Source organism: Notamacropus eugenii, chromosome 1, assembly GCF_028372415.1.
Source record: "Notamacropus eugenii isolate mMacEug1 chromosome 1, mMacEug1.pri_v2, whole genome shotgun sequence".
Lineage (NCBI taxonomy): Eukaryota > Metazoa > Chordata > Mammalia > Diprotodontia > Macropodidae > Notamacropus > Notamacropus eugenii.
In genome coordinates, this window is record NC_092872.1 from 164003860 (window position 1) to 164148038 (window position 144179).

At 37.2% G+C, this 144179-nt stretch overlaps 1 pseudogene; it reads right to left on the bottom strand.

The window, feature by feature from the left end:
• Positions 1–1047: 1047 nt before the first annotated feature.
• On the bottom strand, positions 1048–69430 carry LOC140509674 (large ribosomal subunit protein uL16-like; annotated as a pseudogene).
• Between the last annotated feature and the right edge of the window lie 74749 nt (positions 69431–144179).

Below are 144179 nucleotides of genomic sequence, written 5' to 3' on the forward strand. Positions count from 1 at the left end.
GTTATTATTTTTTCTAGCTCTATGAAATGTTTTGGTAGTTTGATTGGAATGACACTGAATAAGTAAACTGATTAAAGTAGAATTGTCATTTTTATTTCTTTAGCTCAGCCTATCCATGAGCAATTAATATTTCTATAATTATTTAGATCTCATTTTATGTATGAAGTATTTTAAAATTATGTTCATACAGTTTATATCCTTCTTAGATTTGTCTTGGCAGATAGACTCCCAAGTAATTTTAAATGGAATTTCTTGTTCTACCTCTTCCTACTGGACTTTGTTGATAATATATAGAAATGTTATAATAAAAATGACAATTGTACCTAAATTAATTTTATTTATTTAGTGCCATATGAATCAATCTACCAAAAGTTATTTTGCAGAACTAGAAAATATAATATCAAAATTCATCTGGAAGAACAAAAGGTCCAGAATATCAAGGGAATTGATGAAAAAAAAGTGCTAGGGAATGCGGCCTAGCCATAACAGATCTTAAATTGTATCATAAAGCAGCAATCATCAACACCACTTGGTACTGGCTAGGAAATAGAGTGAAATAACCATGGAATAGGTTAGATACACAAGACACAGTAGTATATGACTATACTTGTCTAATGTTTGATAAACCCAAGGACCCCAGCTTCTGGGATAAGAACTCACTTGTCAAGAAATAGTGTGGTGGAAGCTGGGCATAGACCAACACCTGAAACCATTTATCACAATAAAGTTCAAATGGGCACATGATTGAGGTATAAAGACAGATACTATAAACAAATTAGGGAACCAAGGAATAGTTTATTTGTCAGACTTAAGGAGAATGGGAGGATTTAAGAACAAATAAGAGATAGAGGAGGAACATTATGTCATGCAAAATGTGTAAGTTTGATTACATTAAATTCAAAAGTTTTTGCACAAGGTCAATGCAACCAAGATTAGGAGGGAAGCAGAAAACTGGGGAAGAATTGTTTTTTATAGTAGTTGCTAATTTATTTATGCCTGCAAGAAAAGGTAGATGTTACAACAACACACCCCTCAGGAGGGGAGTGCTCACCATTTGTCCAAGGGGCCCTGGCTGGGGATGTACTTAACCACATAGCCATCAGGAATGAGTTGCTTCTCAACTATCATATCCTCAAACTCATCAGCATTGAACTTAGTGAAACCCCATTTCTTAGACTTCTGGCATCCAGGGAACTTGGACTTGGCTCTATGCAAAGCTTCAATCACATGTTCTTTATTCTGTACCTTGGTTCAAACTGACATGGTAACTTGACCAATGTGTACACAGGCTACAGTGCCCTGGGGTTTCCCAAAGGCTCCCCACATGCCAGTCTGGAGCCTATCAGCCCTAGCACAGGACAACATCTTATTGATATGGATGACATGAAAAGGATGTATCCGCACACCAATATGAAAGCCATCCTTACCACAGCTCTCCACCATGTACTTGTTGGCACAGATCCAAGCGACCTCTAAAGCTTCTGATGACAGCTGTTCATATTCATCTGATACCATGTGGCCACACAATGGAAATTCATCCACTTTTGCTTTCTGTCTACCAAGGTTAACGATTTGTATCTTGGCATCAGGAACTCCTCTGCAGAAATGGGACGTTGGGTATGGCTTATTTTTACAGTTATATTATAACAGCAAGCAGGTGTCATGGCACCGGTGCCAGCAGGGTCTGGGGCTGAAGAAAGAAGGGAAACAAGGGCATCTGTTGAGGCCAGGCAAGGACCAAATAAGAAGCACTGAGTGAGACACAGGCAACACCAACTGAGCTCACCTAACTGCAAGGAAAGCTTGGGAAAGAATTTTTGCAACTAGTATCCATGATAAAGACCTCATTTCCAAAATATATAGAGAACTGAGACAAATTTACAAGAGTACAAGTCATTCCCCAATTGATAAATGGTCAAAAGATATGAATGGGTGGTTTTCAGAGGAAGAAATTAAATATACCTATAATCATATGGAAAAATGTTCTAAATTACTACTGATTAGAGAGATGCAAATCAAAACAATTCTGAGGTACCACATCACACCTATCAGACTGGATAACATGACAAAACAGAAAGATGATAAATATTGGAGAAGATGTGGGAAAGTTGGAACACTAATTCATTGTTGGTGGAGCTGTGAGCAGATCCAACCATTCTGGAGAGCAATTTGGAACTATGCCCACAGGGCTACAAAAATGTGCATACCCTTTGACCCAGCAGAATCACTTTTAAGACTGTATCCCCAAGAGATCATAAAAATGGGAAAAAGGGTCCCACATGTACAAAAATATTTATAGCAGTTCTTTTTGTGGTGGCCAAGAATGGAAATTGAGAGGATACTCATCAGCTGGGGAATGGCTGAACGAGCTGTGGTATATGAATATAATGGAATACTATTGTGCTTTAAGAAGTGACAAACAACTGGATTTCAGAAAAACCTGAAAAGAATTACATGAACTGATGCTGAGTGAAATGAGCAGAACCAGGAGAACATTGTACATATGCAAGAACTGTTTTTGATAGACTTAGCCCTTCACAGCAATGCAAGGATCTAAAACATTTCCAAAGGATTCATGATGCAAAATGCCATCCACTTCCAGAGAAAGAACTATGGAGTCAGAACATTGAATGAAACAGACTGTTTTCTCTTTTGTTATGTTATGTTTTGTCTTGTTTTTCTCATGGTTTCTCCCATTCATTTTAATTTTTCTATGCAACGTGTCTAATGTGAAATTATATTTAATAATAATATATGTGTAGAGCCAACATAAGATTGCCTGTCATCTTGGGGAGGGAAGGTGGAAAAAGGGGGTAAAATTTGGAACTTATAGAAGTGAGTGTTGAAAACTGAAAACAAATAAATTAACAAATTTGGGGAAAAAAAGAAATGATTTATATGGTTGTATTTTACATCCTACAACTTTGCTTGAAGTTGTTAAGTGTTTCAACTAGTGAGATTTGCATATTTTTAAATGATTATAATACTCTAAACAAATCAATGCAAAGTTCTGAAATTCCTGTGATTTTTTTTCTGAAATATTAAGAATTATGTGCAATAAATTTACAAAATGATATTTTGATATTCACCAATTGAAAGAAAACCCTGCCTACAAATGAAATAGAAGAAAGAATTGATTATTAATCACTTCATTAAACCCAGCAGATTCAATTTTATTTTTAAGACCTTGATATTTCTAAATATAAATGACTAAGAAATCTGTTTGTCAAGGGCAAATATGATACCTTCGGTCTTGCTCTCTATGAGCAAAAGTGGCTAATAGACTTCTCTTCTGATATTGTTTTGAAACAGACTTTTGGATCTGAAAAAATCTTTTTACATTGTGGTTTTTGGCAAATAAAAATTCCTTTTCGAACAAAGCAATGCTACTTTTATTAATATTCACAGCACCTTATTTGTGTGAAATATGGTTTCTCCTATAGGTGATCACAATATCAATCTTGACTAGTGATTGAAAAAGAATTAATAGTAATATCATAATTGACACATTTGGAGATATTATACTTAAAGTAAATCCACCATAATATTAATATTATTACTGTTATTTTATAAGTTGTGAATATAAAATATAAATGATTTACCAGTAAATATCTGGGTGTGCCACAAAATTTTAATATGCTCATGATTTGCTTGTGCCTGTTATAAAACTGTAATAAATTTTTAAATAAGGGATAAATTAAGAAAATTATTTGCATTTGTTACTTTACAATAAGTGAGAATGGGGCACGTTTTTTTTTCCTTAAAAAAATGAGGAGGTACTGCTAAATAAAAACTGGAAACTACTACTGAGATAAATCTCCCCATGTCTTTAACACAAGAACGCTACAGTGGGAAAAGATAAATAAACATAATTCATCTTTACCTGTTTATTTCTAATCTTACCCTTTAAGCTCTGCTGCCTATTTCCTTTAAACAATAAATTCAAAAATACATCAAGCGATTGGTTCCCAATTAACCAATCCAGTCTTTGACCGTTATATTGAAAAACCCTGAATTTGGAATCAAGAGAGCATGCTTTCAAATCCTAGGTTAGCAGGGCAAATCACTTTATGTCCCTGACTCTAAGGTTCTTTATGGTAAAACGAAGGCGTTGGTTTAGAAGATTTGGATCAGGTCTAGGAAAGGGTAGAGGAGAACATGATAATTTCAGATACTGAAGTCCTTCTACAAGAAGACTGTGATAGAAAATTAATTCAGATTTAAAATTGTAGTTAACAAAAATAATACGAATTTGTACAAAGTGTTATTGCCATTTTCAAAGTGCTTTCACTCCTGTAAAATAGGCACTGGAGAAGGAAATGCCAAATCACTCTAGTATCATTGCCAGAAAAACCGCAAATAGGGTCACAAAGAATCAGACACGACTGAATGACAACAAAGTAGCATGGTAAGTATTATTATTCCCATCTAACAGATGAAAAAGAAACTGTGGTTCTGGGAATTTAAATGACTTACTTGAGGTCCCACACCTCAGAAGAAAGCAGTTGAACCAGGACTAGAAGCCAAGTTTTCTGACACCTTACTCAATTTTATTTTCCAGTCTTATTGTATTTTCAGTTGTTAAATCAAAAGATGACAGAATCCTAGTTTTTGAGGTAAGTGGAACTTGGGGGATCATCTAGTCCAACTTCTTCATTTTACAAATAAGGAAATTGAGGTTCAGGGAGATTTGACTTACCCAAGGTCACACAGGTTGTAAGTTTCAGAGGTAGGGTTTGAAACCAGGTCCTGTGATTTTACAAACAATGTTCTCTCTTCCATACCCCATTGCCTCTAATGTTTATTTGGTAGGCCTTCTTCGTATTAAGAAGTTTGCAAGAAAACTTATTTGTATCTCATTTGCAGCTTCTACTCTAAAAAGACCACAGGATTAACTTAATGTGAAGTGATAGAGAAAAAAAATAAGACAGGAACTCATTTAGTATGTGAAAGTCATTGCTGCAAGAAGGGATGAATTAACCTTCAGATCACATATTCTAATAAGGGAGGTATAATACATACCATGGAGTTCACTGTCTCTTGAATTTGAAAGATAAAGATTTTGAGCCGAGATAGGAAGGCTTGGAAAGACAGACTTTTGCTACAGATCTTGTTTGATAACTCTCATTCTTCTTTCCCTACAAAACCAAATAATAAAGAAACCGTCATTTTATCTTTAACTATCAAGTGGTTCCTCATACTTAGCAAGTGAGAAAATCAGATATCAGGAGAGAAATGAGCCCTTTTATGCAAAAAACAGTCCCAGATCTTGAAAAATTGATCAGTACCATGAAACATGAAGCAAGGCCAGCTACAAAACCTTTTAAGAGAAAAAAAGATAAATGGAAAAACAGCTGGGGGCAAAGACACTCTCTTTCCCAGGGAGTAGGATAAGCATGGTTCCTTTAAGGTAAAACAGAATGATTCCAAATCATTCGAAGAGTCATATTCCATTTCAATTAAAAGTTCATTTTCTGTTTACATAGTCACTCTTCAATACAATATTACTTAAATTTAAAATTAAATACAGTAGTTTTAAGTGATCATGGTACTCATTATACTTTGACATATAAATAAATTAAAATAGAAAAGATTCATTAATAGCACTCTATTTGTGTCTCTATAGAACTCATCAACATACCTCCAGACACCTGAACTAGCCAGGGCCCTCTCCATCCATCAGTCCTGCTCCCTGAAGGCTCAATATTCATAAATAAAATAATGAAGCTCATATTATTAAACTTAGAAGATCAATTTCCTTTGGACAAAGATAGGAGATGGGGTTAAGTTAAAAGGAGCAAAAAAGAATTTCTTTCATCTATTCAGAGAGGCTGTATGCTAGTGACAGCTGGCCTTGGAGTCAAGAAGACCCAGGTTCTCCTCTCACCTCTGACACACACCATTTGGGTCATGCTGGACAATTCACTTAACTTCTCTGTCCCCCAGGCAATTTTCTAAGACTAAAAATTGCAAAGAAGGTACTGATCTACATTGGTAGAGGGGGTTTCCTCATAAGGACTCCCCTGTAGCAATGAAATATCCAATCCCACAAACAAACAACCATTTGGGGAAGCTAAATGGGAAAATCATTTCTATTAGATGTTTTAAAGTGTTACAATCAATGTACCACACAGGTTAGTTTTCTAATTCTTTGGTATCTCTACTGTAATGCCTACTTTAATTATTCCTTTGTCTTCCCTTAAATTGGCATGAATTATAAGGGACTTTTCAATTTGTAATGTATTTGACAAAGTAACCTCTCTGGTAATGATGGACCCTCCCTAGAGCAGCAATGTAGCAGATTCCAGAGAGGAGGCAACAGTTACATGTTGGACCCTACCTAAGCAAGGAACAGACAAGCAGAAAAATTCAGGAGCTACCGGAGTAACAGAAAGGTAAATGGACACGAAGCTAATGGAAAATCAATCATGCAACCTTTCGTAAAAGCCCGGCTTTATTCAGGTATTGTGTTAGGCACTTGGGGCACAAATGGAAAGAATGAAATAATCTCTGATCTCAAAGAGTTTCCTTCCATTCTATTAGGTGAGATATATACACATGTATTTATCTTCATCAACAACATGCAATTATTATGCATTATGTGCCAGGCACTTTGCTAAATGACAGAGATGCACAGAAAAGCAAAAACATGGTCCCTGCCCACAAAGAATTCACATTCTAATGGGAGAAACAATATGCAAACAGAGATAGACAGATAGATAGACAGACAGACAGACAAACAGATAGATAGATAGATAGATAGATAGATAGATAGATAGATAGATAGATAGATGATAGATATAGATATGAATGTGGATATAGATATATAGATATATAGATATAGATGATATAGATAAATGTAAGTTAGAGATAACCTCAAAGGGAAAGCACTAGCATTTACTGGAGAGGAGAAAGGATAAGAAATGCTGTGAGGTTCAAATGAGATATAGATATAGAGCACCTTGCAAATAATAAAGCACTATTTAAATGTCAGCTGTTATTATTATTGCTATTATTATTCCCAGGCCTCCAACTGTTAATGACTTCATTCTCTGAGCCTTTTACTGCAGCCATGATGAGCTCAAGCAATGTTTATAAAGCAATGCAGGGTGGTGATGGTAAATATTTAACAACCAGGTTGAGGGGGAGAGGGGGGAAACAAATGTATGCACACATGGTTTTAATCTGCATGATTAATGTTTCTTTAAGTCAAGACAACCAACAAAACAAATCAGGATCTGATATCTAGTTACAGTCAAATTTCTGAGGTGTAAAGAAAATTTAATAATTAGTTAGAGCTGACCCAAACCTGGAATGGCCACTTGCAAAAGATGGGACTTGAGAAGAGACTTGAAGAACATCAGAGAAGCCAGGAGGTGAAAGGAAGGAAGAATATTACTTATTTTTATTAATCAATTATTCTTATGACTCTAGTTTATTTGACCCTAGCTAGCATCTCTCCTCCCACTCTCCAGACCCAAGCCTTAGCCCTTTCCTAGAGATACTTCAGCAGGTAACATTTATACAGTTGTTCTGCCCCATAGTCTGTAGGCTCTATTCCTGGCATCCACCATGCTATCCTTCACATTCTTGTTATATTCCAGTCTCCTCAGACATTATCATGTTTGAATGAGTTTACCTACTTCCAAATTATATGCATCAAAATGTCACAATTGTCCAGATTGATTCTGTTGGCAAATAATGCCTTAACTACTTGGTTCAATTGGAGCCCAATGACTAAGTCAGTAATGTTAATTTATCTTACAATAGGATGTTCATATTTTATATCTTAGGGTAAGATAGTAGGAGGTGACTCTGTACTACATCAACATGTCATCCTTCAGCTTTCTCTAACCCAGACACTAATTAACTCCTCTGAAAGGCCTGAGTGGTTAGTTTGTGGTGGAGATCAGAAAAGGTTGTAGACAGAAATTTTGTTGTAGACAGAAAAGACTATATCATTCCTTCAACATTTCTTATTGGATGAATGGCACTGATTGCTTATTTAAAAAAGAAAAAAAACTTTATTTCAAGCTGCATTTAGTCCCTAAGAAATGAGATGAAAAGAGATCAAATGACCCAGCCAGATGATTCTAGCTTCTTAATCACCATCCCCATTGCTGCTAAGTAAATCTGCACTGCACATGGACTTTTCTCTGAGGTACATTAAAACAAATAGAGAACACATGACTACTATAGATGAAAGATTTCATTTACTTAAAATTAAAAATACACATATCTTTCCACAAAACTATAAGATGACATCTCAATGAGAAACTGAAAAGTGAAGTACTATAGGTTTAAGAAGTAATTTCCAAGTGCTATGGACTCTCTTACACTACTACTTAAGGACAAGAGAAGGAGGAGGATAAGAGCCAATCTGAAAGTCTTAGGCATTGTGGGCTCTTTTGAACCCTTCTTTTGCTGGCTCAGGATTTAGATTGTAATCTTAGTAGATCCATGAGCAAATAATTGGATTCTAGCCCAATTAATCTGATTTTGTCATTAAGATAGGTAAAATCTCCAGATGCGTTTTAGCAATTCCTTGCCTATTGACCTAGAGTGGACCTAGATCCTATCGAATGTGGTAGATTCATTTGTGCATAGGACATGATGACAATATTAGGGATGGTAACTGGAAAAGAAACTCTTTTAAAATAGGAAATATAATAGAAACTCAAAATCTTAGATTTGGAAGTTATGTTGGAGATAAATTTATTCTAAACTATCAAAATCATGAAACCCAAGTATAATATCTCTGGTAACTCACTTGAAGATTTTCAATAATGGAGAACTTGATAATCTCCTAACTAAGTCAATTCCATTATTGGACAGCTATATTGTGGAACATATTTCATTCATGTGTGTGAACATCTATATATATATGTATATGTATGTATGTATATGTATGTTCAGCTGAAATACGACTCCCTATAATAAATGACTTATGTTTCATAGTTTTATAGTTCACAAAGGGATTATCTCTCTCCTTTTCCTATGAAGTAAATAGTAAATTTATCATTATTGTTATTATCATTAATTTTTTATGAGAAGTAGGTACTTGAACAGTGATTTCATTGGTACAGGAAAACTCCCAAGATCAAACTCTCCATAACAATTTAGCTGAGAACCTTCTCCACACTTTATAGTCTTTAGAGAATTGCCTAGACCATTATAATATTAAGTAACTTGGCTAGGATTCAGACAGCCAGTATATGTCTGAAGCAGGACTTGAAACTAGGTCTTCCTGGCCCCTAGGCCAGCTTTCTATCCATTATACCATCCTGCGTGTTACAATTATTGTTATTGTTATCATTTCTCCGTTTTACAGATGAGAAAATTGAGACTCAAAGTTATAAAGTGATTTGTCCTAGATCACACACTTAGAAAACATTAGAGAGAGGACTTGAGCCCAGATCTTTAGATTACCAAATTCAATGTACTTTCATGAACTCATTAGTTCAAACTTTGCCCTTCAGGATCAAACAGAAGAAATGTAATCCCTTTTCAACTAGGAAATTCTCAACTATAGTATTCTTGACTTCATCTTTTATTTTTCAAATGATAAGGGAAAAGAGAATAGTTGAGTAGTAGGATAAATTAGAACTGTAGTGGATAGTGACATTTCATTGTTATTTGTTCAGTCATCTTTCTGTCATGTCCGACTCTTTATGACCCCATTTGGGATTTTCTTGGCCAAGATACTAGAGAGGTTTGTCATTTCCGTCTCTAGCTCATTTTACAGATGAGGAAACTGAGGCAATGCAGGTTAAGTGACTTGCCCAGGGGCACACAACTAGAAAGTCTGAGGCCAGATTTGAACTCAAGAAGAGGAGTATTCCGTACTCCAAGCCTGGAACTCTATACACTTCATCACCTAGCTGTCCCTTAATTGTTATTGGCATCTGCTTAATTAACACTAATTAAAACATAAAGTGACCAAGAGAAGATGTATCTACTATAAAAATTCCACAAAACCCATTTGTAACACTAATATCAAGGAGTCAGGATGATCAATTAACTTTAAAGTTAAATACGTGCCATCAACTGTTTTCTTATACAAATTTTAATATTTAGAATACAACACTTTACCCACATTATGTCAGAATCTGTGTAATAATGAAACACATCAACAAGTTCTGTAGGATCTTTTTAAATACAAAATATAAACCAAATTTAATAATCTTAGCTAAATAGTAATAATATTTACTATTGAGTCAATACTTGCTTTAAATACCCACACCATTTTCTTGTATACTACCATATTTGCCATAAACAATGAAAAGTCAAATTCATCTTCCTTAAAAAACAGAGAGGACATAAGTTTGAATGGAAGAATTTGTAAGTATGTTTATATTATACAAGCTAGGTGTTTTCAGGTAAGTAGGGCTGCTCATTCTGGATCTGAATTAGGCAATTCACAAGACGCAATAACAATTTCCATTAATTTTCCATTAATTACACTAGTGCTCCTTTATATTAAATTATGCACCAATGACCTGAAATAGTTCACCCACCTGCCTAACATATGTTCAGAGACTAATTTAGGCTACATGTACCTCACATACTTGAATCCAACTTTATGGCAGTCTTTTCTGTCATAATAAAATTATTTTTGTCATCATAATTTTTACTGTGAAATTTGTGATATAGCCTCACAAGGTGAGAAAACGAGAAGGGTCTATAATCTCTGCCAGAATCTGTGCCACGGATCATTCAAAGTATGCGTCCATCTGAGCTGTCACTCTTCATATAATTAATTGAACTTTTTACTTTTGGGACATTTCTTTACCAAGCATGTTCTGGCCCATTAAGATGGAAAACTAGAGAAAGACCAAGACTTCGTTGTTCAACTCAGGAAGAGCAAGACAGTATACTTGATGATGAAAATCAATGGAAGGAGTCTTTTGATCTACTTTAAATAACACCAAGTTAGCAACAACAATGCCAAATCAATTACTTTGCATTTTTCATAATAAGCTGGGCAAAATTCCTAGGAAACATTTCTCACTAAAACATTGAATCATCATTAATAAAAAATGTTTTATTTTTTCCTCCATGAGACATTCACTTAATAAATTTTAAAGGGAAACAAACACTTGCCCCCCTATTTACTATCATCAGGACTCAAAAAGTATTCAGCACATGGTAGAAAAATTAAATCAATAGACAAGAGATCTGAATTTTGACTCCATTAAAATAACATTTATTTAGCACCTTCTATGTTCCTGGCACTGAGCTAGGTGTTGAGATACAAAGGCAAAAAGAAATATTTCTGCCCTTCAGGAGATTACATTCTATTGAGGGGAAATGGTGAGGGTGAGTGTGTGTGTGTGTGTGTGTGTGTGTGTGTGTGTGTGTGTGTGTGTGTGTGTGTAAGGAGATTTCTGCAGGGAGGCCACAAGTCTATCATTAAGAACATTATACATATTAACAATAGATAAAAGTTCTAAGTGTCTGTAGTAGGATAGGGAACTAGGGAACTCTGGAATTGACACATAAAACCCTTCTGACTAGGACTAGGTTTGCTGACTTGGGAAGTGCCTTAAGTCACTAAAGATTGTTAGGGTTGAGAAGGCAGAATTTTCCACTGCAGAGATTTTGTTTTATTTTATTTTATATTTTAAGTTCTTGAGAGAAAGAAAGGGAGAGGATACTTAGAAGGAAGGGACATGGTCAGTAGATGGTCAGCATCAAATATTTTTCATGCATTAGTGGGTTGTTGTTTTTTTTTAAATCACAGGCACTCTCTCAGGTAGCAGACATACTAAGAAAAAAATAAAAGACATGGAGGAAGTAGCAGTCTTTATCCCTGCCCCAAATTACTTCAGGTGAGTATGATTTATACTTGTTTGTAGATGTGTCCTTTTATTATGTGATAGACTACTTCTGATTTATCAAGTGCTATTCACAAACATCTTTGGTTCACCATAGCCTTTGTACTTTTCCTTATTTCCTTTGGTTCATAGAATGAAGGCACAGGAAAGCCACATTGGAAATAATGAGCTTTTCCTAGCTCAGACCTGGGATTCCAACTCCTTTACTGGTTGTTAGAAAGTTTCTCTTCCTAACTGAGGGCATCATCACAGGCTATTCATTTGTTTCATAATTACATTTACAAGGGTTATAAATGAACCTGTGCATTTAAATCTGCCTTATCAGACCACTAGTCTAACATATAGTCAACTCTTATACTTGGATGGGTATGAAGGAGCAGGAAGTGGGAGTGAGGAAAAGGAGTCCCAGACCCACTACTATCTAGTTGTGTGACCTTGGGCAACTACCAGGCCATCAGGTCCTTCTTCTGTAAAATTAAGCAACTGAACAAGATGGCCTGTAATAAGATGTTCTAGCTCTAATATTCATGATCTCCAAGGATGGAAAATCTGAGGTGGATATGATATTTAAACTCCATTATCTATTACTGGATTTTCTCCCTGCAAATTTCTTAATTTTCCTGTAATTTGTCTACTTTCTAGTTATTTGGAGTTCTTTGGTCCTTCAACCAAAAAGCAAGGGAAAAGAAATGAATTTCCCATCAGTCACTACTTATTAACTATGATCAAAGTTTTGCTGAAAGAGGAAATAGAAATTGAAACCTTTTTTCCAATATTACTAAGAGTTAGGAGACACAAATTTAATGTTTGTGACAGCACCTTGGCTCAAATTCTTTAATTGTAAGATCAGTGGGCTCTCTTCAATAGATATGTGACTTTAGAAATGTCATATACCTCTCTGGACTTCTATTTCCTTACTGAGAAAATGAGGAAACTGAATTAGATGACCTCTAAGTTCTCTTTCAGGGCCAACATTACATAAATCTATATTCAAGTTAATTACTTGGAATAGGCTCCTCCCAGTCTTTATTTGTTGAGGTTATTTTCTTCCTTCAACCAAGATGCCACCTCTTTCATTAAACCTTTTCATCATATCAACTGTCCCTGAAAGTGGCATTGCCAAATTTCTCATCCCACTTTGGCAGATTTCCTCCATTGAAGCATCACATATCATAACCTAGTATCATAGTCATTTATGTCCATTTCTTTTCCAACATATTAGACTGTAAGCTACTTAGGGAGCAGGATTTATGTCACTTCTATCTTCATGTCTCAAGTTAATTAATTCACGAAGCTTATTGATTTGAAAATTACTTTCAGCATGAATAAAGAGTGCTTCTTTAGGGACTACATACTTGAATGAGTCAAATACTACCTGGGAATCTATACCTACAGTCCAATCTCTGATTCTTTTGGGGGAAACAGAAGAGCTCAACCCTTCTCACCATTCCTCATCACTATAATTAAATACATCACTCCAGAAAATCAGAAGTGACATGTAGGTAAGAATTTTCTCATTTGCTTTGTTTTGTTTTGTTGGTTCAGTCATGTTTGACTCTTTGTGATAAAATTTGGATTTTTCTTGGCAAAATACTGAAGTGGTTTGCCATTTCCTTCTCCTGCTCATTTTATAGATAAGGAAACCGAGGCAAACAGGGTTAAGTGACTTGCTCAAGGTCACACAGCTGTAGTTAGTATCTGAGTCAAGATTTTGACTCAGGAAGATGAGTCATCCTGATTCCAAGCATACTGCTCTATCCCCTGTGCCACCTAGCTGCTTCATTTACTATTAATATAAAATTTGGGGGGCGGAGCCAAGATGGCGGAGTAGAAAGATGCACATACACATAGCTCCGAACCCACAACACATAGAACGGCTACAAGGAAGTAACTCACGGCGAATTCTGCACCAAGAGGCCACGGAACATTGGAGCGAGGGAGATTTCTGTTCTGGAGAGACCTGCAAACCTCTCGCAGGGGGTCCTTCGTGCTGCGGGCTGGGCGCCGGGACTGGGAGCTGAGTGCAGCCCTGCCGCAGCCGCGGCACCAAGAGGAAAAGATCCGAGCAGGCTTCAGGGACAGTATCTCCAGCAGCCACAGGGGTCCCTCCACCCACAGAGGGACCTGCAAACCTCTCGCAAAAGGTCCGTTGCGCTGCAGACGCAGAGCCCAGCCCAGACCTGCAGCGGCAGCGGCCGCGGCACTGAGAGATACAGATCCGAGCAGGCTTCAGGGACGGGATCTCCAGCGGCCGCAAAAGTCCCTCCACCCACAGGTGACGGGGGTCGGTGAGAGAGTCTCTTTGGCGGGTCGAGAGGGGAGTGGGGTGCCCCCATAATTCAGGCCCCCCCGGGAGGTAGAAGCTGAGAGACGGCTGCAGACAGGGGCTCCCCAAGCGGGCAGGAGCCTGGATACATTGTGGAAGGTCTATGCATAAACCCCCTGAGGGAACTGAGCCTGAGAGGTGGCCCTGCCCTGACCTCACCACCTGAACTTAATTCTCACACTGAATAGCAGCCCTGCCCCTGCCAAAAGCCCTAAGGCTTTTGAATCTCAGACCCCAAACGCTGGTTGGGAGGATCAGGAGGCGAGGTGGGTGTGAGGAGAATATTCAGAGGCCAAGTCACTGGCTGGGAAAATGCCCAGAAAAGGGAAAAGAAATAAGACAATAGAAGGTTACTTTCTTGGAGAACAGACATTTCCTCCCTTCCTTTCTGATGAGGAAGAACAATGCTTACCATCAGGCAAAGACACAGAAATCAAGGCTTCTGTGTACCAGCCCACCCAGTGAGCTCAGGCCATGGAAGAGCTCAAAAAGAATTTTGAAAATCAAGTTAGAGAGGTGGAGGAAAAACTGGGAAGAGAAATGAGAGAGATGAAAGAAAAGCATGAAAAGCAGATCAGCTCCCTGCTAAAGGAGACCCATGAAAATGTTGAAGAAATTAACACCTTGAAAACTAGCCTAACTCAATTGGCAAAAGAGGTTGAAAAAGCCAATGAGGAGAAGAATGCTTTCAAAAGCAGAATTAGCCAAATGGAAAAGGAAATTCAAAAGCTCACTGAAGAAAATAGTTCTTTCAAAATTAAAATGGCACAGATGGAGGCTAATGACTTTATGAGAAAGCATGATATCACGGAACAAAGAGAGAAGAATGGAAAAATGGAAGATAATGTGAAATATCTCATTGGAAAAACAACAGACCTGGAAAATAGATCCAGGAGAGACAATTTAAAAATTATGGGACTACCTGAAAGCCATGATCAAAAGAAGAGCCTAGACATCATCTTTCATGAAATTATCAAGGAAAACTGCCCTGAGATTCTAGAACCAGAGGGCAAAATAAATATTCAAGGAATCCATAGAACACCGCCTGAAAGAGATCCAAAAAGAGAAACTCCTAGGAACATTGTGGCCAAATTCCAGAGTTCCCAGGTCAAGGAGAAAATATTTCAAGCAGCTAGAAAGAAACAATTCAAGTATTGTGGAAATACAATCAGGATAACACAAGATCTAGCAGCCTCTACATTAAGGGATTGAAGGGCATGGAATAGGATATTCCAGAAGTCAAAGGAACTAGGACTAAAACCAAGAATCACCTACCCAGCAAAACTGAGTATAATACTTGAGGGGAAAAAATGGTCTTTCAATGAAACAGAGAACTTTCAAGCATTCTTGATGAAAAGACCAGAGCTGAAAAGAAAATTTGACTTTCAAACACAAGAATGAAGAGAAGCATGAAAAGGTGAACAGCAAAGAGAAGTCATAAGGGACTTACTAAAGTTGAACTGTTTACATTCCTACATGGAAAGACAATATTTATAACTCTTAAAATATCTCAGTTTCTGGGTACTGGGTGGGATTACACACACACACATGCACACATGCACACATACATAGAGACAGAGTGCACAGAGTGAATTGAAGAGGATGGGATCATATCTTTAAAAAAAATGAAATCAAGCAGTGAGAGAGAAAGATATTGGGAGGAGAAAGGGAGAAATTGAATGGGGCAAATTATCTCTCATAAAAGAGACAAGCAAAAGACTCATTAGTGGAGGGATAAAGAGGGGAGGTGAGAGAAAAACATGAAGTCTACTCTCATCACATTCCACTAAAGGAAAGAATAAAATGCACACTCATTTTGGTAGGAAAACCTATCTCACAATACAGGAAAGTGGGGGATAAGGGGACAAGCAGGGTGGGGGAGATGATAGAAGGGAGGGCATGGGGAAGAGGGAGCAATTTGAGGTCAACACTCATGGGGAGGGACAGGATCAAAAGAGAGAATAGAAGTAATGGGGGACAGGATAGGACGGAGGGAAATATAGTTAGTCCTATACAACACAACTATTATGGAAGTCATTTGCAAAAATACACAGATTTGGCCTATATTGAATTGCTTGCTTTCCAAAGGGAAGGGGTGGAGAGGGAGGGAGGTAAAGAAGGTGGAACTCAAAGTGTTAGGATCAACTGTCGAGTAATGTTCTTGCCACTAGGAAATAAGAAATACAGGTAAAGGGGTATAGAAAGCTATCTGGCCCTACAGGACAAAAGAGAAGACGGAGACAAGGGCAGAGAGGGATGATAGAAGAGAGAGCAGATTGGTCATAGGGGCAATTAGAATGCTTGGTGTTTGGGGGGAGAGGGGATAAAAGGGGAGAAAATTTGTAACCCAAAATTTTGTGAAAATGAATGTTAAAAGTTAAATAAATAAATTTAATAAAAAAAATAAAATAAAATTTGTCTCCACTCATTGGTTGTGTCATTCTACATAGGATAGTAAGATTGCATATTTCCTCTTAGAAGGAATCTTAGAGGTCACCTAGGTCACCTCCTTGTTTTATATTTGAGAGAACTGAGTCCCATAAAAGATAAGTGGCTTGTACCAGATCACACAAGTGGTTTGTACAAGATCACAAAAGTGGCAGTCAGGAATCATATCTAGGTCCTCTAACACTTCCTCTTACCACCTAATTACTAGAAAAGGAAGCCTCATATTGTATAATGGTAATTTGAATTGGAAAACCTTTCCTATTCCTTAATAGGTCCATGGAGCCCATGATGGGAAGTGTTTGCTGACTGGGTGGAGCAGGAAGATGCAGAGCTAGAGCAGAACTGAGAGGAAGTTAGTCATGAGAGCAGTCAGAGCTAGGAAGGATGCAGGCTTCTGGATAGCATGAGTGATTTTGTGATTGTGATTTTGTTTGAGAACCTGCTTGTGATACGTGTAATGGACTTGTTTTGTGGCAAACCTAGCAGGGGGAAAACTTAGGGATGGTGTTGTCCTCTGCATTGTTACTGTGGATAGATTTTTGTTGCTGTGATGGATTTGGGTCTGAATAAATGTTTTGATTCTGCCTTCCATGTGGAGAGTTTGTGGCATTTTGTGATTCTGAATTGTGCCGTGATATTCATGACTGCCATTCGTGCTGTGAATATTGCATTGGTGCTACCTATTGCAACATCAGTAATAAGCAAAAGCTAATTAAATTTGATTTACCAGGTATTTATTTACTATGTTCCATGCTAGTAACTAAGGATAAATTCCTAACCCTTAAAGTACTCAAAATATAAAAAGGTGAGATCAACTATGTACACAGATAAATATAATAGGGTACAAGTTCAAAGAAGTAATCCAGACAAAATAGGAAAAAATACAAAATGAGGGAGAACTGACTTTGTCTGAGTCTTTAGGGAGAAGGTAACACCTGAACTGGGTCTTGAAAGAAGAAGAATTTCAATGGGAGAAAAAGTGTAGTGTATCAAAGGCATAAAGGAAGACAGTAGCCTATCTGCATGTATTTAAGCAGGAGAGGGCAGGATAAGATCAGGGAACAGCTGGTGCTGTCATCTGGCTAGAACATATGGTCCATCATGGAAAGAGGTATAAAACAAAGCTAAAAATAGTAGGTGGGTTTTATATACCATGTAACGACACTTTCATTTTATCTAGTAGGTAACAGCAGACAATTGAAGTCTTTTGAACAAAAACATGACAGGACTAGTACGTTGAAAAAATTATTTTGGCAGCTGTATGAAAAATGAAGAGAAGAGGAGAAACTAGAGGCAAGGAGACTAATGAAGAGCCTATTATTATAGACTAGTAGAGAGATGATAAAAGCTGAACAGGAGATGACAGTGTAAGTCAATAAGAAGAACCAACAGGGCTAGAGAATTGATTGGATTTGGGGGAAGGAGAGATGAAATCATAAATGCTCTCTCACCAGCATCAATAACTTTTCAATTGCCATGAGCTGGGAGGAATCATGGAGAAATGAAAGTATGGAACTAGGTAGGTATCGGGAGACTGAATTGCTGGTCCCAGTTCCACCAGTGACTTACTCACCTTGAGTGAAATTTTATATATATATATATATATATATATACATATATATGTACATATATATGTGTGTGTGTATATGTATATATGCATGTATGTATATATGTGTGTTTATATATACATGCATACATACACATGCATATACATACACACACACACACTCACATATATATATATATATATATATATATATATATATATATATATATATATATATATATTCAATGACTTTTGTTTTTATATTGTTGTTTCTGGATATACCACTCCCTCTCACCCAAATTGAACCTTCCCTCCTAACAGGAAAACATGCAAGCAAAAACAACCCAATTCAATGACAAGGTTTCATAATATATGTAATATTTTAACTGAATAACCACATCCTCTCTGCTAAGAAAAAGGAAATATGCCTCATTATCTATACTCTAAGACCGTTACCGATGTTTTTCAGTTATTCAGACTTTATCTTCCATTTAGCAATCTTTTAATTTACATGACTGTAGCCATGTGCAGTATATGATTCTTCACTGCTTGTTTCTTCCTTGAATTTGTTATCATATATCTTCCTATATTTTCTGCTATAGCAGAGGTGACAAGGAGAACTTTTGATCAGTTTGAATCCCTCAGTCAAACTGAGGAGACCATAGAGTATGGAACTTTCTCAGAAGGGGGCACCTTCCGTGGAGCTAGACATTCACATCAGTCTTTTGATATGATGACATTATGAACTTTGCTTATATGTCCCCAGTGATTGGTGCAATTTCAAAGTTGATTGGCAATTGAGAAACAAGGAGGAGCCTACTCTTGATAGAAGTCTACAGTAAAGAGCTGCCGCAAAATGGCTCCATCACATTTTTGCCCAGGAAGAGATGAATGGGAATAGGATCAATGACACAGGCAGAGGAACCATCCTTGGCAAAAAAATAAGGACCATATTTTACTTTGAGACTGGAAAGGAGAATATGAAGACAAAAGAGAATATAGTAATAATGGAGAAGAGTTGAGGGAATTCACCTAGAACTTAGTTGGCATTTTAGACAGGCACAGAAGCTGATGATTCCAAGTGGGAAGGAAGCTTTGAAGGGATTTATAACTTCAGAAAGTGAAAAGTAAAGGTCCATTCTGTCTTATGTCCAGCATGCCTCTTATATTGCCTTGACATTTCAGATTGCAGTGGAAGGATCCACATTGGGCATTGGGAGAGTTAGGAACTTGGTCTGGCTCTGTCACTAACCAGTTCTATGATTTTTAGATAAGAGGTTTAACCTCTCTCTACAGGACTTGGTTTCTTCATCTGTAAAATGAAGGATTGAATTAAATGATTCATAACATTCACTCTAGTACTTAATTTCTATGATTCTTTGACTATCTAACCACATTGCTCCTTAGGGACAAAGGGATGGAGGCAGATATTTGAATAAGGAAAGAAGCATCCCAGTAAAATGAACTGAGAATCAACAGAAAGAAATTACTTATTCTTGAATCAGCAGAACAGGACTCTGATTCTGGGCACCAAACTTAGGCCAGGAAGACAAAATTAGATAAGATAAATAGATGCTAGATTCCCAAGAGCCTCTCGGAATCTGTCACCTTACTGGTGTCAACCAATCACCAGGAGTCCAGTTAAAAAGTGAGAGGGAAACAGCCAAGAGCTCACACCTAGCTCAGCCAGGAGGCAAAGGACAAAGAAGAAGTCAAAAGTGCTGGAGAGTGAGATGTTTGAAAGCAGCTCACTAGTGGCTTATCAATCCTATCCCTCTTTGCTTGAGTTCTTTCCTCCCATGTATGAGCAAATGCTTTATTCACTTTTAGAAAACTTCAGTTCTTTTGATGGGCAAGTAGAATGACTTTTTCTGGTAAATTCTCCTAATCCTGTGTCCCTTTTCTCAATATCCATAAAAGGTAAGAGATGAAAAAGCTTTAAGCTCCATTGAGTTTTATTAGTGTGAACTGGGTACTCAGCAAATCGCTGCAGTCTCTACAACTGAAACTCAAAGTCACATATTAAAAAAAAAAAACACCACTTCATGCCACAAACCTCTTCTTCATGCCTATTCTCCATTCCCTTCTCCTTTGCTACATTGTCTGATGAAGAGGTAAACCTTCCCCTTACAAAGACTTGTAAGACTCTCAACTTGAGCTCTTAGACTGAGAACCAATTCCATCCACAAAAGCGTGGAGCCAATAGGAGAGTCATTTTGCCTCCTTACCACTCCAGGAAAATTCGTTCCTTTCTTCTTGATCTCCTGTGTTTTCTTACTATTCAATCATAAGTATAGCCAGAATAAAGGAAATTTATTCAAAGTAGAAGAGGATAATGAAACAGAAGGATCACTGAGGGTCAGTATGAACTCTCATTCATTCATTCATTCATCCAGTCACAAGTGTTAGTATCACAAAATAAGCCACTTTATTCAACTCAACAGCCACCCCCACCTCACTAATGATAGATTAAAGGGAATGAGTGCAACTAATACTTGGAAGACTGACTTGCCTCCTCATCACAGAAGGCACAGCATCAGCTTAGCCTGGTGATCGTTTCACCTTGTCACAGAAGTCTTGCGCACTGAAACTATCTGATCCAGCTTCTCTTAAAGGAGTCTTCTCTTGCCTCCTCCAGGTCCTTATTGTGTACTAACCAGTACTATTTTTTAATAATATTTTATTCTTAAGGGCACATATATTGTTTTCTTTAGAATCAATTAGTGAAAAAGCTCCTGAAGAACTAGGATTGTAGTTTATATTTCTTTGTATGCCTAACATTGGTATGAATTCATATAATTAGTCACTTCATTAAAAGTTGTAAATGATTATCTTCAAACTGTTCCCAATGGGAAGAAATGAGAAGAAATTTGAAGTGAGGGATATACTCACTACAAAGTATTGGAAGGGAAAGGATGAAGAAGGGAAGGAATGAAGAAGACATAGGAAAGAAACTTCCCAGAATTTACATGTCCCTCTGTTTACTTTCAATTGAGGGAGGAAAACCAATTTAGAATTTAAAAGAAGCTTAGAGGTAATCTAATTCAACACATTTTACAGGTGAAGAAACTGAGACCCAAAGTGTTTAATATCTGGTCACACAAATAGGCAACAGAATAGGATTTGAACCCATAACTTCAAATCTAGCATTTTCTGCACTCTGCTTGTTTTGCTCAAAAAAAGCAAAAACAGAAATAAAAACATATTTGCTTCATATGATTTCAGAAGGGCTCTTTGTGTCTGTCTGTCTGTCTGTTTGTTTGTTTGTTTAAAAAAAAAACCCACACACAGAGTTGACTTTTTTATTGTGGACCTCTCATCTCATGTCAAGGAATTTTCTAATTAAGGCATCACTACATAAGACATGGCCCTGATCCACAAGAAGTTTACTGATACAATTTCATTTAATACACATTTGTTAAACATCTACTCTGATAAGCAGAAATGAAATGGTTAATTAAGAGGATTGCAATGGCATTCTAAACCAATATGTAATAAAGTTCTTAAATTATATGTAATGAAAAACTAGAAAAATGGAATATTATATAACAAGGTGTTAATTATGTGGCATAAAAATAAGTACAGAAACTGAGGGGAATTCCAAACACTGTGAAAGACCCAAATCAGAGGCTTCAGAAAGAATTGTGGCATCATATCTTACTTCAAGTATTTCAGAAGTGACATGCTCTGTCTAGATTTCTTCATGTGTGCTACACTTTATGCAAAGATTATATCCTCCAGCTCATTTGTTCAATTTCTGAGGACAGTTTGAAATGTCCCCAGTACTAGAAACTTTCTCTTGTGAAGACAATCAATCAACAGCTATGCGTAGTAGCACAGTCCTTCAAATTGTTTCAACCTCGCTTAAGGAGGAGCCTTAAGCAGAGAAAAATGATCAAGACAAAATTCCAGGAGTCTGGATCCTGAAACTGCCCATCCTGGAACCATCATATCCATAGATATGAAAACAATGAGAGGAAGAGATGCATGGGATGAGTTGCGCTGTAATGTGGAGAAACCTGATCTATGGGGTCCTATTCTAGCAACTCAGAGCTTCATGCCTGGAAGATGTTATTGGGAGATGACAGTGGGAAGCCATTTTGCTTGGGATGTTGGTCTCTGTAAGAACTCTGTAAATAGAATTGGTGAGGTTTCACCATCTTCATCTGTTGGCTTTTGAGTCTAAGACAAAATAAGTATATAGTCTGTACCACACCTAGGACCAGAATTCTCTTCAGAGGAAAACTCTACCAAGTAGAGATTTACTTTGGATTATGAAGCAGGAGATATAACGTTTTATTATGTAGGCAGTAGATGCTAATCTATACATTCACCAGCATCTTTTCAGACCCTCTTTGTCCTATATTTTCCATTGTTCTCTACTCCAAGAATGAAAATATTCTCACTACTGACACCATATTAGATGAGGCTGAAGATACACCAGAGCATGAACATGACACTTACTTGGAAGCTTCCTCCAGAGGGAAACCTCAGTCCCTTACCCCTATATACGATCATTTTTCTCCTATATTGGGATGTACTTCATTTTGGGAGTAGGGAGAAATTTGCTTCATTTTGTAATATTCAGGCAAAGAATTGCATATCAGGGGAAGGTCAACATAAAATACATTGATGGTCCACAGATGAGAGACAGAATATGCTCAATAAACTATGTGAGTTTAGAAAATTCAAGAATGAGAAAGTTGATTTCCAAAAGAATGGATGGAAAGAACAATGACCCACCCAAGAATAAAAAGAAAATATAACATAATTGTAAAAATGAAGAGATCTGAGAAGACATCCCTAAAAGACATCCCTTACCTACAACTTGGTGGCAGTGGAGGTACACAGATGTTATACACCATACATATTTTCGGGTTTGCTCAATCTATCAACCAATTGTGCTGATTTCTTCCCTCTCTAAAAACCAAACAAACCACTATTTGTTTTATGAGATGGCTCTTGGGAAGAAGTAAAGGGAGGGAACCATACATGAGGTACTATTAGGGTCGTGTAAGAAACAGAAAACATCAATAAAATATTTTTAAATGGAAAGATTTGCTTGAACTAAAGCAGAGTGAAGTAAACAGAACCAGAAAATTTTTTTCCCATATCATAAATGTTATTAAAATGAATAACTTTGAAGATTCTTATAAACTGGTTAAAAATTAAATTAATAGAACCACAGAAAGAATTTATACAATAAAAACACTATATAAAAGCAACTTTGAAAGCTGAATGAAGTGTGATCAATAAAATGACTATCTGTGATTCCAGAGGACTGGTGATGAAATATGTTATCCATTATAGAGATGTGAAAAACTTAAGGTATAGAATGAGACATACTGTTTTTCATTCATTGTGGGAATTAGAATTTTATTATGCATTATTTGTTACTATAAAAATTCTTTCCAATGCAGTGGAGGATAAAGAGTGAGAAAATTGATTTCTCTTAATTTTTTTTTAAAAAGTGATGAGGGAAATGTTGAGAAGTGTTGACTGTAATTTCAGATAATGTCACTGCATTGTTAATTTTACTGCACTATTTTACTCTTGTTATAAAAAACTTTCACAAAGTATGAATAATCTAAATGTAATGTAAAAATGAAATATGAATAAAATTTTTTAAATCTTCAAAAAAAGAAAGAAAGAAGTACAAAAAAAAAAAGAGAGAAAATTGGCCACTACGGAGGGCTTTGAGAAGGAGGTAGAACTGTAGTTGGATTTTGAAAACTAGGAAGAAAATTAATAAACACAGAGGAAAAAGAGGCATTGCAGCTAGAGGGAATAATGTTACAAATTTCTCATGCAAAGACTGAGAGCTATAGTCCATAATTTGAGATGTATAGTCCAGAGATCCATTTTTCTGTTATTTACAATATATCCAAACAAAAACTGGAGTTGCCAGTAGCTTGTTAAAAATAACAAAAACAATTCAGTCTTTGTTTCTAGTTGGAATTGAGCTTCATAGAAAGGAGAAAAAAACATAATGTATTCAGTTCCAGAAATTAATTCCTCTTTACTAATAAAGAACACTATGCATCTAAAATTCAACCCAGTCTCAAAGATGTCTAATAGCACAAGTATTTTCCTCTTTAAAAAACAGAATATATTTAAATTTTATTCAACAAACATTTATGAAGTTCCTACCACATGAAAGTCAATGTGCACCTATGTGTAGGAATACATTCTCATTTTTAAGCAATTATTTCCTTAAGTGAGATTTTGGACCTTCTTTTCCATTTGGCCAATTCTGTTTTTTAAGGTATTCTTCTCTTCATTGGCTCTTTGGACCTCTTGTGCCATTTAGCCTAGTCAGTTTTTTAAGGTGTCATTTTCTTCAGTGTTCTTTTGTCTCCTTCACCAAGATGTTGACTCTTTCTTCATGATTTTCTTGCATCACTCTCATTTCTCTTCCCAATTTTCTCTCTACCTCTCTTACTTGATTTTCAAAATCCTTTTTGCACTCTTCCATGACCTGAGACCAATTCATATTTTTCTTCAAGGGTTTGGATGTAGGAACTTTGATATTGTTGTCTTCTGAGTGTGTGTTTTGATCTCCCTTGTCACCACAGTAACTTTCTATTGTCAGAGTTTTTTTTTTCAGTTGTTTGGTCATTTTCCCAGTCTATTAAAGGACTTATAACTGTTTGTTAAAGTAGGGTTTTGCTTCCAGGGTGGAGGGCAAAGTGTCCCAAGCTTCATGGTTTTTGTGCAACTGTTTTCTTCCAGGTATCTAGAGATAGTATCTAGAGAAGTATTTTGAGATACTTCTAGGGTCCTATAAGTTTTCAGTTCTTTCAAAGTGGTATGATCTAAGGAGATGTGTTTACTTCTCTCCTGGCCTGTACTCTGGTCTATGAGTGACCACAAGCACTCTTTTCTGCCCTGGAACTGTGAGAAGGGTCCCCCTCCACTGCTGCCACAAGCTCTGCTATGCTAGTGGTCCTTCTTGCCCTGGGACAGCCACCCAGAAATGAAAGCCAGATCTGAGTGTGGACAAAGCAACAGAATCCTGCTTCAGTGCTAGCAAAGAGATCACTATAATCTCCTTTTGACCAGTTGTTCAACCACCTTACCATCTGTGAGCTGAGAACCACAGCTACCACTGCTGATTCAGTCCCTCCCAAAGTCTGTTCCTTCCCTGTTGCGGCCATGCTGTGCTGTTGAGGCCTGCTCTCTGGACTGTGTTCCACTAGACCCTTCCTGCTGATTTTCTAAATTGTCCTTGGTGACTGTGGGCCAAGAGGTCCAGAAACCACCGCCACTGTCAGCAATTCAGTTGCCTCTGAGGCCTGCTCCAGCTTTCTGGGGCCATATATGCACTGGTGCAGCTTGCACTGGACTTCACTCTTCTCTTATCCTGGTGCAACACACCTTTCCTGCCACCCTTGTAAGTTGTCTTGGGCTGGGTATTTGTTTAACTCTCTTTTTATGGGTTCTGCTATTCTGGAATTTGTTTAAAGTCATTTTTTAAAGGTTTTTGGAGGGTTTTGAAGGAGAGTTTGGGCAAGTCCCTGCCTTTACTCCAACATCTTGGCTCTGCCCTCCCACATGTGTAGGAATAAAGATATGATAAAACAAAGTAAAACAAAAAAATAAAAGAAGTCTGCCCTAAAGGATCTTACATTCTACTGAAAAGTGTGATAGTAAAATCTAAGAATCCAGAAAAATTATTAAAATATTAATAATATTTAGAGAGCAAAGATAGTGCTGAAGTGATATCTTAATTTAATAAGTCATGATTATAGATTTTATTTTTGTAGCTGTTATCCGTGGTTTAGTAAAAATTGCATTACATGAGAACATGCTTTGGCAGTTGAAGAAGAGGCAGAAACAAGAGCCAGAAAAGAAAGCAACTATAAGTTTCTTATTGAAGGGACCAGATGCTTCTCTTGACCCTAATCTTCACAGGCTCCATATGGAGTGAGAGGCTAGCAGTTCCCAAGATCTATGTTGACCTTGTTAAGTAAGATCAACGAACAAGTCAAAGAAAGGATCTGGATAATAGAGAATTTCTCAGAAGATGAACTATTCCTTTCTTCAATTCATGTATGCTTTTCAGAATTTGCTACACTTTCTTTTTCTCTTTTTGTTAATTTTAAATTATTGTATTTGTTTTCAGTTTTCAACAATCACTTCCATATAGCTTAGATTCCCCGCCTCCCTCCTTTTCCCCTCCCTTCCCACTCCCTCCCTGAGATGGCATAAAATCTTATGTAGGTTCTACACATACATTCCTATTAAACACATTTTCACCTTGGTCATATTGCATAGAAGAATTAAAATGAATGGGAGAAACTATAAAACAAAAGAAGACATAACACAAGAGAAATGGTCTGCTTCATTCTGCAATCCAATTTCACAGTTCTTTCTCTGGATTTAGAAGGTGTTTTGCCTCGAGTTCATTGGGAATTTTTAGGTCCTTGAATTGCTGTGAAGCACTGCATCTACCAGAAAAATTCCTTGCACACTATGGTTGTTGCAGTGTACAAAGTTCTCCTGGTTCTGCTCCTTTCACTCAGCATCGGTTCATATAAATCCTACCAGACCTCTCTGAAGTCTTCCTGTTCATCATTTCTTATAGCACAATAGTATTCCATTACATTCATATACCACAACTTGTTCAGTCATTCCCCAATTGATGGGTATCCCCTTGATTTCCAGTTCTTAGCCACCACAAACAGTGCTGCTATAAATATTTTTGTACATGTGGGACCCTTTCCCATTTTTATGATCCCTTTCGGATACAGTCCTAGAAGCAATATTGCTGGGTCAAAGGGCATGCACATTTTTGTAGCCCTTTGGGCATAGTTCCAAATTGCTCTCCAGAATGGTTGGATCAGCTCACAGCTCCACCAGCAATGAATTAGTGTTCCAATTCTCCCACATCTTCTCCAACACTTATCATCTTCCTGCTTTGTCATGTTAGCCAATCTGATAGGTGTGATGTGGTATCTCAGAGTTGTTTTGATTTGCATCTCTCTAATCAATAGTAATTTAGAACATTATTGTATCACTATAGAAAACTTTAATTTCTTTCTCTGAAAACTGCCTGTTCATAGCTTTGATCACGTATCAATTGGGGAATGACTTGTATTCTTGTAAATTTGACTCAGTTCTCTATATATGTTAGAAATGAGGTCTTTATCACAGACACTAGTTGCAAAAATTCTTTCCCAGTTTTCTGCTTTCCTCCTAACCTTGGTTACATTGGGTTTGTTTGCACAAAAATTTTTCAATTTAATGTAATGCAAATTATCCATTTTGCACTTCATAATGTTCTCTCTTGTTGGGTCAAAAATTTCTCCATTCTTCATAAATATGACAAATACACTATTCCTTGCTCCCCTAATTTGTTTACAGTATCAGTCTTTATACCTAGATCATGTATCCATTTGGACTTTATTCTTGTGTACAGTGTCAGGCATTGGTCTATGCCCACTTCCCACCACACTGTTGTCCAGTTTTCCCAGCAACTTTTGTCAAACAGTGAGTTCTTATCCCAGAAGCTGGGGTCCTTGAGTTTATCAGACATTAGATTGCTATATTCATTGACTACTGTGTCTTGAGTACCTAACTTATTCCACTGGTCTACCCCTCTATTTCTTAGTCAGCACCAAGTGATTTTGCTTTATTTTCCTATGCTTTCCTGAACTGCTTTTAAGATTTATAGATGCACTAGCAGGAATTTTCATGCCCCACAGTTTTTTCTAACAAACTGCATAAGCAAAGGCACAGAGGTAGGCTTTAACGTGTTCTTTAGAGGATCCGATAAAGAGATTGACTTGATTAGACCCACCAATTGTTGTTGGTTTTTTTCCTGGGAGGAGTACAAAAGGAAAGTGTTAATGTATGACTGAAAAACAGATCAGACAGGGCCCAAGTCATAAGGAGCCATTGTAAGTTCTTCAGTAGAAAGGTTGGTTTTTCCAGATCTATGATTTCATTAGTGTAGGGCAGAAGGATCAAACAGAAGGTCACTCTCCCAAGTTTTAAAAACATAATTGGGAAATACTTAATAAAATGAAAAAAATACAACAGAACACAGATAATGTTAATATATGGTCTTCTAAGTCAATATATATCTGCAGGGATCCTTATGTATGGTTTAGAGACTTCCTTTTCTATAATAATTTGACACCATTGACATCTGGAACTCCTGGTGAGAAAACTCTTCCTCCAGTGCAAAGAAGTCACTGTCTCAGAAATCCAAAATTAAGTAATTTCCCCAGGGTTACAGAACCCATATGCGTGAGGGATGGGTCTGGAACCCAATACTTCCTGATTACAAGGATAATATCCCCCTTGCCCCCACTGTTTGTATTCAGAGTTGGAGGCGGAAGACTTGGGGAAAATTCATTTCACAGCATTGTGCAGGATAAATTCATGCAATGGGACACTAGAGGGCAGGGAGACAAGCAAGAAGGATATTGTAGTCATCCCAACATGCGGTCCTGGCTCTGAGAAATGAGGAGGAAGAAGCATTTATTTTTATAATGCATTAATATATAATGCAGACCTATTGTGAAATAGAAATTTTTCAGTTAAACATCTCACTTTACTTGGTAGCAACCATTTGTAACTTAGTTCTTAATAGGGACAACATCTAAAAGTAATAAAACTGCTTCTTTTTTAAAACATCATTTTATTCTGCCTTTGTAAGATTTCATTGTATATCCTGGTACCCAAAGATACTTCTGTCTCTATAGTGAAAGGTCAGATATTGCAAGAAACTAAAAGTCTCAGAAGTCTCTGAAGAATTCTCCTCCCTTCTTCAGATGGATTTTCCTGTGCAGTATGATTTCCATTTTCTTATCTCCAGTCACTCACTCTTAGAATTCTGTTTAAGGTAAGGCAACTGATTAAGTACGGGAAAAAAAACTGGCAAAATTGAACTTTCTTCATTATCTCTTTCTTAATCTGAGAAAACAGTACTAATAACTTCCCTGGTCCCAAGAGACACAGAATTCAATAAAAAAAAAAAAAAAGGGAGGGTGGAGGTCCCATAACAGCATTTAAATAGAGTGGGGACTAAGGAAAGCATACATGGTAAATTGGTTTTAAATATTACATCCCAATAACCACCATATTGCACCCATTCATTAATGATGGGGAACAGGGAGACTGCTCAGACAGTACAATTTCAAATGTTGAATAAATCAATGAAAAGGAGCTTTTGGATGGATCCAAACAGCTTGACCTTTTCTTTCACCTCCAATTCTGGCAAAGCTTATGGCTCAAAGAATAATCCATTATCCCTGGACCCTCAAAAATGTCCATGAACATCCTACATTTAGCACAAAGAAAACAAGGTAGAAAGCAATCCAGAACACAGCATTGTGGGCTCTGCAGCTACACCATAGGCATTGGCCATTATTTGCTTCTTGCCAGTATATGCTTGCAGTATATGACAAGAAGTGTTCAACTTTCCACTCTATATACAAAGGTAGTTAGGTGGCACACTGGATAAAATGCTGAGCCTGAAATCAAGTAGACCTGAGTTCAAATCCTGTCTCAGTCACTTACTAGCAATGGGACTCTGGGCAATTAATCTTTCTCAGTCTCATTTTTTACCATTCTGTAAAGTAAAAATATTAACAGCATCTAGGGTAAAGTGCTTTGTAAACCTTAAAGTGTTATATAAATACTAGGTACATAACAGCTATTAAATGGGCCAGTCCAATAAATCACATATCATCTCCACTCTTTAGTCCCCCAAATACCTTAGTGCAAAGGTTTGACTGTTTTCTTGTCATGGACCCCTTTGGCAGTCTGAGGAAGTTTACGGACCCCTGCTCAGAAAGTTCTTAAATGCATAAAATAAACATGTAGGATAACTAAAAAAATCAATTATACTAAAAATATAGTTATCAACATATTAAAAATAAGTTCACAAATCCCTGATAAAGAGCATTCCTGTAGTATGAGTATGCCTGCAATCAGATTCAACTCATTTCAGCAGTTCCCAGAAGCCCTGATGGCAGGTGAGCTTACATGGAAAATCCCTCTGTAAGGCACATTGCACGCATCATTACCCTGTTCTCTCCCCATTGTATTGACAAAAAGTCAATTAACAGAATTGTCTCAAGTGGGAGCCAACCTTCCTTTTTTCTGAATATTTTAGTTAACTAGAATTAGTGTGATGGAAATATCATCAACTCTTCATTCAAAGAACTTGGATCCAAATACCACCTCTCATATTTACCACCTTGTGACCTTAAGCAAGTCATTTAACATCCTTAGGTTTCATTTTCCTTTACTGTCCAAAGAGAGGGTTGGTCTGGCAGTCAGTCAACAAATAACTATTCAGAACCCAATATGAGCTAGGCACTCTGCTAAGTGGTAAGGATACAAAAAAAAAATGGTGGGGGGAGGAGGCAGAAATAGTCTCTGCACTCAAGGAATGAACAGTCTAATGGGAGAGACAGCATGCAAGTAGCTATACATAAAACACAGAGAGACAGAGAGAGATTGGAGATAATCAACAGAAGGGAGGCACTAGCATTAGGTGGGATTGAGAGAAGTTTCTTTTAAAAAAAATAAAAAAAGAATTTTAGCTGGAACTTGAAAGAAGCCAAGGGAGCAAAGAGATGGAGATGAGGAGGGATGGGAAAAAGATAGTTAAAGTACCCAAAATCAGGAGATGGAGAGTTTTGTTCAAGGAACAGACCTCTGAGGTGCCTTCCAGCCTATGATCATTATTAGGATTTCAACCAGAAGCTCCCACAAAGTATATCAGTAACACACAGCCAAGCTCTTTTGAAACTAGTGAGTGATTTTCTCTTTAGGTGATATCATGACATTTTAACGATACTGTAATAAACAGAATTTTCCACTCTTGGCAAAAGGAGTCAAAGGCCTGCATATTAATAGATTCAGATTCTCTGTTGATCTGTTTTCTTTCCTTTTTGACTATCTAAATGCATATTCACTTTTCAATGAACATTTCTTCCAAATGAGGTGCTGTGTTAGAGGAGGACAAAACTAAGCAAGCACTACTGATTCAACTCATTTCCTTAATTTTATTACTCCAAAACCACTTTACTTATTCGCAACTGACATGTTTCTTCATGCTTTTCCAATGTCATCCTTTGAATCTATTTCATTTCCTCTCCCATCTTCTCTCTATTTCATATTCTCACATCCTGTGTCAAATTTAACATTTTCCTGGCCAACCTAACTCCAAAATCCCTTTCAAGTCAGTCAGTTTGAACAGACTCATAACTGACCTATTTTAGTTTATTTTTTAACTGGACAGATTGGCACAATGGGAAACAGGGCTAACAGCTGAAATGATCTCCTCAAAGGTAGCTGACAAGACCTCAAAGGTTGGGGAAGAGGACCTCACCCAGAGTGAGAGGCTCTGTGTGTGTGCATGTGTGTGTGTGTGTGTGTGTGTGTGTGTGTGTGTGTGTGTGTGTGTGTGTGTGTGTGTGGCTGTCATTGCTTCCTACTCTAACAAATTATTCTCACTTAGTCTAAAGCTCAAATATTTTGACACTGGTAAAAGCCTGAACATGCTATCAGTGCTCTGGAGGAATGCCCCAGTTGCCCTATCATTTAAAGCCCTAAATACGAATCCCCTCTGCCAAGAAACCAGGCTTTTCCTTTTCCTATAAACTTAGATAAAATACATTTGTGTAGCATGCCCCCATTGAGAGGCTACAACACATGTCCTAGAAATCCAACTCATATGTTAGCTACTCTAATTTTTGATCCTGGTACCTTCTCACTAATCCCTCCATTTAGTGTAGCAAATAGTGAGATTCTTCTCATTACCTGCAAAATAAGATCATACTTTGCCTTTTCAAAATATTCAAATGTATCTATAATTTCATCAACTTGGAAATATCTGTAAGTATGCAGATCCTAACACATCCATCCCCGCCCATCCTATGCAAATCTAGGTCATGTGCTTCCCTAAGTTCATTAATGGGGGTCCACCCAAAGTGCTGAATGCTTTCCTCCCCAATCTCTGCTCAAACTAGATAATTCAACTACTCCCCAAATGTGCTCTATGCTTTAGGTCTCACTTTTCCCTCCACTAGGAATTCCTTCTCACCCTAGTTATATTAACTGAAATCTTGCCAAGCTTAAATGCCAAATCTCCATAATCTGAATTCTCAAAGCATTCTACTGATGTAGGCAGCACTTGTCATGTACATTCATTAAACGAGAACTAATTAAGTGCCTACACTGTGCAAGATGCTGGAGATATAAAGACAAAATGGAAGAATCCCTACTTTAATACGGAGTTTACATGGAGGTAGGGGTTGGCATGAGTACAATATAACACAGATAAGGAAATATACAAGAAATACAGATCAAATGCAAAGTAATTTAAGGGATAGTGTTGAGTGGGCTAAATGAAGAAGGAAATCAGAGAGGGCTTCTTGTAGGAGAGGGCTCCTGAGCTGAGCTGTGAAGGGATCTAGGGATTCTAAGAGATCAGAGAAAAAGGGAAAGCTTTTCAGTAATAGACAGTCTTTGCAAAAAACCAAACAAACAAACAAACAAAAAACAGAAGTGAGACTATCGAGAAAAACAAATAAACCAGTTGGGAGAGAAGGTAGATTGTGTGAAGAGTCATTATGTGAAATAATCCTGGAAGGTAAGCAGAAGCCAGATTGTAAAAGGTTTTGAATGTCAAACAGAAGAGAAGGAATAGCCATCATTGGTATTTCATTGTATTATAACTATATGAATGCCTGTCTTATCTCCTCTGATAGATGATAAACAGCTTAAGGTCAAGGACTGGGTTTAATTCATTTTTCTAGGTACATGTTTCTCAAAAGGTGAATTTTAGAGTGACAACTTAAACCTTATAAAGAAAGCCAGAAAAACTCTTCAAGAAGTGGAGAAACCTATATTGTGAAAAATAGGGGTCCTTTCAAGGTCATTAGACTTCTTTAAATGTGTCATGACATCACTTGGAACTTCAGAGGAGCTAGAGGCAGTTCTAACTGATAGACCATGGTAATATACAATCAACTTCACTGATGCCTAGCAAAGATCACATGAAAGTCTACAACCCAAGCCACCTTCTCTATTTTCTTCAGGACCTTATACTATTTCCTTGCCATTTGGGGGCAAAAGGAGAAAAACTGTGACGAGACAAGTATTAACTCCTCCCCAAATGAATTGTGCATGTACACATGGAAATTGAATCCACAAAGGGATGGTAAAGAGGAGAAGGAACATAATTGAATTTATTCTGAGCTGCCAGGAAACTGAAATCCAGATGGCACTCATCTCTCCATCACATGAACCTATCTGGAGTGTCACATCTGTGGGAAATATGTTTCATGTCAAATTGATTAGGAGAGTCAATATTAAACATAACCCCACATGCTTTAAGGGGAGGTGAAATCTCTCATCCATTTATTTCACTGCTGGGATTTAGAGGTAGGCCTTAATCAACTTCCCTTATAACCTAAAGGAATTTGGTAGAAAAATCTATATTTGTTTCCTTAGTGAGCTTGCTGAAGCATGAAATGGGATGTCTTGTCCTTAACCTTAGGTGGAAATGGTATATAGTCCATTTATTTGGAAAAGGGTAAGGAACTGACACTGCTGAAAAGTTTCATACATTTCCTACTGGATTTAAGTGATACGAAGCTGGAGAAAGACAGGTAGAAAAATTCATTTTAAGAAGCCTGACAAAACAACTTCCCCTTTGGAGTATTGGGGATTTGGGTATTGTAATGAAATATACTTCAAAGACAAGGAAAACAATCACTTTTTTAAAAATAGTTCTTTCTCAATTGTGATTTAAAAAAATAACTAAATGTCAATTCACTTTACACTTGAGAAACCAGGGCCAAGCTTATGCCCCCAAGGAGGTCAAAGTTAGAAAGAAGTGTTCCGTATACAATAAAATAGTTCTATCGATCATTTTTGCAATAAGAAAAAAAATAGAAACCAACCAGATGCCTATCAGTAAAGGAATGAATGAACAAATTGTGGTATATAAATACAATGGACAATTGTGTAAAAAACACTGAATATGAAGAATATAGAGAAACAATATGGGAAGACAAATGAACTGATGAAAAGTAATACAAACAAAATTGGGAAAGTGAGGTGCATAAGGACTACAACATAAACAGAAAGAACAACCACAAAGGAAATGAAATACCATATAATTATGATATATGGGCTTGGCCCTGGAGAGAAGCTGAAAAGGCAAACCTTTCATTCCTTGAAGACCATAGGTATGAAACATTGCAGATAATGTCATACATACTTGAAATGCTAGTCAATTTTCTGAACTACTTTTTTCCCTCATTCTTTAATGTTTGCCACAAGTGATGGCTTGATAGATAAGGGGACAGGGAAAAGATATATTCAGAAGTAAAGATGTAAAAACAGAAGTTATCCATTTTTAAAATTGTATTTTAAAGAGTAGGAAAATTATTTCTTTTGTCCCTCAAGAACTTTGGGTTCTCTTACTGAAAATGTTTAATATGTATTGAGTTAAATACACATATACTCATACATATATATGAAATATTATATGTATGTATATAGCAATTTCTGCTATAATATTTAGATATAGTTATATATTCTCTATTATAAATAATAGATTGCATATACAGGTAGTTCTGATATAATATTTGCTTTATATAGTTTTATTGTCTACTATAAATGAAAGAATATATATGCACATACATACAATAAGTTCTTGTTTTAGTCATGTCCAAGTCTTCATGACTTCATTTGGGGCTTTCTTGGCAAAACATACTGGAGTGATTTGTCATTTCCTTCTTCAATATATTATATATAATTATAATACATATATATGTGATACACAGATATGTATTATAATTATATGTTATCTATTATAAGTAATATAATTTTACAAAGTAAACATAGGATGCACAAATTTGGAGTATCCACCTCAAACATTCACACAGTCTATCTGGGCCCAACCCGTGATAGAACTTTCCAAGCTCATATTGATCTGATCAGCCACAATCAGACACACTGAAATTTCATTTTATCATGTTGAGGTCATTTTGGTCCTCTTTGAGAACAAAGCACAAATACCATTATAACTAATATGTAGATATACAGTGAATTCCGCTAGAACATGTACTTATTTCTTATCTATTACAATATGTACTATATAGATACAGTAAGTTCTGCTAGAACATTTGTTTTGAAAACATAAATTTGTCCCAACTGGATTTATATATCAAGGAACAGTTTCAGCATAACCCAAATTTTGCATTTGGCTATATACAATTTTGTTTACAAGAAACAGAAAATGCAGAAAATTGTGCCACTTTACAATAACTTACAAGTTGTAACCCTTCTGATATCAACTTCCACAAACAAATTTAAGGTCTTTTTCAATCAATAAATAAATTTATTAAGCACCTACTATGTGCCAGGTACTACACAAAGTGAATGGCAAAGTACCACATTAATTTTCTATTTCTTCATGCAGTATCAACTATGGAGTGGAGGAGGTCTGCTGCATACCCAAGGACTCCACCCCAACTCTTACCCTGGCAGCCTTAGCCTCCCCACTTTGCCATCCTACCCTTGGAAGTTAGAGTACAGCCCGAGTAGCCTGATGTCACAGACTCTTCCACTGTTTATTAATAATATCTAACATTTACATGGTGCATTTATAATATTTAAATCTATAACATTTAACATTTAGCATTTATATTGGGGCACCTAGATGGTGCAATGAATGGTGTGCCAGGTCTGGAGTCAGGAAGACATCTTCCCGAATTCAAATCTGGATTCAGACACTTACTAGATATGTGATCCTGGGCAAGTCACTTATCCCTATTTGCCTTTGAGCTGCAAAAGGGAAAGACAAATAAGCTCAGCATTCTTGCCAAAAAAAACCCAAATAGGGTTACAAAGAATTAGACAACACTGAAAAATAACTGAACGGTGACCATTTGTGTAACACTTTCTATGCCCCAGGCATTGTGCTAACCACTTTATAATTGCTATCTCTTTTGATCCTCACAACAGCCCTAGGAGATAGGTGCCATTATTATTCCCATTTTACAGATGGGGAAACTGAGGCAAAAACTGGTTAAATTATTTGCCCAGGGTCACATAGCTAGTCTATGTCTGAGACCAGATTTGAACTCAGGGCTTGCTGACTCTAGGTTGAGCACTTTATCTACTATGCCACTTAACTGCCTGTATTATTATACTATTTATGTATCATTTATTATTATAGTATTTAACTATTTAATTTATATTAAACTATGCCACCATTTTTATTCAGTTTCTATTTTTTTTTGTCACTGACAGTTTTTAGGTATTGTGCCACAACCCCATTTTCCCTATAAGTCCTTTGGTTTTTATGGTGCAGTTTTGCACAGCATGATGATTTTTAGGAATTAACACATCATGTTAAAGCAGAACTGACTATTCACACTTACATGTATATGTGACAAAGAGAACAGGGAGGGAGAGAGAGAAAGGAAGGGAAAGAGACAAGGTATGATTTTGAGAACCTGGAGAGAGAAAGACATACATTGGACATGAGAGGCAATGTGATAGCAGGCTATTGCAATAAACCAGATGTGAACTGATGAGAGAGAATCTGCACCCATTGGTGGCAGTGCCAGAGATCAGGCACATATGAGACATATTAAATCATATTAAAAACAAAAATATCCAAAACCACATAATTACTTCAACAGATGCAGAACAAGCCTTCGACAAAGTACAACACTCCTTTATGATTAAAAAAACACACACACAGTACAGCCATAGAAGGATGCTATTTAATATCATAAAGGGTACCGATCTAAAATCAAAAGCAAGCATATTCATTAATTATGTTTTATTTAGTCTGTCACATAGGATACATTAGAACAGAGGTTCTTAACCTAGGATCCATAGACATCCCTAAAGAATTCCTGGACAGACTTTTGGGACCCATGAAGTTATATGGGAAAAATTTACATCTTTATTTTCATTAACCTTTAACTGAAATGTTACTTCAATTACAAAAAAAAAAAAAAAAACCCATCATTCTTAGAAGAGGTCCATGAGTCAAAAATATTATAAGACCCTTCCTTCACAAGAAACTTTCCTAACAAATACAAGGATAATTCAGGTAAGTTCACTTTCCCCAGAATTATTTGATATGGTTCTAGAAATGATACCAAAAGCAAAGAAAACATAATGAGATTAAAAACGCAAAGATAAGCAAAGAAGAAATGAAATTATCCCTATTTGCAGAAGGCAAGACAGTTCACTTAGAAAATCCTGGGAAAACAGGAAGAAACTAACTGAGGCAATTAATAGCTTCAGTAAAGTTGCAGGCTAAAAACTAAATCCACAAAAAAAAATAAACAGCATTTCTATATAATAATTACAAAATCTAAGAGATAATAATAGAAAGAGAACTCCCATTCAAAAGATTCATAAAATACTTAAACCATCTGAGAGTCGGTCTACCTAAGCACACTCAATAATTATAAATAGAGCATTCTTAGAACATGCTCCTTAATGAAATAAAAAACAACTTAAATAGCTGGAAGAGTATTCAGTGTTCATGGGTAGACTGAGCCAAAAGAATAAAAATGACAATGCTGCCAAAATGAATTTACCATTTTAATGCAATAACAAGCAAACTTTCAACGTGATTCTTTACAGAACCCAATAAAAATAATACAATTCATTTTGAGAAAGAAAAGATCTAGAGTATCAAGGTAAATAATGCAAGAGACAGAAATGAAGGGAGAATCGCACTTATTGATTGACTCCAGACTATATTAACAAACAACTGTCCTCAAAGTCATTTGGTATTAGTTTTAAAAGGCAGAAATAGGTCAATGGAATAGGTAGACAAGGAAGAACCAGAAACAGTGACACTCAATAATTCTGTGTTCAATAAACTCCAAGGCATAAATTACTTAAGAATTCCTTATTTAATTAAAAAAAAACTCCTACCAAACTGGAAAGGAAGCTGGCAGAAATTAGGGTTAGATCAACATCTTACACCATTTCCATAACAAATTCAAAAATAGATATGTGGCCAAAATATTAAAGATCATAACATAAAAATATTAGAAGAGAGTGAGTCATATACATTCCCTAACTCTGAACAGAAAATGTATTTTTTAACCAAACAAGTGATGGAGGAATTACAAAGATTATTTTGGTTACATGAAAATGAAAAGTTTCTGAACAAATACACATACACACGTAAGAATTTAGGATAAGAAAGTTGAATGGGAGAAATGTTTTTGTATCAAATTTCTCAGATAAGGTATTGCTATCTATGATATACAAACAATTAAACAGGAATACGATAGGCCAATAGATAAATGATTAAAGAATATGCATAGACAGTTCTCAAAATAATTGCAAATAATTCATAGCAGTATCAAAAAATATTTCACATGATTCACAATAGGAGAAATACAAATCAAAACACCTCCAAGTTTTCACAGACAGCAAATTGGCAAAGATGACAAAAGACAGGCATGAGAAATTGGGAGATGTGGAAAGAAAGGCACAGTCATTCATTATTGTACTGCTTAGTCTCTTTTGCTAGATATTTGTCTACATCAGGCTTGCTAATGGGCAGTGAGTATCCCCCAAGTCTCTGAACTAGGTCCTCTTCTCTTCTCCCCCCATACTTGTTCACTTGGTGATCTCATCAGCCCCCATGGATTCAGTTATCATCTCTAATTTAGTGATTCTCAAATCTACTTATCCAGTCCTAATCTCTTTCCTGACCTCCAGTCTCCAGACTCCAACTGCCTTTTGGAAATCTCAAATTGGATAGGAGGGGAAGGGAAGTCCTCAGGTATGGAACATTACATCAATTTTCAGATTTTTTTCTACATATAAATTAGTTTTGCTGATTTTTCCTCTTCCTCTTTTTCTTTCTTTTTTTAAACTCTGTTATATTGAATGACTCTCTGTGAGGGGAGAGGATGAGGGATACAGGTAGAAGTTTAGGCTATGTAAAAGCAAAGCACATCCATGAAAATTATTTTTTAAATATCATTTAAAATATCAATTTTAAAAATATCAGCTCTTCCACTTAATACTTGTGTCACTTTAATCTCTCTGCTAGAGTTTTCACTACTAAAAATGTGAGTCAAACTAGCTGACTTCTAAAGTCTTTTACATTTCTAAATCTAAGAAATAGATGATAGATAAATAAGATAGACAGATATATGCATACACATACATAGAGAAGGCAATAAATATAAATGAATGAATATATAGATATATACATACATATGTACTTCCCTTGGAAGTACAACTATAATGCATATATGTTTTTACTTGTGGATATATATCACGATTAAGGCAATAAGCCAGTAAATGCCCATAATTGTGCTTTTTTTCTCAATCTAGTGCTTTATAATACTAAAACACTGGGCTAGCTTAGGAAGAAAATCATTTAAAGAAATGCCACATGATCCTAAAACGCATTTCCTAGCAGACTGGAGATATTTGAAACTAGGAAAATGAAAGAAAGGCAAAAGATCTAGTGTTTAGTGGCTAAACCTCTTTTTCTATCTCCCTCTTTCTCTTTCTTTTCTCCTCTAGAAATACTTGGTTATTAGATTAATGTTAAATTAAATAAAATTGCTTCTGGCAGAATTAGTGCTAGTATTACTGTTTGCTCTTAAACAATAACCACAACGAGTTAAAGAGTTTAAAAACTCAGGGAAAGGTCCTGTACTGCTACCAAAATATTTCTATAGCAACTGTTTTTGTAATAGCAAAGAATCTGAAATAGAGTAGGTACATATTATTTGTCACAATGGATAGTGTTGGACTTGGAGTAAGGATGACCTGAGTTCAAATCCTTCTTCATAAGCCTCAGTTATCTCTTCTATAAAATGGGGAAAAGAATAACACCTACTCACAAAGTTGTTTTGAAAATCAAATGAAATAATACGTGTAACATGCTCTGCAAATTTTAAAGCACTTTATAAATACTATTATTATTAACAGAGAAATGGTTGAACTGATTATTAGCGTATGAATCTGCTAAAATAGAATTTCATTGCTCAGCTTGAAGCAATAAACATGAAAAATTCTAAGAAAATTGGGAAGACTTGAACAAATAAATACAGAGTAAAATAAGCAGAAACAAACTATATTCACAATTATTTAAATAAAATAAAAGAAAGCAACACTAAAGATGTCAGCAGGAATTCAGATTCATGCAATAAATGATCAATTTCAGAGGACCAACGAAGGAATCTTCCTCTTTTCCCTAGAGAGGTGGCAAACTACAGGGGCAGATAGGGATACCTATCATCAGACATTGTAAATATGTTGCTTTATTTTTACTTAATAAAACTTCTGAAAGGTTCCATTAGGTATGGATTTGGGGAAATTTTATCTGTAAAAAAAATTAGGAGCATCAAAAACATTAAAGAAAATGTAACTGACTATCCTGGCTAAAAATTACTCCAATAAGCCACAGGGTACAAGACTTAATAGCCGCTGAAATTTCCACCTAAGTTGTTTCCTGTCATCCCCTAGCCATTCACCCTCCACCTAACCTAAAGATATTTGAAGCAACCCTCTCTTTCCCTCTTTGCCCTGAGTACATCAAATCATCAGTTCAAATGTCTACTCATTACAGAGAGGGAGGGTCCATCAGCCTCTAGTCTCACAGATTTCACTTGAAGTACATAGTGAGGCTTGTATCTAGGACAATATCATTGCCTCTATTACTTTTGATCTACTTTGAAATATATGGGTTTAAATAGTCTCAAATCAAATCAGACTCCACAGTGATCTTTTCTGTTTCTTAGATTAAAGCACATTTGTTTTTATTTTTTTCCTTTTCTCCTGGACAGTATAAACACCTATGCTCCTTCCAGGGTGCTTATATTTTTGGTCGTGAATATCTGAGGGAGTCCTCTGTTAGTCCCTCTTTAGCCAAATGTTTCACAAATGTGCTTTCAGGTCTCGATAGTAGCATGTTCTCTGTTGGAATGTATTCTATAGGACTAATTATGAAGTGAACATAAGTAGATTGAAGAGAGGACACAAATTAAGAAAATTGATATATAGCTTCACTCCCTGGTTGCCTGGCAAAGTCATAACTGGAGTGGAGCAATCAGTGTTTTGTGCCAAGATAATGAATTTACAATAGGGACTCAATCTTTTTGTGAGTCATGGATCCTTTTGGCATCTGAAGCAGTGGATAGAGCACCAGTGCAGGAGTCAGGAGGACTTGAGTTCAAATCTCACCTCAGACACTTGACACTCACTAGCTATGTGACCTTGGGCAAGTCACTTAACCCCAATTGCCTCATCCTGGGTCATCTCCAGTCATCCTGATGAATATCTGGTCACTGGATTCAGATGGCTCTGGAGGAGAAGTGAGGCTGGTGACCTGCACAACCCTCCCTCACTCAAAAACAAAGTCAAGTGCAAGTCATGTCATTATTTCTCTGATAGCAAGGTCTTCTTCCACAACAAAGGAAGAACACACACACACACACACACACACACACACACATACACACACACATACAAGATCACAAGGGATATCACTTATATTGAAAAACATTATAAAAATTTTTTCTTAAGAAAGACAAGTTCACTGACTCCAGTGAAACTTCTGATTTAAAGGGTATTTAGAGTTTGCTGACAGAATTTGCAGTGATTTAAGAATATAAAAAACACCACTTGGTAAACAGCAAAAATATTTTCTGAGGAGAGCTTGTCCCCAGTCCTCATTGCTCCCTACCCTGCTCTCCAGCTTTTCTAGAGGAAAAGTCACATCAAAGTCTCTATCTTCCCCAAAGTCTGGTCCTGCCCCCGTGTTCCAGCTGAGAACAAAATTTGTGCCACTTGCCCATGGCACTGTTTTGAATGGTTGACTTAGATGCAAAAATTCCTAGCTCCAGCTATGCTGTTGTGAAAATGCTGGCTTTCCAACAACATTCTTACCTCCCAGGTGGTTTGTCAAAAGCCATCTTGGTTCAAAGACCATATTAAAAGCTGAGAACCGAGTGTAATTGTAGGGACTCCGCTAATTCACTTGTGAGGATTTGAGGCTAATTATTCTACTTTTCTATGCCTCTTCTCTCAGACCTGTAAACTGAAGATAACACCAACAGCAAACAGTTTTCTGGGGCTGTTGTGAAGATTAACTCCTGAAAGTTGAAGCATGCTTGCTTATAGAAGTGCCCCCAGGAGAGCTACATAAATTGGTTCCTAGAAATACTGGCATGGCGACTTAACATTTGTGTTTTTAATGTTCCCACTTGTATGACTAATTACCTCTTAGATTCTTAAGACCCAAGACTCAAATTCTCAGTATTTCTTCTCATGTTTCTTACTACACACCTTACAAAACAGTATTCTTTTAAATCATACTTCTAAAATCTTAGATTTAGTGTTGGAAGGGGACTCATGTTTTTATCCCAGTCTTTTACACATGTAACCTGTGTACCAGAGACCCAAAGCTCCCGACTCGCATTAACTGAATCTCATCTCAGAGTCAGCTCTGGAAGACTATTTTTCTTTGGCTTGCAAATTCCCTACTTAGAATTTCTGTGGTGGATCTCTGAATATAGCTTGAGAAATTAAAATCATAGAAGTTTTCACAAATATTCAGTAACAGGGTCCCTATCTCCTACACAAGCACTTGAGGTAACAACTGCTAATAGAGTATAGGACAGCTTTTATGTTATCCCACAGAAAATGCTGAAAACATAAAGAAGGAAAAGAGACCAATAAATAAATGCAAAGACATACTTAAGGATTCTCAATAGCCCATAAACAATGGGCAGAATTCCCCTAGGTTTCTGGTAAATCCTCCTTTTCTACATAGTTCAACAAATTTCCCCAGATTCATAGTGCTGTCTTATGAATTGGATTTTGCTAGAAGAAAAAAAAAAACACTTTAGAAGTGCTAGAGAAGCAATTTCATTCCCATGGTACCTATGCTATCTGAATAATTTTCTGTAGTTGCTGAAAGTAAGACAAACGTCTTTTGCTTTTCCATGTTGTGATTTTTGTCCCTTTTTGTACCTCCAACTGTGGGAGTCATACGGGTGATCATCTTCTTTCTCCAAAAGGCGTGCTGCTTGGGAAATAACCCTTCTCTGGATAGAAGGCTGGATTTTCAAACTCACAAAATTGGAGTTGGCCCCAAATGCAGGAGATATATACACAAGAAATCTCTGTTCTTTGGCTAGAAGACTAAATTCTGGGATCACTTCACCTGTCAGGAAGGACAATTCAACAACTCCCTTTTTTGGTTAGTATAATTATATGCTTCTCCAGGGCACACTCCACTATTTCCCTAACTTGCTACCATCTCTCTAAGGGAGGAAGGGAAGAAAAGAGGGAGGAAGAAAGAAAGGAAGGAAGAAAAGGAAGGAAGGAAGGAAGGAAGGAAGGAAGGAAGGAAGGAAGGAAGGAAGGAAGGAAGAAAGGAAGGAAGGAAGGAAGGAAGGAAGGAAGGAAGGAAGGAAGGAAGGAAGGAAGGAAGGAAGGAAGGAAGGAAGGAAAGAAGGAAGGAAGGAAGGAAGGGATGGAGGGAGGGAGCGAGGGAGGGAAGGAGGGAGGGAGGAAGGAATAAGCATTTATATAGCACCTCCCATGTGTCAGGTACTGTGCTAAATGCTTTATGTCATTTGATTCCTCACCACAATCATGGGGAAGAAGCAGCTAGGTGACTTGGTGGACAGAGGACCAGGTCTATAAACCTATATTCATTTGCCTTCTGGAATATTCCATTCCAATTTCTCTACCCTTTATAGTGGCTGCTAAATCATGTGTATGACTCCTCAGTATTTTTTTCTCTTTCTGGATGCTTCTGTTATTTTTTCTTCGACTAGAAAACTCCAGATTTGGGCTATGATGCTCATAAGAGTTTTCATTTGAATGTTTCTTTCAGAAAGTGACTGATGGATTCTTTCTATTTCCTCTTTGCTTTCTGTCTTTGAGACAAATGGGTAGTTTTCTTTTAAACTTTCTTGCAATGGATGTTTAGATTGGATTTGCTTGTTTTTTTGTTTTGTTTGGGTTTTTTTTTTTTTATCATGTTGTCCAATGATTTTTAAGGTATTTTTCTCCTCAATCTATTTTTCAAAGCAGTTGTTTTTTTACTATGTCTCACCTTCTCTTCCTTTTTCAGCTTTTTAACTGTTTTAATATTTCTTGATATCTCATGGAGTCATTGTCTTCCATTTGATTCTTTAGATTTTTAGAGAGCTTGTGGCTTGGGCAAGGTTTTACTACCTCTTGTGCCAAGCATTCCTTTTTTTCCAATTCTTCCGTACTTCTCATTTCTTTTTCAATATTTCCCCAAATGTTCTTATTTCATTATTTAAGAAAACAACTTTTTAAAACTTTTTATTTGACTCTTCCCTTCTCTCTTCCAGGAATTTAGTTGAATTTTTGCTTAAGCATGTTTTTGTCTGAGGTTATGCTTATTGTTATTTTGCAGGCATTCTCTTCTTCTCAGTTTGTCAAGCTTCTTGCCATGATAATAGCTCTTTATAGAGAACTTCCTTATTCCTTCACTCATTCTTCCAGCCTACTTCCTGACTTTGGACTTGTTGCTGGGGATAGGCTCTAGTGACATTTCTAGAGGGAATTCCTAGACTGGTTCTTATGTTGCTTTCTTAGAGTATTTAATATTATGTTATTTCAGGCGTAGCTGAGAATTTATAAGGTTTCAGTACTTCTAGAGTAGTCTTATCCACAACTTAGTTTGATTGTTACCCCTGTGGCCTGAGTTCTATAAGTTCCTAACCTAGGTTTGGATCTGATCAAGAACAGATTGCTGCCAGACTCAGCCCCTATCAGCTAGTTAGGAAGCCCTGTTGGTTCAGAGAGGCAGAATTGTAGGCACTGAGTTGTTGTTTCTGCTAACTCTCTTCGTTTCTCAGTACACCACTAGGATCTGCCTGCTTAAGAATGCAGCTCTAGTGTGTGTGCATACTGGAAAACAAAGCTCTACATCATACCTGTTGCTATTACAATGCCCCAGCTAGAGTCTGGTAGAGCCCCATTATGTGCTTAGGTCTTTCTCTAACCCTGATGCACAGCCTTTCCTTGGGTGCTGGAGTGCTCTGCATATTCCTTTGCCTGACGCTGTCCCTGGTGTACACATGCTACACCCTTTTTCCCCTTATTCCAAATGGATCTGGGCAAATGACTCACTGTGTCATTTTCTGAATTTCTCCATCAAAATTCAACTGGCACATTTTCAAGATCCACTTAGAGGAGATTTGGGGATGGGGGCTCTGACCACATAGTTCCCAACACTCCTCCATCTTGGCTCTGCCATCCAAAAGTTTCAAGTTAAGGGAATGCAAACAAATCAGAGCTGAAGTTACTAAAATATACTGTGTCTAGGTTTACATTGTAATTGGTGGATGGCCAGTCAGACAGTCCTCTCAGAAGGCTGGCAAAGCACAGTTGTTGCTTGGACCTCTCTAATAGTGTGCTGAAGGTTTTAATATAAATTTTCACATTTATCAAGCCATTGTAGGATAATAAGCTTCAACCCAACCCAGCCCAGTGCACGCTTATGAAATTGTCATGATTTGTTTTTCAGATAAAGAACAAATTCCAAGGTAATCTTCACTGAATTTTAATAAGGGAGAAAGGAAGACTTAATTAAAGCGCTCTTTGTGGTATTTTATAACTGCTACCATCTGCAAGTACTTCAATGAGTGTCTTATCTCTCTCATGCAGCCTGCAGCTCTATCTTTATCAAGTACAGTAGGGATTCAGACTCAGAGATGGGCTAAAATAATGGCAGTCTAACTTCTTTTTTGGTAAACAGTATTTTATTTTTTTTCCAATTACGTGCAAAGATAGTTTTTAACATCCATTTTTACAGATTTTGAGTTTCAAATTTTTTCTCCTTCCTACCCCCCCTCCACAAGATGGCAAGCAATCTGATAAAGGTTACATATGTGCCATGATATAAACATAATTCTACATTAGTTATGTTGTGAAAGAAGCAGAACAAAAGGGAAAAGCCACAAAAAAAAGTGAAAATAGTGTGCTTCAATCTGCATTCAGACTCCATAGCTCTTTCTCTGTGGATAATATTTTCCATCATGAGTCTTTTGGAACAGACTTAGATCATTGCATTGCTGAGAAGAGCTAAGTCTACCAAAGTTCATCGTTGCACAATGTTGGTGTTACCATGGGCAGTGTTCTCCTGGTTCTGCTCACCTCATTCAGACTCAGTTCTTGTAAGTCCAGGTTTTTCTGAAATCTGCCTAGTCATCATTTCTTACAGAACAGTAGTATTCCATTACTTTCATATACCAGAACTTGTTCAACCATTCCCCAATTGATGAGCAGTCCTTCAATTTCCAGTTCCTTGCCACCACAAAAGAGCTGCTATAAATAATTTTATACATGTAAGTCCTTTTTCCTTTTCTAAGATCTCTTCAGGATACAGGCCTAGTAGTGGTATTGCTAAACCAAAGAGTATGCATAGTTTGATTGCCCTTTGGATACAGTTCCAAATGGCTCTCCAGAATGGTTAGATCGTTCACAACTCCAACAAAGCGTTAGAGTTCCAATTTTCCCACATCTTCTCCAACTTTTTCCTTTTCTATCATATTAGCCAATTTGATAGGTATGTGTTGGTACCTCACAGTTGTGTTCATTTGAATTTCTCTAGTCAATAGTGATTTAGAGCATTGTATCATATGACTTTCATTTCTACATCTGAAAACTGCCTGTTCATATTCCTTGACCATTTATCAATTGAGAAATAATTTATATTCTTATAAATTTGACTTTGTTCTCTGTGTATTTGAGAAATGCAACTTTTTTCAGAAATACTTGCTGTAACAATTGTTTCTTAGCTTTCTGCTTCCCTTCTAATATTTATTGTGTTGGTTTTGCCTGTGCAAAAACTTTTTAATGTAATCTAATCAAAAATATCCTTTTTGCATCTCATAATGTTTTCTATCTCATTTCATCATAAATTCTTCCCATCTCCATAAATCTGACAGGTAAACTGTTCCTTGCTCTCCTAATTTGCTTATGGCATCATACTTTATGTCTAAATCATGTTCCCATTTTGACCTTGTATTGGTATATGCTGTGAGATATTGGTCTGTGCCTAGTTTCTGCAATACTATTTTCCAGTTTTCCCAGCAGTTTGTGTCAAATAGTGAGTTCTTATCCCTGAAGCTGGAGTCTTTGAGCTTTTCAGACAGTAGATTGTAATAATCTTTTACTACTCTATCTTATATACCTCATCTATTCCACTGATCCACCATTCTATTTCCTAGCCAGAACCAAATAGTTTTGATGATTTCTGCTTTATAATATTGTTTGATATCTCGCATGACTAGGCCACCTATCTTTGCATTTTTTTCATTACTTCCCCTGATATCCTTGACCTTTAGTCCTTCCAGATGTGTTTTGTTATTATTTTTTTAGCTCTAAAAAATAAATTTTGGTAGTTTGATTGGTATGGCACTGAATGAGTAAATTAATTTATGTAGAATTGTCATTTTAATTATATTAGCTTGCCCTCCCAGTGAGCAATTTATATTTTTCCATTGTGTAATCTATTTTTAAGGAAACATCCCCTGCCTAGTCATTTTCCTGGGATTCTGCCCCAGGTGTGAATGCCTCAGAGGTTAGATCTAAAGTTCATTTTTATACGATGGCTTCCTAACTACTCCTATTTTTGACAAAAATGACAATTTGTATTTTGAAGTAATGAAACTATTTTTCTCTTCCTGGAGTTTGGATCTTAGAGACTGGATTCACTACTTTTTTCCATGGTCACTGGTTTTCACAAAACCCATTTCTCTTATGAGAAAGACAGAAAGGAAAAAGAAAAGTTTGCTAGTAAACATGACTATTTCCTGTGTCAATTCTCTAGAGCCTTTCCTAAATACTACAACCCTAAAAATATGCATGAGCTGTTACTGGAACTGTGATTTTTGTCTAATTGTTCTGGGAAACAATTTGAAATTATGCCCATGGAATTCTTCCTACCTTTTGACCTATCTCACCACTGGGCAAACAAGGGAGCCAAAAACAGGAGGAATGGGGTCAGGGAATTCTCAAATGCAACAAAATATTCATTGAAATAGGGTTTTTTTATGATAACAAGATGAATGCTTGTTGATTGGGGAATGGTTGAAAAATTGTGGCATATTCACATAATGGAAAATTATTATGCCATTAGATGAATAATGAACATGAGGGATTAAAAAAAAAACATGAGAACCTTGAATAAATTTGATACATAATAAAAAAAGTGTGGGCTTAATTCCAGAGGATCAGTCATGATACACATGTCCTTCTACTTAATAGTGAGGTGGTGAACAGGTTAACTACCTTACATACACTGCCAAATGCAGTCCTGGTGAAGATTTGTTGTATTAAACTGTTTGTCTTTGTTATAAGTTCCAGAGTGTGGTTTAGAGAGTGACAATAATTTTTTAAAAAGCATGAATACAAGAGGTTTATAAAACTCCCCAAATGGAATAGTTTGTATAAGTTCAATTACTTTGCCAATCACCCACAAAATGAAATTATCATCATTTCTGATTGGTAAGGAGATTTTTTTTTTCTTTCCCACTGAAATCTTTAATGGTTAAATCACTTGGAATCAGAGACTTATAAGTAAAGTTTAGGCAACTGCCTCAAGGTTAAAGAAGGCAGGCAGATATCAGGTATTGGATTTAATGGCAGATTTTGCCTAAAACCTATCTTTGAAGATAAAAAAAGAATCTCTATGAGAGCAATGGCATACTGAGATTTCTACCACGGCCAGTACCTATTGCTTTAAGTTTAAGGTAAATCAATTGTTCTTCTGGTCAGATAATTTCATGACTATTACAGCTGTAACGTCATTAATTTTTTCATTCACATACTTCTATATGAATGTGTCTACAGAATACCACTTTAGGTACTATGGTAAGGATATCTTTGGGCATCTGGGTGGCATATTGGGGGATCTGAAGTCAGTAAGACTCCTCTTTTTGAGTTCAAATCTGGCCTCAGGCATTTACTAGCTGTGGGAACCTAAGCAAGTCATTAACCTTGCCTGCTGTAGTTTCCATATCTGTAAAATGAGCTGGAGAAAAAATTGGCAAGCCAGACCAGTATCTTTGCCAAGAAAATCCCAAATGAGGTGATGAAGATGGGACACAACTGAAAAAATCACTGAAGAAGGATTCTTTTTAAGTAAGATATTGTGCTGATACTCATGGAGCATTCTGTCTGCTATGGGAACAATATACAACCACAGATAATTTTAATGCAACATATGATAAATGCAATATCAAGTGGGGAAAAAACCTGCCATACTCATGTACCAGAGATGAAGCTTGTATTATTTTATCTTTAACAATCTCATCTACTAATGAACTTTTACATTATACCTAGATTTTATTTTGCCGTCCTTTTCTCATATACTTGAGGGTGAATTGCACCCAAAGCCAGAGACTATATCTCATTTGTCTTCATGTCTCCCACAGTGTCTAGCATAGTACTTTATACAAACCAAGTGCTTAACTCAAATTACTTGAAATAGATTGAGTTTAAAAGAGTGGTGTGACTATTCACATCAAAGAATTACTGAATGCCTATTATGTGTCAAGTAAGCATATAAAGAAGAATAAGATATGGTTACTAAACCCTAGAAGCTTATAATCTATTTGGGAAGATAAGATATGAGCAGAAAAAAATAACTGTAATAAGAGGTAGATTATGATAACTGGCAGACAAGTGGTATAATCATTTTAAGACAGGTAAGAAAGGAAGGAAACAAGCAGCTACAATGTGCTAGACACTGTGCTAAGTGGTTTATAGTTATTATCTCATTTGAGCCTCAAAACAAGCTACAAAGCTGGTGCTATTATCACCCTCATTTAAAGTTGAGTAAACTGAGGCAGGCGTTTAAGGGACTTACCCATGGTCACCCAGCTGCTGAGCATCTGAGGCTGGATTTGAACTGAAGTTTTTCTGCACTCTGTGCACTATGACACCACTGAGGCAAAGTAAATGCAATAATTCAGAGAAGGGAAAGCTCATTTTTATCTGGGAGTAGTCAGAGAAGTCTTTGTGAAGTGGGGAAGAATTAACCGGGGACCTAAACAACATGAGAAGAGATGGAGAAGTGAAAACAAGAGAGGCATGTTTGGCAGTCAGTGGGTGCCCTAGCTTGACCACAGCAGAGAGCTTATGCGACCAAACAGTAGCTTGGCATTAGAAAGGTAGGTTATCATCCATTTCCAGGCTAAATTGAGTTTGGACGTCATCTCGCTGGTCCTTGATATTGTTCTCCTGTTGTTGCTTCAAACCTAAGCTTCCATTAGCTTCTTTGGCTGCAATACAACAATGTTGTATTATTGATTCATGTCAAGCCTGACATCCGCTAAACCCACCCCCCGGCCCCTTAGGCGTCTTCCATGAATTGCAGTTCATTCTCCCTAATGCAGACAATTTTTGCTCTAAATAGTGCCTCTAGGACTCTGTGTTTACTCTTGATAAATTTCCTCTAGCTGGTTTTAGCCCAGCCTGTCACAATCATCTAGATTCCATTATCCACCATAATAGTTACTTCTCTGCTAGACTTGTGGTATCCATTCACATGCTGCCTCTTATGCTTTCATTCTAGTCATTGGTAGACAACATTGGACAGGATGAGGTCAGACAAAGAACCCTATGGTTCAATAATAGAAACCACTAGACATGTCATCATTAGTCAAAGTATTAACCAACATTCTTTGTTCAGATAGTGATGCTTCTGTCAGATGTATACCTAGCCAAATGATCACCTTGACTACATATTTTTGTCTAATTCACAAGGAGACTATGATACTTTATCCAATGATGTGCTGAAATCCCTGTGTAGAATATCTACTATGTCCCTGATCTATTAGCCTAGGAATCCCATCAAAAACTGGAAATGAGCTTAGTTGGTCATAAATTGTTATTTGTAAATCTATCTACCACCCAATAAATATGATTTGCCTTCCTAACTACTCACAAAACATCTCCCCAATATTAGGCATAAGAGTTTTCTGAGACTCATCTCTAATTTATGATTTGTAGTTGCCGCAATGCCTGTAACCACCCTCTCACTTTCTTAATAGGTCAAAAATTTACCCATCTCTAGTCCTTTTGCAAATCTTTCCACCACAATCTCTCAAAGATGATTTGGCAAAGTTTCTTCAATTACCTTTACAAGTTCTTTCTGGGTCCTGAAATAGGATTTGCATGATTTGGGAAGGTCTGAATTTGTTTAAAGCTTACAGATGGAGAGGATTCTGGGAAGATGGCAGAATAGGTCAGAAAATTACAAACTCTCAAGATTTTCCTCCACAAAAGAGATAAAATCAAGCCCCAGGGTGAACACAGGGTAGTGAAAACAAATAAGATTAGGGGCAGAACAGTGGTCCTCCTGGGATAATTGGAGATTTGAAGAAAAATCCCAGGACGAGATTTCATCCTTGTGGAGTAAACATCTCCCAAGCTAGGGACCACTAAAACAACAAGCAGTGAAGGGAGTTGGGCCTCTGAAACTTAGAAGATCTAGGGAACCTCTAACGACAAGGAACTCCAGACCCAGCTGTGTTGCAAGGGCAAAAAGGAAACAGCATGTGCTCACTGAGTACAGAAGCTTGGGGTGGGGTGGGGCAGAGACTGTGGGCACTTACAGGAGGCTAGAAGTCTTGGTTTGGGTTCAAAGTTAGAGGGGAGAACTAAAGGAGGATCCAAGACTGGAGGAACTATCCCCCAGACCTCCAGGGCTAGAAGTGATTAAAAAAAAAAAAAAACCAACTCAATTATTACAAAAAAAAAAAAAAAAGCACACAGGCAAAGGAGAAAGAATCCAACCACAGAGAACTATTAGGATGTAATGGCAAGTAAAGTAGGATCTTTTGCTGATTTTGTTTTAGTATAATCAAGAAATATAGTGCCTCTTGGGAATGTGACTGAGTAGGATCTTTCCCACCCATTGATGGGCCTGCCCATTGTGGGAATCTGGATTAAGGGAGTTGTTTTGTGGGAGGGTCCGGAGTACCTTTTGTTTTTTCTATTGAGGCACTGGGTCAGAGGGTTATGCCCTCTGTCTCTAAAAAGTGTATAAATACTCTGAAGGTGAGGTTTTACTTTGGGGCTTGCTGATTTGGCTAGATGAGATCTCTGGGAAGCTACTTTAAGGATCCTCCTGGTTTTGAGATGTCATGCTTCCCTCTCTGGTGACTGGTCAGACAGCTGTATCTGTCTGTTGAATTATGGTCAGACAGAGGAAGCCATGTCTGTTGATTTCTTTGGGGTTTGGGGTGTTAACCCCCCTGAATTAGGTGAATGACATATGTCCTTGACTAAAGGATTGATACATGTGCCTGATTATAGTGATTGTTAACCCCTCAAAAGCTGCCTTTTCTTTTATGAATGCATATCTAAGAACCTGTGATAGCAAGTTCCCCTGTTTACGTTGGGGTTACTTATTATTGTTGGGTTTACTGTTACATATGGGAATAAAGAAGACTGGGTTTGTCTTCAGAGGAGGACACCAAAGCAAAGAAACCTTCTTTTAACCCAAAGAGTAATGTCATATGGTCACCTGCCCAAAAAAGAATTCATTGAACAACTTTATAAAGACTTTAAATCAAATGAGAGAGATGGAGGAAAATTATTTTTTTTAGAAATAAGAACAATCCAAGAAAAGAAAGAAGATTATGAAAAGAAATTCAACCCATCAGGAAAGGAGATCCAGAATCTTAAGGAAGAAATTGACTCCTTGAAAATCAGAATTGGGCAAGAGGAAGTCAGTAAAGTTACGAGATCAAGAAATGATAAAACAAAATATAAACAATGAAAAAATAGCAGAGAATGTGAAACATCTCATAAGAAAAACAACTGATTTGGAGAAAAGATCAAGAAGAAAAAACATAAAAATAATAAGACTTCATGAAAGCTATAATCAAAAAAAAGAATCTTGATACAATAATATAAGAAATAATTAAAGAAAAATTTCCTGAAGCATTAGAACAAGACAGGAAAGTAGAAATAGAAATAATTACCTATCACCACCTGAAAGAGATCCTATAATGAAAACTCACAGAAATATTATAGTCAAATTCCAAAACCCCCATCTCAAGGATAAAATATTATGAGCAACAAGGAAAAAAAATGATTTACATATGGCAGTGCCACAATCAGAATCAAACATGACCTAGCAGTGCTGACACTAAAAGACCACAGTTCTCAAAACACTATTTATCCAAGAGCAAAAGAATTGAGCTTCTGGCTGAAAATATCATATCCAACAAAGTTAAGAATAACTCTGAATGAAAAAAAAAGGCATTTGAAGAATTGTCAGACTTCCAGGACTTTGTTAAAAAATAAAAATAAAACCTAAACCTGATAGAAGATCTGACACACAAGAGCCAAGAGAACCATAAGGTACATACAAAAGACCAATTACAGAGCTCTGTAAGGGCCAACTCTTTACCTTTTATTTATGTAAAATGTATGTCTAAGATTGTTATCATTAATTGGATAGTTCACAAGAAAGATTAAGTAAACCTGAGCATGATATGAATTCAAAAAGTAAAACTGTTCATGAATAGCTAAAAAGAGTAATTATCTTATACAAATGAGGTGCAAGAGGAAAGACCAATACAGAGGAATTAGATCCGGGAGGAGGGTTGTTAGTTCTAGAAACCTACTTTTATCAGAAATGGATTCAAGAGGGAACAATATGTATACTTCCAGAAGAATATTAAAGTCTTCTAAATTTAGAAAGAAATAAAATGCTAAGGGAGGGGAAAGGGGATAAGGGAGGGATTTTTAGAAGGGAGAGAGAGAGAACAGATTAAAGGGGGATGTAGAAGGGTGTTTAGATTAATGGGAATGGGAGGATAAATGAGGGATCCTTGGGAGGATAAGGGAGGGTCAAGAGAAGAGGTCAAAGGGGCATGTAAAATGGTGTTTAAATATAAGGAAATGGGAGGATAAGAGAGGAAAAGTTGGGGGTGGAGTTAGATTAAGTAATAGGAGGGCAAGGTAGTGGGTGGAAGTAAAGTAGAGGAGTCAGAAGGAATAGGAAATAAGTGATATGGCCAAATATAAAAATAAAGACTAGGAGTGGAATGTGTTAGGGAAAGTATATGTTTATATATGTGTGTATGCATATGTATATGTATATGTATTTGTCTGTATATAAATATACCTATGCTTAATTGTAACCTCCAAGGGGGAGGTGGGAAGGAGGGAAGAGAAAGAACAGAGTAAAAAGTGTCCAGCAGAGAACAAAAGAAAACTTACAAGTAAACAAACAAAAGATGTACAATATAACACATAGTATTTATTCTCAATATAACACATAGTATTTATTATATACACTTTCTTGAAATGCAAATTTATTGCTATATATTTTGGATCCTCTCATTCTGCTGTGCACATGACATTTTTTCTTTTCTTATTTTATATTTGTTTGTAATAGGTTCCTTTTTCTTTTCACATTATGTATTTGTTTTACTATTTAAGTCTAAAATTTTTAAAAGATAAAGAAAAGAAAAGGAAAAAAAGCATCCAAATGAACGATGACAGTTTATTTACTAAGCACTTATAAACTGCAAGGCGTTGGGGTTATTGTGTTTGTCCTTCATTCTTAAAGATGACCATGATATCAAGATGATGACATGACTTGTAGCTGACTTGGGTTTGAGTGAGGGAGGGCTGTGCAAGGTCACCAACCTCACTTTCTTCTCCTGAGCCATCTGGGTCCAGTGGCCTGATGCTCATCAAGGTGACTAGAGATGGCCCAGGATGCAATGGGAGACCCTGGCCATTTTGGGCTAAGGTGGTATCACGTTCTCACTTTGGAGAGAGATACACCCATTCAACGAACAGGCCTCTTCAAGTAGTTACTCAAAGGATGGCCCCTTTTAATTAAAAAAAAAAATCAAGTGGAAGGGGAAGATCCTCAGGGTTACTGGGTAAAAGAGAAACTGTTACTATTTAGTATTTACATTCATTCTGTGCTAGGTGGGTGGGGACCTGTTGTCCAGTGTATCAGCTCCAGAGTGAACTGGATTTAAGGCTTGATCTCTGAACAAGAAATCTAGCCTGTAAAGCCAAAGAAAAAAGGCAGATTTTGACCATGGACCAGAAAATAGTTATATAGTACTGGTATTAATTGTGCCTTAAATATTTGGTAGAATTCACTAGTAAATCCATCTGACCTTGGGGATTATTTTTCTTAGGGAGCTCATTGATGTTCAATTTTTTTCTAAGATAAAGCTATTAATGCATTTTATTTCTTCACCTGTTAATTTGGTAATTTTATATTTTTGTAAATATTCATCCATTTCACTTAGATTGTCAGATTTATTGACATATAATTGGGCAAAATAGCACCTAATAACTGCTTTAATTTCATCATCATTGCTGGTGCATTCACTATTTTCATTTTTCATATTGGTGATTTGGTTTTCGTTTCTTTTTCTTAATCAAATTAACCAATGGTTTAGGTATTTTATCAGTTTTTTCATAAAACTAGCTTTGTTCCTTAGTTGAATGGTTTTTTTTACTTTCAATTTTATTAATCTTTCCTTTGATTTTCAGGATTTCCATTTTCATGTTTAACTAGGGGTTTTTAATTTCTCCTTTTATAGCTTTTTTCTTAATTGCATGCCCAATTCAGTGATCTCTTTCCTTCTCTATTTTACTGATGTACATGTTTAGACATATAAATTATCCCCTAATTATGCTTTGGCTGCATCCCACAGCTTTTGGAATGTTGTCTCATTGTTGTTGTCCTCCTCTTTAATGAAATTATTGTTTCTATGATTTGTTCTTTGACTCATTCTTTCTTTAGGATTAAGTTATTTAATTTCCAAATAATTTTTAATCCATATTTCCATAGCTCTTTATTGACTGTATTTTTATTGCATTATGGTCTAAAAAACCATTTGTTTAATATTCTGCTTTTCTGCATTTGTCTGTGAGGTTTTTATACCCTGTTGTTGCCTTGGGGTAAAAAGCAAAAGTGACCGTCTGAGCTCCTATTCCTCTTATTGAAACTGTTCCTCTCTGCTCTTGAACTATGACCCAGGAGTGGGTATAGGCAATGGAGTTGCCAAATAGTGTCTGGTCCTGCATCCAGTGATAGCACAGGGGTCTCCTGTAATCTCTTTCTAACCATTTCCCAGATCTCCTTACCATCTTTGTCATGAGAGCTCCCAAATCTGCTTCTGCTTCTTTCACCACAATCTAGTCCCACCACTGGTCTTTCACTCACATGGGCTCGGGCCAGCATCCACCTCAGCATCACGGATCTCTCTTTCCATCCTCCTAAGCTGTCTTGGGCTACAAAAAATATCTCACTCTGACCCTTTGTTGGTTCTGACACTCCAGAATTTGATTTGAGGCGTTATTTCAAAATTGTTTGGAGGAGAATGTGAAAAGAGATTGACTGAGTGCTTTTCTATGCCACCATCTTGGCTGTACTCCTGGAACTTGGCTCCACTCTCAGGACTGTTCCGATGGTAATGGTGATCCTCATTAATAATTAAAATATATGCTATAAACATATATATATGTGCACATATACATAGTATAGGCATGTTATACTACAGTAACAAATTAATATAACCCTTCATCAGAGGCAGTATATTACTAAAGAACAGAAGACAAGGAGTGTCACTGCTAATCACTGTTTTATAACCTTAATCAATCAAATCACTGCCTCTCTGAGCCTTTTTGCTCCCCCATAAAATCAGTAGGTTGACACAGATGATCTCTGGAGTACCTTCCCACACCAGCACTCTGTGATTCTAGGACTTTAAAATCCATTTTGTTGCTGTTGGGACTTTTTGCCAGCCTCACATCATTTGGGAGCTTAGCTTTCCTGACATTTTTTCAAGGTTAGTTCCATGCTTCTGCATAAGTCCTTGGGCAAATATTTCTCCTTCCATCTTTTCAACATGTCCTTTTAAAATCTTAGCTCATCAGACAATTTCATATTGTAGCAGACATAACATTTCTCTGAATGCATGCAAAATATTTTTTTCTTATAGCAAAAAGGAAGACGAAAGCCCTTAAAATTAATAAAACTTGCCAAGGCCCTAGAGTGGAATTGTATTTTCATGTAGACTTTTTTCACTTCAAGAAGCTCTCTCATGTTGCTTGATGCATTCAGTCTCTGCCCACTCCCTCTCCCCACCCTTAATATACCTTTTTTCCTTTTGTACTCTTTTTATATCCTAAAGATACTTGCTGCCTCATGGAGAAGATGCCTCATTCCAATACAAAAATTATCTGACATACTGTAACGTAACCACTTCATTTAGGAGTAGCCTTGATCTGAGCCTGTAGAATGACACTTAATGAAGGAGAGTAGGTTCACTATGCCTATTTCACTCCCCCTAGAGGACAGTAGTACCTGAGAGTGAGTGACTAACATGATCCAAAGAAATTCTGCTGAATCCAATCATTATTTAATGTGTCATGAGATGTCATAGATGACAATTGCGGGCTGGCTTTGTGAAGGCAGCATAATACAATGAAAAGAATAATTAATTTGGAGTCACAATAACATTAATGATAACATCAATAATAATAATAGCACGTTTCGATATTAAATACTTAAAGAATTTTATATATCTTATCTAATTAGATCTTCACGACAATCCTGTGAGACAGATGCTGTTATTATGCACAATTTACCACCGAGGAATATGATATTGAATGAAGTTAAGTGACTTCCCTAGGGCCACACAGCTAGCAAATGTCTGAGGCAGGACTTTTTTTTCAGTAATATTTTACTTTTTTCCCAATTTCATTGAAAAACAAATTTTAAGTCTTTTTTTTTCACTTTTGAGTTCCAAATTCTCTCCCTCCTTCCTTCCTTTCCTCCTCCCTCCCTCTCTCCCTCCCCTGAGACAGTAAGCAATCTGATATAGGTTATACATTTTACAATCATGTAAAACATTTTGAGGGAGGTTTTTAATTCTGAAATGATTCCCAAGTCCATCATTCTATCCTCTACACAATATAGAAGATCCAGGTTTAATTTCTGTCTCAGATACTAATTAATTGTACGTATGACCCTAGACAGATCATCTTAACCTCTCTGCCTCAGTTTTCTCATCTGTAAAAATGGGCAAAATAATAGTACCTCCAGTCCAGAGCTGTTGCAGCCATCAAATGAGAGAATATTTGGAAAGCACTTTGCACTCTATAAATGCTAGTTATAAGACCTGGATTGGAATCCTTACCAGAACCTTAGACAAGTAACTTCACTGTTATAGGTCTCAGTTTTTTCATCTGTAGCATGAAATGTTTGAGTTAAATAACCTCTAGGGTCCCTTCCAGCTCAAAAGCTATGATTCTATGTAGCAAGATGCCTTTTAGTTCTCAAAATTCCTTAACATTAAAAAGTATATTTCTCATCATTGCACAGAGTTCATTTCCACATGTCTTAAAATTGCAAAATTACCTTAGGAGAATTAGGGAACAAAGACAAGTATGCTAATTAAGATGATGACCAATGGACCTTGTAACTCAATATTTAAGAGCTTCTCAAAGGAACCAGTTTCTTCTATCTACCTAGCCTAGACTTGTGATTTCAAACACGTATGGAACTCCTAATGAGGATACTCATTCGACCAGTGTATATCAGTAACTGCTTAGTCTGGTGCATTGGAAGTGACTTGTTTAGAGTCAAGACAGCCAAAAGCATGAGACAAGTAAGTGGCATAGTACTCGGAGCACTGGACTTGGAGTCAGAACAACCTGAGTTTGAATCATACTTCAAACACTTTGTACTTGTGTGGTCCTAGGAAGGTCCCTTAACCTTTCTCAGTTTCTTTATCTTTAAAAATGGAGATACTAATGGCACCTACCTTAAAAAGTTGTCATAAGGCTTAAATAAAATATGTAAAGAAATTTTCCAATGTTAAAGCATTATATAAGGGTTAGTAATTATTGTGTGTCACATGCTCCCACATACACACTAAATATGTACTCCTTCCACTGGCCTTTTTGCCTCACACATAATACTCCATCACCATGCCTTTTCAATGGCTCCCCTCCATGTCTGAGATGACCCTCTACAATTCTACCTTGGATAGATATCTTTGGATTCCCCAGTTTTCTTCAAGAATGAGCCCAAACCCATCTTCTTCATGGAGTCTTGTTTGCCCCAATTCCTAGCACCTTCCCTCCACAATTATCTTGTCCCTGCTTTATATGTACTAAAATATAAGCCTATTGTATCCCCTCCCTCCCAATTAGAATGGAATCTCCTTAGTGGCAGAGGCTGTGTTTCTGTTGTCTTTGTATCCCCAGTGCTTAGCATACTGCCATACGCACAGGAGGATTTTCAAAGATCAACCTCCACTCCTTTCTGGATCTCAATCTCATCTCTACCAGAAACTTGGACTCTACCCCTAGAACCACTTGGGCTCCATCAGATACACCTTCCACCTTATGTTGTCTAGATCCAGGCCTTTACCTCAGCTCCCAGCCACCTCCAGACCATGCAACCATGAGAGTACGTTCTCCTCACTTTCAGGCACCAGTTTATTTGTTGTCTTTCCTATTTAAATGTAAGCTTCTTGACGACAGGTGCTTTTTTCTTGCTTGTATTTGCATATGCAACTCTTGGCATTTGGCACATGGTGTCTTCTCTCCCTTTTTTCCCCATTCTCTGATTGGTCAGTAGCCCAGTTCCCCCCATTAAGCAATGCAAACCAAATCCCACCATCCATAAGGAAACTTCTTTTGATTGTAAGAAATAATTATACATGAACAAATAATTCAAATCCTATTCCCTACCGAAGAATCAGGGCTTTGGTTTTTCTCAGGTCCTTTGTGTTTGCAATTGTGACTTTGTATAGATAGAGGTAGAGATGACACTCCCTCAAAGTATTACTTCTATCAATTAGTAAAATAAAATTATGAAACATTTTAATAAGGGGAGCATCCCTTAGTAAAGACATAGAATTATTAGTGAGAGATAAAATATTTCAAAATTGTGTAAGTTCCCATCTCTAACCACTTTCCCCTTTTCCTCTGAGAAAGTTTTTAACGTGAATGCTCCAACTCAGTAGAGAAAAACCATTGTGTTCAAAAAAGAGTTTTTTAACAGACTTTTTCCCCCCTATTATTCAAAACTGAAATAGGGACAGAGGAACTTGATATCTTTGTTAAAAAGAAAATACATATATTTCTGTTCGTATGTATAATCCATGTGCATAGGAATTTTGAAACATCTTTGAGTAAAAGGGTCTTCATTCACTCATGCTTCCATAACTAATGCCTTACTCAAGAGTTTCCTTTTTTTCTCCTTCCACTGCTGTCTGCCTCTCATATTTAATAGTTATTTTGATCTGGAGAGTAGTGAAAAGGCCTGATTTTTTTTAACCAAACGGTTTTCATTGTGGAAGTGCTAAAGTAAAGAGAAAATGAACTTTCTGTTTCTCTTTTACAATCAATTATTTTAGATAGAATTAGAAACCACACTTTTGGATCACTTCAATTTCTGTTAAATGCTTCAATAATCCCTTTAGCCTCACTATCTCAGATTCCCAAGTGACAGTTTGATCTATGACCACTGTCCTCACAAGGGATAAATTTTGTACATGGGAAAACAAATAAGACAAAGTAGACCACTGTGACTTTTTCTCTCCATAAAGGGAAAGCTGGACAATCTTTTTTCCCTGTCATCCCACAAACTACTTCCAAACATTTGTTGTTCACAGGGTCTGGATCACCCATTGGCATTCAATTTAGGATTCCCACAAATTGAATGAAGCTATGTCTCAAACAGAGAATTACTGAAAAAACTAACAACCATGTTCTTAACGTCATCATCCAAGGCCTAGTGACTCTTTATCTTTCTATAAATATGGCTCCAGATACATATATTTTGTCCATGGGTTGTCTTTTACTTCTCTGTCATGGCCACAAGCTGATGACAAAATCATCCATTTAAAAAGTGTTTACTGCTAAATGATGGGGGAAGTAAACAGGAGAGGTTGATTATTTCTCCCATTGAACCTCTTTGAGACCTAAACTAAGACAATAAGCAGAAGTTGTTTAAAAAAAATAGGGACCTTAAACACCCCTTTTTTTTCAGAATCACTTTCCATTCTAGCTTTCAAAAAATGTTTAGAATATCCATTTTTCTTATTCCCATGGGTCTTAATGATTGAAAGTCACAAATAAAATGCTTGTACAGTCATGAAGGCATAGAAAGTCACTGGGTCTCTGCAGGTGAGAGTAGTGGAATAAATAAGGGAAGAAATGGGGAGAATAAAGAAAAAGGGAGAAAAAAAGAAAATGATTGATCCTTGAAGACAGATTTTTGCCTAGGGCATGCGACCATGATAATGGCCACCCCTTACAAGAATATTAAGTTACCTAGAGACTGAATTTAAAATGAAATCCAAGTTATACACAGACCTCAATCAACCTTCCTGCTATGAAAAAGTAATCCCATGAATTGGTCAATTTTAAAAAGCCACAACAATTCTCCCATCTTTCCTCTTCATTCGATGCAGCAGATAGCCTCCTTCCTATCAGTCCCTATGCTTTCAGCCTGTCCCCTGTACAGATTAACCTACATATAGGACAGAGCTAGAAGTAACCTTGCAAGTCATTATGTCTTACCTCTGCATTTAAAGATGTGGAAATTGAACACCATTGTGGTTTAATAACTTTAATGCCAAATAATCATTCTAAGCCATGTGTCTGATTAATGTCACACCCCTCCTCAAAAACTTTCAGGGGAATCCCATTGCCTCTTATAAAATAGTCATTCTTCAACGAGGTTTCTTAACAATCTAACTTTATTTCACATCACTCCTCTTGACACATGCTAATGTTGGAACTAAATTATTATCTATTTCCCAAATTTGGCATTACCTACATGCACATACAAAAACCAACCTCACCCACACATACACACAGGCTGGAATGTACTCCCCATTCACTCCAGTCTCTTGGAATCCTTATCTTCCAAAAATACTCATCTGAGTTCTCTCTTCTGTGAGACCTCCCTCAATACCCCGAACTTGGTGCTTTGTCCTTCCTCAAACTTAGATTTACTGAGGTGTGTACATGTTGTATTATCTCGGGAGAATATAAGCTTCTTGAAGGCTGGGTCCAGGCTATTTTTTTTCTTTATATCCCCAGTGGCTGGCTATGCACAAAGTAAGGGATCAATAAATATGTTTCTAATTGATTAGACTATTTTTTAAAGGAATCAAATATTTTCAGGGGACTAGCCTGATGATCATAAGAGTTAATCTAATTGTGAATGCATGCATGTGAGAATGCCAGTCTAAAATATACCACACCTACTAAGGACTTTTTTTCAGTCTCTAACTGGCATGGGTAATCGACACGGGCACCTTGTAAAATGAATACTGAGGTCAGTTGCATCTACAGGATATAATTTATATCTTGCTTCCTTCCCCTTTACCTCCAAAAACTATTTAATTTTACAAGTAAAATTTGCTTCTTTTCTAGTTGGTTAAAGCCAACTCTATGTATTACCAATTGGATTGTGTTAACATTTAGGATTTGGTGAGATTATTCCATGATTTTAGAATTCAATTCTATTTCTCCCTGATATAAAAATTAGTTTTTGATAGTTTTATGACTGGAGATTAAGATATTCCCAATTATCTAGTTGGGTTATGGCAAAAACAAGCTACATATAAGATATTTAACATTCCAAACTCCCTTTAATCTGAACCAGAGCCTTAAAGAATCCAGAGCTGTACACTGAAGAGCAATAGTAATGGAACTGCACCATTCCAACTTTCTTAACAGTTCCCAGCTGAGGAAATGTATTTACAAGACCTCTCATTGAAACATGTGCCATGTTAATGTGAAAATATGCTTTGCAAAATTTCACATGTATAATTGACCTATTGCTTGCTTTCTCAATAGGTGAAGGATGGTCAGGAAGGAGAGAGAGAATTTAGAACTCAAAATTTTTTTAAACTAATGCTAAAAATAAATAATAAATTTTTTTTTAAAAAAAAGAAATGAGTCAAGAATCTCATCTCAGAGAAGCAGCTAGACAAGAAAACTGTTGCTCTTTATTCATGTATCATGACATGTTCAGCTTTGGAGCTGAAAGTTCAAACTTAGAAGTCTATGCTCCCATATGCATTTAACAGTATCTTATTGTCTTGGTCATGTGTTTTCATGAGAAACTAGGTTGACCCCCATTTCAGGTGCTAAGGATACAGTTTGGATTTCCCAGATCTGTTTCCTTCACAATACAAGCTACTACTTGTTGTTCAGTGATAGAATGCACACTGAATTTGACAAGGACCAGATTGCCTGATTTTTCCATGTGCTATCCTGAGTCAAGTGCCAATTTCTGAGTCAAGGCAAAAACAAGCCAGAAAGATAAGATACCCATCAAACCTGCTCTTTCCTGAGTAACAGTGGAAACGACACCTACACGTTCCTCATTTGCACACAGCATTTGGCTCCATTTTGTTCCCATCTTTTCTCTACTCCCAGAACCACCTCCTACCATAAGAAATAGTAGATCAAAGAGATCTTAGAAATAATCTACTCCAAAGCCTTCATCTTACATATGAAGAAACTGACAACCCAAGATATAAAGTAGATTGTCTAAGGTCACAAAGCTAGGAAGAATAAGAACCCCAACCAACACCCCCAACTCCCAACTTTAACTTATTTGTAGAACAGATTATGGATTAAATTTAATAATACTTCAAAACATTTTAATTTTCTTTCCTTTATTCCTGACTTAAAAAAAAGGGAAAATGTTGTATGTGCTAACTTTTATTTTTTTTTAATTTTCCTATTATTTTATTTAATTTTTTTAAATTGTCCTTCACTTTTTCTCATAATCATCTCTACTTAACTCCTACCATCAGTACTTGTGAAACACAGAAAAACTTTGTTCCATGATATGTGCTACATTTCCCATTCATAGTCCCCACCTTTTACTTGTGAAGAGGAAGACATGTTTCCCTATTTGTTGTCTAGGACCAAACTTGCTGATTGTTACAGAATCCAATTGCTTTTTATTGTTGTGTGTAGCATTATTCTTCCACCACTAAGAAAAAATTTACACTCATCTAATTTTGGTACATTTTTTCTTTCACCTCTGGTTTGCCTATTACAATACCTTAGACACAGGAGGTCCTTAAGAAATGCTTTTTGAACTGGATGAGAAACTTAAACATTTGACCACAACATAGAAACCCAATATCAAAAAGAACATGTGAATGCACATTTGGATATTCTGTGACATCATCCCTTTAGTCCACAAGATTTATGTCAACAGCCTATCAGGAAGAATCCACTGTAGGGTTATTTGTATTCAACATTTAATGAGCTCTCACAGCATGATAGATGTTGTTTGGAGCAGAACACAAGAACATTCTGCCCTCAAGTCATTTTATAAGCTCCATCAATCAGTCCTGGAACCAAATTCTCTCCTAAACCCTAAAGGGAGACAGAAATGTAGTCTACCATCTTTATGGGGTCTTCAAGGGAAAAAAAATGAAAGAAAGTAGAATAACTCTGCTCTTACCTTCTTATAAGATTCAATAAAACATGAGAAGCATTTCTCACCATTAGAGAGCTCCAGTTAGAAAAGATCTCACAGGCTATCTTAATCCAACTAATTCCTAAGCAAGAGTTCCCACTACAACCTACTCAAATACTCATCTAACCTTTTTGTAAAGACCTCAATGAAGGGGGAGCCCATTACATCCTAATGTGGTTTATTTTCTTATGGATGACTTAAACTGTTAGGAAATGTTTCCTTATTTTATTACTCAATTTGCCTCTTTAGAATTTCCAGTTATTGCTCATCATTATGGCATCTAGGAACAAGCAAAACATGATTAATGTCTCCTGATTTGAAGGAGAACTTGAAGGAGAATTTGAAGACAACTATCATGTCCAGGCTAAGTTTTCTCTTTTTCATGATAAATGTCCCAAGTTCCTTCAACTGATCCTCATGTGGAATCACCATCTTCACCATCCAGGATGCTCTCCAACTTGTCAATGTCCTTCCTAAAACGTATTGTCCACAACTGTAAGTAATACCTCAAATGTGGCCTGATCTAGGTAGATCTAGCATCAAACATCACCCCAATACGAGATACCGTGCCTCTTTTAGGGCAACCTAAAATGGCAACAGCTTCCATATAACTCTATCCACTTAAACTGAACTTAAAGTCCACTAAGACCCCTGAATCTTTTTTTCAGTCAAATTGCTGCCTCACTATGCTTTCTCAATATTATGCCTGTGTATCTTGAGACCCAGGATCAAAGTTCTGTGTTTATATGGTGGAATGAGTTTCATCTTGGAGGATTCCCTTTAATATAATCTCCCTTTGGCTTATATTCTCAACCAAAGTATCCCTTGGGAACATCAGAATTTAGATTATATCTAGGTTTCTACAAGAGTAACAGCAACAGAAAGTTCATGTAAGCATCCTGGGTAACAATATAGAATTTTGGACAGATGCAACCTGGAATTATGGCTGGGTAAACAGGATTTTGCCTCATACACTGAAGTTAAAGAGGTGTCATGAATTCTCACCCAATTGACAATTTCATGTATAATTTGTCTATCTGCATCAGATGTAAAAATAGCCTGACATCTAAGAGTATTGTTTGCCAATCCACCTGTCCTCATGTAAGTATGGATTTACTCTCTTTCATCCTAAATTCTGCTGCACTGAATGCCCTTTAAACTGTTTTCTCCATTCCCCATGTCTGGCAGAACTTAAAAAGAACTCACATTAACACACAAGTGTCATATGCAAAAAATGTTTTTGGAGAATAAGCATCAACAAGTAAGTTGCAATAGCCATTTGTATCTACATTGTAGGTAACTTCTTAAAGATTCTGCGCCAGCAACTAAAGCCTCATTCAAAGTATTCACAAGGCAGTTTAAAGCGATCTGGCCTGGAAAGGGAAGACATCTATGGTATGAAAATAACTATAATTACAGTACAGGACAATTTGTTTTATATGCTAGTTAATCCCAGGCAAGTCATGTAATTCTGCTACAAATACCATTTGCCTTAGTCACCCAGTTCTCAGCACTTCAGACCAGCAGAGGTAAATTTCCAAAATAACTTCAAAAGTTTTAGTACCAAATTTCTGCTTATGAAACTTGTAAAAGTCAGGGTTACCTTGGCAACCCAGAGGTAGATGAAAGGATTTTACAGTAAAGGAAGGGGAAGCTGAGGAGACTGAGAATTTCAGAAACAAAGGTTGTTATGTTTGTCCTTCATTCTCAAAGAGGACCATGACATCAGGGAGATGATGACATGACTTGTAGTTGACTTTGATTGGGTGAGGGAGGGCTGTGCAAGGTCACCAGCCTCACTTTCTCCTCCAGAGCCCGCTGGGTCCAGTGGTCATTCATCAAGGCAACTGGAGATGGCCCAAGATGAAATGGGAAACCCTGGCTCTTTTAGGCAAAGTCTTTTCAGGTTCTCTTGTTACTTCTCAGGTAACATCCATTCAGTGAATAGGTCTCTTGAAAAAGTGAGTCAAGGGATGGTCCCTTTGATAAAAAAAAAAAAAAAAAAAAAAAAAAAAAAAAAAAAAACTGGGAGGGCCAGACCCTCAGTTTGCTGACCAAAAGAGAAACAATTACTATTCACATTCATTCTGAGCCAGAAGGGTCCAAAACAATAACAATTAAGTGGTCAATCCATGAGATCCAGAGTTTAAGGATTGGGTACCCGGGAAAGAAATACAAAAATAAAATGGCCCCTGCCCCCTTGTTTGATTAGGAAAACAACATATACATAAATAAGTCTACATAGAATAAACACAAGGCAAATTTGGGAGGAGGAAAATAGTAGCAGCAGTGTAAGTCAGGAAAGGCTTGAATAGTCAATAGCCAATTAATATTATTAAGCACATGCTATGTGCTAGGCATTGGCAATATACATGTGGGGAAATGAGGAGTGAGAGCAGAGGGAGCTCTTCAAGGAGCTTACAATCTAATACCATAAGACAACACAGAAAAGAGAAGGTAGACCCCATCACGAGGGAGCCCAGCAGAGGAGTGTGAGCAGGAAATGAAGAGATAGCTTGTCCTCTTAAAATGGAGTCTTCGGGATGAGTTTGTTTCTCTGCCCTCAAGTCCTTCAACGAGGGATACAGAGGGTACTGGTGAGGTATGAGTGCCAAGGCCGATATAATTGTACAAGGTGATGAAATGTCTTATGATGACATTTCTGGAGACATGATGGATACTAGTCCAGAGAAGTATTCCATACAGAAGGTGTTGCTGGAACAGAGTCTGGAAGGAGACTAGGTCCTCTAAGTAGAAAAGGTGAGAAGAGAGGGCACTGGCACAGAAACGAGATGGAGGAGCCTTTGTCGAGAACAGCATGATGTGTGACTAGATCTGATTTGTTTATTAGATTATATTCATGATCTGGTTGCTAAAGACCTCCCTGATCTGAAAAGAGCAGATCCACTGCATAAATTCAGGACAAATACCTGACAGAATGATTCTTTTCAAAAAGCAAGTGTGAAAGGATAATGAACTGTATGGAAAACTTCCTTCTAATTACACACGAAAAGGCAAGGTTTCCTGCTATTAATTTTATGATGCAGCTTTTGGCTATAATTTCTTTCTTTCAGTTTCTATCCCACATATTTTATAATAGAAGAGAGGTAGAAGGAATTCCCAATCTTATAGCTGATCTGGATGCCAGGCTGCACCATTAATTATGTGTCCCAGCCTAAGCACAAGTAGCTGGAGAGAGTCTCCTAGAGGCATTTTGATGCCAACTTGGCTTGAAATCCCAGAGCTATCCCAAGAAGGGCTTGACTCTAAGTTAAGATTTAGGGCAAATTGGAAAGAAGCAACATGGAAAGAAATCCAGGATCAACATTAAGTGATAAGTAATCAGATGAACAGAAAATTATATTACTCTTTCATCACCAACATTTGTATAGTATAAACCTGCTGTTCAGATTATCAGACCTTGACTTTGGGGCAGCATATGGTAATTGCCAGCAAAGGAACCCAAGGGAAATAAAGAGGCCCAGGGGCTGGACTTGAGAAATATAAAGCTGTGACTATATTGTCACACTTCTCACATTATTCTAAAAGGTTTTTGGTTGTGTTTTTTTTTGTTGCCATTTGTTTTTCCTTCACCCTTATGCAAGAATGACTTGAGATTGAAAAATTTATTCTGAAACCTTAAAAGTGCCAATCAGTTTTCTGACTCTGCCTGGAACAACTCACTACCAATGCCTGGATGTCTGTTTGACAGGAGTTCCCTGGATTGCTATGTCTTTGTTCTTTGAGAGATTGGGGCTGACCCTGCCTTACAGGATACCAGAACATTCCATTGTTCTGAAGCTTTAGTCACAGATCAAATCCAGAGTCCTGACTTGGATGGGTCATAGTGACAGTTTCATAGAGTGACAACCAGAAAGCAAAACTCTGTATGACCATCGACTATAGTCATTATGCCAAGACTAATATAGTAAAATAAAGACCCCCAGTGATCTGCAAAGGAGGAACTTAGTTGCTAATTTTAAAATAAATTACATTAAAGGTCCCAACCTATATGCTCTCTATATCAATATAATCACAAGTGCATTCCGATCCCTACAAAACATTTAGAACCAATAGATGGAGTAATATGCTTTTTATTCCTCCACCTATAGAGAGGTGCTATAGAGGAGCTCTACAGCCCTTTTCAGGGCTATTTTCCATCTTTGGTGTTCACCTAATTAACCCAACTGTTGCTCCAAGAAGCTGTAGTACACGCAGTGGCCACACACCAGTAAAACTGTTTCAGTAGAGAGGCTAAACGAGTTTGAGGGTAACCAAGGGGTCTCAAACTTGTCAGTGAGTTGGTGAGGGAGGGTATCTACCCAAATCATGTGAAGAGATCCCCCAGCAGAGTGGGTGAATGAAAATAATTTGTTCCAATGGCCATGAAGGCATTTGAAGCAGGCTGTGTGGAGACTTTAGAGATTGGTCAGACATTGAAGACACCAAGGTCATTCACTGTACCCCAAGCCATCACTTGTCATCTTGACTTTTGTCTTGACAATGGACTTTGATGACTGTGGAAGAAAGAGTGAAGCTAATAGATTCATGCAACTCCACAGCACACAATTTAAGCACAAATCAAAAGATGTATCCCATGCTATTTTACCTTTTTTACCCACCTCAAAGTCCTGTGGCAACAGGCAAGCAATGAAGCAGCAGATATAGATACACTGGGAGCTACAGTCACAAACCTGCATGCAGGTGGCCCAAGCCATGGGGCCATTTTCTCTTTGGACTGAAGCAGCAGCAGGATTCAGTAGCCCCTTGAGTGTCTGATCAGTCTTTTTTTAAGGGCTCACTGCTCACCTCGTAGGTGAGCAAACAAAGTACAAAAACTTCACAAAGATGATTCCGCTCATGAGTGGTACGTGGAATGTGCACATGCTTACGGACAATGTGAAATCCAGCAGACTTGAAAGACAAACAGTGTTTATTGTAACAGAACTCAGCAGGTATGTCCAAATAGCAGTCCAGAGTCAAACAAAGCAAATGAAGGCCAACGTATTGAAATCAAAGCTGGAAGCATATTTTTCTGAAGTGTCCACAGACATAGCGAGCACTGTGAAGCTGATGCACGTTTTGACATCCAAAGTAATCTAATCAATAAGTGTATATGGTTTTCAAAAGGAAACAACTGGCTCATGACAATGTGTTTGCCACTTGCTGGAAAGTGCCACACAACTCTCATCAGTGTGAATGTTCCCACCATGACAAACCCTGAAAGGTCAAAGAAAAATTTCATGAAGACCTGGAGACCCTCATCATCAACGTGCTTAAAGAGGACAACCTTATAATTTGGGTAATTTGATGTTGTTGTTTGTGAGGAAAATCACAGCTAAATTGAGTTGTCCAGAGAAGTTCTTCAGCATCATATTCCAGTTCCATGACAGCATGCTTAGGTTCTGAATAATGGATGCTTTCATGTTTTCCCAGTCATTGATGGAGTGAAGCAGAGATGTGTGCTTGCTCCTGGCTGTGATATCTTCAGCCATGTTGTCAGATGCCTTCAATAAGGACAAAAATGTCATCAAGATCAGCTACCACACTGATGACAAATTATTTAACTTGGAAAGGCTACAAGCCAAGATTAAAGTGGAGGGAAAGTTGGTGTATGACTTTTTGTTCACTCAGTGAAGCCTCTGAGGGCTAGATGCAACAAAGTGTGAATCACTTCTCTGCTGCTTGTGCTAATTTTGGCCTGATAATTAATACCAAGGAAACAAAAGTTCCCCACCAGCCAGCAAAACACTATACATATGTGGAACCATAGGTTACAGAAAATAAAGAGATTTTGAATGCCAGTGATAATTTCATTTATCTTGATAGTATATTTTCCAGGGATGCACACACAGATGAGACTGACATACACATTGCCAGAGCTAGCTCAGTGCTTGAGGGGATCCGACGGAAAGTATGGGAGAGAAAAGTGTGCATAGTACACTGAAGATCCACAAAGCTGCTGTGCTGACCTCATTGCTGTGTGGCTGTGAAGCTTGTACAGTATATCTGTGTCATGTCAGGAAACTGAATCACTTCCATCTGAACTATCTTAGGAAAACTGAAGATCACCTATGAGGTCCTTTCTCAAACTGAACTGCCAAACATTCAAATTCTACAACAGAGAACACAACTGTGATGCTGTTCAAGTTATTTGAATGCCAAATGCACATCTGCTTAAAAAGTTGCTTTATGGAGAACTCACACAAGACAAGTCCTCCCACAGAGGTCAAATGAAGTGATACAAGAACTCTCTCAAGGTCTCTGTGAAGAACTTTGGAATCAATTGTGAAACCAGCACAGGACCTCCCAGCATGGTGTACCTTCATAAATGAAGATGCTGTGCCCTATGAGCAAAGCAGAATTGCAGTAGCTCAAAGGAAACATGAGATGTGCAAATTTAGAGATCTCTCCACTGCAAATGTTCATATGAACTCTTTGTGTCCAACCTGTAGGAGAACCTTTCAAGCTCCTATTGGTCTGATCAACCACACTGTACATTGAACCCAACACAGTGATGTCACATTGGTCCTCTTTGAACATGAAGTACAACAACCAACCAAACAAGTGCCATAAAGAATGGAGGGCTAAGCTTATAGTCAGGAAGATGTGAGTTCCAATCCTTCACTGAGATGTGTATACTGTGTGTCCTTGGGCAAGTCACTTAACTTAAACTGGAGATAAGAATAGCCTCTATATTATTGTTGTGATGATCAAATGAGATAACATATATAAAGAAATTTGCATACCTTCAAGCATTATATAAATGCCAGTTATTATTATCATTAAAATATTCACCAAAATGTTAGGAAGGGGATAACAGTAGTCCCCTCCATTGCTTACTTTAACCAAAAGAAATTAATAAAATTGTTAAATTCATTGACACAAATTTCAGAGACGAGCTTGACATCATTATAGGAAGAAGACTTTGTTTCTTGTTTTAAAATATGAGTAATTTAACATATAGTTATAACAAAAGTTAAAAAAATAAATGTAAAAGAAATGGCTAAGAATCCCTGAATGAAATCAGTGCTCAAGCCTTACTGAAAAAGAGAATTAGATTCATGTTCAATATATGTATTCAGTAGGTACCAAGAGAGTACAGGACTAATGAATGAAGCCATTCAATCAATCACTGTTCCCCAGACCTGAATTCCCTGGTTTTTCAACTAAGAGCCTTACAAAACAAATCAGCTCATATACATATCGTTAATATCTTAAATGCAAGCCCTATCTTCTTCTATATTCTCCTGTCTGGCTTATCTATTCAGGTCATGCTTCATTCTGTCTAAGTCTTACCTGTCTGGGAATGTTAAGAATGGATATCACAAAAAAGTTTTGTTTTGTTTTTGCACAGACTTGTGATTTAATCCGTATGTAGGGGCATGCTGGAGTCAGCTCCATCTGGCTGGAAAGAGCCAATTGTAAAATTTTCAGCATGAGCATTTTCACCTCCAAAATCGGTTAACACTACAAATCAAGGCTTGATTTAGCACTTTATTTTCTAGAACATTAATGAGAAAAATATGAACAATACAGATTAAACTGTATTAAATATTTCTTTTTTCACAGAGTCAGTTGTCGTTCTGTAGCTTAGACTTTTAAAATGTTGCCTGGCACCCAGAAAGGTTAAATGATATCATACAATTAATGTCAGTCGAAGGTAGAACTTAAATTAAGGTGTTTCTGAGTCAAGGTCAAACCTCTGTCCACTACACTACAAAGTACCATATATATGAGTGTGAAAACAAGGAAGACCAAGAGCTGCCGTATTAGAGCCAGATGAGACCTAAGGAATCATCTGAGGCATTGTGATAAAAGGGAAAATGAAGAGATGGTTGGGCTTGGAGTCAGAAAAAAAAAACTCAATGCAAATCCTGCCTCTGATATTTACCAGTTCTGCGGCATTGGACAAGTCATTTAACTTTTTGAAGCCTCAGTTTCCCCATCTGTAAAATGTGCACAATAATAGCACCAACCTCATAAGGTAATTGCGTGGATCAAATGAGATCATGTATTTTAAGTCCTTTGTAAAACCTTAAAGACCTCCAGAAATGTCCATTATTATTGTTAATATTAAATTATTATTTCCAACACACTCAATTTACAGATGAAGAAACAGAGGACCCTGAGAAATTAGAGCCGTTTGTCCCATGTCATACAACTCTTTGTGGTAGCGGTAGAATTAGAATCCGTGACTTCTTCTGGCTCTCAACCCAATAGAATCAAAGGAGAGGGACAGAATGGCATGGGCCCAGAATTCAGCTTTTCCTACTGTGGCTGCCCACAGCCCTCTGCAGACATTCAGTTTCACACACCTGAAAAGTCATTTGGAGTCTAAATAAGTGAAACACAGATAACCTCAAGTGTGTGTATCAAATTAAATTCTGTGGGTACTGTTGAGTAGAAGTTTAATTCAAGGCTACATCAAACACAACTAGCAGCTTATGGAGCTGTAAGCTCCCTTCATAAGGAGAAATCCGTCACTCCACATGGGGCTGCAGAGCTCATTTAATCTTTTGTTTCACAACTGGCAGAGCTTGAAGTCTTGTGCTTTTCAGTGTTTACTGCATTCCACTTAGCTGATCCAGTGTGTGCCTGCTAATTGGTTTGGATGGTTACCTTGGGCTGTGGAAATCTGCTGACAATGAGGCTGTCACTATGTATACCACTAATTGGAGAATGGGAAGGATTTCTTCTGAGGTTCTTTTTTTTATAGCAATGCTTCTATAAATTGAACTCTATGGGTTCCTATTCCAAGTACCTGGTGTTTGAGGTTGGGGATCCACCACAAGTCAGAGCACAGGTGCCTCCTTCTGGTGTAAGGTCTTCAAATCAATCCATTTCTTATGACTAAGGTTTACCATTAGAATTTACTAGGATGAAGAGCTCCTGCCCTGGGTAGAAGATCAGAGGGTTGAGTGGTATTGGGGTTGTGGTTATTGTGGTTGTTTCTGTGGTTGTTGTGGTGGTTATTTAAGCATTTTCAGTCATGTCCAACTCCTTATGACCCCATTTTGGGATGTTCCTGACAAAGACACTGGAGTGGTTTGCCATTTCTTTCTCTAGCTCATTTTCTAGATGAGGAAACTGAGGCAAACAGAGTTAAGTGACTTGCTCAGGGTTATGTAGCTAGCAAGTGCCTGTGGCCAGATTTGAACTCAGATCTTCCTGACTGACCGAGGGCTCTATCCACTGCACCACGTAGCTGGCCCAAAGCAGTCCTACCATGTGCTATATTCATGACCACTTCCATAACGTAGAGTTGTCACAGATGAACTTGGCCAGGGTGAATCAAGCAACAATTAGTTGCCATCATTACTGATAATCCATTAAATTGAAAGTCCCTTGAGGACTAAGACTGTCTTTCACTGCGTTTTGTATCCCCAACACTTAGCATGATGGCTTTCACATAGTAAGCACTTAGAAAATCTTTATTGAATGATCTTACGGGAATTATATTTATCACGATTCACTCACATCAAAAGTATGGAGGCATCAGCAAAAGGGATAGAGATACTGCCACATTCAGGTCCACCCTTCAAACACTCTCTAGCCTTTTCCAAGATGGTAAAGTAGCTTCAACAACCTGTTAAAAACCCTTTTCAGCTTAGTGAACAAATGAGTGAATGAAAAAGCATTTATTAAGTACTTGCTATGTGCCAAGCACTGGGGATACAACACACACAAACAGTCCCTGACCTACACACACTTACATTCTAATAGAATATGGACAAGGACATTATTAGAGTTTACATTTTCTCCTCTGGTCCTGTCTTACTTTTAGCTATGTTTAGAAATTTTAGAAAATCAGTGAACATCAGCTGTACCTTAGATGACCTCTGAGGAACTGTCCAGCTCTAAACCCATGGATCAATGAAATCCAGCAGTATTATTGCATCCCTGACAGGGATCAACGAGCAAATGCTCATTTAGGCCCCCTGTGAGCAGAGCTTTCTTCTGGCCACTTGAATAAGATATATTTTTCAGGACAGACCTGACTTGTTCTAAAGTAAATATTGAAAGAAATGCCTCATTTCCCAGTTCCTATGTGGTTTGAAAAGGTTAAAAACAATCGCTCTTAGCATCCTTTCACTTTCCTGTTGAGCAAAGGGGATTGTGGTCAGAGTAATTAAGTTGAAGGGAATATAGCCTACAAATTCCCTTCCTTTCAGGTAAAAAGTATTCTGAAGCCAGGGCTGCTGTTTTGTCAATATTAGCACAGCAGCCTCCAAAGTGAACCTTATGACATTTTCTTTCAGTCAGGGGCTGCAAGGTAAAAGGGTTACTGAGTGTTACTGAGAGCTGCTGCTGGCTTCCTCACTTACAACAGACTCTCTGCTACTTCTCATAGAGTAATATTTTAAGAACCTTGGTGCTAGCACAGGATAGCCACTCTGCTTTATTTGTACCTGTCTATCCTAAACCAGACTCAATAGTGGGTCAGGGGATTGCATAAGGCCTGCAACTCTCCTCAGTATAGCTTGAACCAGATTAAATTTAATGAAATCAATAAAAATACAATAAAACACAGATAGTATTACATTTTAAAACTATGTCAAGATATGACTCAAGGGATCCTCATGTATGGTTTAATGGTCCCTGTTTCTACTTGAGTTTGATATCACTGCCCTAAAGTGCCTAGCATAGAGGTAGCATGAAATAGCAGATAAAGAATAGACCTGAGTCAGAAAAACCTGAGTTCAAATCCCACCTCTGATACTTACTCATTGTGCGACCCATGGCAAGCCACATAACCTAACAGTGCCTCCAGGAAATGTTCAAGGACTAGAAGTCACAAACCAGCTGAAGATCTCCAGAGGGAGGTTTCTCACCATGAGTTTCCCATGCCAATTTAATCATAAATCCAGAGAAAGAAAGGGGGGGAAGCTAGCATAGTTATTTACACACTAATAAGTATTTGTACACTTAAATACATGTTGATTTTTATACTAATAAGGAAAAGAAAAATATATTCCTTGAATTTTCTCTGGCCACTCAAAATTGAGCTATGAGCTATTTGAATGTCTTACTAGGGGTTTGGTTTCCATAATCAATCAATCACTAATTAATACTAAAATTATTTTTGGCAATGTCTAGATGTTAAACCAAATTGTAAGACACAACTTTCAAAATCAATGAATCTCAGCAGACATTCCAGATGCCAGATGAGAAGCAACATTGTAGAACCCAGCTGGCTGTTTCATCACCCTAAGATTCTTTCCTCACTTGAAAAATCAAGACCATATTAATACTCACATTTTCTATTTTACATGGTCGTTGTTGTTGCTTTTCAAGGAAAATACATCAAAGAAATTTTAAAGAACTGCAGAAATATAAGTCTGAAGAGTAAGAGGGTGTAAATGTGGGATTTCTTCTGTTTGGAGAATGCCCAGTCTGACAGCTCCTACGTGACACAATTTAAAGAGTTGCCTGAGGTAATGGTTAGGTAAATGACTTGTCCATGGTCCTTCAGCTAGTGTATCAGTTGCAGAATTTGAATCCTGGTTTTCCTAATTCTAAAATGGGCCATTTATCTACTATACCACAAGGAATCCACAATTGTATACGTTTCTAGAAAAAGACAAGTTTCTTTTGAAAATCTACCAAGGTTCCATTGGGTTTTTCACGGGAGTAACAACCTCAAATATCCATTACAAGTTGTTCTCATAAAAAAATAAATAGCACAAAAGTTTTGAAAAGCTAATAGATTAAAAGTTCCATGGAACATACATACACTTTATAACTCTTGTTCTGAGAACTGTAATTAAATCAGCACTGCCATTGCCTCTGTAAAGGGCATATTAAATAAACCACCTTATTGTTCTATAGAGAACATAGCTTTCTCCCCTGGCTAGCAATCCCTAACAGAAGCTGTCTCCTCTATTAAGAGGTAAGCTTTCTGGGGGCAGGTGCTGCCTTAATTTCATATTTGTAGCTCTAGCATTTAGCACAATGCTTGATACATAGTAAGGGCTTAATAAATGGTCTTCATTCATTCCTTTATATCAAGTTGACCCTACTATGGGCCAATACGAGACAGCCCCCTATGCTCTTGGCAATATCTAAATAGCAACCAAGCCAGAAGCTATCACGTTTTCCTGACTCCTACCCCAAATCACAACACAGAATTGAAACTAACAGCACAAGAACACTCATTGTGGCCCTCTTTTGATCCATCACTATCGTTTGCTTCCTCTTCATTTTAGTTTCTTTAGTTATTGACTTCAACCTACACAAGAAAGAAAACTAGGAGCAGCTGGTGTTGTCAAGCACATGGAACCCCATACCTTGGGCAAGATTCCAGGATTCTCTTTGGTCTGAAATACAGGTTGCCTGGAGCCCACACAGCATGTCACAGTTTGAATTCTACCTGTCAGTCCCAGCAGGCACCAAGGATGACAATAATAAAAACTGGCGTTTATATGTCTCTTGAAGGTTCCAAAGCACTTTACATACATTACCTGCAAGGTAGGCACTGTAAGGAGTCAGCCTGCTTAACCAGCCTTGGCAAAATTGTAATTACAGTTGATAAGTTACCTTTTAGATGTTTGGAATAGACTCTGCCTAGAACAAGAGATCTCAGGAAAATGGCCCAAATGAGTCAAGCAACTGGATTGAAGAGGTGACTTTCTACTGTTAACAAAGCAGGTCAGCCTTTATTTAAAGCTTTCTTTTCTTTTAAGGGAATTCCTTCTCTTGCTTCTATGTCAATGACAGACAGTGTGGGATGCAGATGGTATTCTTTTGCCTCAAATCCTCCACAGGACAGAAGCAAGACAGGAAGTATGGTACTGTGAAAAGAAATATGGCTTTTTTTGGAGGGGGGGAAAGGAATTAAATTTTATCTTTTATTCAGTTAACCCAAATCCGCCTTTTTCCCTCCTGTCTCCCCATTACCCCATCTCACCTCAATTAAAAAAGAAAGAAAAACAAAGCTTTTGTTAATATATATATATATATATATATATATATATATATATATATATATATATATATATATATATATATATATATATATATATATATATATATATATTCTAATGTGGATTTAGAGATGGACCATGTGGTTCCGATCCTAGTTTTTCCACTTATTCCCTATGTGAGGTTAAATGTAAGTCACTTAACATCTCTTGGCCTGGGTTTCCTCCTCTATACAATGAGGGGTTGGTCTAGAATTAGAAATGTGCTGGTAAATGTTTAACAACCAGCTCTCTGAGGGTGGAGGGGTGGAATGTACCCATCACATGTTTAAGTTTCATCTGGATTATTTGCATTTCCCCATCATTTTCTGAGGTCTAGATAATCAGTAAAACAATCATTCAAACACTGATTTGCAGCATTTACCAATTCTCAAGGTATCAATGCTCACATTTAAAATTTAATGATCAGCTCTCATGAGACTATTGGAGGTGACTCCAGTGCAGCCCTAGTCTAGAGGGACCTCTGAGATACCTTCCACTTATAAGTATGTCACAGTTTGTCCCTATGATTCTAAGAAGGAATAACACATAACTTGATTAGAAGTAGTGGCAAGGGCTTAAGGATAAGCTCTCTTTCTTTCTCTTTCCTTTTGTCTAGAGTAACAGGCTTTCTCCTCTGGGTATTTCTTCTTTCTCTGGGACACAGAAATATGCTTTCTGTCTTTCAGTCTTCTCTAATATTTGTTTAGGGAGTCCCCCTAGACCTAGGACAGATATTGATTGAAATGTATTTCTACCTTCTTTTCAGGAATACTTCTGTGTCTCATATCTTCAGAGATATTGTTGAAAATCATGTATTCCACTTATAAAAGTCATTTTGATGGACTTACATGTTTGTACAGAGCCAAAATTTTCCTCTTAAATCCACATGCTTGCTTGTCTTCTTAAATCTTACACATGCAAATTTGCCTAATTATTGAATGATGCTCAGTCTGCCAAGTGTCCTATTATCCATTGCCCAAAAGACCTTTAGAACACTGATCTTTAACAGGTTCATGGCACTGTAGTGTCATCAATGGTACTACAGGTATTATTGGAACTTGTTTGTTTTTTACACGACCTGTGATTTCATAATTTAGGTGACTTAAGCAAGGTCACATAACAAATAGGTGTCAGAGGTGGGAAACCCAATGTTCTTTCTACTGTACCTTGCTGACATTTTTAATATATTTAATTATTCTTCTTGTCAACATCAAGGCTTAAATACCTTAGTATCAAAGGAATGCCTTCCTGATTCCAGACTCAGAGCTCTATCTACTGGGTCATCTAATTGCATCTGATTTTGTTAGAAGATTTAATGCTATAATCATATGTGACATTATGAATCTTAGATATCAATACATCTATGAACACTTATTAAATACCTACTATGTGCCAGGTATGGCACTACCAGGTGTTGAAGGACATGATCATGGTGAGGTAGTTATTGAAAGACAGCTTCTGGGGGAGGAGCCAAGATGGCAGAGTAGAAAGACACACATATGCTAGCTCCAAAACCCACAGCCCATAAAATATCTGTAAAGAAGAACTCCCAACAAATTCTGGAGCAATAGAAGCCACAGAACAATGGAGCAGAGGAGATTTCTGTTCCAGAGAGCCCTGAAAAACCAATGCGAAAGATCCGTCATGCACCGGACCCAGAGCAGAACCCAGCCCTGCCTTGGCTGCTCAGCACTGAGAGGACCAGATATCAGCAGGCTTCAGGGACAGAATCTCCAGCAGCAGCACAGGTCCTTCCACCCACAGGTGCCAAAGGTCAGTGAGAGGGTATTTTCAGCTCGTTGAGAGTGGAGTGGGGTGTCCCCATAACTCAGGCTCCCTCAGGAGGTAGCAGCAGAGGTGGCAGCAGATAGGGGCTCCCAAAGCAGGCAGGAACTCGGATCCATTGTTGAAAGTCTCATCATAAACCCCCTGAGGGAAATGAGCCCCATGTGGCAGCCCTGCCCCCACCTGAGCACCTGAACTTAATCTCACACTGAATAGCAACCCTGACCCTGCCCAAAGCCCTGAGGCTGGGAAGCAACATTTGAATCTCAGACCCCAAGCACTGGCTGGGCGGATCTGGAGGCAAGGAGGGTGTGGAGAGGACATTCAGAAGTCAAGTCACTGACTGGGAAAATGCCCAGAAAAGGGAAAAAAAATAAGACCATAGAAGGCTACTTTCTTGGTGAACAGGTATCTCCTCCCTTCTTTTCTTATGAGGAAGAACAATGCTTACCATCAGGGAAAGACACAGAAGTCAAGGCTTCTGTATCCCAAACATCCAGAATAAATATTCCATGGGCTCAGGCCATGGAAGAGCTCAAAAAGGATTTTGAAAATCAAGTTAGAGAGGTGGAGGAAAAACTGGGAAGAGAAATGAGAGAGAGGCAAGAAAAGCATAAAAAGCAGGTCAACACTTTGCTAAAGGAGACCCCAAAAAATGCTGAAGAAAATAACACCTTGAAAAATAGGCTAACTCAATTGGCAAAAGAGGTTCAAAAAGCCAATGAGGAGAAGAAGGCTTTCAAAAGCAGAATTAGCCAAATGGAAAAGGAGGTTCAAAAGCTCACTGAACAAAATAGTTCTTTCAAAATTAGAATGGAACAGATGGAAGCTAATGACTTTATGAGAAACCAAGAAATCACAAAACAAAACCAAAAGAATGAAAAAATGGAAGAGAATGTGAAATATCTCATTGGAAAAACAACTGACCTGGAAAATAGATCCAGGAGAGACAATTTAAAAATTATGGGACTACCTGAAAGCCATCATCAAAAAAAGAGCCTAGACATCATCTTTCACGAAATTGTGGAATATGATATTGCTAAAGTCAAAGGAACTAGGACTAAAACCAAGAATCACCTACCCAGCAAAACTGAGTATACTACTTCAGTGGAAAAAATGGTCTTTCAATGAAATCAAGGACTTTCAAGCATTCTTGGTGAAAAGACCAGAGCTGAAAAGAAAATTTGACTTTCAAACACAAGAATGAAGAGAAGCATGGAAAGGTAAACAGTAAAGAGAAGTCATAAGGGACTTTACTAAAATTGAACTGTTTGCATTCCTACATGGAAAGAAAATATTTGTAACTCTTGAAACTTTTCAGTATCTGGGTAGTTGGTGGGATTACATACACACACACACACACACACGCACACGCACACACAGAGACAGAGAGCACAGATTGAATGGAATAGGATGAGATCATATCTTAAAAAAATGAAATTAAGCAGAAATTAAGAGAGAGAAATATATTGGGAGGAGAAAGGGAGAAATGGAATTATCTCTCATAAAAGAGTCAGGCAAAAGACTTTTTAGTGGAGGGAAAAAGAGGGGAGGTGAGAGAAAAACATGAAGCTTACTCTCATCACACTTGACTCAAGGAAGGAATAAAATACATACTCATTTTGGTATGAAAACCTATCTTACAATACAGGAAAGTGGGGGAAAAGGGGATAAGCAGGGTGGGGAGGATGATGGAAGGGAGGGCAATGGGAAGAGCGAGCAATCTGAAGTCAACACTCTTGGAGAGGGACAGGATCAAAAGAGAGAATAGAAGCAATGGGGGGGCAGGATAAGATGGAGGGAAATATAGTTAGTCTTACACAACATGACTATTATGGAAGTCATTTGCAAAACTACACAGATATGGCCTATATTGAATTGCTTGCCTTCCCAAAGAGAATGGGTGGGGAGGGAGGGATGAAGAGAAGTTGGACTCAAAGTTATAGGAACAACTGTCGAGTACTATTCTTGCTACTAGGAAATAAGAAATACAGGTAATGGGGTATAGAAAGTTATCTGGCCCTACAGGACAAAAGAGAAGATGGGGACAAGGGAAGGGAGGGATGTTAGAAGAGAGGAAAGATTGGTGATAGGGGCAATCAGAATGCTTGGTGTTTTGGGGTGGGGGGAAGGGACAAATGGGGAGAAAATTTGGAACCCAAAATTTTGTGAAAATGAATGTTAAAAGTTAAATAAATTAATTTTTAAAAAAAAGACAGCTTCTTTGCTCTTTCACAAATGTCCTTTGTTGACGCTATCAGAAATAGAAGAGTGTTCTGAATAAATCAAAATACTGGGGCTAAGATGAGTATTTCAGACCTAGCTAATTCTCATCTTCTGTCTTTGCATCGACACATATTTTTTCAACTCGGTGAATCATAAGGGGAAAAAAAGACATTACACTCTGAAGACATTTAAGGTGAGATTTGCTCATTGAATAAACATTCATTCAACAAACATTCTCATACAGCTTAGACTTAAGGGTGAATAACAGTACCCGATTTTTGCTTTGGAAGGTAAGGTTTTCTTTTACCCAGTTACCCTTGATATGACTGATTTTAGCCATTTCCCAAGCAAAGTAAAAGCAGATACTGCTTAAAAACAGGATTTTGCCAGATGGGAAACTAATTAAACAGGCTGACTGACAATATCTGTTCGTCTTAATTAGGTAGGTCATTGCGTGAGTCTGACTGCCTGAAATTTGATCTAAGCTCAACCAGATTCATTGAATACTGCCAAAAATACTCCTCCCCCTCTAAGAACAGGAACGGTGATTGTTTTAATTTCTTTTAAAAACACATTTGAAAAAAATAACTCTTCTCATTTGTAATGGCATCAGTTGATGGCGGCCCAAATAGCATCTGGAAAATATGGAAAATGACAAAACCAAACAAATTTATAGATAAACAGAGAAAACAGACAATAATTTTAGCAAAGGTTTTCTAAAACCATCTTAGGTCAAACAAAGGCAACCATTTTCCTTTTTAAATGTTTTCCCATTAGTATGTCTCAATCTAGATTGTCCAAAAGTCTGGAAACATGTCACCTGAGCTTTAGCCACATTCCATAGTAAGAGTTCCAGTATAAGTTCCAAGTCCTAATATACCATAAATTTCTCTGTATACTTTCCATTCTGCTTGTCCCAGAGGCAATCTCAGTATCCCCTCCAGTATATTTCATACTTCATGTTGAGAAGAAGAACTTTTGAATAGTGGACAGAGGCAAAACAATCAGGTAGAGGGAGAAGAATTTCCTTCAAATTCTCTTTATTAGGATAAGGCTATGAGTTTCCTTGTTGATAGCAGTCTTTCCTAAGATTTGATTATGTTGCCCTATTTCAAAGTTGTTAAAAATCAGCCTAAGATACCAACTGATGACCTTGAAATGGTAAAATGATTGCTCATTATCACCTCTTGACCATTCCTCTTGTTGACCAGTACCATTAGACAATTCCAGGCAGAATGGTCCTATACATTCAATATTATCAGTTGAAAGGTATTGTCCCTTCAAGGTTAAAATATTATCTCTCAGACAACTTTAACAGCCTAGGATAAGATATGCACATATGTGAGAAGTGGTGTATTAGTTTGGAAATGGAAATAAGACAATTCTTTGTCCCTATTTAACTGGTAGAGGATATAAATGATCTTCATGCCTTCTGTGGTGTTGGGTGTATGAAGGAGAGAGTTGGAAGAACCAGAGATAATGAACTGCAAATCAAGGTACTATATAGTAACTGAAACCAATTCATATTTTAGATTACAAAGAAAGGTCTAAGAATTCTTGGTGTTATATCCAGGTATGGTAGAAAAATTGTGAAGGTAGATAAAATTTATCTTCAGTACTATTCTGTATTTGATCTTAAACCCAGCGTTTGTTGTACTGTATCTTGAAGCACATAGTTAGAGTCCAGGTCAGAGTGTCCAGCCTTCTACCAGAATCTGCTTTTCCCTTATTTTGTTGTTATAATCTATCTTGTAAACAAGTTCCCACTTGTAAACTTAGCAATGATTTGCTAGGACTGATAAAGGTTTAACGTGCAAATCTTTGACATCTCTCATAAACCATTATCCATTAATGTAAAGGAATCCATAGCAATGTCATAAGTTCAGACATTAACAACAGGCCATTGAGAAATATTTTTTCATTATCATGTATGCAGTTGCCCATTCCCTACTTGAGCCTGTCAAGAACTGTATAGCAGCCCATGTTTCCAACTGTGTTTTTTAGACCCTTAGATGATGAAACCTATGGTAAATGTGCCACACTAATACATTCAGTTAATCCTTTTAAGAATTTTATTGACTATTCACTTTGTTTGCAAGGTATCATTAGGGATATCAAAATTAAAAATTTTCATTCTCTTGCATTCACAAGGAAATAGGCCTCCTTGTTCTTTTTCACTACTGGAGACTTCTTTGAGATGTGAACAACTAGTTTGAAATGTGGGCAATCTGGGTACTATTTCTAGCAGTCTTTAACTTGGGGTGGTGCAGTGGATAAAGTGCTGGGCCCGAAATCAAAAAGATCCGAGTTCAAATCCAACCTCAAATATTTACTAGCTGTGTGACCTTGGACAAGTCACTCAACCTCTATCTGCCTTGATTTCCTAATCTATAAAATAAGGATAACAATAGCACCTACCTACTAATGTTGTTATGAGGGTGAGATCATATCTGTGAGGTACTTTGTAAACCTTAAGTACTACATAAACCCTAATTAGTAGTAGTAACAATAATAATATAAACATCAGTAGTTTCTTCAACTGGCCACCATGTGACTTCATTTCCAACCTTAGCATACTACTTGGGATAAGCTCTACTAGTTAATTTCGTTTCTGAACTATATCACACAGAAATGAACACAATATCTCAGACATGATCTGTCTAGGGATGAGTATAGGATGACTGTAAAGTTCTTCATTCAGAACACCCTGCATTTACTAACACAGCCTCAGATTTCACTAATTTTTTAGATATCATTTTATACTGTTTTCTGATTTTCAGTGTGTACTTCACTAAAGCATCTAAACTTTTTCACATTAATTTTCAGTAGACATCCCTAGGCATCCTCTATTTGTATAGTCTCTTAAAACCAGGCATAAGACTTTACATTTGTTCATATTAAATTTCATCTCATTTGGTTCTATCCTGCCAATATCTCTTTTAATCTAAATTCTCTCATCCACTGTGTTAGCTACAAATTTATCAGCAAATTTAAGAACATAATCCATGATGTCAGTGATGTATTCAAAAGTCAGTACAGCTTTAGGTTATTAAAACTTAAAACAGTGCCAAAAAATTTTGGACATTAAGTATAACATATACAAATATGAACATATATATACATTTATCATATATCTATGATTATATATAATATAGATTTTATTTGTGTATATGCATATATGTTTGTGTATATATGTATGTATATATACACATGTGTGTGAGCATGTATATATGTGTTGGAAAAGAAACAAAATACCTTCTTCCTCCCTCACTTTAGCCCATGGGGTCATTGGAGTATGACAACCCTGTTATGTATCAGGTATCTTGTGTTCTGTCAACAAAGAAACAGTGCAGATAAGCACTCCATGAAAGGTGCCCTTCAGATATCTGTAGATGAAGGTCAATTCCAAATAACCTCAGACTGATTGGGTAACTCATTAAATTTATAACTCAGATATATCTTGGTGACTGGAAAGATGGTGGAGTCCTCAAAAGAAATAGTTTTAAAGAAGGAAGAAGACAAAGAGGAGGAAGAGGATTTGAAAAAATGTTTTTAAAGGACTGGAATAAGGAGTTAGAGGGTGGACTAGCAGGGCATTTGGTTCCTGACTTGACTGAAATAGTAGATCCTACTGTTTGGCTCAATGACCTAGATACCAGATAAGATAAGGAGAAAATGGACTTAGGTTCAGGAAGATAAGGAAGAAACAGTCGTGAACAAGACAATATGAAGTACATGCAATTAGGAATAAGTAGAAAGTCAAAGAGGAATATAACAGATGAAAGAAGCTGTGTATTTTGCTGCAACTGTTCCAAAAAACAATTTGAAATAATACAAGAAAATCTACTAAATTTCCTTTCCCCATTCCAATCCACCCTCCATTTACTGGTCAAAGTGATGAAAGGTCAGGAATCTTTGATACTATTGCAGTGACATTGGCCACTGGGTTAGACAGTTTGGAAAGAAACCTCTTGACTAAAGGCAACTTGCTGCATCCTTAGGAAATAAGACTAATCTGGAATAAGGTGGAAATTTTCAGTCCAAAGGAGGCTGGTTGACAAGCAGGGTCTAAGAGGAAAAAGCAGCATTCCTATAATGGTTGCCTATGGAATGAGAGACATTGTGCACCATCTAGGGCCAAAGACAGAGTGCCTAAGCACTGATTGATTGATGAATTTCATGTCGCTGTACTTTTCAAAGCCAGTCAGAAAATGAGAAGCCCCTCTCCACTATAAGAATATGCTCATAGTCATTTCCCTCAAGGAGCAGAAGGGAAGAATTCCCACTATATATCGACTTGATGGAAATCTTCAGTCAGAATTAGGGAGACGCATTTACATCATAGGTCTAACCCACTGACCCATTGACCTCTTATCAGGGATATACCCTCCATGTGAACTAATTTACTCATTAGGACTAAGGAAGATCTTGTATACACAGTTTGGACATTATAAATGCCTGGTTATACATTTGTTTTGGTTAACATGCCTCCAGCCTTCTAGCATCTAATAAATTAAGTGTTGGCACATCCCAGAACCCTAGAGCTGAAATGAACATCAGACGCCATCTCTTCCCCCTATACCTGAGCAAGAATCCCCTCTATGTTATGCCAAGCTATTGAGCCTCTTTTGAAGACCTCAGATGAAAGGAAACCCACTCTCCTCTGAAGTATTCCATGCCAGTTTTAAACACCTAATCATTAGAAAGTTTTCCTGACATCAAGCTTAAATTTCCCTCTTAACCCTTATAATTATAGTCTAATAATCTTTAGAACTCTTATATAACGGATAGTTTTGTCTTCTGTGGCCAAGTAGAGTAAATATAAGCCTTCTTCTACATGGCAGGCTCCCAAGCACTTAAAGGCAACTATTCTAGTCCCTGGAGACCTTTCACCATCCTAGTGACCCTCCTCTAGACATTCTTCAGCTTCCCAATATTCGTTCAAGATTGTGATGCTCAGATCTGAACATAAATGAATGAGAAAAGTATTTGTCGTGTATTTACTACGTACCAGATGTGGACCGACCACGGCAAAGCACAATAGGACTGACTATCACTGCCCTGTTCTTGAACACCATCCCACTTGCATGTCACACAATGTTGTAATAGTGTCTCTTTTTAACTAATGAGCTGATCAAGGAGATACAAAGGACATAGGAAGAGCTAACTAGGTATTCATCTGTGTACAGATGGTAATTGGGCTGATGGGAGCTATAAACTCAAAGAATCCAGGTGTAGATGAAAAAAATAGACTTTGAAGAGTGCTAAGAGAAAACATCACTGACGGGAAGCCTTCAAAAAAGAAATCCTAGGTTTTGTTAGAGGTGTAAGAGGGAGTTCAAGGAAAACTACCTAAAAATCTGTGATCAAAGAGGGTGTCAAGGACCAAAGACAGGGGGTCCAGGTTTTTTTCCTGCCCCAAATCTAGCATTGGTCCTATGATATATAAATCCCAGACAAAATCCAGATCTTCATAGTTCCAGACCAGCCGAATATCAAAAAGGTGCTAATAACTTTGAGATGCTGACTTTAAAGTTTTACTAATAACTTTGAGATGATTTGGATATATTAATGAACTACCCCCAACGTGGCACAGACAGGCCTGTTTCCCCCCCAAAAAAACTATAAAATGAGACCTCAAACTCCTGCCCCCTGAGCAATCTTCCATCTCCCTCAGGTCCATGCTGCTTAGTGCCTCATCTCTGTTAGTCTGCCTCTCTCACTCCTTGTCCTCTTCACCACATTACCTGCCTTACTTCACCATCCTATCCACTATTGTCACGTTGTCTCCCTCCATACCTCTATCTCCATTTGTCTCTGTATTCTCTGTATTTATTAAAGTGTGATTGCCACCCCTTTCCCTACTGCCAGTCATGGTCTTTCCCAGCAAGTGAAGTCATATATAGAAAGGAGAAGACGGTTGAGGGCAGAACTCTATAGATACCGACGGCTGGAGGGTGTGATTTAGAGGATGATCCAGGAGACTAAGAAGAGGTAGTTAGGTAGGGAATCGGAGAACCAGGAGAGAGCGGTGTCCACAAACCTAAGGAAAAGAGAGTATCAAGGAAATGAGAGTTATCAGCAATGTCAAAGGCTACAGAAAGGTTAAGGAGAATGAAGATTGAGAAAAGGCCATTAGAATTGACAGTTAAGAGATTATTGGTAACTTTGGAAAGAGCACTTTCAGCGAAATGATGAAGTTGGAAACTAGATTATAAGGGGGTTAAGAAGAGGGTAAGAAGAGAGAAAATGAAGCATATGGCCTTTTCAAAGAGTTTAGCCACAAAGGGCAGAAGAGACATAGAACAATAATTAGTGGGGACAGAAGGTCATGTAACTACACAGAGTGAAGAATAATCTGGAAGAGAGAAATAAAAAGCTATGATGTTAAAAACAAATATAATCTCCACATAAGCAAAGCATACTGCTGTCAAACACAGGCTCCACAGAGACATCTTAAGGATTATAGATTTCCCAGAAAAACATAAGTCAAAAACCCCAAAATCATCATGTAAGAAAATTGCCCTGAACTCCTAAACACAGCGGGGGAAACTTACCAATTGAAATAATACACAAAATGAATTCAGAAAATAAAATTGCTGAAAAATCCAAGACCCACAGTAGTTAGATTTAATAATTCCAATGACAAATGACAGACTCTACAAGTATCTAGGGGAAAGACTTTAAATAAAAAGGAAAAGAAATTTGAATAACATTAGAATATTCAGAAACCACACAAAGGAATACATAGTGTTTTCCAAAGAGCAAAGGAGCTAACCAAGATGACATACCCAGCAAACCTGAAAACCTTTGTTTAATAATTAATGAAAGAAAGATGGAAGTTAATAAAAACAGGCTTTTAAAGCATTCCTACAAGGGAAACCAGATCTGAACAAATTGTATACTTTTCAAACACCGCACAACAAAAATTCAAGAAAGGTAAACAAATACAGAACCCCAGGAAGGCACAGATAAATGAAATAAATTACTCCAGGAAAAAAAAAAGAGGAAAAAAAATAAAAAGAGAAAGATATCTATGGAATAAATAGCGTCAAAAACAACCACCCTACAAAATAGTAACAGAAACCATTAAGAAATTTCTTTTTTTATTTTTTTTTTTTACTTTAGACTCAAAAAGTAGAACAGAAATACATAATAGAGGAAAGAAACAAAAACATATCATAAATTTAAACATTAAAACTTAAATAGAAAGTCAGAAAGAAAACAAAGCATGTCATGTGCATAGCAGAACATGAGATGATTCAAAATGTTACAATAAATTTTCATTTCAAGAAAGCCTGTGTGACAAATAATGATAATAATAATGATACACGTTGTGTATCAACAATTGTCCATCTTTTCTTTGCTTCCTTGTTAGTTTCCTTTTGTTCTCTGTTGTGCATTTCTTTACTTTGTTACTTTTTTCTCCTTCCCCAACCTCTCCTAGAAGCCCACAATAAAGTTTAAATGTTTCTTCATGGCTATAGGTATATACATACACACATACATGTATATGTATATACACATATATAGATACATACTTTCCCAAACACATTCTACTCCTGATCTTTGTTTTTATATTTGTACATATCTCTTGTTTCCTATCCCTCCTGCCTCAGAACTGCCCCAGTTCTTTTTCTCTTCAATATATTGTGTTCCAAGACCTGAGGTCCCTTAATGTCTCTGCTGCTAAGTCTCCTGTGATTCTAATTGTGGCACCATCATATTTAAATTGTTTTCATCTTAATGCTTTTAATATTATAATCCTGAGCTGAGGGTTTTGGAATTTGACTGTGATATTCCTATGAGCATTCTTCATAGGATCTCTTTTAAGTGGTGATCAATGGATTTTTTTTTCCATTTCTACTTTTCCCCCTTGTTCTAACACTTCAAGACAACTTAATTATTTCTTGTATTATTGTATCAAAATTCTTTTTCTGATCATAACTTTCAGTCGATTATTTTTATATTTTCTCTTCTTGATATACTCTCCCAATAGTTTTTCTTATAAGATGTTTCACTTTTTCTTCTATTTTTTCATTATTCATATTTGGTTTATTTCTTGATCTCATATAATTGCACTGGCTTCACTTTGCCCAATTCTAATTTTCAAGGTATCATTTTCTTCCTTCAGATTCTGGCTTTCTTTTTCTAATTAGTTGACTTTCCCTTCAGAACCTTCTTGTTTTTCTTGAACTGTTCTTATCTTTTTTTAGTTTTTCCTCCATCTCTGTCATTTGACTTTTAAAGTCTTTTTAAAGGTCTATAAATTCTTTTTGGGCAGGTGACCATTTGACATTACTCTTTGCAGTTTCTTTACTTCAATATCTTCCTCTGAAAATGAACCCTGGTCATCCCTATTCCCATAATAGTTTTCTATGGTTGGATTCTTTCTCCTTTGCTTGTGCATTTTTTGTGGTAATAGCTTAATTTTTATAATTACCTCTAGCCCTGGGGTATAGGAAATGGTGCCTCTTTGCCTTCATCTTCACTTCTCCCCTCTAGCTTGGAACCAAAGCCAAACCTCCAAACTCCTGTAAGTGCCCACAGCCAGATGCTTTCTGCCCCACTGCTTCTGCACTCACCTTCTCGCCCCCACCACTCTTCACAGCATAGCTAGGTCTAGTGTTGCTTATCAGCAGAGGTTCCCTCCATCTTCCTGGGCTCAAATGCCCAACTCCCTATCCCAGAGGGAAAAGTTCCTGTGACTGGGGCTGAGGCACACCCTCAAACCAACTAAGCCCAGGAACTGCCACTTGTTTAAATGGCTTGCCACTTGTCATTAAAACATAGCCTAGCCTGGAGGTGGTTACTCTTTCTCAGGATCAAACCTCATCCTGGAATTTTTCTTCAGATCTTCTCAAATTGGCCCAGGAAGATCCTGACTGTGCCTCTATTTTTCTTTATCTCCATCCATACTTTGTTCAACTTAAGGTGCAGAAGAATATCTTGAGAGCTTGGAATTTTCCGACCTACTCTGCCATCTTCCCAGAATCCTCTCCCCAAGAAATTTCTTTCTCAAGGGTGAAAACAGAGTCAAATAGGGCTGGTGGAGAAAGAAAAGCCGGACACTTGATGTACTAAATTTCAAAATAGTGACCTTAGAAGCTTTAATCCCATGAGAAATATGGAGATTAAAGGAATAAATAAGTATAAATGTCACATATCTAAGAATAAGACATCCAGAATGGATCAGAAGAGAAGATAAATAATGAAAATGAAAGAAATCATCTTTTAAAAAGGTACAGAAAATGAAATTTTAAAACTGACAAATAAGACAAGTTGAAGGGGAAGTAGTTGAGGGAGAGTTTTTACTCTATTACTTAACTTGGTATTGGGAGAGGGAGAGGAGATAAAAGGAAGAAAGAAAAAAGTTAATATGTTAAACAAGATGAGGAAAAGACTAACAAGCAGGAGCGGGGAACATGAGAGGGGTGGGAAGAGAGCTGACTGGAATAGAGTGCCCTTAAAATAGATTATGCTAAAAATAAAAAGATGAAAAGTAGTATCTTCTCAGAAGAGGGAAGGGAATCCTAATTTAGAAAAACAAATCTGCTTATTCTAAGATTGGTATATTTGTAACATGTTCCCATTCCCTTCATCTATCTCTGTACAATTCCATAATCCCCTAACATTCATAGACCATCCAGACCCAAACTGGCTGACCAAGCTGAGTGCCTGGGGCTTAACCATTGGGCATTATTTCTCTAGTCTAGACCAAAGCAGGAACCTAAGGATGGCATTAGCGCTGAGACTAAGAAAGCAAATCATCTTTTTGGTTTGTATGATCATGTCTTTTAATTGGTTTATATAAACCCTATAGTCAGAATAATTTAGGGTGATAATTTGTCTATATGAATTCTCTGAATTCACTAAACCTGACCAAAACAGTCGGGGCCAGAGAAAATTATCAGGCAAAAAATTAATAAATGCCACTAAACTTCTAGCATCCAAATGCCTCTGAAATTACTTCCTGTGCATATGAAATTTCATATACATCATATATATGTATACATACACATATACAGATATATACACACAATGTGTATATGTATGTGTGTGTATATGCATACATATATATTAAATACACATTATTATTTATATGCTGTTTCACATCATTAGAATGTAAACTCATTGAGGTAAGTATTATCTTTACCTTTCTTCATATCCCTAGTGTTTAGCGCAGTGCCTGACACAGAGTCAGCTGTTCATAAATTCTTATTGCCTGACTGATTAATGTTATTCACCATGTATGTACACCCAAACACACACACACACACACACACACACACACACATAGTTCACTTCTCATAATCACAGAGATAAAGCACAGAGACTGATAAACAAGTATGGAACATTTAGTATTAGCATATAATTTTTTTTAAATATTAGCTTGCCTCCTCATCTGGATAAACTGGCATTAAAATGAAAAGGCTTAGTTTTCCGCTTGCCTTGACATAAACTGATTTTTGCTTTGGATGAGCAGGCCATTAGTCATTTTTGCAAGCCTTTATAGGAAAAGTATTATCAATTCATATATGACAATGTTCCTCTATCATCAAATCACACTCAAGTTAATTCATAAAAAAAGTTAGTTGCACATTAATGATCACAAAATTGACTTTAAATTGAACCACTTTTGTTTGTTTTCTTAAGCACTAATTCTGTATAATTGATTGGATTAGCCTGTAGTCAATCCAATTTGATGATAGAAACAGTGAAAGCCATTGGACTTATTTTTTTTTCTTAATCTGGGAAGTTTTATCAGAATTTGTTTCAGCACATAAAATCATATTTCGACAAATAATGTTTTAAGAAATTCCCTACATAGCAAAAAAATTTCTAAGTCTCACTCAAAGTATAGCTTAAAAGCAGCGTTCAATTCAGCAAATACAATGGAAAATACAACAAAATTCTAATGAGAGAATTTGACCTGTATTTTCTACTGATTGAATTCATTGCACACAACCTTGAACATCGTACATTAACGTCATATAAAATCAATACCTAAAATTCTATTAATAAACTCTGAGGAGTTATTTATTAGGGAAAATACTTCACTTACTAGTTATTTTTCTCAAACTGTTGTAGCTTTTGAAGGTAGCAACAACTGACAGGCACATAAGCTTTTTCTTTTGGCAAACTTACCTTTGCTTTCTGGAGTACTGATGGAAATGAAAGGTTATCGTATAGATCTAGTTTTCTATACTATTAGTTTACCAGGATTTATCATCTGTACCATGTGCTGGTCAGCAGCTGGAGTTTCATTCTTTCAAGGAAGCAGGATAGAAAGATTGTCCCTTTAGAAAAGACAGAGAGAAATTTCAGAATACAGAAAGATCACTGACCAAAACAGCTGTGTTCTGAATCCACTTCTATTGGATTGGATTGTTACATTGTCCTCTGGCATATTCTCAAGGGATTATACAAATCTTCTATTCAACATATGAGAATTGGAGTATTTGATACATTAATGTTTTTCATGAGTGACTCATTTTAATAATAAACTAATGGAGAGACATGGTTTACTGAAAGGCAACATGCCATATTGGAAAAATATGCTATACTAGGAAGTAAGAGACCTCATTTTGAAACTTCCCTCCCATACCTACTAGTCATGTAAATACAAAAAGTTACTTAACACCTCTGTAACATGGAAGTAACATTTGCACTCCCTACATAATAGGGTAACTGGGAAGAAAGCAATTACAGGTTGTAATTGTGAGTTGTTATTGCTCAAGGCTTTCCTTTGTTTGAGAACACAAAATGGGGTCTCTCTTAGAATCTTCAAGTCTTGCAGGGGGCACTTCAATGGACTTTGACAAAGTTGTTCAACATCTGTAAGACTCAGTTTAAGACTCAGTTTCTTCATTTCTAAAATTGGGATAATCATATCTATAATATAAAGCTCTAATGGAGGCAACGTATAAAAACTGCTGTGTAGATGTCAAGCTTCCCATATATGTCAGTTTTTGTTATGAGAAAAGTAAAGGATAATTTGAGGATAAAGAGAACATCAAGAATCCAAGGAAGAGGAAAAAGTCTTCTTCTAGGAGCATTGCACAGTGAAAAGTATACTGGATTTGGGGAGAGGAAACTTAATTTGATGACCTTGGGTAGGTCCTTTCACTTTTTTACAATATCATCTTCCTAACTTTGAAAATTAGAAGGAAGGAACTTAATCTCTCAGGTTCTTTCCAGGTCTTATATCAGTAATCCAAATTCTACCTGCAGGAAATAAACAGAATGAGCCTAGTTTTAATTACACTTGACAACTAAAAATACTTGAAGAAATTTATTTGAGGGGAGGTGGGCAGAATTTAGATTTGGAAATGTGTAGAAATATATATGTGAGAATCTTCCACTTGCCTAAAATGAAGAGAAGAAGTGAAATATAGCTAAAGGAGAACAAAGGATCCAGACACAAGCCACAGGATATATCATTGACTATGAACTAGGAAAACAGGAAACAGACAAAGGATCAAGCAATGAAGTCAATTTTTAAAGCACCCAAACCAGAGCTTGTACAATCAAATGAGGATAAGGAACTGTATGTATGTAGCACTGCCCTAACAACAAATCTATGAGGCTGGTAGTGTAAACATAAATGAGAAATGGTCAAATGATTTTTCTATGGTTACACAGACAGAAAGTGTCAGAATTAAGCCTCAGACCCATGTCTCCTGACTCCAAGTCCAATATTCTCTCCCCATTCTACATAGTCCCCTTGGACTTGATATTTTCAATGACATAATCATCACCTGAAATGCTTTTGGAATTTTCTTTAGAGACAGTTTATAGATTACACTATGAATCCAGATTCATTCCTTTGTAGCTTCCATTATTTTCATGGTTCTCAAGCATGGTAAGCCTGGAATTATCTTTGGGCCCACTTTTCAGCCCAATTAATAATATGACACAATTAGAGTCACTCTAAATGCAGAAATAATGCAGAGAGATATGAGAAATGGGAAATTTTACATATATATATATATATATATATATATATATATATATATATCATAGGTGTATCTTTCGCAGAATTCAAGGACTAGAAGGGTTCCTCCAACGCATATCAAAAACAGTCCCCTAAGTCTGAGAAACAATTAAGCACACTTCTAGGTGAATGTATTGGTAAAGATATAAGCAGGAACATTTTTCTAACAACTGTTTCAAGAGTTCTACTACCAGAATACATCGAAGAGGCAGATTCCTTATTCCTGTACCAGAGAGCAGCAAGAAGAGATGGGGACAGCAAGCTCAGAGGGAGACTTTTCCAGCCTTTTCATCACCACCTTTAGCCAGAGGAAAGCCCTGTAACTTTGGAAAGGTGAGAAGATTTCGATTTCCCATCAGTAACAATAGAAGTGTCCCCAGAAGAGCAGTAGCTAATGTCAATATCTGTATCAGAAGGTGATAAATAACAAGACACACCAAGGATAGATGGCTTCAAGAATCTAAAAAGGAAAAGGACAAGGAAAAGATGGTAGAATAAAGGAAACACTCAGCTAAGATCTCTCAAAGTTTCCCTCCAAAGACTCTAAAATCACACTTCAAATAAAGTTTTGGAGTGGCAGAACCAACAAAAAGTTGGGGTGAGACATTATTCAAGACTAAGGCAACTTACAAGGTCAGAAGGCAAGATCTGGGATCCAGGGGTGGGCACTGGGTTGGAGCTCACATGCATGAAGCAACAGTAATGGGACTTGATGGTAGCAACAGAGCAACAGCAGGTTTGGGAGCTCACAAGTCAGAGATGGAAAGAGGATTTAGCAAATGGTCAGAAAGAGATTACAGGGGAGCCCTGTTTTAGCACTGGATAGAGGATTAGGCCTTGTCCATACCCACTTGGGGGTCACAATTCAAGGACAGAGAGGAGCACTTTTTGTCATGAGTGAGCAGGGACCTTGAAGAAGACCATTGAGAAGTAGTATCAATTGTAATCCCAAAAGATGAGGGACCCTTCCTGAGTGAGGACCAAAGCACAGAACAGGACAGCAATGACCACATCTCTCCCCAGATCATAGGACCTTTGAAGCACTGAAAATTTCCAAACCCCCAGAACATACTCTTAAAAAAGCAGTGCAAAATATCTTGAAATCTGGGACAGTGTCCCTCCCCTGAGTCCATACTGGGAACAGAGCTCAAAATCAAGAAATAGTCTGAAAAAATGAGCAAAGAGAAAAAAGAAGAAAAAAAGAGCTTGCCCACAAAAAAATGTGACTATAGTGACAAGGAAGATATCAAGACACAAATTCAGAATAAGACAAACATATCAAAATAGCTAAAGGCAAAGCCTCAGGGGAAAAATGGGAATTTGGACACTAGTCAAAAAAAAATTCTTGAAAAGCTAAAAATTACTTTCAAAATTAAATAAGAGAGGTAGAGGGAAATAAAAAATGAGAACAATGGAAGAAAAATATAAAAAGTCAATTAATACCTTGGTAAAAGAGGCACAAAAAATAATACTGAAGAAAACTGCATCTTATAAAACAGAATTGACACTACAATATATTTGGAAGTCTATCTGCCAAAACAAACCCAGGGACTATATGAACATAATTACAAAACACTTTTCATACAAATAAAGTCAGATCTAAATAACTAGAAAAACTTAAGTTGCTCATGGGTAGACTGAGCTAATATGATAAAAAAAACAATTCTACCTAAATTAATTTACTTATTCAGTGCCATACCAATCAAACTACCAAAAAACTATTTCATAGAGCTTGAAGAAAACAATATCAAAATTCATCTGGAAGAACAAAAGGTCCAGAATATCAAGGGAAATAATAAAAAGAAATACTAGGGAAGGTGGTCTAGCCATACAAGACCTTAAATTGTATTATAAAGCAGGAATCATCAAAAGTACTTAGTACTGGCTAAGAAATAGAAGGGTAGACCAGCGGAATATGTTAGGTTCTCAAGACATGGTAGTCAATGAATATAGCAGTCTACTGTTTGATTAACTCAGGGACCCCAGCTGCTGGGATAAGAACTCACTATTTGACAAAAACTGCTGGGAAAACTAGATAAGAGTGTGGTATAAACTAGGCATAGACCAATGCCTGACACCACACACAAGAATAAAGTCCAGATGGATACATGATCTAGGTATAAAGACTGATGTTATAAACAAATTAGGGGAACAAAGAATAGTGTATTTTCAGAATTATGGAGAGTGGAGAAGTTTTTGACCAAACAAGAGATAGAGAACATTGTGAAATGCAAAATGGATAATTTTGATTACATTAAATTGAAAAGTTTTTGCACAAACAAAGCCAATGCAACCATGATAAGGAAGGAAGCAGAAAACTGGTAAAGAATTTTTACAACTGGTATCTGTGGTAAAGGCCTCATTTCTAAAATATATAGAGAACTGAGTCAAATTTACAAGGATACAAAGATAAATGGTCAAAGGATATGAACAGGCAATTTTCAGAGGAAGAAATTAAAGATATCTATAGTCATGAAAAAATGCTCTAAATCACTATTGATTAGAGAGATGCAAATCAAAACAACTCTGAGGTACCACATCAAACCTATCAGATTGGCTAACATGCCAAGGAGGAACATGATAAATGCTGCAGGGGATATGGGAAAATTGGAACACTGATTCATTGTTGGTGGAGCTATGAGCTGATTCAACCATTCTGGAAAGCAATTTAGAACTATGAACAAAGGGCTATAAAAATGTGCATACCCTTTAACCCAGAAATACTGCTTCTAGGGTAGTATACCAAAGAGATCATAAAAATGGGAAAAGGACCCACATATGCAAAAATATAGCAGTTCTTTTTGTGGTGGCCAAGAACTGGAAATGGAGGGAATGTCCATCAATTGGAAAACGACTGAGCAAGTTGTGATACATAAATGTAATGGAATACTATTGTGGTATAAGAAATGATGAATAGGTGGACTTCAGAAATACCTAGACAGACTAATATGAACTGATGCTGAGTGAAATGAGCAGAACCAGGAGAACATTACACACAGTAACAGCCACAGTATGCTAGGACTGTTTTTATAGACTTAGTCCCTCACAGTAATGCAAGGACCTAAAACATTTCCAAAGGACTCATGATGTAAAATGCCATTTACACTACAGAAAGAACTATGGAGCAGGAATGCAGAATGAAGCAGACTGTTTTCTCTTTTGTTATGTTTTGTTTTGTTTTTCTCATGTTTTCTCCCATTCATTTTAATTCTTCTATGCAACATGACTAATGTGAAAATGTATTATATGAATGTATGTGTAGAGCTCACATAAGATTGCATGCTATCTTGGGAATGGAGGAGGGGAATGAAGGGGAGAAAATCTGGAACTTATGGAAATGATTGTTGAAAACTGAAAACAAATAAATTAATAAATTTGGGCAGAAAAAATAATCAGACAAATTTTTTAAAAAGAGAGATAAATATTCAGTGAAGAAAATAATTCCTTAAAAATTAATATTGGACAAGTGGAAGCTAATCATTCCATGAAATATCAAGAAACAATAAAACAAAAAGAATGAAAAAGAAAAGAAAATATGAAATATCTCATCATAAAAACAACTAATCTACAAAATATAATTCAAAAATTACCTGAAAGCCACGATCAAAGAGAAAGCATAGACATATTTCAAGAAATTATCAAGGAAAACTGCTTTGAGATCTTAGAACCAGAGGATAAAATAGACATTGAAAAAAATGCACCCATCATCATCTAAAAGATAAAAGGACCATGGAATCTTATAGCCAAATTCCAGAGCACCCAGTTCAAAGAAAAAAAAACACTTCAGGCAGCCAAAAAGAAACCATTCAAATATTATGGAACCATACTCAAGATTTCACGAGATTTATCAGCTACCACATTGAATGAGTGCAGTGTTTGGAATATGATATTCCCAAGGGCAAAAGATTATAACCAAGAATAACCTACACAACAAAACTAAGTATATTCCTGCAAGCAAAAAAAAAAATGAATGTTTAATGAAATAGAGGAATTTCAAGTATTCGTGATAAAAAGACCAGAGCTGAATAGAAAATCTGACATTCATATAAAAGCCTCAAGAGAAGCATTAAAAGGTAAACATGAAAGAGAAATCAAAAGGAACTCAGTAAGGTTAAACTGTTTACAACCTTATATGAGAAGGTTATATGTGTACCTTCTAAGAACATCATTATTAGGGCAGTTAGAAGGATTCTATATTAAAAAAGGGTGTAGAAATAAGTAAGTGATGGGGGTGGAGCCAAGATGGCAGAGTAAAGACAGGAACTTCCTTGAGCTCTCCCCCAAACCTCTCCAAATACCTGTAAAAAATGACTCTAAACAAATTCTAGAACTACAGAACCCACAAAATGGCAGAGTGAAGCAAATCTCCAGCACAAGAAGCCTGGAAAGTTGACAGAAAGTATCTTATCACACCAGGTGGGGAGCAGAGCAGAGCACAGTCCAGCATGGGCCTTGCCATCACAGATAGAGTCAGAGAAAGTCTCAGGGGACTAAATCACTGGCAACTGTGGCAGTGTCCAGACTTCTCAACCCACAAACACCAAAAACAACACAGAAGGTCAGTAGGAAAATTCTGTGGGACCTGGTCTGGTTGAGGTCAGGCCCCTGCCCTGGACAGAGGAGGAAGTGGTGCCATCAGAGGTGGTAATAGCAGTAGCAGAGTCTGCTTTCAGAGCTCTGGGTCCACAGATGCTGTGGGATCAAGCAATTGATAGAAAAGCTCTGAAGGTTGGGGCAGTTCACCCACCCACAACCTCATATATCATATACAACAGGGAAGTAGGAGAAGAAAGAGGTATGAGAAAAGGGATGATAGATGAAGGAAGGCAATCCTCGGGAACAAAACAGTATTAAGAGAAAAGAAAGCAGAAAAAGAGAGAAAGAAGGATAAACAGAAGAAAACATGATAAAGGGTAATGCACAGTTAGTAATCATAATGGTGACTATAAATGGAATGAATTCAACTATGAAATGGAATTGAATAGCATAATGGATTAGAAACCAGAATCTAACAATAAGTTCTTTACAAGAAACTCTGGAAACAGAGAAACTCAAAGTTAAAACAAGGAGCTGGAACAGAATCTATTATGCTTTAGCTGAAGTAACAAAGGCAAGGGTAGCAAACATGATCTCAGACAAAACAAAAGAAAAAATAGACCTAATTAAAAGAAATAAGCAGCAAGACTACATCTTGTTAAGAGGCACCTAGGCAATGGAGTACTATCAATACTAAACATATATGCACCAAATGGCATAGCTTTCAAATTCTTAAAGATAAGGTTAAAGAAATTACAAGAGGAAATAGAGAGTAAAATTCTACTAGTACCATAAAATAAATAAGAAACTAGTTATTGAGATGAATAGAATCTTAGAAAAGTTAGCTATGACAGGCCTCTGGAGAAAATTAAATGGGAATAGAAAGAAGCATATCTTTTTCTCAACTGTATCTGGCACCTCTACAAAAATTGACCATGTATTAGGACATAAAGACCTAACAACCAAATGTAGAAAAAAAAAGAAATATTAAATGCACCCATTTTGGCCACAATACAGTAAAAATTATATTCAGAAAAGTGCCATGGAAACATAGATTAAAAATTAATTGGAAACTATATTATCTAATCCTAAAGAATGAATGAGTCAAAGAACAAATCACAGAGATAATCAATAATTTTATTAAAGAGAATGACAACCATAAGAAAACATATGAAAAATTTTAGGAAGCAACCAAAGCAATACTTAAGGGAAAATGTATATGTCTAAATGCATACATCAATGAAAGAGAGAAAGAACAGATCAATGAACTGGGTGGTTAACTAAAGAAACTGGGAAAAGAACAAATTGGAAATCCCTAATTAAAAACCAAAATACAACTCCTAAAAATGAAAAAGATTAACAAAATTGAAAGTAAAAAAAATGCATTGAAGTAATCATAAAAACTAGGATCAGGTTTTGTGAAAAAAATAAAATAGATAAACCACTGGTTAATTTCACTTTTAAAAAAGAGAAAACCAAATTACCAATATGAAAAAAATGAAAATGGGAAATGAGCCACCAATGAAGATGGTGTTAAAGCAATTAGGAATTATTTTGTTCATTTATATGTCAATAAAACTGGCGATCTAAGTGAAATGGATGAATATTTACAAAAATATAACCTGCCCAGATTAACAGAAGAGAAAATAGAATACTTGAATAATAATATCTGAGAAAAAAATTAAATAAGGTATCAATGAGCTCCCTAAGAAAAAAATCTCCATAACCAGATGGATTTACAAGTGAAACCTACCAAACATTTAAGGAATGATTAATTACAACACTACACGTGCTATTTGAAAACATAGGTCAGCAAGAAGTCCTACCAAATTTCTTTTATGACACATAAATGTGGTTTGCATACCTAACCCAAGGAGAACAAAAACAGAGAAAGAAAACTATAGACCAGTTTCCTTAATGAATATTGATGCAAAAATTTTAAAAGAAATATTAGCACAGCATTATATTACAAAGATCATACACTATGACCAGGTGAGATTTATACCAGGAATGCAGGGTTTGGTTCTAATTAGAAAAATTATAAGCATAATTGACCATACTCTATATGGTTCAATATTGGAAAACTGTAAGCATAATTGACCATAATAAAAACAACAATAAATGTAGATAAAAGGCTCTGACAAAATGCAGTATCTATTCCTAATAAAAACACTAGAAAACATAGGAATAAATGGAATCTTTCTTAAAATGGTAAGTAGTACCTATCTAAAATCATCAGCAAGCATTATCTATAATGAGGATAAACTAGAAATCTTCCCAAGATCAAGGGTAAAGGAAGGATGTCACCATTAATCAAAATTGTATTAGAAATGCCAGTTATAGCAATAAGAGAAGAAAGAGAAATTGAAAGAATAAAAATGGGAAATGAAAAACAAAACTATCACCCTTTGCAGATGATGTGGCAGCATACTTAGAGAACCATGGAGAATCAAAAAGAAAACTACTTGAAACAATGAACAACTTTAGCAATGTTGCAGAATAAAAAGAAATCACATAAATTATTAGCATCTCTATACACTACTAACAAAAACTAGCAGCAAGCGATATTTAAAATAACTTCAGACAATATAAAATACTTATAACTCTACCTGCCAAGGCAAACTCATAGACTGTATGAACATAGTTATAAAACATTCTTCACACAAATAAAGACAGAGCTAAATAATTGGAGAAACATTAAGTGCTCATGAATACGCCAAGCCAAGATAATAAAAATGTCAGTCCTACCTGTTAATTTATATTTTCAGTGCCATTCCAATCAAACTGTTGAAGAATTATTTTATAGAACTAGAAAAAATAATTTTAAAAATTCATCAGGGTGAGAATAAGGCCAGGAATACCAAGAAACAGTTTTAAAAAATGTGAAGGAAGGCAGCATACTAACATTAGTTTTGAAACTATATTACAAAGGGGTAATCATGAAAACAATCTCGTACTGAATAAGAAATAGAATAGTGGATCAGTGCAATAGATTAGGTACACAACACACAGTAGTAAGTAACCATAATAATCTAATGTCTGATGAACCCAAAGACCCAAGCTTTGGAAACAAGAACTCATTATTTGAGAAAATTTGCTAAGAAAACTGGAAAGTAGTTTAAAAGAAACTAGGTATAGATCAATATTTCTCACCATATGCCAAAATAAGTTCAAAATGAATGATTTAGACATAAAGGATCATATCACAAGCAAACTAGGGGAGCAAGGGAAAATGTACCTGTCAGATTTGCACATAAAGGAAGAGTTTAAAATCAAACAAGAGATAGAAAAGATCACAATAAAGAAAGTGGGTAATTTTGAATACATGAGATGTAAAAGTTTTTGCACAAATAAAACTAATGCAGTCAAAAATAGAAGTAAAACAGGAAAGTGAGGGGAAATTTTATAGTAAGCTTTTCTGATAAAGGTCTCATTTCTTAAATGATAGGGAATGGAAACAAATTTATAAGAATAGCCATTCTCCAGTTAACAAATGGTCAAAGGATATCAACAGGCAGTTTTCAGAAGAAGAAATCAAAGCTATTAATAGTCACACAAAAAAATACTCTAAATCACTAGTAATTGGTTTAGAGAAACGCAAATTAGAACAGCTCTGAGGTACCACCTCAAACCTAACAGACTGGCAAACATAACAATACAGGAAAATGACAAATGCTAGAGGGGATATAGAAAAATTGAGGCACTTATGCATTGTTGATGGAGTAGTGAACTAGTCCAACCATTTTGAAGAACAATTGGGAACTGTGCTCAAAGTTACAAAATTGTGCATGTCTTTTGACCCAGTAATACCACCAACGAGAACAAGAAAATGGAAAAGGACCAATTTATACAAAATTATTTAGAGCAGTTCTTTTTGTGGTAGTAAGGAATTGGAAATCGAGGGGATGCCCATCAATTTGGGAATGGCTGAACAAGTTGTGGTATTTGATTTTGATGGAATACTATTATGCTATACAACATGATGAGCAGAAAACCCTACAAAAAATGTACAAACTGATTAAAATTAAAGTGGGTAGAACCAGAAGAACATTGTATACCATGATAGCAATATTGCATGGATGACCAACTGGGAAAGAATTTTTTATTTGACCAAGACAATGATCCTACACAATTCCATAGGACCCCTCATGAAAAATATTATCCACCTCCAGATGAAAAACTGACATACAACTGCACCTTGAAGTACGCTCTTTTTAATCTCTTTATTTTTGTTTTTGTGTTTACTTTTATATTTTTATAAATTTTAAAATTTATTTTAAATTTAAATATATATCAAGAAAAGAGAAAAAATAGCCATGTGCACAGCAGAACATAAGAGAGGGTTCAATATAAAACAATAAATTTCTATTTCAAAAAAACCTATATAATAAATACTACACATTGCTTTCAAAGCTTCCCAGCTTTTCTTGGCTTGCTTGTAGGTTTTCTTTTGTTCTCTGTCATGTACTTTTTACTTTATTTTTTCCCTCCCTCTCCCTTCTCTCACATTAAACAAGGCTACAGTTAAGTTCAGCTAGATATACATAGACATCTATAAACATAAGCATATATACACTTATACACATATATGCAAGACCATGGTATGTCTATTTTGACTTCTGTTTCTCTGAAGGTGGATAGCATTTTTCTTCAAAGGAACAAGTCTCTCCGTATTTTTTTCTAAATCAACCAGCTCCTCATTTCCTACACCACACCAAAACCCCAATTCAATCACATCCTGTCTGAGAGATTGTATATGAAAGCTTTTTCCCAGTTTTCTGCATTCTTTCTATTCTTGGCTAACAAACATTTTATTTGTACAAGAAAATTTTAATTTAAAATAGTTGAAATTACCCATTTTTACACTTCAACAATGCTGTCACCTTCTAAGTGTTTTCTTTTGCAACATGGCCAATATGGAAATATATTTTGCATGACTTCACATGTGTAATTGACATAATATTGCTGGCCTTCTCAAGGAGTAGCGGAGGTTTGGAAGGAAGAGGGAGAATTTAGAACTCAAAAGTTTTTAAATGAATGTTGAGGAATATCTTTACATGCAATTGGGTAATAGCTAACGAAAAATGCTTTACAACAATAATCTGCAAGGACACTTTCCTTTGAGGCTTCTGAGAAAGAGGAGACAATGGATGCAGAGGAAATCACTTGTCAGAGAAGGGGCAAATCAAGGGAGATCATCTGATGATGTGAATTTTTTCATTCAAGTAGACTATAAGAATATTATTTAAAGAATCATAGAGAGAATGTGAATATGTTCTATAGTAAAATAAAGAAAAACTCCATCAAGAAAAGACAAAAGCAATTTGATCCCCAAACTAAATGGAAACAGTCTTCCTTTCACCTCAATGGCTTTTCCAAATTTTTCATCCTTCCTCAAACTTTCCATGATTCCTTTTCCCATACTCTCTGCTGAGGACCTTGCCTCATATTTTTCTAAAAAATAAATTGAGACCATTTGCCAGAAGCTCTCTCTGCTCTTCTCCTCATCTCACCCAGATGTTTTCCCCACTTCACCTCTATCTCTCATGAAGACATAGCCTTTCTACTTACCAAAGCAAACCCTTCTATGTTCATAAGTGATTCCATTAGTCTCTTTTCTCTTCTTTTCCCTTCTATCATTTCAATTCCATTCTCTCACTCATCTTCACTGTCTTCATATTTATGATTATTTCCCTGATGCCTACAAACACACCCATGTCTTCTCTATTCTCAAAAATTTATTATTTTATGTGTCCCACCTCCTCCTATATGACTCTCTTTTTTGCCTATATACCTTGACAAATCCTTCTATTAGAGGTGCCTCTAATTCTTTTTTTCTCATTCTTAACTCTGCATTCCAGTTTCTAACTTTATTATTCAAAAGAAACTGCTCTCTCCAAAATAACTGATGATCTGCTAGTCACAAAATGTAACGTTGAGTATTTCCCCTCAATCCTCCACCTTCTGGGCCTCTCTGGAGCCTTTGACACTGTTGAGCCCCCTACCCTGATCTTAATATTTTTTCTTTCTAGATTTTGTTTTCTCTCTCCTTTCTAACCACTCCTTAGTTTGCTGAATTCATATTCAGATTGTGCTTGCTAGACATGGGTGTCTCCAGTGGCTCTGTCCTCAGTCCTCTTCTCTTGTCTCTCTATATTATATTGCTTGGTGATCTCATCAGATCTCATGGATTTAATTTTCACTTCTCTGCAGATGATTCTTACATCTCATTATATAGTCTCCCTCTCTCCTAACCTCCATTCCCACATCTCCAACTACCTACTGGACAACTTAAAGTTGTTTTGTAGATATCTTAAACTCAGCATGTCCAAAACTGAATTAATCATCCTTCTAAAACCCTTGTCTTTTCCTAACTTTTCTACTGCTGCCAAGAGTGCCACTATTCAGTCATCCAGGCTTGAAGTCTAGGCATCATCCTGGACTTCTTCTTCCCTTTCACTCTCCGTGTCCAATCTGTTGCCAAATCTTATAAAGTCTGCCTTCACAGATTCTCTCATTTACATTCCCTTCTTTCTTCTGACATTGCCGCAACCCTGGTGCAGGCACTCATCACCCCTAGCCTAAAATAAAAGTTTTTTATATATATATATATATATATATATATATATATATACACACACACACACACACACCACATTTATTTATTTATATGTGGGTGTATGTATGCATATACACACACACACATATATAGACACACACATACATATACATATATATATAAAAACAGATGTTATTTGGATCCTGAGATAGAACTGATAAATAGATGTAGAGAATAATTTTATATATGTGTGTATACCTATTTGTGTCTAATGGTAGCTATCTTCTCTGGGCGGGGGGGAGAAAAAAAGGAACAAAGACATTTACACAATAACTGTTATATTTGGAGGGAATAGCAATTTGTATACAGTAGATGAGCAGTTTCGTGGGTAATCATCTTTTTTATTGTACTGTGTTACAAAAGTGCTTGTTTTGTTCTGTGAATTGAAAATAAAATATATTTTTTAAAAAAGCAGTAGCCTGCTGATTAGCCTTCCTTTTTTAAGCCTCTCCACACTATCGTCCATTTGCTACTCCGTTGTCAAAGTGATAACTAAAGCATAGATGTGATTAGGTTACCTTCTTATTTAAAAATTTTCACTGGCTCCCTATTCCCTCTAGAATCCAATGGAAAATCTTCTGTTTTGCTTTTAATCTTTTCATTATCTGTCCCTTTCCTAGTCTAACACTTTATTCCCCTCCACATAATCTGTCATCCAACAACACTGACTTTCCTGATGTTCCTGGCACAAGATATTCAATCTCCCTACTGAATTTTCACTAAATGTCCTCTATTCTTAGAATGCACTCTCTCCTCCTCTCCATCTCCTGGTTTTCCTGAATTCCTTCAGGTCCAGTTGAAGTCCCACCTTCTGTAAGAAGGCTTTCTAGTTCCCCCTTAATCAGCATTCATTTGGTGATTATCTCCAATTTATCTTATCTGTGTCTTGCTCATTCATAGACATTTGTATGATGTCTCCCTCATTAGAATGTGAGCCCTTTAAAGGAAGGAATTGTTTTTGCCTTTCTTGGTAACCCTAGAACTTAGCATAGCATCTGATACAGAATAGACACTTGACAAATGCTTGTTGATAGCATCCTTTTCAGTAAATTAAATTTCATATTCCAGACATCTGACCAATTCTCTTTAATGCCAAATGTCACTTTAATGTAATAATTACATTATTGCAAACCTATGGGTCAAAAATCTAACCAACTTTGTTGTAAGATCATTAATCATCTGATAATTGTTAGGCTCTGTGGAAATGTAAGTTTAATATGACTAATTAGCTATTTTCTGTTTTAAACCATCTGCCACTCATGACCAAACTTCATCATGGCATGAAATTGACCTGGGGTTCTTAAAGGCTGTATCAGGAAAGCATAAGTTCAGGTAGGCCCCATCAAAGTAGAAAGATATTGAGTATGGGGCCAATTATGGGACCATCATCTGAGGGTTGGCCTATTAAGTTTAAAGAACCTTAGGAGAAGTTTGGCCACAGGGTATTGAATCGTTCAGGCACAGCGATATTTTTGGACGTCGTCAATAAAGGAATTTGTTTTAGTTGACTATTCACATTTGTTATAAGTAAATCACTTTGGTTTTTTCTCAATGTTGTCAGAGGTGAGGGAAGAGAAAATAGATTTCTACTCATTAAAAAAATAAAATTTAATTCAAAAAAACTCTCAAAACCCACTCACCTTGTAATCAAAGGAGGGGCGATCAATTCAGTAGTGGGGTGGAGCATAGCCACATCAATAAAATTACAGAACTCCCAAAGTATTGAAACATTTAGGATCACAGAAGTCTTCTTCTGAGTAAATCTTTTAAGATGAAAGGATGTTGTTGGGTTTTTTTGTTCCATTCCACATATCTCTTTGCTATAACAGGATGCTTTTCAAATAGTATAAGTGCTATGGTGATAAATACTATAATGATACAGAGACAGAAAGCCCTATAATTGCCTGCATTGAAGGCCCTGAACTAACATTATAGATGCACAGCTCTAATGGTATTGGATGTTAACACCTCACAAGTCACATCGGTAGTTGTTATTCTCTGAATTAGAAGAACCTGCTTCACATTGGATGAGAATTAACACATAAACAAGGTTTCCCCTCCTCCCCATCACAGACTGTCCACTCTGGTCCAGTTACTCTGTCCACTATCCCCTGAAAACACTTTGCTTATTTCTGTCCCCATTTCTTTGCATATGTTGTTTCCTAATACCTAACATGTCCTCCTTATGCTTTTTGTGTATCCAAATCCTACCCATCTCCCAAAACCCAGCTCAGGTCCTAGCAGTTCTGTGAAATTTTGTCTGACCATGGTAGCCCATGTTAATTTTTCCCTTCCACTAAGAACTAGCCTGCTCTCTAATCCTTCATTTACCATACCAGCCAGCCAGTTCCCCTGCTTGTTCCCATTTGTGACTCAGGTCTGGCTATACTTTGAAACCAGTTCCCAATCTTCCCATGGCAGATGTAGGGAGTCCTTTAGGTATACAGCTGTCGGCTCAGTATTTTCCTCTTCCCTTGCTATTCATAGCCCATAACCACTGCTCAGCCTCCTTAGCTTTATTTCTGGGCTCTATTTCCTGTGTACTAGACTCAAAATCTCCCTATTCCTTCAAGTCTTGTCCCACTTGACAGTTGACAAATTACCTGCCTCTGACCTTTGTTGTCTGGCTCAATCCTGCATCTACCTTCCGTAGGATCCTTTTTCTCTGGCTTAGATTCCTTAGTTCTGATTTCTCTTCATACATCCACACTATGCTGGCTGCTAACAAACCACCGACTATCTATAACACTTAGCTTGATGCTGCCTTCTGTTAATCCTAACTGTTTTCATGTGTTTTGTGTGTCCCCTTCACCCAGTCTGGTTGTAAGCTACTTGAGGACGGAGAGCTTTTTTATCACCCAGTGTCCTGCACAGTTCTGGGTATGTCTTAGTCCTGTCTGACTCTCCATGGCCCCATTTGGGGTTTTCTTAGCAAAGATACTGGAGGGGTTTTTCATTTCCTTCTCCAGTTCATTTGACAGATGAGGAAACTGAAACAAACAGAGTTAAGTGACTTACTCAGTGTCACAGAGCTGGGAACTCAGGAAGATGAGTCTTCCTGAATCCAGGCCCTGCACTCTATCCACTATGCCACCTAGCCGCCCCCTAGGTACATAATAAGATCTTATTGAATACCTGTTGATTGGCTTGATATGATATAACAGAGTGGGGAAAGACTGAAGGTCAAAGCACTTGAGTCTCAGGTCTGGCTTTATCTACTAACTTACCATGTGTGTCATTGGGCAAGTTGTTTAACCTCTCTGAACCTGTTGTATCACCTGGAAAATGGGGGAGGAGGATAGACTGGAAAACCTTTGACTTCCCTTATAGTTTTAAATATCTAAGTTTCTGTGGATTTGGAAATATTCAGATGCTCAAGACATACATAATTAAAGTTCAGCATCAACATGAGGCCAAGATTTTTGTAACACAAAAATTCAATATATGGACTCCGATGAGATTTAAATAGTTTAGAGTATTTCCCTTATCTTTTCCTCTTATACATCTGAAGATGATTTATCTTTTATTGGTCTACAAAAGTGCAACAAAAAATGTGGAGAAGTAGAAATTCAACAACAAATTAAATTCATCAAACATGTTCTCACTGAATGCAAAGCACTGTGGCACTGGGGAGGTAAAGATGTAAGGCAGCAAGCTCATTGCATTCATAATGGATGGGTAGATTGATGGATAGATAGGTAGATAGATATACATATAGATAATAGAATATACTGATAGATCTCTATGTATGTGTGTATACACATATCTTTTTTCTAATTTCTCATCCTATAACCACACAGTGCTTGCCACTAACAAACCACTGACTTTCTATAGCACTTAGCTAGATGCTGCCTCCTGTTATTCTTAATTGTTTCCATGTGTTTCATTTGTCGCCTTTGTTCAGTTTGATTGTAAGCTAGTTGAGGGAATGAGTGTGTGTGTGTGTGTGTGTGTGTGTGTGTGTGTGTACAGACATACACACAAGAGAGAGATTATACCCCTCTCCCCAAGTGCCTTGAAACTAGATTGACCTCAACCTCTTCCAGGGAACACACTGGGTAAATTAGAGGGCACAACTGCTACAATGACAAAAATATAATAACCCTCGACCCTGAGAAGCTAACAATCTGCTCACCCTTCTCTGGACACTCTCAAGTTTATTAAGGTATTTTCTGAAATTCAGTGACCAGAACCATATACAATACTCTGCCTGTGATCTAGCCAGAGCAGAGTATGGCAGGGCAATTACAACCTCTGTTAATGAAGTATTAGGTTAAGTTTTATTGAATTCTATAAGAGTTGATATAGAACCCAAGACTCCAGTTACCAAAGATGAAAGAGACATGACTGGCCTCCATGGTTCTTGATTAATTTCCTTTTCCTGGTATCTGTTCCTTTTCATTTTAATCTCTCTCTCCCCCTCCTTCTTCCTCTCCCTCCCTCTCCCTACCCCTCTTCTCACCTGGCCTCTAGTGATTATCTTTTTTATTAATATCTTTCCTTGGATCTTTGGGGAAAAAAACATTTTGAAGCAGAATCCAAGGAGTACTTTGGCTCAAACCAACACTAGGATCTCTTTGAACAGGATTTTACTAAACATCATCTAGGTAATTCACAAGGGTTATGAGGGAGAAGGAAAATTGAGAAACCCTTGCCCTCTCTATTAATTCAATGAACCAAGCTAGGGAAAGTTGTCAGCTAAAAGCTAAATTAATTGATAACTTTGGGTTACCTAGTTACAGGACTTTCTAAATAAATCCTTACCATTTCCAAACAGCCTTATTGCATCAAAGAGCAAAGCCATAGAGCAGAAGGAATATAATACATTTAATGTGTCAACATTAAGTGCCTACTGTGTACAGAGTACCAAGCTAAGCAGTAGGTGCAATAGAAGGACTCCCTAGCATCCAAGTGCTTACAACGTAGCGGGGAAATAAGATTTCTTTTAAAAATATGCTTCTTCATTAAGACAATTCAGCCTTATTTGGGCTGTAAACAGTCATGGGGCTATGAGGGACTAGACAAATGTCATCTTTGGCTGATAGGATGACAGGATATAGGAGCTAGAAGGGACTTCATATATCCCATTTGATAATTATAATAGAATTTATATATTGTTTTTAGGCTTAACATGTTTTACAAGTACTATCTCATTTGATTCTCATAACAACCCTAGGGAGGGAAGTGTTATCAACACCTCCATTTTAAAGATGAAGAAATTGAGGCAAATAGAAGTTAAGTGCCTTGTCCAGGACCATATAGCTAATATCTCAGGCAGAATTTGAATACAGCTCTATCTGACTTTAAGTCCAGTACTCTTTCTACTATGCCATGTATTTTCCTCTGAAGAAGTCAAACAGGAAAATTTTGCTCTTCCAGTGACATAAAGAGTCATAGGTTTGGTTTAAAAGGCAAAGTTTAAATGCCACTTTTTTAATTGTGCCAATAACTCAGAAGAAAATTGCTCGTTATGTAGCTCAGATGGCTAGGGACCAACAAATCTACAAGTTTCAAAAATATGAATACCTTCAGTTGGGTGAATACTGGATTTAAGAACAGAATATACAATTAACAAAGTAGTGTGATAGACTTTGGAGAGAAAGCCTGTATGCACTTAGAAGAGGACTAAACAACTATTCATATTAGTATCCGTAAAATTAATGACATGTCATTTTAGATATTAGTATCTGTAATAATAATAGCTAGCAGTTACACAGTACTTTAAGGTTTGCAGAGTGGTTTACATACATTGCTTCATGAGATCCCACAATAACTGCTGGGTAGGTACTGCTGTTATCCTCATTTAACAAATGAGAAAACAGAGGCTGAAAGTGATTAAGTGACTTATCTGGGATCACACAGCAAAAAGCATCTGAGGCAAGAGTTGAACTCAGGTCTTCCTAAATGTCAAATCCATCACTCTAACCCGTGTCACCTAGCTGCCTATCAAAAAATGTCAGGAATTTTCCTGATTCTCAGAACCTGTGGAATAGGTGTAGTTACAAAGCAGGCTGTGCATGTGTTTGACAGATTATACAGAGAACAGAGGCTGATCGGTTCGAATGAAACGCTACGTAGAAGTGGGATGATAAGTTATGCACCTCTGAGCAGGCAGAGGGAGTAGGAGTCAGTGAATGGGAGTAGAAGGGTGTGTTCTGGAGCAAGAGCCCAGGCAACGTGAGGTACACATTGGACCACTGGGTATGGAACCCTAGAGGATTTGGTAAAAATAGATCCAGAGGCTAGATGGAGACAGGTGTGCTAGAGGGATGCTCTGAGGCCCCAAAATGAGTGTGTGCTGACTGGGTCCAAAGTGCTGGTCCCCACAGAGTGACCAGCATTTGGGGCAGTTAGCATAACACATCTCTTGCAGATATAGATCATAGATTTAAAGCCAAAAGGTATCATACAAGTAATATAGTCCTCCCCTACCCTAGCTTTATAGATGAGGAAAAAGAGTAACGTGACTTGTCCAAATAGACATAGGTAATAAACAGGAGATCTTGGAGATGCAAAAACATCTTCTCTGATTCCAAATCCAGTGTTCTTTCCACAGGCTGCATCTGATTAGCATAGTTCTGAGCTCCTAGTACCATCCATACAGGGAATAAAAAAATCCCAGAGGAGAAGAGGAAAAACAAGCTGACCCAAAGCTCACTGAGTGATTCAGCTGCCATATGTGAGTGGGTTGGCATCATAGCACAGTATGAGTTGTGACTATAAATTAATCAGACTGATTTTCTCGAATGGTTTGTGGAGGCAGAGGAAAAGTGATAATCCCAGGGCCAGCCTGCAACATGTCTCCCCTTGTAGCAACAGTACTTTTAGGACTAGTCAGTCAGACTTACCCCAGCAGCTTGGATGAACTGAAACCCCAACTTTGTGTCTGTGGAAAAATGAGTGATGATGAACAAAACCTCTAATTCATTAATTCACTTGATGTGTCAAAAGAAAGTGAGCCCACAACTCTTCATCAGTGAACCAGCATCTTCTAGGGACCAGTAAATTCTAGGAAAATTCCTACAAGGCAAGTGGGAGGGGGTGGTCACCCTTCTTGAAAAAGGAACATCTAAGTCTCTGCTCCTTCACTCTTATCAGCATTTTACATCCTCCCTCATCTGTGCCCCTTAAAAATAGGATGTCTCAAGGACTGACAACATGGTGAGAATTTTTGCAAATGCTTTTCTATGTTTCGATCTCTTTCACCTGCCACCCATCCTTCTTCAGAGTGGCTTGTCAAGGTAGCACTGAAACCTGCTGCTGTTTTTCAGGGCTGAGAAGCAGTTTCTGACATTCTTGGCAATACGAAGCATTCCTAGCTGCTATCTCAGCTTTCCAGCTGGGACCAGAAGCCTTTCAGCACCAGGCTGTTGGCTCCCAGGCAAATCAAGTTGAGGTTGAGTCAACTCATTTATCTTTTTCTTTTCCTTTTTTTTTAAAGAACTTCAATGGATTAGAGAAAAACTTTCATCTTCTTGCCAAGTCCAATGAAAAACACTTCTCATAAATCGAGCTGCTTTTATCAAGTGTAAAAGTATAGCTGTTCCTCCTTCTGGGGAATAATATTTTCATTTCTTCATGTGCCCTTTTACAGGCCTAGTTATAAAAGTACATATGTACATGAGGAGAAAAAGCAGAATGAATAGGGCAGGACATGATATTTGAAACAAAGAATGTTGAAATGAGATTCCCCCAGTTTGTCACCTACATCCTTTTAGCTGAGCTGGTAGAGAGGCTCAGGACTGTCAGGATGACTATGTTGGGTACTGCATCCTAATACTCAATTTCTAATTTGTAGCAAGCCTAGTCAACTCTAACAGTCTATAACATATAGTCATAGATTCTCTTAATCTCCCAGATGTCAAATGGCTTACCTATTACCATAGAGCTGATAAGGATCAGAGGCAGAATTTGAACCTGATCTTCCTAACTCCAAGTTTAGTGTGCTGTAAACAAAGATAACCCTTCTTCAATCCAATGGTGCATTTGTAGAAGACTAATCAAAGGTGTCTGATCAATTTTTTTCTTGATATGTAATATTTTATTTCTTCCTCAATTACATGTTAAAACAAGTTTTTAACATTTTTTTAAGTTTTGATTTCCAAATTCTATCCCTCCTCCCTGGGACAGTAAGCAATCAAATACAGGTTATACATGTGCAATCGTAAAACATTTCGATATTAGTCATTTTTTATAAGAACACTTGTTTGGTAGGATTTAGGAGAAGTAGACATTTCATTATGTCACCATGTGGAAGGTGGAGGTAAAATTGCCCATTAGCACCCTATTGGGAAGGACTTCTCCACACACCTCTCCTTTTTGCTCATTCATATCTCATTTTGAGGATAGAAGGTTAAGTCCCATGACTGGAGAATATTTGAGATTCTGGGTTCCAATCTTTACCCTTTCATTTACTACCAGTGTGACTTTATCTCTTTAAGTCTCAGTTTCTCATCTCTAAAATTAGGGGGCTAGACAAAAGGATCCCTAAAGTCCGTTCTACCTCTAAGTCTAAGACTGATTCAGGTTATTGTAGATCTGAGCCATTCCTTTATTATTGGGTCTATAAAGGGAGGCTTGGGGCAATTCTGCCAAGTAAACTTGGGTCCTTGGTTGTGAAAAGAAAGCCTATACCTCTGTGTATCCCTTCCCCCTCCCCAGCCTACCCCACTCAGGAATCTTTCATTGAAGTATAGAATGGATAGGGGAAAAAATCATGTTGTGATCCAATATGCTTTCGTCAATATAGTCCAAAAGGTGGTCATCACAAGGCATTTGCACAACCCCTCAATCTTCAAGATGGCAAATGTGGAGAGGGAAACTGCCTCTTTGAGTTGTAGGATTCTGAGCCCTACTCTTTTTAAAGAGCATCCAAGATTCCTGGACTGAGGGCTGGCATACAGTCCTTAATTTTGGAGAGCAGCAAAGGACTGATCCTTAACACAGAGGAATAAAAACTTGGACTTGACACTCCACTATTCCTAGGAGTTATTCAGATGTTCTAGATCTAATGGGAAAGGGGTTGCCTCTCCAACAACCTCAAATCTACTTCCTTTACAGAGGAAATTCAGACTCAAATAGTTGTAGAGTAAGACTGGAGCTTGTTTTTATCCCTGAGATGGAAAGTGGAACTCACCATATTAAATAGCTGTCTCTTTCATTAACCTCAAGTATGGTTCCTTTATGAGGGTAGATCACTTCCCAGAAGAATTAGAAGCTGCATCATGTGTACATGCATGTATGTATATATACATACATACATGTGTGTATATGTAGGCATGTATATGTGTATATATACATGTGTGTTGTGTTTATATGCACATGTGTGTGTGGTTCATAAGTACCAGGCATTGTATCAGCCTTTTTTTTTAATTAGGTATATTTGACCTATATGACCTCATACTTCTCCAGATATACATTTTACGTTGAATGGGAAGGAAAGAAATTCAAAAGAAGATAAGCATGTATTCATCAACTATAGAAAGCTTTTAAAAATAACTAAGAAACCCAAGGATAGATATTTTGGTTTTCTGAGAATCTAGCAAAGGTCAAGAAAAAAGGTGCATTCCAGAGTGGAATTTGTGTGCCACAAATGAGCCCAACTGGTGTCAGAGATATTCATAAGCTCCAGGGTTTTTTTTTTGGATTCTCACATCATTCCTTTTTTTCCTTCCTTTCCTTTGTCAAAACCTGCTCTTAAGAAAGGATCTAATATTAGCCATGTGCTGTGAGCTAAAGGATTTGATCGTTAGTGAAGTAATTCTTAGCATCCGTGAACAGAAAGTGGGACTTCAATATTTGTGGGGGGAAGAGCAGGTTCCTGACATCATAGTATATAGGGTCTCACATAAACTACCTACAGGGGCAGGCTTGTTCAAAAATTGATGGCCAAAGCTCCCTTCAGACCTCTAACAAATGACTACTTTGGTGATCATTAAAAAGAAAAAAAAAGACAATTTGTAATGCACTAAACTTAAAAGTTTTTGATGGACACAATCAATGCAGTTAAAATAAGAAAAGAATTTGTCAATTAGAGGAAAGTCTTTGCATCAAATGACTGAGAAAATCTGATATCCCAGATATCTAGTGAATTGACACAGAAATATAACAAGAGTTATTCCCTAGTAATTAAATGAGCAAATAATATGAACAACTCTGAAAAGAAGAATCACAAACTATATCCAACCATATGGAAGATTGTTCCTATTCACTAATAAGAGAAACAAATTAAAACAGTAGGATATTCTAACACTCATGAAATTGGGAAAGATGAAAAAATTAGAAATACTTCATATGGGAAGGGGTGTGGAGAACTATTACATACAACACTAACATACTGTTGGTGGAGATACGAATTGATGCAGCTATTCTGGAAAGCAATATATGTCAGAAAAGTCACACAATTGTCATTAACCTTTGACAGAGAGAAATCCATAGGGCATATGCTCCAAGACCCTGTTTGTGCCAAGATATTCATAGTAGTGCCACTTGTCTTGGAAAATAAAATTAGAAAGAGAGTTGGTTTCCATCAATGGGGAAATACCTGAACAATTTGCAGTACCTGAGTGTAATGAAATGTTGTTGCTGTCACAATTCTTGACAAATATAAGAAATTCACAGAGATATAAGATCTACGTAAAGTGGCAGAATTGGAAAAACAACATGCACAATAATGCAGTGCAATATAATAGTATAAACAGGTAGTACAATAGTATAAAGGAATAAACAAACAGAACATTAAAATAAGCTGGACGCTAAGTAATTGTGAGGATCTATGTTGGCCCTGGGGAGAAGATAAGGAAATTCATCTCTCTCCTTTTGGTTAGGGGGTGGAGGAGTAAAATACTGCCTATATTGTTAAGATACTCACCATGTTGATGAATTTTCATTAAATCTTCCTTGCTACAAAGGAAATTCCATTGTGCTGTCGTGGAAACTGGGGCTGTCTGGAAATATGTTACAGAAAAACAAAAGATAATAATTGGGTATTATTTTTAATCTTACAAGGGCCCAAATTATACCCCAGCTGCCTTTTCATTAGTGTCACTGTCTTATGCAAGCTGTCAATGAGCATCAGGCCAGTCAGTGTCAATTTTAATTGACAATTATATGGTATAAAACAGATTACATCTATTCTGTATAGTTTCAGAGGTTAGCTTTTTCCAATGCACATGTTATAAGTTATAGCTATTTGTAGAACTATTATTTGTGTTGCTGAGTCATTTTTCAGTTGTGTCTGACTTTGTGACTCCAATAGAATTATATTAACTCCTAATTAGAAGAGAGCTTAGAGGCAATCTATTCCAACACATTCATGAATGGGAATCTCTTTTATAATATCTCAGATGTAGTCATCCTATCTTCACTGGGGTATACCTTCAAAACCTCATGCCTGGACTTTTAGAATACCTTACTGACTGATTTCCTTGCTGCCAGTCTCTCCTATCAGGGAGAGAGGGAGGGCTCCAGTCCTCCACTCAGCTGTCAAAGTGGTCTATCTAAAGTACAAGTTTTAACACATCATCCCATCATCCCTCTGTTCAACCAATTTTCTGTTGTCTCCAGGATCAAATACAAAATCTTTTGTTTGACTTTTAAAGTCTTTTATAGACTGGCCTCTGCCTGTCTTTCTCTTTTACCCAGGTACCCTGAGGATCTTCTCCCAATTTGATTGGTTTTTTGTTGGGGTTTTTTTTTGTTTTGTTTTGTTTTTTGATTAAAGAGGACATCCCTTGAGCAACTGCTTAAAGAAGCCTATTCATTGAATGGGTGTATCTCACTCAAAGTGAGAATGCTATAAGACCTTTGCCTGAAAGGGCCAAGGTCTCCCATTGCATCCTGGGCCATCTGCAGCCGTCCTGATGAATATCAGGCCACTGGACCCAGATGGCTCAGGAAAATAAAGTGAGACTGGTGACCTTGCACAGCCCTTGCTCACTCAAATCAAAGTCAACTGCAAGTCATGTCATCATCTTGATGTGATGGTTCTCTTCGAGAATGAAGGACAAACACATAAGATTGGCCCCTTCCTGTCTTTCCCATTCTTCTTATTCTTTATACCATCACTCCCTTTACAAACTCTACAACCCAGTAACACTAGTCTCCTTTCTGTTCCTCACACAAAACACTCCAAATCTCCATTTAAGCATTTTCACTGACTGTCTCCTATGCTGGAAACTCTCCCTTCTCCACCTCTACCTCCTGGCTTCCTTTAAGTGTCAGCTAAAATCTCACCTTTTACTTTTCATACTCCCTCCCACCCCCAATTTAATTCTAGTGCCTTCCCTCTGTTGATTGCCTCCAATTATCCTGTACATATCCTGTTTGTACAGAGTTGTTTGCATGCGTTCTCCCCCATTAGACCTTAATTTCTTTGAGAGTAGGTATTGCTTTTGCCTTTCTATGTATCCCCATGTCATAGAATAGTGCCTGGCACATAGGAGACACTTGAATGCTTTTTGACTAGTCAGGTAACCCTGTTGGGGGAACTTTGAGGAAACTCATTACCTTCCAAAGCAGTCCTTTGCCATTTAGCACTTATTGTTGGGAAATATATCTTTATAAGAAGATAAAAATCTTCCTTCCTGAAATTTCCATAGATTGCTCCTTATTTAGCCCTCTGGGGTCATAAAGAACAAGTCTAATCCTTTTTCAACACAAAAACCCTTCAGATACTTGAAGACCTATATTATGTGCTGCTCCCTCCAAATAGACTTTTTCACAAATTAAAAATGCCCATCTTCAACTAATCCTTGAATCGCATCATTTTCAATCTCCTCACTGTCCTGGCTGCCTTCCTTTCACCAAAAATACTTTAATTTATCTGAGTCTTTTCTAAAATAGGGTGAGCAGTATATAACACAATACTCCAGATGTTGTCTGATCACTGCAGAGGATAAAATGGAATTCTCATCTCCTACACACTTAACATTATATCTCTATTCATGAAGCCCATAATCAAATTAGTTTTGGTTTTTGTGTCAAAATATTAGTTCAAATTGAGTTTGCATTTCACTTAAACCCTCAAATCTGTCATAGGAATTTGTGTCTACCAATTAGTACCTTGTCCTTTTCTTACTGAATTTTACACAAGTATAGTATTTTATACTTACGCATTTATGATTTTATCTTTCTGGATTTGACCAATCACACTAGTTTGTTGAGATCCTTTTGAATTATGATTCTGTCATCAGGTGTGTTATGAAATCTCCCACCTTATAAAAATCTGAGGAAATTTTATTTTGAGTCACAAAAATGTTAAGCAAAGTATGAATAAAGACAAATCCCTTGAGTGCTTCAACAGATGACTCTGAGTTGATATTGTTCATTAATGGCTACTCTTTGGGTCTCATAATTCATTGATTAAATGTTGTCATCTCTTCTGGGCTCAGTTTGACTCAGGATAATCTCCTTATAACTTAGAATTGCTATTAAAACAAAATGAGACAATCACAGGTCATCTAGCAGTTTGACCAGTAAACAAGAAAGGTGTTTTTCTTAGCCATAGCAAGAGGATATTCAATACAAATAGGCATGAAGGACATTTTTAATTTGGCTGAGCCTAAAGATGAGTTGAACATCATGATATGCCATACAAGCTTCAGATCATCAGGTCTCCCTATATCCCCCATCCAGCTCCTCAAGTCTGCTTTGTACTCAGAAAGAAATGTCAACAAACTGAACCTTTAGTCCCAAGTACAAAACAAGATTTGATGATGATAACACCTTTTAAGGAAAATTAGCCTAATTTGCATGGGGGGAGGGTTGGGTTATTGTTCCTACCACACCATCTATCCTATCTCTCAATACTGTTTACAGTATCCTGTGGAAGATATTATCAAATGCTTTATTGAGACCCAGTTACTCTAACTCTACAGCATTCCTCTGAGCCATTAGTCTATTTGCCCAGTCCAAAACAGAAATGAATTTAGTGTGACATAAACTGTTCTTGACAAATTCATGTTCCGGTGTAATAACTGCTTCCTTTTCTAAATGTTCACAAAACATACCTTTAATGGTACATTCTAAAATTTTTCCAGGATTCAATTTCAAACTCACTGACTTTTAGTTTGGAGACCATAACTTCTTCCATTAAAAAAAATTGGATGACATTTACCCACTTCCAGTTCTGTGATATCCTCACATTCTTTATCATTTTTAAGGTCACCAACTGTCACTAAACAATCATGGGCAAAAGCAACCTGAGATAACGTTGCTGACTGAATTCACTAAGGTGCTCTCTTGCCATCTCTTTACTTATCTTATGTCTTACTCCTTATTAATCATTTTTAATATCCTCATTTGCAGAGAACAGAAAAAGAAAAAAAGCTCTTCTTCATGGACTTTTACCACTTGATCCATTCATGCCAATCAATAGTTTTCACTATACTTTTTTTTAATTTTCTCTCATTTCCAATATAAGTTTGTTACAATCCCCCTTTTTATCTTTTGATTTCATCAACATCAATGCATTATGATCTTTAGTATTCGTGAAAGTATTAATATTTAACCATGTTATTCTGACAATCATTCTGAGTTACCTTTCTTAACATTCAACTTCTAATTATGCCTTTCTAAAATACTTGAAAGATAAAGAAAGAAGGAGAACTATAAACATATCATTAATGAATATCAATTCAAGAGTTGTAAACAAAATCCTGGCAAAAAGGATGTAATAATTTATCCAAAAAATTATTCACTATGGTCAATTTGGATTTATACCAGGAATGCAAAGATGGCTCAGCATTAGGGAAACAGCATAATTAATCACATTAAAAGCCAAAACATCCACAACTCCTTGGTTATATTATTAGATCTAAAGTACAATATTTATCTTAAAATTACATCAAAGTATAACATTTATTCTAAAAACCCTACAAAGCCTAGACATAGAAGGATGTCTTTTAACGTGATATATCTGAAATCAAAAACTAGTATTATATGTGTAGCACAGGCTTTGACAATCACTCTCTCAAATTCCACTCACAGAGGCAGGTAGAATTCCTAGAGGACCACTGGTCCCCACTGGTATACTTCCCCAACTGACTATCAGTTTATATAAATTAGCTAGCCAGTTTTCATAAGCTTATTAGCTTTTATAAGAAGATAGTTACAAAAGTAGTATAGTAAGAAGAGTTCATACAAAAAAATTCCCCCACTCTAAACTAGAGACACACTCTTGCTTAAGTACATATAGAGTCCAGGAACAAGTGAGCTCAAGCATAGAGCACAAATGGCAGAAGAATAATTCAGTTCCTGTTCACAGGAAGTCTTTTTCTTATTTTGTGAAATCCTCAAGAACGTGTCCTTAGGCATGGTGTCGCTACCTTTCTATGAGAGTCCTTGTAGAGTCCTGAAGGTGACTTTTTCTTGGTACATCTAGTTTATCTTTGGATCCTGATACAGGCATTGCCATTAATCACTGTAGTTCTGGGAACATAGCTAGGATGCTAATGAGAATTCCAAATCCTTTAACCTTTCGAAGTTCACAAGGTCAAGGGTAGATAAGGAGAGAAAGACTCCCCCCTCCCCCTTAAGTTATTCTCTCCCAGAGGTTTAGCTAAAACTGCTTCCACCCCAGAACTGGCCTGACACTTTAATCCCCAGGTTCTGGGTTGGTTTACTATTTTATTCAAACCTTACAGAGCATGAGTGAGGCTCTTCAGCCAACCCCAGCACATTTCATAGATAGTATCACTTCATTTCATCCAATGGCTTTTATTCTTTCTTAATTTATAAAGGGCTTTCTCGTCACAGATGTGAATGTCTTTGGTTGGTTGATCCTCACCTGATTAAGATAGTTATTCTAAGTGGAGTACAGGTGGTTGATTGATTCAGTTGACCACCACCCTTATGTATGCGGTGGGGAAAACATTAGAAATGTTCCCAATAAATAGAAGAGAAAAGCAAGGATCATGCTGCTGTTAACTGACATAGCTCTAGAAGTGAAGGCAATAGAAGTAAGACAAAGCAAAGAATTTGAAGGTATCCCTATAGGCAAAGAAAAGACCTATCCCAATATGCAGCTGACATGGTAGTTTGCTTAGGACGTTCTACAAGATAAACAAATGAAGTAATTTAGGTGATAAATAGCTTCACAGTCCAATAAAATAGCCTCTCCTGCCCCATCCACACACAAAATCAAGAGCATTTCAACATAACAGTAATAAAATCAGAAGGAAATAATAGAAAAGGAAGTCCCATTCAAAATAACTACAAAATGCTTAAAATATCTGGCAGTCAACTTACCAAGGCAGAGGCAACACTGATATGGATAAAATTACAAAATGCTCCTTAATGAAATAAGGAATGACTTAAATAACTAGAGGAATATTCAATGCTCATGACTGGACAATGTCAGTATATGTACACATCTGTATAGATAGCAATACAAATCAGATTACTAAAGGGATACTTTACAGTATAAGAAAAAATAAAACTTAAATTCGTTTAGAGGAACAAAAGACCTCTAATCTCAAAGAAAAAAATTCAGGTTCTTTGATGATTTTACTGTGCAAACATAAGAGTTTCTTTAGACAATTCTTCTTAGTAGACTAAGTTTCTTGGGAACGCAGAAAGCTTTCTTTTTGTCTTTATATGCTCAGACCCTAACACAAGATTTGGAAGAGAGTAGGAACTAAATAAATGTTTGTTGAGTAGAAGTCTTTATCAAAAGCATTTACATTTATATCATCACAATTTCATTTTTCAGAATGTCTCAATATTCATGGGCTAATTTTACCTCTGGTAAAATTAGCATGAGATCCTACCCATACCGTTCATGAACCCTTTGAAATCTCTTCAAAAAAAACAGGTATATGTCAAACTATTAAACACTCACTATGAGCCAGATACTATGCTAAGTGCTGGGGATACAAATACAAGAAAAAAGATCGTCAGTCCCTATCCTCAAGAAGTTTACATTTTAATGGGGGAGGGGTAGCAACACACAAAAGGGAGCTAGAAAGAGAGAAAGGGAGTGCTCACAAAAGGTCATGGTGAAACAGTCCAGAAAGTCAGAAACAAAACCAAGAAGTACAAAATGGAGTGGCCATTTCCTCCCTCCTCCTCCATTCCAGTTCTCATCATTTGTGTCCCACCCCACACTAGATCTTCTTCGGTCAAAATCAGACTCTAAATAGTAGTTCACCTTGTTCCTTCTTCTGCTTTTTGAAAAGTTTAGTTATCATGAATGGAAGCCAAGAGTTTATCAGCCATTATGTGCTTGGAAGATACCTGAAGAGCTGAGGTCCTCATCACTAATGTATTATGCCTCTGTGACAGGGTTCTGATGTGCCTTGAACTCCTGGTCTCTCATTCTGTCCAAATGTTCTATAACGTACTCCAAAGACAATATTGCTTAAATTTTTGCCACTTTTGATCATGACTCAAATGCTCTGCATCTTATTTCCCCCTTTTGTTCCCTGGGTTTGTTTGAGGTTTTACACACACACACACACACACACACACACACACACACTTATGTGTGTATAATTTAATATATATGTGATATAATATACAAATATATATATAATATGGGGCAGCTAGGTAGTGCAGTGGATAGAGCACAAGTGCAGGAGTCAGGAGGATCTGAGTTCAAATCTCACCTCAGACTCTTGACACTCAGTAGCTATGTGACCTTGGGCAAATCACTTAACCCCAATTGCCTCATCCTGGGTCATCTCTAGTCATCCTGATGAATATCTGGTTACTGGATTCAGATGGCTCTAGAGGAGAAGTGACGCTAGTGACCTTGCACAGCCCTCCCTCATTCAAAGCAAAGTCAAGTGCAAGTCATGTCATTATTTCTCTGATGGTGTGGTCTTCTTCAGCAATGAAGGACGAATACACACATATACAGTATATTCTACTAATCTTTTAGTCTATTCTATTCCTGTTGAATTTTTATATGAAAATAGAGATTATATTAGACTTCTAGACCATAAGTTCCCTGAGGTCAGCAAATGTATCATACCTAAATTTTGTGTCACCACATCACCTATTAAAGTACTCTTCACATAGTGCAAACTTAATTAACATTAAAAATATATATAATTTAAATACTAGCAAAGAGATTATAGCAATATGTCACAAAGATCATACATTATGACCAGGTTGGTTTTATGCCAGGAATGAAGAACTGGTTCAATACTAAGAAAATTATCAGCATAATTGACCATATCAATAACAAAAGCAACAGAAATCATAAGATTATACCATTAAATGCAGAAAAAGCTTCTGAAAAAAGACATCTATTCCTATTAAAAATGTTAGAAAGCAAAGAATAAAACTGATCCTTTCTTAAAATGTTTTCCACTTTTTTTTTAAATTAATCTTGGCTACATTGATTTAATTGTACAAAAACTTTTTAATTTGATGTAATCAAAATTATTTATTTTACATCTTGCAAATGCTCTCTGTCTCTTGTTTATTCATGAGTTCTTATTCTATCAATAAATCTGATAGATAATGTATTCCATGTTCTTGTAGTTTTCTTATGATATCCTCCTTTATATGTAGGTCATGTATCCATTTTGATCTTATCTCGGTAAATTGTGTGAGATATTGATTCATATCCAATTTTTTTCAGACTGCTTTCCAATTCACCTAATTTTTTTTTTATCAAATAGTATATTCCATCCCCAGAGCTTAAATCTTTACATTTATTACATACAAGGTTACTATAATCATTACTGCTGAGCATTGTATGCTGACCTGTTCACTATTCACCAACCTTTACTACTTCAAGTCTTTGGACAATAGATACAATGAATTCCACTTCTCCTTTGCTCTTTAGTAAGATAGTTAAGGAGTGGAGAGAGATCAAGGCCATAAGATGCAGGCAGCATCACCTGTTCAGCATTTAACCTAAGTACAAAGTCTATTGTGAACCTCTAAATGGGTCATTCAAATAGTAATCAAGAAATACTTCACATTTCTTCCAATCTGCCTGGAAGAGGATGGCCTCTTCTTCAGCTACTCTATTTTCAGTTGCCTTGGTTTCCTATCAGTTAATTCACAGAGCTAAAAGAATGGAGAGACATAATTAAGCACTCAGGAATCATTCTTTTTTAAAGGAGCAGCTTTCCAAAAGAAAGGTTATAATGGTCTTCAAGTGACTTAAGGGTCATAAAAGTGCAGCTCAGAGTGGGGAGGGGGAAATAATTTGTTCAGTCACTAAGAAGGTGACAGAGAATATGTATTAAACACCTAATAAAGACTTCATAACCAGAGTACAGGAATAGAAAGAAAAAAAAACACTGGTTTGATTCATATTTCTGTATTTTGACCACTGATCATAAAAAACTACAAAACACTATTTTATACATTGCACTTAAAATACCTAGGTTCTAATACTAATAATTCTGATACTAATGAGCCATGGGACCTTGTGCTCTTTTCTCTACACTACACTTCCAATAGATTTCTTTTCTATAGAATTAAGTGGGGTGAGCTAGATGCTCTCTACTATCTAATATTCAGCAAGAGAGACATATCCAACCAACTATATTTCCCATAAAAACCTGGTCCTCCAACTTACTTCAGTTTGGAATAGGGCATGATCATACTTCTTAGGGAACTAGCCAACCAAAGAATAGACTCTAGGAAATGGAGCTTTATAGAAAGAGTTGTCCATTCAATACACAGGGACTACAGAAACCAAAGTCATATGGAAGAGGATGGTAGTTCTGCAACACCTCTACTGAGTATGTAAGTCACATACTATTTTAACAGATAGTGAGTACTAACCCTAAAAAGATAGAAGTACTTGCCACCTAGCTACATCCAGAGAATTTCAAAAGCTGAATACAGTTATAAAGTTCAGTGACCACTACTAGAGGCAGATTAAAAAAAAAAAAAAAACTTTGTCATCTCTCCTAGCCTCCAGAGTCATATGGACAACAGCCTTTTGGGAATCTCAAATTAGATGTCACATCCATGTCTTGAACTCAATGTGTCCAAAACTGAATTCATTATCTTTCCCCTCAAACTCTCTTCTGTTCAAAAATTGCGTTACTGTGGAGGACACTATTCTCCTCCCAGTTACCCAGGCTTACAATCTAGGTACCATTCTCAACTCTTCAATTTCTCTGACCCCTCCACATCCAATTTGTTCCAAAGTTCTGTCAGTTTTACCAATGTAACAACTCTCATATGTGTCCCTTTCTCTCCTCTGACATTGCCACCACCCTGGCACAGTTCCTCATGTCTGGAGTATTATGATAGCCTACTGGTGCATCTATCTGCCTCAAGTCTAGCCTCCACACTCAGCTATCAAATTACTCTTTCTAATGCACAGATCTGATCATGTCACTTCCTATTCAATAAACTCCAGTGGTTCCCCATCATCTCCAGGATCAAATATAAAAGCTGTTTCACATGAAAAGCCTTTCATAGCCTGGTCACCTCCTACATTTCTTAGGTCTCTCCTCCCTTTGGGTACTCAGCAATTCAGTTACACTGGCCTCTGCTGAATATCTTCAATTATAATTGGATGAGTGAAAAGGAGAAAAGAAAAAGGGAAAGAAGGAGGATGGGGTGGTTCATCTTGTAACTAATCTCACAAGCTTATCATACCCTACATAGAAAAGGGGGCCTGGACTCATGGCCTTGAGTTTGACTTTGTGAGCCTCCCTTATGGAGTTTAGAGGCCACCCTTCCACACAAATTGTCTTATCTATGAATTCATGACTCCTTGAGAGTCCAGTGAGAGATATCATAGCTTAAAAATTCTAGGGTAACAAATATAAATCAAAGATATCATTATATTTGTCCATGAGGCAAATATATAACCTAACATGTAACTCTCCCTAACCATATTCCAAATTTCAAAACATGCTCTTTAGGTTCTATAAACAAGCTAATATTTACTCAGGAACGTTTGTTCATTTTTTTATATATTGAGTTATCTTGCTCCATATGAGATGCATCAACAGGAAAGTACAAAGGGTTTTTAAAAACGCTCCTTAATTCATCCATATAATAACACCAAATGGATGCTATATTTTTCACCTTATTTGTTCATATTCAAGTAAAAATCTTGGGCATGTCTTATTGATCTGTGTATCCAATGGAGTCTTAGAAGTAGTGGAAGACATGGAAACAGCCAGGACATCTCTTGGCTATGAAAGCACTTAAAGGATACCTTCCACCTAACCATGCCATCATCTAAGAAGAACATAGGGCAAACAAGCAATCATGTGACACTGGAGTTTGCTGTCAAAAGACTCCACTCAGGACACAGAGTCCTTCTAAAAAATGTTGGCACCCCAGGAAAATGGCAGATAGTAGAGCAGTGGGAAGCCACCCCTGAAGAAATAAGTAAAATATTTAGTAATCAGCCATTCTATAAAGCAACTCAGGAGAGTCTGTAATACAGAAGAAACAGCTATCCATTGATCACAAGAGAGTTAGCTGAAATCCCTAGTGAACAAGAAAGCTGAAGAAGTGGGCTCCAATAAGGGTCTATCAACCAGTTGCAGAAGGACAGTTGGCACTGAGGTTGGCACATGTTCACCATATTGGTGCATGTTCATCAAATCAAAATCAAAAAGATGAAAAGAAATCTGGATGTTGCAAGGTTATGGAAGCTTGCCATAACTACCCTGCCATAAGGAAGACCTCTGCCCAGCCTAGGTGAAGGACTGAAATTAGTTTAATTCTTTCCTATGACTTAAGCTGTAAAGACTCCCAGGGAACAGAGGTTATTTTCAGAATACATTACTCCTTAGGAGCTAGATAGGTTTTTATATGTATTACATACATACACACAAATGTGTGTATATATGTGTGTCTGTGTGTGTGTGTGTGTGTGTATATATATATATAATTCATTTTGAATAATACTAAATGAAACTATTTAGACATTATTTACTAAGTATCTGCACATGGTCTATGAATCAAGAGTAATTTCTTTAGAATAAAATTGTTTACCAAATACTAGGGGGGAAGAAGGAAAAGGAGATTGTATTCCCTATACACTAGGTACGTGTGAAATTATCCTGCTGTTATTTTACTTTAAATTTCTGTGCAGATTAATTATGTTTTCCCCCTGATTTCCCTTATTATGGCAGTCACTGTATACCAAGAACTCAATTCGACTTGAGAATTTCACTGGAGAAACCCAGCACTGGGGCTTGAACCAAAGTAAATACATTGCTTTTTAAATTACCCACACACTGAACCCCTAATCAGTGCAATTCCAGATTTTTGTAGCATACAGATTACATCTCCTTGATTCTCCCACTAAAGCATTCTCAAAAGAACAATACCAGTGTTTAATTCTACTTAGTATTCAAAACATCCATAAAGGAGAATAATGGAAATTCCTACAATTCTCATTTTCTAGATTTGAAAGAAAAATACCATGAAAATCATCAGACACCAGTGAGTAAAAAATAACACTATTTAGAGAAGGTCCCCTGCCTTGGTTTGAGAAAAAAGAGTAGAAGTAATTACTTTTGTCTAAATTTACTAAAACTTATTCATTTTCAAATCTTAAAAGTACTTATTAGGGTCTTAAATATACGTATACACAGGGACACAGGAATGACCTCAGATTCAGGATGACCTGGGTCCAAGTCCTGCTCCGACGTACATTGACTATGTGATCCTTAGTGAACCACTAAACCTATAAATGAACAGCTAGGTACCATGATGTGGATAGAGTGCTGGACCTAAAGTTGGGAAAACTCATCTTCTTGAATTTAAATCCAGCCTCAGGTACTTACTAGCTAGTCATTGGGCAAGTCACTTAATCCTGTTTGCCTCTGTTTCCTCATCTGTAAAATTAGCTGGAGAAGGAAATGGCAAAGCACTCCAGTATCTTTGCCAAGAAAACCCCAAACGTATCATGAAGCATCAGACATGACTGAAACAATCCAGCAACAACAAGTCTATAAATGGCAGATCAATCAATAACCACCATTCTGGTTTACTCACCAGAAGATTCCTATACCAGAGAAATCACAGGTATTGCCCCACTCTTATACACTATACAATATACATAGGTGCATTTCTCTTTTTGTTTTTATGCCTTGCATATGTACATATGTGTGCACATGTATCTATTTCATATAAAACCTATTTAAAACTTAAAACTGCACTAAGACTTTTGGGACACCCTATAAAGGCTTATGGGTACTGTGTTGATAATACTCACGTGGCACTGTAAATCTAACAGTGCAACAAGGATGGTCTATATATAATAACACAAAATAATATATCAAGTGATTGAAAAGACATAAACCTTTTTCATGATGCTACAAATCTCATATATTGCTGAATAAATACGATTCATGTGACAATGGAAGGAAGGTAAGATCTGGGTCAATAATCTCTTGAATGACTCTCAGCTAAAATCTCTAAACCAAGACCCTAGACTCCAGTTTACCTCTATCTTAAAGTACGGTAAGCTTTGGACCACTTGTGTTTCAAGGTTAACTATTCTACACAGGCAAGGACATCTAATTGTGTGGCTTCCCTGGGTTACTATGGAGCTAGGTTCTTGTAGTCCTCAGGGAGAATTTGGTAACATGAGACTGATCCCTTCAAATCTTATACTTTACTCACTTATTCCAAAATCACGCCATGCTTGTAGAATATACTTATTAGGTCAAGACTTGCAAAATCAGCTGAATGAACTCCCAGTGACAGGCCTCCAGCAATGAAGAAGACAGGCAGAGAAATGCTTGAGTGGAATTTCCCTATTGGCCAACTTCATTCTCTAAATTTTATAAGCACAGCAGCAATAGATTGTGGGTGATCAGCACTCTGTATAACAGACGAGCCTATCTGCCCAATGAAGCTTGTCACACTTGAATAGTGGGAGGGATTTCTCTAACTCCCATTTAATTAAATGTTTTTTGTTTATTTAGGAAGAGTATATAAGATCAGCCCTGTTGTTGTTGAGTAGTTTGTCTTGATCCCTTTGGGGATTTTCTTGGCAGAGATACTGCAGTGGTTTGCCATTTCCTTCTCCAATTCATTTTACAGATGATGAATTGAAGCAAACGGAGTTAAGTGGCTTGGTCAGGGTCACACAGGTAGTAAGTGTCTGAGAACAGATTTGAATTCATGAAGATGAACATCAGGTCCAGTATTCTATGTGTTATATCACCTAACTGCCCCTTAAGATCAGCCCTGGACAGATACATTCTAGCTTCAGTTGCCACACCTAAATCAGTAAAAGGAGAAGAGGGACGGTTTAAGGAGACAGTCTACAAGGGTTAACCAATCAAATCTTACAACAAAGTAAGGCACCAACCCAATTGGTTACCGGGCAACAGAAAGCGAACTGTAGCAGCTCATTCACTTTCTTTCATTGATGAACAGTTTTAGAGTGCTCCTGGAGCCAACTGCCTAATACTGCCAACCCCAATCTCTTCTTCTTAAAGGGGTGACTGGCTCTCAGGGTCTATATTTCCAACATCACCCATCCCACCTTCTGAAAGATCCCTCCACCTCTAATTCTTCTAAGTACCTAGTGCCCCAAGCTCTAATTTACCTATATGTTTAATTCCTCTTACTCCCACCTCACAAGACTCATAAATTGCCTTATTTCTGATTCCCTAATTCCACGAGGATCTACCAGTCCAGGGTGCTGTTCCATCAGGGCTTTACTCCAATGCATCACAGCTGGGTTGATCTAACAATCTCTTAAAATGATATAGTATATTATTGTGGTCCGTGGTCAAGAGGATCCCTTGGTACCCTTCAAGTCATGCCATGTTGATTTCCTGTCTTAAGGCCATTCCCTTTCAGGAGTTCCCCAGGTTGTTCTTGGCTACAGAAGTGGGAGAGGCCAGGTTTGCTACCAGAGCTTAAGTACTTAAAAGCCCAGGTGAGACAAGATCAATCATCCTAGGCTCAAAGAGATGTTTCCCTAAGTATATTTCCTCATGCTCAGAGGTTTGATATCAACTAGGTGCCAGTTCCCCAGATGTCTCCCAGCTTTCCCTCATCATGAATCAGCACTATTGCCAAGTTGTAATGGTCAGCTGGAAAGCTGATCTTTAGAATTTCTAGGCTTGGTATTGCAGCCTCTAAGCTCTGGAAACCACCATTTTAGCAATTCAAAGCCTGATACTGGCCCATGGGGATCCTGTTCCTCCATTTGTCTGACCTCTATGCGTGAGTCCTGCAGGCCAGTAGGTGGGATTCTTCAGAGATGTCAAAGACTCCCTTTCCTAGTCAAACTGTACTAACTGATGGACTGTCCTTTGCCCATTCCTTCTGCCCCCTCATTTCTCACTTCTCTTCTCCACAGAAATATCCCATGCACCGCTGCCAGTCTGATACATTTTTCCCTTTACCTCTATAGGGACCTCAGTAGCTTCACTGCCCAACTCTATGAAGTCTAGGCTCAAATGAGACATTGAGTCAACCTGGCAAAGAATGGCCTGTAGACCCTTTTCCCAGGGTCTGCAGGAAGTCTACTTATTACCTACTAGCTGCCAATTCTCCAGAGTTTCCCACCCTTCCTCAGCATGAATCAGCACCAGTTCCAGGCCCATTAAATGCACCCTCAGTCCAAGATCCAAGCTCCTTCTTTGCATTTACAAAGGAAAGAAATGAGTAAAATAATTTGGGGTTGAGAAGGTAATGTACGATGAAGTGTAGAGATGAATTCCAGCATTTAGAGCAAATAATGTAAGTGTTCACTGCATAGATAAATTAAAAAGAAAGATCTTAGACTGGGCTAATCATCTGTATTGTTTCCACTGAAAAGAAATCATCAGAGTCATCAAATCAATATTCTAGCTTTCATAAATCTTTAGGAAAGCTCCTTGAAAAGCTTTAAGGTTTAGGGAGGAATGGATTTCCTATTGTTACTTTTATGTGTTCCAATTCATAACAAACATCATCTTTGTGGGAGACTGAATCACTTAAAGAAGCAATGATGAGAGTACTGCCTTTTACTTCTTGACAAAGATCTAATTACTATTGAATAATTTCTACAAGGTTTGAGAACTCAAGAAATCCGCCTTCACACACATGCCCCATCCTCCAAGATTATACAAGTCTGTTTCTAAAGAGGAGCAGGGGCAACCTCTTAATTTGAAAGCTTATTATTCAAATTTAAGTCACTTCCTCTTAATATTTTTTCACATTTTTGTTCATTTTCTGAACAAAAGTTCAGAACTGTTCTGAATTGTTAAATTAAATTCCACTCCTTATATCAGTATTTCTCAAATGAATTTGGTCATAGAACTCTGTTAAATTTGAAATGAATTGACAGAGCGCATAAATGGTGGTACAATATATGTAAGGAAATAGCACCTTAGGAATTAAACATGGGCAGAGTACAAACAGGAATTTTTTTAAGCATCAAGAAAGGGGAGATATAATGAGGATCAAGGGAGAAAGCTATGTGGGGGAAGAAACTGGGGGCTGAATATGATCCCCTAGGTGAGTTAAGATAGGAGGAAGAATGACTTAGAGCAATGCTGTCAGCACCCTGAAAATTTCATCTCCCTGAGATACAACCCTCTTTTCCCTGCCTTAATTACTTTTCCAATGGTAGAAGAAATTTTGGAACAAAAACGGAGGAAATTAAGCCTGTTTCCATCCCCTGCACCAGTGTTGCACATAAGTAGTTTTGATATATGCATAAGTCCATATTTCGTGTTAGGCAATGACATACCTAATGTCTAAATTCTCACAAAATTCCCCTTCACATCAAACAAGACCTCAGGGTGCTAAAGATCAGTTGGGTAAACACTGATTGATACAGCTAAATACTGCTATATCAATTAGTGTGTGCATGAGGTCCTTTGACATCTTTTTTTTTTCCTAATGAGGAGGAATATGACAGAAAGTAATGAAATTATTTCATATTCTTCTAGTATCCACTTAACCTAATCTGAATTCCCCCAATCCACATGTACAAAGGCATACACTTCATTTTCCAAGGCTTTGGGGAGCCAGAGGAGGGGGAAAGAGCAGGGAAGGATTCATAAAAAGGGATGAGCAAAAGAAATGATGAATTTCTCTACATGTACTTTGTCATCTTTCCTTTCCTTATATTTTTTATTCTTCTGCATAGACCTTAGAAAGGCACACAGGTCGTAAAAGCAAACATATTCGCCCTCACCCACTGTCATTAGTTATCTATTTTTTTAAATGAAAATAAATTAAATTCAGCCCCTTTCATATCATTCCCATTATGTAGGACTGCCTCTTAGCAAACAGAAGAGCAATCAACCAGACCTTTTGTCTCAGCAGTTTACCTCATCTTTAGGACTTTAGTGATCCTTATGAATGATCTTGGAGCTCTCTCTGTCTCTCTCTGTCTCTCTCCCTGTCTCTCTCTTTGTCTCTGTCTCTCTCTCTCTGTCTCTTTCTCCTTCTGTATGTGTGTCTCTCTGTCTCTGTCATAAACATACACACATACACACACATTATGGCATTTAAATTTCCAATTCTTCAACTCAGCTATGCTTCCCAAACTTGAAAAAATGACTGTAGCATATATTTGGGTATACATGGTAATAGAGCAGCTAAATGCTTCTTTAGTTAATGACATGTTTTTTCAATATGTTCAAATGAGAGATTCATCAGGAAATTATTCACTTTTTTCTGAACTGCAAAAGAAAATGAAGGGCAAATAATGGCCATGTAAGGATGTTTTTGCATGAATTCTATTCTACTGAATTAATCTGCCATCCATGGAGCTATTGAAAGTGCTTTCCTAGGTCCCTTTCACTTCAAAGGTGGAAGTAATTAGGGACTTAATTTCCTTGTGTAGTGATTTAGATTGGAAATGGTACCCATATGAGGAAAATGTCATCAAGTCAACCACGAGAAAATCTGGAGAATATGAGAAAGATAATAAGCCAGCTTGTAAGACCTCTGTATTGGAATTCTTAGGAAAATGCCCTCGGCAAAGACAGATCTCATGAGTGAATTGCTTGCCCCCCCTCTCAGCCAAATAAATGTTCAGCAGAAGCAACAGCAGCTTTTAAAACAGCGGGGTGCAACAATGTAGACTAATAGAACACAAGTTTAGCATTCACAGTTCCCAAAGGGTAGAGACTAACAATCTAAGACCACCAAAGATGTGAACCCACATAAATTCACTAGATAACAAGGATTGTGTAGGGATAAGACTCAAACTCCTTCTAAAGGTTAACTGGATTATATTAGGCTATTACCAATCAGTGTCATGGAAAGAAGTCTGTTCTGTAAGTTAATAGTGTTTGCTCTTCACTCTCTTGACTCCTCAACTGAAGCGGCTCTCTCTAAAATTAGCAATTATCTCCTAATTGCAAAATCTAATGAACTTTTCTCAGTCCTTTTTCCTCTTGACCTCTCTGCCACACTGGTGATCGTCTCTTAAATGAAGATTTAGTGACATAGTCCTCTCCTGGTTCTCCTATATTCCTCCTCCTCAGTCTACTTTGCTGACTCTTCATCCATGTAATATCCACTGACCATGAGGGTCTCAATGAGCATCTGTCCTGGGCTCTCTTCTCTTCATTCACCCTCTATGTTATCTCACTTGGTGATCAGCTTCCATGGATTTAATTGTCATCTCTACACAGGATTGCCAAATTAACATATGCAGACATGGTCTCTCTACTGAGCTTCCGTCTATCACCAACAGCTTTTTGGATATCTTGAAATTAATGTCTCATAGACATCTCAAACTCAACAAATCCAAAGCAGAATTGATTGACTTTCTCCCAAGACCTTCCCCTTTTCCCAACTTCACATTACTGTCATAATTACTACAATCTTTCAAGGCATCTAAAATCTTAACGTTGGTGTCATACTCAGTTCCTCACTCGAACTCATCCATATCTCTACATGTTGCTAAATCTCATTATTTCTATTTTCTTTTTTTTAATGTTTATTTATTTATTTTTAGGTTTCAACATTCATTTCCAAAATATTTTGAGTTCCAAATTTTCTCCCCATCTCTCCCCTCCCCCCATCCCATAACACCTTGCATTCTGATTACCCCTTCACTCAATATGCCCTCCCGTCTATCATACCCCACTCTTCCCTTATCCCCATCTTCTCTCTTTTCTTGTAGGGCAAGATAGATTTCTATACCCCATTACCTGTATGTCTTATTTCCAGTAGTATGCAAAAACAATTCTCAACACTTGTTTCTGATACTTTGAATTCCAATTTCTCTCCCTTCCTCCCTCCCTACCCATCCCCACTGAGAAGGCAGGCAATTCAGTACAGGTTATATATATGTAGTTTTGCAAATGACTTACATAATGGCCATGTTGTGTAAGACTAACCATATTTCCCTCCATCCTATCCTGCCCCCCATTTATTCTATTCTCTCGTTTGACCTTATCCCTCCCCAAGAGTGTTTACTTCTAATTACTCCCTCCTCCCATTTGCCCTCCCTTCTATCAACCCTTCACTCCACTTGTCCCCTTCTCTCCTACTTTCCTGTAGTGTAAGATAGATTTTCATACCAAGTTGAGTGAGCATGTTATTCCTTCCTTAAGCCAAATGTGAAGAAAGTAAGCTTCATTTTTTCCCTCTCATCTCCTCCCTTTTATCCTCCATTGAAAAAGTTTTTTCTTATCTCTTTTATGAGTGATAATTAGCCCCATTCCATTTCTCCCTTTCTCCTCCCAATATTTTCTTCTCTCACCCCTTAATTTTATTTTTTATAAAGATATCATCCCTTCTGATTCAACTCAACCTGTGCTCTCTGCCTATATGTGTGTGTGTCTGTTTGTGTGTGTGTGTGTGTGTAATCCTTCTACCTATTCAAATACTGAGAAAAGTCTCAAGACTTACAAATATTATCTTTGCATGTAGGAATGTAAACAGTTCAACTTTAGAAAGTCCTATATGATTTCTCTTTCCTGTTTACCTTTTCATGCTTCTTTTGATTCTTGTGTTTGAAAGTCAGATTTTCATTCAGTTCTGGTCTTTTCATCAAGAATGCTTGAAAGTCCTCCCACTTCACCAAAAGACCATTTTTCCCCCTGAAGTATTATACTTAGGTTGCTGGGTAGGTGATTCTTGGTTTTAATCCCAGCTTCTTTGACTTCTGGAAGATTATATTCCAAGCTCTTCAATCCCTTACTGTAGAAGCTACCAGATCCTGATTGTATTTCCACAATACTCAAATTGCTTCTTTCTAGCTGCTTGCAATCTTTTCTCCTTGACCTGGGAACTCTGAAATTTGGCTATAATATTCCCAGGAGTTTCTCTTTTCAGGTCTCTTTTAGGAGATGATTGGTGGATTCTTTCAATATTTATTTTGCCCTTTGGTTCTAGAATATCAGGGCAGTTTTCCCTGATAATTTCATGAAAGATGACATCTAGGCTCTTTTTTGATCATGGCTTTCAGGTAGTCCCATAATTTTTAAATTGTTTCTCTTGGATCTATTTTCTAGGTCAGTTGTTTTTCCAATGAGATATTTCACATTATCTTTCATTTTTTCATTTTTGGGGGTTTGTTTTGTAATTTCTTGGTTTCTCATAAAGTCATTAGCTTCCATCTGCTCCATTCTCATTTTTAAAGAAGTACTTTCTTCAGTGAGCTTATGAACCTCCTTTTTCATTTGACTAATTCTGCTTTTTAAAGCATTCTTCTCTTCATTGACTTCTTGTATCTCTTTTGCTATTGAGTTAGCCTATTTTTAAAGGTGTTATTTCCTTCAGCATTTTTGGGGCCTCCTTTAGCAAGCTGTTGACTGGCTTTTCATGCTTTTCTTGCATCTCTCTCATTTCTCTTCCCAATTTTTCCTCCACCTCTCTTACTTGATTTGCAAAATCCTTTTTGAGCTTTTCTATGGCCTGAGACCATTGCATATTTATTTAGGAGGCCTCTGATGGTAAGCATTGTTCTTCCTCATCAGAAAGGATGGAAGAAAATACCTGTTCACCAAGAAAATAACCTTCTATAGTCTTATTTTTTTCCCTTTTTTTGGCATTTCCCCAGTAAGTTATTTTACTTTTCAGTCCTTTGTCAAGAGGAGGGTATACTCTGGGCACCCACAAGTTCTCAGTTCCTCTAAGGTGGCACAATCAAGGGAGAGGAGTTTACTCCTCTCCTGGCCTTCACACTGGTCTGGGAGCAACCAAAAACTTTTCTGCCCAGAATCTGCAAGTAGCAGAATTCCCTCTCTGCCACACCTGTGCTCAGGGCTGAGATTCATATCAGCTGCTCAATTCCCCCAGGGGCTTTAGGCTGAGGGCTCCACAAATGGACACTACTGGTGCTGCTGCCTGGGGCTGGGGCTAGGCTCCCTTCTCACCCAGTTGAAAAAGCCCTCTCACTGATCTTGGAAGCTGTCTTTGGTGTTTGTGGGTTGAGGGATCTGAGAACCTCCACTGCTGCTGCTGGGGATTCCACCCCCAACGCCTGTTCTGTTCCTGTTCCTCCCAGGGCTGCATGGCCAAGGCTGGGCTGCACTCAGCTCTGTGCCCCATGCAATAGACCTTTCCTGTTGGCCTTCCAGGTTACCTTGGGCTGGAAATCTCTTTCACTCTGTCATTCTGTAGCTTCTGCTGCTCTAGAATTTGTTAAGAGTCATTTTTCACAATTATTTTATGGGCTGTTGGGGAAGAGCTAAAGTATGTGTTTCTTTTTACTCTGCTGTCTTGGTTCCACCCCCATCATTTCTATTTTCACAACATATCTAATATGTTCCCTTTTCTTCACTCATATGGCCACAACCCTGGTACAGGCTTCATCACTTCTTGCCTAGAAATTATAATAGAAAATTACAATTATTTCCCTTTCTCAAGTCTTTCAACATTCAGATTTGGTCTCCATTAAGCTGCCCAAGTATTTTCCTAAAATGTAATTGATCGTGACACATTACTTACTCACTAAACTCCAATGGCTCCATATTGCCTTCAGAATCAACCAGAGAGTCCTCTGTGTTGCATTTCAAGTTCCTTATAAGTTGGCACCCCTTCCCTTTCCACTGTTTTTTTGGAGGGGAAGCCCAAAATCACATGGCTAGTAAGTGTGTGAGGCCAGGTTTAAACTCAGCTCCTCCTGCCTCCAGAGCTAGTACTCTATAAGCCATGACTTGCTGTCCTTTTTCAAATCTTATTACATTTACTCTCTATATCTATTCTTGGATCCAGTGATATCAGCCATCTCAATGTTTCTAACACATCTCCTAAACCATGTCTTTGTAGTGTCTGTACTCCATGCCTTGAATGCTCTCCTTCATCAGCTCTGCCCTCCCCCTTCACTTGTACTAAATCAAGTGCTCTTAGCCATTTTTGTGTCATGGACACATTTGTCAGTCAGATGAAGCTCGTGGATTCCTCAGAATGTTTAAATTCATGAAATAAAATGTATTGGATTAGAAAAGAAACTAATTATATTGAAATATGTTATCAAAATATATAAAGAACAAGTTGACAGAGCCCAGGTTAAGGACCCCTGGACTAGATGATCTTTCAGATCTTTTTAATTTTTACAGAATTGTAGATTTAGAGCCTGAATGAACCTTAAAAGTCATACCCCTCATGTTGCAGATGAGGAAGCTTATCCTCAGAAAAGCTAAATGCTTAGAAAGTGGCAGGACCTGGGATTGAACCCATGTCCTCCTGCTTTGGACCCAGCACTTGTTCCTGTATCTCATCTTGCTCCTCCATGTAGCTGCCATGTTTCCATGATCCATGGTATAGCCAAATCCCTAGAGTAATGAGTGCAATGATAATGAATTCAAACCTCTCCTGTTTGTTGTAGTCTCATAGGAGACTTGGCACTGTACAAAAACCAAACAGATATATATACAAATAAAGCATTTTTATGGATAAATTATGGGGCAGATGTGTTTAGTACAGTGGTGAGTGCCAGTAATGGCAAACCACTCCAGTGTCTTTGCCAAGAAAATTCCAAATGGGGTCAGGAAGAGTCAGACACAACTAAAACAACTCAACAACAAAAGTGAGTGCCAGTAATACAGGAGCCCTGAACCTGCCATGTTGAGGCAAATTGTGGAGGTTTGTAAGGGTAGGAAGGAGGAAAAAAATCTCCCAAATCTGCCCAGTTTAACAGTGATGAATAACTTGAAGAAACTAAAGCAAATAGTATCAACCAAGTATCATATTCAACTTTAAAAAACATCTATTAAGACCCCATGATACAGAGTTCTGTCCTGAATCATACACTATTCTTGTCCTCAGCACCTCAAAAGATACAAAACTTCATTGCTGTGATAGCTCCCTTCACTGATATAGATTGTTCATCCCCCATGACTTAGGAGCAGAGTGATAGAGTGCTGAGCCTGGAGTCAGGAAGGTCTGAGTTCAAATTCAGCCTCAGACACTTACTAGCTATATGCCCCCTGGGCAAGTCACTTAACCCTGTTTGCCTCAGTTCCCTGTCTACAAAAGGAGTTGGAGAAGGAAATGGCAAACCACTCCAGTATCATTGCCTAGATAACCCCAAATGAGATCAAGAAGAGTCAGACCCAACTGAAAAATAACAACAATATAACATAGTCTCTCATATATTTCTTTGGGAAAAAATAGAACGTCATCAACTAGAAAGAAACCTATGTGAACTTGGCTGGGATGGTACTCACAAACCAGACGTGGAATCTGTGACCAAGCCTTCCATGAATCTTTTCTAACTTAGTAGGTCAGAGTTTTCCATTCTACAGAATCAGAGCACTAGCGATACCAGAGGTAGAATGTACCTTAGTAAACATTTAGCCTTTATATTCACAATACATATGTTCATTATATATAATATATGTGTGTGTTTGTGTGTGTGTGCCTGGTACATAGTAGGTACCTAATATATACCTGATATTCTAAATTCATCTGCCCAGTATATGGTATGTACCAAATATATACTTGTTGGTCTGCCAATTTGTATATGAGGGAAATGATGCACAATAAGGTTAAATTATTTACCCAGAGCTACATAGCTGCTAAGTGTGTAAAGCAGTATTTGAACTAAAGTATCACTGACTTTGAGCTCTTTAGCATTAGCATAATGTGTCATGTGTTACATTACACATTAGCATAGCAATTGAGGAGGTAGATAATCTGTATGCCACAGAGAGGTATTAGAGTAGGACCTTAACAAAACACAGCACATGGATAACTGTCATTCCAAAGGACACTTGAAAAATGCATAAAAGAGGCACAAACCACCACTCCGCAAGAGGGGATCAGGAGAGCATTGAAGGAAAGGACTATTTTTGCTTGTTGGGGGTGGGGGGCAGCAGATTATGGAGATGGCATTTGAGCTGGGATTGAAAAGTAGGTAGGAATTTAATAGGTAATGATGACAGGAAGGGAATTGATTTAAAGTATAGGGAATGGCTTGAGCAGAGGCAGGGAGATGGGAGAGCTTGTAACAACAATCAATCCCATCCCTAAAGTAGAACAATGCATTTGGCTCTGGTGAGTTATTCAGTAAACAAACTTTGATTAAAAATATCCAAAAAGGGGCAACACATTCTTAGGAGGGACAATGCTGATTCAAACAGAAGGTGCTGTTAAGTATGACAGAAGAGCTTTAAATGTTGATTTTCATTTTTTCTCTCCATCCTAAAGTCAGTCAGAGAACTAACTACCAAGGATGTCAATTTACCACCAAGGAAAGGTAGACATTTGTCTTGCATGTGTTTTAATTGTTCTTCCTTCTGTACCCTGACAGATGGTATAATACACAACCTTACTTTTTTATTAATGCAAATCACAATTGTACTAACTATTCATTTCAAATACAGATGTTTTAGCTGTTATAGTTTGAAACCATGTTTGTATGAAGACCATTTGCTTTAATGTTCTTTGGCCTGGGAATGATCATTTTCTTCCTTTTTTTGTAATTAATTTTATTTATTTTCAGTGTTCTACAATCACTACCATATAACTTAGATTTGTTTCCCCTCCCACTCCCTGCCTCCCCCTTCCCTCCCTGAGATGGCATAAAATTTTATATAGGTTCTACACATACATTTCTATTAAATACATTTTCACTATAGCCATGCTGTGTAGGAGAATTAAAATAAATGGGAGAAATCATATAACAAACCAAAATGTAATACACAAAAAAATGATCTGCTACTTTCCACGATTGGATTCCATAGTTCTTTCTCTGCATGTGGAAGGCATTTTGCCTTAGAAGACCACTGGGAATTTTTTTAAGTCGTTGCATTGCAATAAAGTTCTAAGTCTACCAGAAAAAATTCTTGCACACTATGGTCGTTGCTGTGCACAAAGTGCTTCTGGTTCTGCTCCTTTCACTCAGCATCAGATGATATAAGTCTTTCCAGGCCTCTCTGAAGTCTTCCTGTTCATCATTTCTTATAGCACAATAGTATTCCATTACATTCATATACCATCATTTATTTAGCCATTCCCCAATTGATGGGCATCGCCTTGATTTCCAGTTTTTTGCCACCACAAAGAGTGCTGCTATAAATAGTTTTGTACATGTGGTCCCATTTTTATGATCTCTTGGGGATATAGTCTTAGAAACAATATTGCTGAGTCAAAGGGCATATTTTTGTAGCCCTTTGGGCACAGTTCCAAACTGCTCTCCAGGATGGTTAGACCAGCTCACAGCTCCACCAACAATGAATCAGGGTTCCAACTCTCCCACATCCATGCCAAACATTTATCATCTTCCTGTTCTGTCATGTTTACCAATCTGTTAGGTGTGATATGGTACCTCAGAGTTCTTTTGATTGGCATCTCTATTCAATTGTGATTTAGAGAATTTTTTCATAAAGTTATACATATCTTTAATTTCTTTCTCTGAAAATTTCCTGTTCATATTCTTTGACCATTTATCAATTGGGAAATGACTTGTATTTTTGTACTTTTGACTCAGTTCTCTATATATTCTAGAAATGAGGCCTTTATCACAGACACTAGCTGCAAAAATTCCAGGTTTTCTGCATCCCTATGAATCTTGGTTGCATTGGGTTTCGTTGTGCAAAACCCTTTTAGTTTAATGTAACCAAAATTATCCATCTTGTACTTCATAATGCTATCTATCTCTTCTTTAGTCAAAAATTCTTCCATTCTCCATAAATCGGATAAATGTACTATTCCTTGCTCCACCAATTTGTCCATAATATCAATCTTTATACCAGGATCATGTACCCATTTGGACTTTATTCTTGTGTACGGTGTCAGGCATTGCTCTAGGCCTAGTTTCTGACACACTGTTATCCAGTGGGCAATTTTGGTCAAACAATGAGTTCTTATCTCAGAAGCTAGAGTCCTTGGGTTTATCAAAGAGTAGATTGCTGTATTCATTTCCCACTGTGTGTTGAAGTACCTAGTATATTCCAATTGTCTACCCTTCTGTTTCTTAGCCAGTACCAAGCAGTTTTGATAACTGCTGCTTTATACTAAAATTTGAGATCTGGTAGTGGTAGGCCACCTTCCCTAGCATTTCTTTTCATTAGTCCCTTTGATACTCTGGACCTTTTGTTCTTCCAGATGAATTTTGATATTATTTTTTCCATGTCAAGAAAATAATTATCTGGGGGCGGAGCCAAGATGGCGGAGTAGAAAGACGCACATACACATAGCTCCGAACCCACAACCCACAGAACGGCTAGAGGGGAGTAACTTACAGCGAATTCTGCACCCAGAGGCCATGGAATATTGGAGCGAGGGAGATTTCTGTTCCGGAAAGACCTGCAAACCTCTCGTGGGGGGTCCTTCACACTGCGGACTGGGCGCCGGGACTGGGAGCAGAGGGCAGCCCTGCAGCGGCCGTGACACCGTGAGGAAAAGATCCGAGTGGGCTACGGGGACGGGATCTCCTGCAGCCACGCGGGTCCCTCCACACACAGAGGGAACTGCAAACCTCTCACAAGAGGTCCGTCGCGCTGCAGACGCGGAGCCCAGCCCAGACCTGCGGCGGCCTCAGCTCCGAGAGGTACAGATCCGAGCAGGCTTCAGAGATGGAATCTCCAGGGGCGGCACAAGCCCCTCCACCCACAGGTGAGGACGGTCGGTGAGAGAGTCTCTTTGGCGGGTCGAGAGGGGAGTGGGGTGCCCCCATGGCTCGGGCCCCCCTGGGAGATAGAAGCTGAGAGGCAGCTGCAGACAGGGGCTCCCCAAGCAGGCAGGAGCCTGGATCCATTGTGGAAGGTCTGTGCATAAACCCCCTGAGGGAACTGAGCCTGAGAGGCAGCCCTGCCCCGACCTGACCACCTGAACTTAATTCTCACACTGAATAGCAGCCCTGCCCCCGCCAAAAGCCCTAAGGCAGGAAGCAGCATTTGAATCTCAGTACCCAAACGCTGGCTGGGAGGACCAGGAGGCGAGGTGGGTGTGAGGAAAATATTCAGAGGTCAAGCCACTGGCTGGGGAGAATGCCAAGAAAAGGGAAAAGAAATAAAACTACTGAAGGGTACTTTCTCGGAGAAAAGACACTTCCTCCCTTCCTTTCTGATGAGGAAGAACAATGCTTACCATCAGGCAAAGACACAGAAATCAAGGATTCTGTGTCCCAGCCCACCCAATGGGCTCAGGCCATGGAAGAGCTCAAAAAGAATTTTGAAAATCAAGTTAGAGAGGTGGAGGAAAAACTGGGAAGAGAAATGAGAGGGATGAAAGAGAAGCATGAAAAGCAGATTAGCTCCCTGCTAAAGGAGAACCAAAAAAATGTTGAAGAAATTAACACCTTGAAAACTAGCCTAACTCAGTTGGCAAAAGAGGTTCAAAAGGCCAATGAGGAGAAGAATGCTTTCAAAAACAGAATTAGCCAAATGGAAAAGGAAATTCAAAAACTCAATGAAGAAAACAGATCTTTCAAAACTGGAATGGTACAGATGGACGCTAAGGACTTTGTGAGAAAGACTGATATCACAGAACATAGCGTGAAGATTCGAAAAATGGAAGATAATGTGAAATATCTTATTGGAAAAACAACTGACCTGGAAAATAGAATCAGGAAAGACAATGTAAAAATTCTGGGACTACCTGAAAACCATGATCAAAAGAAGAGCCTAGACATCATCTTCCATGAAATTATCAAGGAAAACTGCCCTGAGATTCTAGAACCTGAGGGCAAAATAAATATTCAGGGAATCCACAGAACACCACATGAAAGAGATCCAAAAAGAGAAACTCCTAGGAACATTGTGGCCAAATTCAAGAATTCCCAGGTCAAAGAGAAAATATTGCAAGCAGCTAGAAAGAAACAGTTCAAGTATTGTGGAAATACAATCAGGATAACACAAGATCTAGCACCCTCTACATTAAGGGATCGAAGGGCATGGAATAGGATATTCCAGAAGTCAAAGGAACTAGGACTAAAACCAAGAATCACCTACCCAGCAAAACTGAGTATAATACTTCAGGAGAAAAAATGGTCTTTCAATGAAATAGAGGATTTTCAAATGTTCTTGATG